The sequence below is a fragment of the Schistocerca nitens genome, chromosome 2 (genome assembly GCF_023898315.1).
Source record: "Schistocerca nitens isolate TAMUIC-IGC-003100 chromosome 2, iqSchNite1.1, whole genome shotgun sequence".
In the NCBI taxonomy this organism is placed as follows: Eukaryota; Metazoa; Arthropoda; class Insecta; order Orthoptera; family Acrididae; genus Schistocerca; species Schistocerca nitens.
In genome coordinates, this window is record NC_064615.1 from 975,266,769 (window position 1) to 975,410,947 (window position 144,179).

At 42.9% G+C, this 144,179-nt stretch overlaps 8 non-coding genes across 8 annotated transcripts; all 8 read left to right on the forward strand.

Annotated features, from left to right (window-relative positions):
• The first annotated feature begins 17,017 nt into the window (after positions 1–17,017).
• Trnas-uga (transfer RNA serine (anticodon UGA)) lies at positions 17,018–17,092 on the forward strand. Its single transcript has one exon. It is a non-coding gene; the product is annotated as a tRNA-Ser (tRNA).
• A 40,326-nt stretch (positions 17,093–57,418) lies between these two features.
• On the forward strand, positions 57,419–57,490 carry Trnah-gug (transfer RNA histidin (anticodon GUG)). The gene has a single exon. It is a non-coding gene; the product is annotated as a tRNA-His (tRNA).
• Positions 57,491–72,405: 14,915 nt separating this feature from the next.
• Positions 72,406–72,477, forward strand: Trnah-gug (transfer RNA histidin (anticodon GUG)). The gene has a single exon. It is a non-coding gene; the product is annotated as a tRNA-His (tRNA).
• An 11,252-nt stretch (positions 72,478–83,729) lies between these two features.
• On the forward strand, positions 83,730–83,801 carry Trnah-gug (transfer RNA histidin (anticodon GUG)). Its single transcript has one exon. It is a non-coding gene; the product is annotated as a tRNA-His (tRNA).
• Positions 83,802–95,142: 11,341 nt separating this feature from the next.
• On the forward strand, positions 95,143–95,214 carry Trnah-gug (transfer RNA histidin (anticodon GUG)). Its single transcript has one exon. It is a non-coding gene; the product is annotated as a tRNA-His (tRNA).
• Positions 95,215–108,806: 13,592 nt separating this feature from the next.
• Trnah-gug (transfer RNA histidin (anticodon GUG)) lies at positions 108,807–108,878 on the forward strand. The gene has a single exon. It is a non-coding gene; the product is annotated as a tRNA-His (tRNA).
• Positions 108,879–115,581: 6,703 nt separating this feature from the next.
• Positions 115,582–115,653, forward strand: Trnah-gug (transfer RNA histidin (anticodon GUG)). The gene has a single exon. It is a non-coding gene; the product is annotated as a tRNA-His (tRNA).
• Positions 115,654–131,534: 15,881 nt separating this feature from the next.
• Positions 131,535–131,606, forward strand: Trnah-gug (transfer RNA histidin (anticodon GUG)). The gene has a single exon. It is a non-coding gene; the product is annotated as a tRNA-His (tRNA).
• Positions 131,607–144,179: the final 12,573 nt, after the last annotated feature.

Genomic DNA, 144,179 nt, shown 5'->3' on the forward strand with positions numbered 1-144,179 from the left:
TCTTTCATTTCCTAAGTATGCCTATTAGTAGTTAGTGCCTTCCGTAGTTAGAGTCTTTTATTTAGCTGGCAGTATTGGCGCTCGCTGTATTGCAGTAGTTCAAGTAACGAAGATTTTTGTGAGGCAAGTGATTCATGAAAGGTATAGGTTATTGTTAGTCAGGGCTATTCTTTTGTAGAGATTATTGAAAGTCAGATTGCGTTACGCTAAAAATATTGTGAGTCAGTTTAGTGTTGATCAGAATAGGTAAAGAGAAAAATTTCTGAGTGCGTTCAGTTCTGCTCAGCTGTTAGAAAATCAAATGATGTAAGAGGTTTATCAGCACAGTAATTCATTAATTTTTCTAAGGGGATGTTTCAGCTGTCACTGTCCGATGTCTTAATGGCTAGTGGATCTTCCGGGTTACACAGTCGTGGTTCATAAAACATTTTGATTCCTAACGTTTCGCACAGAGCTGCGTTGTACATCCTTAGAGGCGCCCCTGTTTCCGTTGTGTCTTTCTGACTGACAGATCGGAAATCGGAGAGCGACTTAACTAAGCAGTAGTGAGGAAGATAGTCCCTGTCAAATACATTGTGTCGAAAACGGCGTATTTTTTACAATGTTTAGAAGGGATAATGATGAAACTTTTTTTGTGAGAAATATGTGACAGGTGCCTCGTTTCCCCGCTATAGGTCCATGAAAGTTTAGGCTTTAATGACGTTCAGAGATGGTGCCCAAACTGCCGTATGATGAATACTGTTTTAGTGATGTTACTAACAAAGTCGTCTCTTTACAACAACGCACAATTCGCAAACGCATTCTGATGATTGTCTAATACGATCACAACAACCACGCTAATCACGAATAATGTTTGCGGTTCCAGCCAAACGGGCAGTCAGCTCTTCTGGAGTGTCTGTCGGTGTCTCGTACACGTAACGGTTCATCTTGCTCCCACAAACGGAAATCCATAGGAGTGAGGTCAGGGGAATACGGTGGCTGTGCTACTGGCCCACACTTTTCAGTCCAGTTATTTGGGAGAAACACTGTCTAAAGGTTCTCCGAAGTCAGTGACAAAGTGTACTGAAGCCTCATCATGCGATAATCATAATCGTCTTCTGACTGCTGGCAACATCTCAAGGCCGTTTGAACACAACTTCTGAACAATAGCGTGGAAATCTTCATGCACCACTTGCGGGGGAAACTGTGAACCTGTCAAATTTTCATCTCATAAGGAAAGTTCTATACCGCTCAGGGAAAAATGGCGTGATGTAAAACTGATGCAGCTGTGGCCCACCATGGACCATAGATGACAGGGGTGAACGACGGGTGCGCAGATGTGTACGGGAGATCAGACACGCAGATGAACAAGGGGCTACCAAGAGTATCTTTTCAACGGCCGTTCAGCGAACTTTGCTGCGTATCGGCCTCCACTGCTGGGGCCTGGTTCATGCACCTAAGCTGACTGGTGTTCATCGGCGAAGGAGGCTGGAATTTGCATGCCAGTATCACAACTAGGCGTCTTTTGGGTAACGGCAGGTGGCTTTTCAGATGAATCACGTTGCAGGGTCCTTCGGACAGGTGACTGTTGGCATATACGTCGTGAAACGTCTCAAAGGCAACAACAAACGTGGTATGGTCCAGGCCAAATGAAGGAGCGTTATAGTCTGGGGGATCACTTTATTCTGGAAGGCACAATGAATCAGTACAAGTATACATCAATCCTTGGGACCCATGACCACCCCTACGGTGACATCCACCATCAGGACAATGAATGTGTCACACAGCGCGCAGTGTATGTCACCAAACTCTACAGATTCAAACCCTGCCGAGAATATGTGGGACCACCTCGATCGGGCTGTTCGCGTCATGTATCCTTAACCAAGAAACCTAGTGCAGCTGGCAACGTCGCTGCACTCAGCGCGGCTCCACATCCCTGTAGGTACCTTCCAGGTTCTCATTAACTCTCTCCCTGCACGCCTCCCAGCGGTCCACGTTGCAAAACGCTGTTACTCAGGATTTTGGCTGGTGGTCACTTTAATACGACTGTATAGTTTTTTTTTTTTGATATTTCACTATTTGGGCATCCCTCATTACTCTGATACTTGAGACGACGCTATAAGGGAAACAATGAACTCAGAACAAAATATTATTCACGTGCTTATACGTGCACACTAGTGGCCTTGGAGAGTTATGAATGCTGTAGAACTGGTACCAGGTGATAGTGTGATCCTTCTCATATGCGTAAGGTGACAGTGGAATAGTGTGTAGGTACCAGTCAGTTGTACGGCATCAGTACCGTAAGATGGGTGGACGCGGATGTGGGACAGAATAGCAGAAAGATTACGAATTTGCCTTAGCCACGATGTGAATCAAGTTGCCCGGTTTTTCGGTATATCAACTTGGATTCTCTAATGAGCCAACCAGGAATGGCGTAGCAATCGTATCTACGTGACACAGCGTAAGATCAATTTCTGTGAAAAGATTTTAACAGATGTGAACTGCAGACGACTGTAGCGCCTTGTGAATGAAGATTAGTTTCGGACGTAGCAAGAGTTACCGTTGTCAATGAATTCGAGTACATTTCAACCTCTTGTCGAGCAAGCCCTACCGAGGGAACTCCATGCAGTGGACATCTGGAGTCGGATACCTCGGAAAACGACACTGTTTACTGCACCAAACCTTGCATCGGTTCAGTGGGCCGAACAACGCAGACTCCACGCTAGAGGCATGTAGTGAGGGCTGACGAGTCGTGCTTTCGCCTATTTTTATATAATGCCAGGTGCCGAGTGCACCGGCAGCCCATTGAGAGGTTTAAAACACAAATTTGGAGGGTATAAAACTTCCTGGCAGATTAAAACTGTGTGCCGGACCTTTGCCTTTCGCAGGCAAGTGCTCTACCAACTGATCTACCCAAGCACGACTCACGCCCCGTTCAAAATGGCTCAAATGGCTCTGAGCACTATGGGACTCAACTGCTGAGGTCATTAGTCCCCTAGAACTTAGAACTAGCTAAACCTAACTAACCTAAGGACATCACAAACATCCATGCCCGAGGCAGGATTCGAACCTGCGACCGTAGCGGTCTTGCGGTTCCAGACTGCAGCGTCTTTAACCGCACGGCCACTTCGGCCGGCTCACGCCCCGTCTTCACAGCTTTACCTCTGTGTACCTCGTCTCCTACCTTCCAAACTCAACAGAAGCTCTCCTGCGGACCTTGCAGAACTAGCACTCCTGAAAGAAAGGATATGGAAGGTATAGTTCAGTTCAGAGATAGTTCAGCGTGGCCTTGGGGGAGTTTTTCGCATCTTAACTTGGGCCCACTCATTCAGGTTACTGCCAGCATGAACCAAGTTGTTTATCTCGACAATCCCGGTGAACAACAGTTGCCCTTTCTTTTACATCTTCATGCCGTGAATATTCCCCTTTCTCAAGATGACAACAGCAATGATCATTGGGCTACACGCATATGTTCCTGTTTTGATAAACAGTCAGGCACACTACCGTACATCAGTTAGCGATAAACAACAAGCTGTTTTTGAGTCATCAGTCTGGTTTGGTGAGGCCCGACACGAATTCCTCTCCTGTTTCAACCTTTTCATCTCAGTGTAGCACTTGCAACCTACGTCCTAAATGTGGGATGTATTCAAATCTCCGTCTTCCACTACAGTTTTTGCCCTCCCCAGTTCCCTCTCGTACCATGGAGGTTATTCTCAGATGCCACAACACATGCTCCACCATCCTGCCCCTCCTTCTTATAATATGCTCCTTCCTTCGCCGACAATACGGAGTAACTACTCATTCCTCAGCAGTCCACCTAATTTCCAACATTCTTCTGTAGCACAACACAATAAATGCTTCGATTCTCATCTGTTTCGGTTTACCTTAAATTGATGCAGACTTCTCTTGGCTTTCTCTTAGCATTTCTGCTACTGCTAGTCTGTTTTGTATGTCCTCCTTGTTCCGTCCATCGTTCGTTATTTTGCTGGCTAGGTAGCAGAATTCCTTAACTTCATCTGCTACGTGATCACCAGTTCTGGTTAAGTTCCTCGCCGTTTTCATTTCTGCTGCTTCTCGTGATTTTTGTCTTTATTCGATTTACTCTCAATTCATATTCTGTACTCATTGGACGGTTCATTCCATTCAGCAGATCCTGTAATTATTCTTCACTTCCAATGAGGATAACAATATCATACGCGATTCCTATCAATGATATCATTTCACTCTAAATTTTAATGCAATTTTTGAACTTTTTCTTTATTTCTGTCATTGCTTCTTCGATATAAACGAGGGTTGGAATTTTAATAGTTGCAAAATACATACGTGTTTCAAAGTTTTACTGACCTTCAATGTAGTCACCGGCATTGTGTATAACCCGTTGCCAGCGATGTGGAAGTCGTAGGATACTCTTTGCAGTGCCAGTTGTGTTGACAGTTCTAGCGGGACGGTCTATTGCGCGACGAATTTGTAGCAATTCTGAAGCGAATGCCGTGAAGTGTTTTCTTCAGTTTAGAAATCGAGTTGAACTCATGAAGGCTTAAGTCAGGGGAGTGCAGTAGGTGGCATAGCACTTAGTAACCCCATCAGTCAAACAAATCAGTAACAGCTTGCACTGTACGTGCTTGAGCATTGTCCTGCAAAATGATGGTCAGGCCCTGCAGAAAGTGTTATCACTTCTGTCTCTAAGGTGGTCGTAGGTTGTGTTCCAAAAATGAACAGCATAGAGACAGAAGTGATGACACTTTCTGCAGGACCTGACCATCATTTTGGAGGACAATGCTGAAGCACGTACAGTGCAAGCTGTCATTTATTTGTTTGACTGATGGGGCGGTTAAATGCTATGCCACCTACTGCACTCCCCTGACTTAAGCTCTCGTGAGTTGAACTCGATTTCTAAACTAAAGGAAACACTTCACGGCATGAGCTTCAGAACGCTACAAATTCGTCGCGCAATAGACCGCGCCACTCGAACTGTCAACACAACTGGCACTGCTAAGAGTATCCTACGACCAATTTTTATCCGAGAGCTTCGTTCTTTGTCTTCCGGTCTTACTGTTTGCCATTTGTTCTTGTACACTTTGTGTATTACCTGTCTTTCGCTATAGTTTACACCTATTTTTTCAGAATTTCAATCATATTGCCCAATTTCACATTGTTGAACGCTTATTCTAGGTCGACGAATGCTATGAGCGTGTCTTTGATTTTTCTTGAACGTTCCGTATAATCAAGCGCAATGGGAGAATTGCCTCTCTGGTGCTTTACCTTCCCTAAAACCAAACTGATCGTCATCTAACTCATCCTCAACTTTCTTTTGCATTTTACTCTGTGTTTTTCTTATCAGCAACTTGGATGCATCGAGCGAAGTGGCGCAGTGGTTCGTACACTGGACTCGCGTTCTGGATGACGGTTCAAACCCGAGTCCGGCCATCCTGATTTAGGTTTTCGGTGATTTTCCTAAAATCACTTCAGGTAAATGGCGGGATGGTTCCTTTGAAGGGGCACGGCCGACTTCCTTCCCCATCCTTCCGTAATCCAATGGGAACGACCATCTCGCTGTTTGGTCCCCTCTCCCGAATCAACCAACCAACTTGGATGCATGAGCTGTTAAGCTGGTTATGCCATAGTTTTCACACCCATCTGCCATTGCTATCTTGGAAATTTAATGAAGGATGTTTTTCCGAAAGTCTGATGGTACATCACTAGTCTAATAGATTCAACAGACCAACCTGAATAGCTGTTTGTTTGCCACTTCACCCACTGTTTTAAAAATTCCGATGGAATGTTATCTATCCCTTCTGCCTTATTTGGCCTGAAGTGCTCCAGAGCTCTTTGAAATTATGACTCTAATATGGATCTCCTATATCATCCCTGTCGACTGCAAAGTCTTCTTCTAGCACGTCATCAGGTAAGTGATCCCTCTCATAGAGTCCTTCAGTCTATTCGTTACAACTATCTGTTCTCTACTTCGTTTAGTAGTGGAGTTACCATTGTACTCTTAATGTTACCACCTTTGGTTTCAACTTCATCTAAGGTTGTTTAGACTTTTCTGTACGCTGAGCCAGTCCTTCTGAAAATAATATCTTCTTAGATTTCTTCACATCTTTCCTGCAGCTCTTCCGTCTATGTTGCCCTGCATTTTGCTGTTTATTTCATTCATAAGGGATTTGTGTTGCTGCTTTCCAGTCTTTTTCAGAACATTATTGTACTTAGTTCTATCCTGGATCAGTTGAACTATATCATCTGTCACCCAAGGTTTCTCCGTAGTTAGTTACCTTGTACCAATTATTTGTCTATCCAACATATGCGATTGCCCTTTTTGCAGATGTTCACTCTTCTTCAAATGAGCTACTTACTCTGGTGTGCCTACTCTGGTGTTCCTTATGCAGCGCCCATGTCTTTAGCGAACTTGAAAGGCGTCTCGTTATTTCCCAGTGCTTCATATCCCACTGCCTTCCCACACTGATTCGTTTGGACGATTCTCTTAAGCGTCAGTCTGGCCTTCATCATTACTAAATTGTGATCTGAGTCTATATCTGCACCTCAGTACGCTTAAATACAATATCTGATTTCCGAACCTCTGTCTGGCCACGATGTAGTCCGAGTGAAATCTTACCGTATATCCAGGCCTTTTCGAAGTATACTAAGTATTTGTAGCCATTACCTTCAGAAATTTGTTGCGGAGGTCAGTTTGCCTTTCTTCTCACATATTCCTACTGACAAGCTCCCATAACCCTGTATTCTGCTCCTTTCCGTACAAACGCGTTCCAATACCCCATGAGTATCAGATTTTTATCTCTATTTATTTATTTAACTACCCGTTCAGTATCCTCATATACTCTCTCTCTCTCTCTTCATCTGCTGCTTGCCCGAAACCGCGCGACTGTTACGGTCGCAGGTTCGAATCCTGCCTCGGGCATGGATGTGTGTGATGTCCTTAGGTTAGTTAAGTTTAAGTAGTTCTAAGTTCTAGGGGACTGATGACCACAGATGTTAAGTCCCATAGTGCTCAGAGCCATTTGAACCTTTTTTTTTTTTTTTTTTTTTTTTTTTTTTTTTTTTTTTTTGCTGCTTGCGGCGTTGGCGTGTATTCCCGAACTATTGCTGTCTAATCTGACGCGATCAAACCTGTCACTGAACTGTTCACAGTAGCCCACTCTCTGCCCTTATCTTCTTATTCGTAAAGTAGCTCTGTTGGATCTAATAATCAGTTAGTGACGTAGATACACCAGAAGAACTTCTGCACTCTCTCGCTCACCAAATCAGGCTGTTATCAATGCTAGAGGCGGTGCTGCGAGTATTTAGCATGGTGTCACCCTATGGATGACCAGCTTTTTGTTCAGAGTGTTTAAGTCTCATATTACTTCAAAATGTATCATTTGTAATAGTGTGCCCTGAATCTGGAAGAACACTTGAAACAATTATTTTTGCACAATGCAAAGTGAAAAGATTACGACTCGCGTTTTGTTTTGGATGCTTTGCAGGACCCCTCTAAGTACAGAGTATATTTTAAGGAACCAGAGTCCGTTACACAATACGCATTAAACGGTCGGGCTTCATCATTCAAAGAGAAACGTCAGCCGGCATATCTGCTCAAGAGGACCGGCTGGAGACAGTCTGAAGAGGCAACCGCCACCGCCCGATGCGCGGTTTGTATGGGGGCTGTTGAGTGACGTGAGACACCCTCAAGTCGCGCGTTTAGGCGACGTTTATGAGGGAGCAAAGGAATTGCCACAATCGGGCACACTCGAGGCGGTGACAGCTGCGCAAACAGGCCGCGCAGTGTCCGCAGAGGCGGCGGCGCTTATACAGAAGGCTGGCCTTTCAATCGGCCGTCACCCGCTCACGCTGCCGGCGCCGACGCCGTCACTCAAGTACGTCGGTCTGCGTGCTGCTGTCAGCCGGGCAGTTCCCATTCACACCGTAATCCGCGTGCGCTGCCAACCATTTCCCTGTATCAGTACGAACGTTCCTGTGTACTCAGATCACCAAGTATAGAGGCACGGTCATCCAACGACGCTGCAAAGCGTCGAGGTTTTCGGCGCCGACACCTGTAAATGTACGCATGTACAGTCGTGGACAAAACGAGCGAGACCCCTCGCCTTTTCGTTATGCTGATCCGCACAGCATAACAGGCAAGGCGACGATGTGCTACCAACATACTATGCACAGACGTGAAATTGACAAACTATCCGGACTTTGTCACATTGTTTTCAGTCATGTGTGACTACATTAATGCTGATTAGTGTGTTAAGGGGCTCCGGAAAGGCTCAAAATCATGAAAAGTTCAATTTTTACTTTTTTCCGTTTTCTGAATCTGCAGACTATTACCTTTTAATAGATATATAATTTATTCAATTCCGAAGACTACAACTATTTTTAAATTTTTTTTGAAATGTGTTCTACATGGGCGTGACCCACTGTGGCGCTGTTAAACTGCTGTCAAATGGTGTTATTATTAACGTCCGTGTTCATCAGGTACATTTTAGTGATGTGAGATAAAGTATGTGTTGTGGATAACCTGTGATGGTTCAATATATATCGCTGGTGTGATTGTCGATTGTTTCATGTTTATTTACTCTGTCGTTATCTCGAAAATATTCGTAATTAATTCTGTTTCTTGAGTCTCTGTTTTGTTGAAGTATAATAATGAGTAAAAGTAAAGTTATTAGAAATCCTCTGAAGGCAAAAGAAAAGGAGAAATGTTGGAAAGCCAAAGGTATGTGTTATTACTGTAAACATACTTCTTCCACCAATGAAAATCCCCAACATAGTTTGTGTCCCAAAGAAGAAGACAGTTGGTGTAAATATAACAAAGGATTGCTAACTGGTGAAGTGTACAATCATAAGCATAATCTGCCTCATGCAATAATGGAGGTGATAAAACCTATTTTCAGAGACTTAGCAGCACCTGAACTGTTGAAAAAGTGTATTCACGGAAAAACTCAAAACCCCAATGAAAGTGTAAATAGTGTTATATGGTCGAGAATCCCCAAGACTGTATTTGTTGGAATAGAAACACTTCACTTTGGTGTGTATGATGCTGTTGCGACTTTCAATGATGGCAACATTGTAAGGTGCAAGGTATTTAGAAATATGGGAATGAAGATAGGTTCTAACATGGTACGAGCGATGCTTGCTTTAGACAAGGAACGCCTTCGGGCTGCAGACAGGGCTGTAAAGAGTCTAGAAATACAAGCAAGAGTAAACAGGAGGAGGAACAAGAGGAAGCTGGAGGAGGAGTTTGCAGAGGATGAAGATAATCCATCCTATGGACCTGGAATGCACTAAAAAGTTAATCCAATCTTTGTCGCTCGATTCCCAAAACTTTTATTTTCTCATACTAATTACATGTTTTCTAAGGATCTTCCAAACATATTTGTTTCAAACTTTCAGTAAATGTTACACAGTACCTTCTGCATAATTTAACACAGCCTTTTTCCAAAAAACTGTATATTTTTGAATATATAAATAAAAAATTGCAAAAAAATGTTGTGAATTTTCATTACAATTGAAAAAAAAGTCATCTTTAATAACTGAACTAAAATTTTGTAAAATCCCTGTGTTAAGTTGTAGCCCACATTCCAATAAATAATCTGTAAAAAGTTCAACTTCCTACCTCAAATACTTTGTGAGGAAAGATGTAATTTATAAGCGTTATTTTAACAATGCAAGTATAGGGCGTTCCGGAGCCCGTTAAAAACAATACGTAAATATAAGATATAAATGAAAGAAGAAGAAACGCTAATTAGTATGAACTGTACTAATAAAAATGAACTTCAGCTTATCAAGATAACTGTTTTAGTAAGCCAAAGTACCCCAGATCGTTACGAATTAGCAAAACGGGTTTTAAGGGCTGGGTAAACAGCTAGACGGTCAGGAAAGGGAGACTAGTGTGGTTCCATTTTTACCAATTTAGGCGACGAAATCCTAACAACAAAAATAGCTACGACAGTTACTGAAGATGAGGGCAGCATAAATAATTCCCCCTACTCTTTATTGGAAATGTTCCAGTTGCAGTCGATACATCATCATATTACTCGTAGCTATGCTTTCGATCCAAATCACGTTTACAGGAATGCAAATAAAATCCATTTGCATATACACGTAGTAATTCAGATCCCAGTATTAATGCTACCGCGTTTTAGAAGTACAAGCATTCCCATTGCTAGGTTGCTTAAGAAACACTTCCTTTAATGAACGTTTTCTGGCTGTGGCGAGTCGAATGGAGAATTCGAAACGTTTGGCAGTTATGTAGCCGTTTATTTCCTGGGTGGTGCAGAATTATCCTACTAAATTTACTCACTAATAACAGTATTTTGTTATTTCGATAAACATCTCGAATGATTGACACATAAGCGGTGACATAAAGGTAGAAAATTCTTGTTTTTGAGTCCAGAAAGCTCTATGCAACAGAAACTGCAGATCATTTTGCCATTTTCATTGCGAAATTGCCGACTTATTCAAGTCTGGGTAATAATAGAGGGCTGTTTGTCTGGGCTGTCTGCTACCGTAGTGATAGCTGTTTGCTACTGCAAGGAAGGTCTGCTTTGTTTTCGGTTCTAATCTCGATGGAGGCAGATAGACTAGCAGTAAAGCAATTTTAAGAAATTCTCGTGCCCCCAATACGTTTTCTTGCTGCCTTTATTCTGTACCGGCGCCTCTTGGATGTATATATGAAGATCTTGTAGAATTTCATACTTCTTACTGATTACTTTCTCCGCTTCTGTCAATAATTGAATTGACTTATTTGTGGCATTGAATGATTCTTAACTGAATGTCGTTATGAATCTTCACGCATTGCTAAATTTGCACACTTTCATGGTAGGTCAGCAACGGTAATCCAATATGACTTGTCTGAACTTTGACACAGACCGTTTTGCAGCCGAATACGCATAATATTTTGCTAATTCGTAACGATCTGGGGTACTTTGTCTTACTAAAACAGTTATGTTGTCTCGATAAGCTGAAATTCATTTTTATTAGTAGAGTTCATACTAATTAGCGTTTCTTCTTTCATTTACATCTCATATTTACGTGTTGTGTTTAACACGCTAATCAGCATTAATATAGTCATACACATGATTGAAAACAGTCTGACAAAGTTCAGATAGTTTGTCAATTTCACGCCTGTGCATAGTATGTTGGTAGCACTTCGTCACCTTGCCTGTTATGCTGTGTAGCAGACTTTAAAGCTGTGCCGATCAACACAACGAAAAGGCGAGGGGTCTCGCTCGTTTTGTCCGCGACTGTACAAGCTAGCTCTATGGTGATGTTACAAACTTTCTACGATGATGGTAAATGTATCAGTTTGAGGTAAGGGTCCTCTATCAGAATAGAACGAGTAGAATGTTACACAAGCGAAAACCGTTCTGATATCTCTGACAATGGAATACACGTACTGGTACTGTTGTTGCTAAGACTGTAGGGCTGGAAACTTTTAGAGGTGATAGTATGTGCCAAAACAAGAAAAAATGTCAAGTAAATATGGGCTCTAAAATGCATAACTGAAGAGCTATGAGCACTTGTTCAGCAGAGGAGATATGTTTCCCACTAGCGAGGATGGAGGAGTCCTCATAGCTTCCCAGGTACGCATTTTAGAGCCCATGTTTAATGGACATTTTTTCCTTGTTTTTGTCCATAGTACCATCTCTAGAAGTTGCCTACCCTACAGTGTTAGCAATAGCAGTACCAGTACATGTATTCCGATGTCAGAGATATTGGAATGATTTTCACTTCTAACTTTCGACTCGTTCGTTTCCAGTACACAGACCCTGACCTCATATTGATACATTTATCCTTCTCCATCATCTCAGAAAGTTTGTGACATCATCACGGAATCATCTTGTACATACACACATTTACAGGTGTCGGCGCCCGCAAATTCGACGCTCTGTAACCTCGCTGGATGACGTTTCCGGATATGGGTTTCCACATAAAAATTGATTCGCTAAGTCACTTATATTGCGTCTTTAGGGGAGAGATGCATAAAAACTGTATCAGTTTTGAGATTTTACTTATTGTGATTAAACAATAAGTTACAAACTTATTTAAACAATGCCATCTTTACATGTAGGATCCTCGGTGTATATCCACCCTTGGTTTCAAAATTTTTAGAAAGTATTATTTTCAAAATATAAGTCGGTCTCCCTCTGAGTTAGCTATGTACAATGATGTTTCGTTAATTTTTATATTTACAATACCCTAAATTTTTTTCATGGTTCTTGCGTTTTGTACCATTGGGATCACTATGACCCCAACTTAAATTGTTTGTTTCTTGGATGTAACATTTATGAAAATAGAATGATGGATGTTTTGTTGAACAGCTGTTATACGAAACACCAGGAAATTGAAAATATTATTTTTACTTTATTTTTGTTACCCATAGCTAGGGTTCCTTGCATCAGCATTTGTTATACCCTTCCTAGTGCCATTGGGCCCAAAAGCACAATTCTCTTCAGTTCAGCCGGCCGGTGTGGCCGAGCGGTTCTAGGCGCTTCAGTCTGGAACCACGCGACCGCTACGGTCGCATGTTCGAATCCTGTCTCGGTCATGGATGTGTGTGATGTCCTTAGGTTAGTTAGGTTTAAGCAGTTCTAAGTTCTAGGGGACTGATGACCTCAGCAGCTAAGTCCCATAGTGCTCAGAGCTATTTGAACCATCTGCCCTTGTGTTCAAAGCTCTTTAATAGTATCAAATGATGTTTTGTTCAGTTTAGTATTTACAACACACGAAAACTTATTCATAGTTTTTCCACTGAGTGCCACTGGCGTCAATATGACCTCAGTTTAAATTGCTTTGTGTTTATTGAACGTAATATTTTGAAAATAAAATCATTACCGTTACACTAAAGAACTGTAATGTATGTTTTACGTTGCTTCATTAAAATACTTCCAGTATATAGTGTGTAAATTACTTAGCGCTCATACAACCCAGTAGTTCTCAGTGAGGCAATAGTATCCTCGTAGTAGGAAGGTTGAAGCACATAATAAAGGGAAATCTTCCGGTCCAGATTGTATACCAGTTTATTGCCGTTCAGTGTGTGCCTATACAATAGCCTCACAATTATCAGTCATAGACAATCACTTGCTCGGCGGAAGATCCGTACCAAGAAATGGAAAGTTGCGCAGGTTGCACCAAGGCTTAAGAAAAAAACAGGAGAAATCCGATGAATTACAGACTCACATCACTGAAGTCGATTTGCAATAGGATTTTGGAACGAATACTGTGTTCGAACATTATTAATTACCTCGAAGATAACGGTCTATTGACATAGCACAGAAAATATCGCTCTTGTGAAACACCATTCGCTCTTTATTAGCTCGAAGTAATGGGTGCTATCCACAGGGAATCTCAAATGGCTTCCAAATTTCTCGATTGCTGGAAGGCTTTTGACACTGTTTCTCACGTGAGGCTTCTAATCAATCTCGCCGCTTGAGTTGTGAGATTCATGAATCCCTGTCAGGAAGGTCACAGTACGCACTATCGACGGAAAACATCGAGTAAAACAGAAGTGATATCCGGCGTTCATTAAGGAAGTGTGATAGGCATTCTGTAGTTACTAATCTACGTAAATGATTTAGGAGACAATCTGAGCAGCCCTCTTTTTTAGATTATTGCAGATTGCAGATGATACTATCATTTACCGTCTAGTAAAGTCATCAGAAGATCAAAACCAATTGCAAAACGACTAGGACACGATATGCGTATGGTGCGAAAAGTAATAGTTGTCTCTAAATAAAGAAAACTGTGAGGTCGTCCACAAGAGTAAGAAAGGAAATCTGTAAAATTGCTGTTATATGATGAGAAATGTAAAGCTTGTAAATCCAACTAAAATCCTAGGACTTACAATTACGAACAACTTAAACTGGACCGATCACCTAGATAATGTTGTGGGGAAGGCAAACCAAAGACTGCTTACAAATACACTTATCCGTCCGGTTATGGAATATTGCTGTGCTTCATCGGATCCTTACCACATGGGATTGACGGAGGACATCGAAAAAGTCCAATGAAGGGCAGCTCTTTTTGTGTTATCGTAAAATAGAAGAGAGAGTGTCACCGATACGATAAACAGGTTGGGGTGGCAATAATTAAAACAAAGGCGTTTTTCGTTGGCGTGATATCCTTTTAAGATTTTTCAACCGTCAGCTTACTTCTGTGAGTGTGAGAATATTTTATTGTCGCCAACCTACAAAGGGAGAAATGATGATCGAAATAAAATAAGAGACATGAGAAATTCTACAGAAAGATTTACGTGGTCCTTTTCCCCACGCGCTGCTAGTAAGTGGAACGCTGCAGAAAGTCTGAATGTGCTTTCATGAATTCTATGTCAGACACTAAAGAGTGAATTGCGGAGTAGTGATGTTGATGTAGACTATTCTAGGTGCCTGACGTAAAGAATCGAAATTTTTCGAAAAATGAACAATTAATTTTCTAAACATCCGCAAGTGGTACAAATTAGGAATCTGGTTTCCTTATTGGTAGTAGTGGCTGCATAAATTGTACCAGCCTTATATGAGCTTTGCCCCTGAGCTTAAAGATATGTATTAGTCTAAGTGTAAAGAAATGTTACATACGCTACCTTTTACAGCAATATTTGCAATCTGTGCCGTATAAATTTTCCCTCCTTTCCCAACGCGTGCACAATTGCATTAATCCTCGTGTCTCTCACAATTTATTCCATTCGACCTCCCTTGCACAACTCCGTTTCACGGACGAGTTTCTGTGATAGCTTCCACACACAGTCCCCAAAACCATTTTTTTTAGAGAAGATTGCTGTGGTTCCAGATATCTTCTCTTTTACTTCGGCTAGCTTTTTCCTTATGATCCGTTCATCAGCTAACAGGCTCCTTGGCTAGGCTTTCAACTTCTGCTTGGACCTTCGTCGTCGCCCTCGGATTCAGGGATATTTCTTGAATGGACAACTTCAGCTCATTTTTTGCCTTGGCTTCCTCTGCATTGAAATTATGGGGTAATCCGTTTTGCTTTGCAAAGGCGAACCCAAGTTCTATTACGACCGACCTGCTTAAATCGAACATCATCTCTTAAAGCGTGATATATGCACTTCGAATTGTTTTCAGATTCATTGGAAAACACTTCATTGTGACCAAAACCTTTTGTATGCCCGCTTGGATGTTTTTTTTTTGTTATTTGCAGCATAACTCTTAAGCGTTGCCTTAGTCACATTTTATATGCATGCATATTCATTTAATCTAGGATACCCATTTACATATAATGTTACAACTGAATGCAGTTCATCTGTGCTCCACTTTCTGTAGGGCCTTTGTGTTGCCGTACTATGATACAAAATAATTATTTAATTATTAATTATAACTTAAGATGAAAATCGCATTAGTAAATTCACTACGTAAATTCTAAACATTATGTTGCACTAACAATGTTAAACGCCTTTTTCAAAGCTTAAATTGTACGTGCACAGTATCGGAAATTTGCAGTGGTGTATTACAAGCAACGTCGCCATTTTATGTCATTTTCCTACGAATGAACCACAACGAATACAGGCTCGTGACTGTCTGAAAACAAAGGTGATTTCATGTATATTCATCCATAAACAAAACACTATGTTGCCACTTACCTGAAAACAGTAATTCTCCTCGCTGTGTACACAAAGAGTTAGATGAAAAATACAATAAAATCAACGAAGTCTTCAGAAGGTCTATTCCCAAACACACTGAATTCATAGGTGGCAGTATGGCTTCATGAATCATATGGTTCGCGCTAACTCGCTCAGTGCCTGACTATTCATACAAGCATACGAATTTTATCGAAGTGGCACAAATTAGGAGCTGCTATAATAAAGACAACTCTCCCCTATGTTATTATACGCGCTGCTTGTCATTGGTAACCATTTTTATTGAATTGATGATTAATCGCACCAGTTGCTAAAATGTATCTTTATTTCACTCCACGACCGGTGTCGACGTCTATACTGTAGATATTTTCTAGTGGAATCTGACACTGACATTGTAAATGAAACCAAACGTTGTTCATAAAGTTATAATGAAAGTTTAAGTGAAACTTCCTGGCAGATTAAAACTGTGTGCCCGACCGAAACTCGAACTCGGGACCTTTGCCTTTCGCGGGCAAGTGCTCTACCAACTGAGCTACCGAAGCACGACTCAGGCCCGGTACCCACAGCTTTACTTCTGCCAGTACCTCGTCTCCTACCTTCCAAACTTTACAGAAGTTCTCCTGCGAAACTTGCAGAACTAGCACTCCTGAAAGAAAGGAAGAAAGGAAGAAAGTTCTCTCATTCTGGAAACATCCCCTAGGCTGTGGCTAAGCCATGTCTCCGCAATATCCTTTCTTTCAGGAGTGCTAGTTCTGCAAGTTTCGCAGGAGAACTTCTGAAAAGTTTGGAAGGTAGGAGACGAGGTACTGGCAGAAGTAAAGCTGTGGGTAGCGGGCGTGAGTCGTGCTTCGGTAGCTCAGTTGGTAGAGCACTTGCCCGCGAAAGGCAAAGGTCCCGAGTTCGAGTCTCGATCGGGCACACAGTTTTAATCTGCCAGGAAGTTTCATATCAGCGCACACTCCGCTGCAGAGTGAAAATCTCATTCTGGAAACATCCCCTAGGCTGTGGCTAAGCCATGTCTCCGCAATATCCTTTCTTTCAGGAGTGCTAGTTCTGCAAGTTTCGCAGGAGAACTTCTGTAAAGTTTGGAAGGTAGGAGACGAGGTACTGGCAGAAGTAAAGCTGTGGGTACCGGGCCTGAGTCGTGCTTCGGTAGCGCAGTTGGTAGAGCACTTGCCCGCGAAAGGCAAAGGTCCCGAGTTCGAGTCTCGGTCGGGCACACAGTTTTAATCTGCCAGGAAGTTTCATATCAGCGCACACTCCGCTGCAGAGTGAAAATCTCATTCTGGAAACATCCCCTAGGCTGTGGCTAAGCCATGTCTCCGCAATATCCTTTCTTTCAGGAGTGCTAGTTCTGCAAGTTTCGCAGGAGAACTTCTGTAAAGTTTGGAAGGTAGGAGACGAGGTACTGGCAGAAGTAAAGCTGTGAGTACCGGGCGTGAGTCGTGCTTCGGTAGCTCAGTTGGTAGAGCACTTGCCCGTGAAAGGCAAAGGTCCCGAGTTCGAGTCTCGGTCGGGCACACAGTTTTAATCTGCCAGGAAGTTTCATATCAGCGCACACTCCGCTGCAGAGTGAAAATCTCATTCTGGCAAGTGTAAGTACTTTACGTAACAGGGACGGAGGGATTGCAACAGGAAAAAGCTTCTAGTTTACACATGTAGAGTGTCACCAAAAAACGACGAACTACTAAAACACATTTTGTATTACTTCCTTTCTACGGACAAGTCGCACGTAAACGCATTAATATTTTTAAAAACACAGTATAGATCCAGCGTATTATTCGTAACCTTCAGCGTTAAGCCTTTCCACATAAAAGTTCAACACAATGCAAGATATAGTGCAGGTTTCTTGATCACATCGATAATTTGGTCTGTTTGCAAGTACTTCAACCTCATGTGCCCGAGAGCGTAGTAAAAATTAGAGTTCCTATCGGGTCAGCCACGACTAATAGGACTCTAAAATGAAAGTCCCCTACAGATGTTATTTTTCCATCACAAAAGGCATTACTAGGAACCAAATATTTGCATCTGAGTGAGTAAGAATGGTCCGGTTGCTCCGAAATACCAAAGAGTACTCAGTAAGAAAACAGAATACTTAGCTCTTGTCGCTTGACTCAATGGGTTTTAAAACTGTGTACTCGTTGATTGACTAAAGGAAATACACTTTTACGTATAATCACTACGTAAAGCAACGACGGTCTGACGGAAACAAAAGTGTTACAGGCCATGTCACTCATATTAATAAACCTCAACTGATTTTAAATTGTTCACTGTATTTGCAAGGGTCAATCTGCAATGTATACAAAGCGACAGATTCTATAAATCAAATTTTTTGTCTTTGTTGTCGAAAAGAAACCTGCTTGTTCTTGTCGCTCTGTCTTTTGTCCCATGACCATTGTGCTTTGCACCTCCCATACAATCTGCTTTGATCTTATGATCCATCCGCCGGAATGATGCTGCGTGTTGGCTCGTATGTTCCTTGCTTGCAACACATTTTCAGAAAATGGCCCATAAAAAGATTTTCTTCCCACTAGCCGCCCTTCTCTCATCACTGATAAAACTTTTGAAACTCATTTTCTTAACTTTACATTTGGAACTAATGCCTTAGAAGGGCGTAAAGGAATGTAGGCAACTGAACCATTACAGAATATCCCAAAACGGTGGTGTATAAAAAAAACTACGGTTTTCGTTGTACTGCTAGGTACCTCAGACAAACGGGAAGGCATTTTAAAACACCATACAAGGAAGAAAGATAATTCAAAACGAAACCCTTCTCAATATCGAAAACAATTTTGTAATTCATCAGTTACCATGAAGACGACACTATTCTAGGAAATATAAAGAAAATAGAAATTAATTCTCATCTGCAAAAATTCAAGAAAAAGATATCGAACGGGCAGTGCACTAAGAAACATTAGTTCCCTGGATATATGATGCTCCGTTATTGACCACTTACTTTACAGATATTCCGCAATTTTTTAGCTGCGTTCAGGTGCTCGTGTCCAATGCAGCATTTTAGGATTCCATTAAAATGAGTAACTACCTATAACTTGTCTTGCCAAAACACGAAGTTTAAAATATCTAACACGTGAAAATCTAATTTCTTTTAATGCTAACGGAAGCCAGTTCTTTGAATTTATCAAAATTTACAGTTTTTTGTTATCGTTACAGGCCCATTTTATCTACGGTATTATACACTGAAGGGCCAAAGAAACTGGTACACCTGCCTAATATCGTGTAGGACCCCCGCGAGCACGCAGAAGTGTCGCAACACGACGTAGCATGGACTCGAGTAATGTCTGAAGTAGTGCTGAAGGGAATAGACACCATGAATCCTGCAGGTCTGTCTATAAATACGTAAGAGTCAGACGGGGTGGAGATCTCTTCTGAACAGCACGTTGCAAAGCATCCCAGATATCCTCAATAATGTTCATGTCTGGAGAGTTTGATGGACAGTGGAAGTGTTTAAACTCAAAAGAGTGTTCCTGGAGACACTCTGTAGCAATTCTGGACGAGTGGGGTGTCGTATTGTCCTGCTGGAAATGACCAAGTCCGTCGGAATGCACAATGGACATGAATGGATGCAGGTGATCAGACAGAATGCTTACATACGTGTCACCTGTCAGAGTAGTTTCTAGACGTATCATCGGTCCCATGTCACTCCAACTGCACACGCCCCACACCATTATAGAGCCTGCACCATCTTGAACAGTCCCTTGCTAACGTGCACAGTATATGGATTCATGAGGTTGTCTCCATACCCGTCCACCTCTACTCACTCGATACAATTTGAAACGAGACTCGTCCGACCAGGCAACATACATCTAGTCATCAACAGTCCAGTGTTGGTGTTGAAGTGCCCAGGCGAGGCGTGAAGCTTTGCGTCGTGCAGTCATCAAGGGTACCCGAGAGGGGCTTCGGCTCCGAAAGCCCATATCGGTGATGTTTCGTTGAATGGTTCACAGGGTTGCACTCCTGTCATATTGCACGATTCTCTTCAGTCGTCGTTGGTCCCGTTCTTGCAGGATCTTTTTCCGGCCGCAGCGATAGTGGAGATTTGATGTTTCACCGGATACCTGATATTCACTGTACACTCCCCACTTTATCGCTACCTCGGAGATGATGTGTCCCATAGCTCGTGCGCCGACTTTAACACCACGTTCAGACTTACTTAAATCTTGATAACCTGCCATTGTAGCAGCAGTAACCGATCTAACAACTACGCCAGATACTTGTTGTCTCATATAGGCGTTGCCGACCGCAGCGCCGTATTCTGGCTGTTTACATACGTCTGCATTTGAATATGCATGCCTGTACCAGTTTCTTTGGCGCTTCATTATATTCTACAGCATTCAGAAAAAATGTTTATAGTAATAAACTATCAAGCCAAACTGCCTCGATACCATGTTGACTGCCACGGGTTGTTTAGATCGGAGAAAAGAATTTCTTACAGAAGTTATATTAAAAATACAAACATGGATCAGTTATATTGGCAAAGGACTAACACGTATTTAGTCCTAATTTATAGACTAACACAGTAGTTTAAGCAAAGATTTAAGAATATGTTATATGTAAGCCTAGTCGATTTCGAACGCAATCTCACAATTTTGACATGTACTGAAGATATTTGGACTAGGCGTACATAATTCATGAGCTCGTTCCTTACATTCTGTACGCTGGATCCATTTTCCTTTAGCTTTACTGTTAGAAAACAGTTCAAGACAAACTAAACAGAAACAGTTATCGTCCTCTCCCCCAATTATGATGTTTTGTTCCTTTTTATACTTCTTTTCTATTTTTGCTTTCTCGTTACCTTGTTTTCAGTTGCTTTTCTAAATAGACATTTAAATGGCTCTGAGCACTATGGGACTTGACATCTGAGTTAGTTCTTGAGGCTTTAGTTTAACTGGCGAATGTGTTAAAATTGCTGTATCTCTTTCTGGGAATTATTTATATCTGTATTTTACATACTGCCAGGCTTTGGTAAAGGTATTACTTCAAACGTTGGCATTCACACATTGTTGGACTCAGATTAAAGTTAATACGAGTTATCTTGAAACATATTTGGAAGCTTGTGAGTTAACGAGCATTGCACTCTCATTTAAGTATATGGCTGAAAGAGACAACCTTCCAGGAATTGTGAAACGAACCGTGCGCCACAAAGAGCGTAGATTCGCCACGAGATGGGAAATTCAAAGGCGTCTATTGTGCTGAATGAGGCCAGGCTGATCAGGCCTAAGTGCTGTAGTGTGCGAGTGAGACAGACGAGAAACTACGTCATAGGGAAACCCCGTAGGAGCTGTTTGTGCGCAGGGAGGTGAATCAGTGTTAAATCTGGCGGACCTAAGATCGCCCATAAAGGGAAACATTTATGAAAAATATTTAATTCTGTAGTAATTCAAGGAATGAAGCCACAGTAATTTTAATCTTCCACCTCTCTTAAGTTTTCATGGTGATCCCAATAAAGAATATTCATCATATCTATAATAGGATTTACAGGGGACTGATGACCTCAGCAGTTAAGTCCCATAGTGCTCAGAGCCATTTTTTAGGATTTACTGTTAAAGTGAAATTAACAAGTCTTCTAACAAAGACCTGAATGTTAAAATCTGAACGCTTTCGTCGGTCTTCACGATCGACATTTAATATAAAAGCACATCATTAAAATGGCAAATGTAGTAAACGTCAACTCTGTAACTTTATTTGCTTGAAGATATATTAAATGCATTCTATCACTGACCATTGAAGGGGAACGTGGGATCGTCTAGTCTTGGCTGGCACGGTTCGTTGAGATTCCAGCTTTGAGGCGGATTGGTGAAAATACTCTGTAAATAGTTCGCGAAAGTGGCCCGATAGTGTCGATGCCGGCGAAGGGTGTGGTGATGTACTTGGAGGCGTGTCCAAAAGTCCGCCGGATCGACGATGCCGTCCCGGAAGAGGTAGTTGACAGCCATGCCACTGATCCATGTGATGGCGTGCCACTTAGCCGATGGAAAGAAGGTCGTGTCGGGATATATCATTATGGTAGGAGAAACGTGATGTGGTGGTACTCGGAGGTAGAAGCCACAATCTTCCGTACGAGGGTCCAGACAGCTGCTGCTGGCCCACACTCAAAACGATGTAAATCTGTATCTTCGACATTGCACTTGAGGCACAGGGGTGAGTCCACCAGTGCGATGCGATGCAGTTTCTGTCTTGTAGTATACTTGCCGTTGACGAGAAGGTACCACATAGAGGTGATGTCAGTGGTGTGATATGGTTGGTGGATCGTTTTCCAAACTGTAGGCCATGAAACCTGGGGGTGACGTGTTTCGACGGGGTTGCGGGGTGGAGACTTTCGGAGAAGGCGGTAGATGTCGCGGGTGGTCGTCTTCCTGGTCGTGGGGAGCTCGGTGCATATGTAGCTGTACTCCAAAAAGAAACGGCCGATATGTGACATCGGAGGTGGGATGTGTGCCAAAGACGTCGGTGGGCGACTCGAAACAGATGCGAGCTCGGTGGTCAACATTCCAGTAAAACTAGCATTTTGGCTTTTCCATAACCGGAGCATAGTATTGGCGTAAAGTGCCGTAGTCCTGGCTCTCACATTAACCAGATCGAGGCCACCATCCCGCTTCCGTAAGGTGAGAGCTTCATACTGGACTTTGAAGATGTGTCCAGAACAAATGAAATAGCCGAAAGCCGCCTGTAATCTGGCCGCAATTGTCGCAGTGATGGGCAGAATCTGCGCTATATGGGGTATCCGGGCTGCCAGATGGGTATTGACGAAGGTGACTCTCTGGCACATATTCAGCGGGCGTAGTATGTGATTTTGTATGTTGGCCCGGATGCGTTGCAGCAGCGCCCGAAAATTGATCGCCGAGGTGCGGCGAATGTCTCGCGTGTACACTAATCCGAGACAACGAAGGGTGTCCACCAGCTGAAATGGGACTACGCTGTCTGCGGGAGGGCCGCGGCCGATCTTCATGACGCATGATTTTGCCACGTTCATAGCGCTCCATGCCCCTGCACTGTAACGGGTAATCCACTGCATCGCAGCTTGTACGTCGGCCGCTGAACGTACAACGAGGGCCAAGTCGTCCGCGTAAGCTCGGCAGCGGAACATATGATCCCGCAGTGGAATACCTGTCAAACGTCGCCGTAATCCGCAAATGAGTGGTTCCATCGCAATGGCATAAAGCACCGTCGACAAAGGGCAACCCTGCCGTACTGAGCTTTCAATCCGTATAGGTTCTGTAAGTCTGCCGTTGACGAGAAGTCTGGACGTTGCTCCACGAAGGAGCCGCATGATCACTTGCGTGAACGTCGGGGGAATTGCCATTCGGTCCATCACTGCGTTGAGGAATGCATGATTGACGCGGTCAAACGCTTGTTTGAAGTCGATGGAGATTAAAGCGCCTGGCAGTCGCGAGTGTGTTGCCACAGCGATCACATCTCGGTATTCACTGAGGGCTGTCTGTATATTACGATCGCCGCCTAAGGATGTTTGTTCGTGGGAAACAATGTCCCGTAAGACACGTTTGAGTCGCACTGCTAGAAGGCGTGGGAAAATCTTGAAGTCGGAATTGAGTAACGTGATCGGCCGATAACTGTCGAGTCGTGTTCCTCCTGCGGGTTTCGGGACTGGTACAAGTAAGCCTTCCATGAACATTGGTGGCGGGTTCGCCGCGCCGGACAAAAGTTCCCAGTACATGTCCCTCCATCGTGGCATCATCAAATCTTGGAAGGTTCTGTAAAATTCGAGAGGTAAACCATCCGGGCCGGGAGATCGATTCAGAGACCCCCTGGCCACAGCGCCTTGGACGTCGTCGGTGGTCACTTCAGCAGTCAGGAGGGTTGCAGCTGCTGCGTTGAGAGTACCAAGTGTCTCCTGGGGAACCTCAGCAATGGCCTCTGCACCGGCAGCTACTTCTTGATAGAAAAGTCTATAGTGCGTTATGAATGCATCCGCAATGGTAGCTTGCGAAGTCAGCCGTCGTCCATCAGGTAAGTCTAAAGTTGTCATTAAAGCCTGTCGGCGTCGGCAAACATTTTGAACAATATGATGCATAGAAGGTTCTTCACCGTTAGTCCTATCTTGGCTGCGTGCTCGTACAATGGCTCCCTCTAGACGGCATCTGGTCAAGGATAAAATCTTTGCCTTGATGCGTTGAGCTGCTTTTAGACGATCCGGGGATGGAGGAAGATCCATGAGTTCACGTAGAGCGCTATAGTAGAAATCAGTTGTATGGTGATTCCACCTGGCTTTGGCTCTACCATAGTGTGTCAATGTGCGTCGGATGGCCGGTTTGGCGCACAACATCCACCACTGCAGTGTGGTCTCGTAACGCATAATGCGTTGAACACAGGTGTGCCACGTGTCGGTGACCTGTTGTCGACATTCAGGGTCCCGCAGTAGCGCGACATTGAGTTTCCAAGGTCCTGCACTGCGCCATATAGATTGTCGACGTAGGTTCATGGTACAGATGTAGATGTCATGATCCGAAAAGGCAGACGGCCAACGTTCCGCGTCGAGGAGAACTGATTTTAGAGCGTTAGAGATGTATATTCTATCAAGTCGGCTGGCGGTGTGGCTCGTGATGTGCGTATAGCCCGGGCGGTCGCCGTGTACCACTCGCCAAGTGTGGAGGAGACGAAGGCGGCGGACGAGGAAGCGAAGTTCTGGACATGTGGTGAAATGGGGGTATTGGTCTGTGCGCTCGAGAACACAGTTGAAATCTCCACCTACGATGAGATGATCGTATCGGCCGAGGAATAAAGGCGTGATATCTTCTGCGTAGAACTGGAAGCGATCCCTTCGTTTATCAGTGTCCGATGGGGCGTAGAGATTTATGATTTTGAGTCCTTCAACTGTTATGGCCACCCCTCGCGCTGTTGGGAGGTATGCGGCATCGGAAACTGCAATTCCTTCTCGGAGGAGGATGTCCACCTGAGCTACCCAAGCACTTGCCCGCGAATGGCAAAGGTCCCGAGTGTGCCGGACCGAGACTCGAACTCGGGACCTTTGCCTTTCGCGGGCAAGTGCTCTACCACCTGACCTACCAAAGCACTTGCCCGCGAAAGGCAAAGGTCCGGAGTTCGAGTCTCGGTCCGGCACACAGTTTTAATCTGCCAGGAAGTTTTATAGTAAATCTAAATTATCAGTATTTTCAGTTAAGCCTCAGATCATCATTTCCTCCTGACAAAAGAGATTGAACGATGACAGCATGGCATCTTATTGAATCATTAGGAAATAGAATATTTGTTGTAAAGTTTAGTACATAATAGTTACTTTTGTTCTTTATTTATTTATCAGAAAGCACATTGGTGCAAGGCTACTGGCCGTGGCATTCAAAGTTAAGAAGGAACTTGTATTAGTTTTATGTAAAAGAGTTTAACGTTTATTATGTAACGGATATTATAGTTACTTTATTTAGAACGTGAATTTGGTCAAGATTTTATTATTTAAATGTGTTAAAATGTAAAATAAAGTAGAATAAGCTGTAGCCAATCAGATGGACCGCTTCAGGGGAGGGAACTGCCCAAGTTACTTGAGCGAACATGTTCGGTACGTGGGAGACGCGGCCAGAGACGGGCAGAGGGAAGTGCTGGTGAAGACACGAAAGCTGACAGTTCGGCAGGAGACACCAAAGTGGACAGTTCTGGTCTAGACACCAAAGGTAGATTTCGGATTCAGACACGAAAGCGGACAGTCTTTAGGTAGCTAGGAAGCGAAACGACTCAGAAAAATTCGCATTGTGTGGTATCGGGGGACTTAATCTCTGAGCGGCGAGCAACCGAGCACCTGGTGTGACATCTAATTTTTCGCGTAGATAACGAGGTGGAGTATTGGACTTGTATTTCGCGATGAAATTGTGAATGATCGAACTGTGTCAAATGGATATGCGCTCGAGTGTAACAGTAACTCTAAATACACCACTTTCTGAATAAACATTATTCTAACCAAATCGCAACTGTGTGGCCTACATCATTTATGGGTCGTTAATTTAGCTCCCGATATTATTATTACTGTTATTATATGTTATATTAATTTAGTATGTTTCATACAATTTCGCAAACTTGCCATCACCCAGACAATTTAACCAAAGGGTCACATGTGTCGAATTTAGGGCGTGTAATGCGACACGTGCGGTTCAACCCCTAGACGAGTTTGAGCCAAGAGAGTTCGACGAACCGCATGTGAGCCCGAACCTCTTTAGGATGTTAGCTCGCAAGCTTTTTATTTGCCTGCACCGAAAACTGTTTTGCAAGCTGTTTTTGGTATCTCGTTCGTAGGTTGGTCTGTCACTCACATAGCTTGGTACGATATCTGCAACTGTGATTAAGTCACAATTTGATGGATATATTCCTGTGCAACGAAATCCTGAAGGAAGACGGGTAATATACAATATATACGAGACCTAAGTGGAAACAGTAAGAGTGGAAGACAAAGAAGTGCACGGTTTAAAAAGGGTGTTACGCAGGGATGTACTCTTTCTCCCCCACTGTTCAGTCTATAAGTCGAAAAAGCAATGACGGAAGTAAAAGAAAGATTCAAGAATGGGATTAAAATTAAAGCTCAAAGGATATGAAGATTATCTGGCGATATTGCTATTCTTAGTGAAAGTGAAGAAGAATTATAGGAATTGAATTAACAGTCTAATCAGTACAGAATAAGGATTGAGAGTAAATCGAAGAAAGACGAAAGTAATGAAAAGTAACAGAAATGAGAGCAAAGAGAAACTTAACATCAGAATTGGCGTTCACGAAGTAGATGAAGTTGAGGAATCCTGCTATGTTGGCAGCAGAATAACGCATGACGGATGGAGCAAGGAGAATTACAAAAGCAGACTAGCACTGTATAAAGGGGCATTCCTGGCTAAAGTCTACTAGCATCAAACGTAGGTCAATTTGAAGAAGAAATTTCTGAGAATGTACGTTTGGAGCACAGCATTGTTTGGCAGTGAGACATGGACTATTGGAAAACCCGAACGGGAAACAATCGAAGCATTTGAGATGTGGTGCTACGAAAAGGTGGACTGATAAGGTGAGGAATGAGAACGTTCTCCAGAGAGCCACATCAAACCAGTCAGAAGACTGATGACTGCCGACTGCCTCTCCAGCCCCCCCCCCCCACACACACACACAAAAAGAGGAGAGAGCTGGAGAAAAATTTAGAGGCTGGTCGCCTTCATGAGGACCGCTTCAGACGGTCGGAATCTCGGTACTTCGGTTTTCTTTGTGTGTTTGTGTTTCATAATGACACAGCCTAAGACCCAAAACGATTTTATTCAAACTTCTGTTGTGGTTTATTGTTTGTGGCGAAACCACTTTAAATGTGTAGGTGGCCTCTGTAGAAAGACATCCAAAAATGTTGTTTCATTTTGAAGATGCAGTGCCGTATTTTTTCTAAAGGTGAAGCTAATGCAGAAATGAATAACATAAAATTTTGTATGGAAGTAAAATTATACGTTGAAATAAGAGTATTTATTGCTGAAGAGAGTCTTACAATTCATCAGTGTTATGGGCCCTATGCCATTTTGAGCTGGTCCTGATTAATGGCTGGTTTCCGACGAGTATGTTGGTGCACACATTATGGTGTATACTTTGTAAATAAACTACCAAAATGGTTGCAAGTCGTTGGTTTCAAAAAGGCTTTTTTATCTTTAAGTGAGTTATAGGTTGTTCGGGAGATGCAAAGACACTCTATGCAGTGTTTTTGTCCGCCATGCAAGTCACATCTTTGGCTATATAGCGAAATCATACCTGTATAGTGTATTTTGGAAGCTGGACCATAGTAATCAATATGTAGGATGGTGCTTAAGTTTAGAATTAAGTTGTCCATGCGGACGGAGATAAAGCATGTGTCGGTCTTTTCCGCTGAATTCTGGGGCTAGTCGCGTACTTATCATGTGATCTTTGTCTGCAACTTTCATGGTTCTGTTTGTTAAGGTAAGATATCTTTGTCTTGTTTTCTCTGCGAAGACCGTTTCTGAGCTGCTACACACATTTTCAGTTCTATACAAAAGCTGCTGTTCCAATCGAGATACTCTGTTCCATGTTCAAGGATCACTATCTGTCTGTCATTAACTCAGCCATGCATATAGCTCATGGCTCTCGTTACTGTTCCGTTTTTTGTGGCACAGGGTATCACAAAGTGGACATTTGGGTAATATTCCCTTTTTATGCGTAAGATTTATTTATTATTTCCCCACGTTCCTAGTACAGCAAGTATGGGAGTAGTTCTAAGCTGCCGAGAACTAGACACGTGCTGATCCTCAGTTTGTGGAGAGTGCACATTGTGATAAAATGTTCTTACGAATAGGTGTTGCACTATACAGCATGGAGTCTACACCTCCATTGCACGCATTTTCTCTGAAAGAGAGAGCGCACCACATTTGTAGGTTATGTTAGTAAGTTTGAACCAATTGGTCGAAAATTTGCATTACGTATTTCTTGTGGCGCTATGAACGTTTTCCCTCCTTCTGAATATCTCACCAGCAGAAGTCAGATGGCTTTATTTCTCATTCAAGAGTGAAATCTTTGTTTACGAAGGAGGATGTTTTCAGAGGATTTATACAGAGGCCATACCAGTTACGTGCGTGATTAAATTTAGACAGGATTAGGAGGCTTTCAATGTAAGAGGGCGGGTTGAAACGGCACTACGTACCATTTTTCCTCTCTTTGAATTTTGGAAACGTGTCACTCAGGGAAAATGGAAAGGCAGTGCTGTCAGTCGAATTCTGTGACGCTCCGTCTCCCAGTGCAGGTCCGGAGAAAGCGCCACAGCCGACCAGAGAACTGCTCGTGGCATCACAGCCACGGTCAGTGGTCCTGCAGCGTTTGCAGAAAAACGGCTTATACCCTACTCGTGAGCTTCGGTGTTGCCTGCCGTGACAGTCTAGTGGCAGTCTGCTTTCGGCCGGTGAGCGGCGAGGACGTCTTGTTTACGTCCCGTCCGCAGAGTCGCGAGCGCGCGTAGTTTATTTACATCCTCGCCGCAGCTAATACTCGCGTCCGTTAACACTGAGTCACCATGGCTCATTCGTACAGAAAAGCTACCATCAAGATCAGCTTCCAGCCCGACTACGCACGACCACGAGCCTTTGAAGTCGTGACGAAGTTCAAATACCAACACAGCACATCATCGGTATCCACCTATCCATCACAAGTAGCGTCGTTTACGTCAAGATGGTCGATGACGAGTTATGTCACGCAGTTGTGAACAGATGCGCGAACACTCTCAAGTTCAAACACTCCGATGGTCACATCGGAGAGGTTACTGTTGACCATGCTGGACTAGGATTACGCACACTAAGAGTCTTCGAACTCCCTTTCGAAGTACCACCGGACGTCGTTACCTCAGCTTTCCGCCATTATGGGACGGTAATTAGCCACGTGGCCGAAAAATGGAACACCTTCGAGACGTACCAAGTCCTCAATGGCGCCCGACAAGTGAAAATTGAATTAAAGAAACATGTGCCGTCCTACTTAGTCATAGGTGGCTGTCGAGCAATAATAATGTACGACGGCCAACCTCGTACTTGTTCTGGTTGCGGCCAGGAGGGTCATGTGCGCTCGGCGTGTATTCAACGTCGGGTTACACAACTTCCATTGCGTGACACGACACCACCTCCTACGCTCACGGCCCTCCCCCTCAATTACGCAGAGGTGACACGATCGACCGTCATGACAGACGACAACCCCCCCCCCCCCCCCCCGGAAGACAGGAAGCGTTAGAATGCGCACCTGTCGCCGGTCCTGGATTGACCAACACCATTACGGTTTCTGCAGGGGTTGAAGAACGCCGCCCATCGACTCCACATGAAGATTCGGACGAGAGAATGGAACTCGACGCGAGGGTTGTACCGACCTCTGCCTTTCTACCTGAGGGGGATGCTATACGGGAACCACAAACTCTTTCGGACACAGAAACCCACGTCCGCAAACAAAGGTCACCGAGAAAACATAAAAAGCGACGTCGCACACCCTCAGACGATTGCCTCCAGCGGACGTCTTCTCCAGTTGACGACCGGACGGCCGACGAAACGACGAGAAAAATGGATGACACGAGATCGCCCTCACCTGTCACTTTGTCTGATTTTGACAAACCCGATTCCGCTCTCTCGGACAAACGGATGGCCAGCACAGCGCCCGCCGTTGGTACACAACCGGAAACAACTGCGGATTCACCCTTAGTCACTCAGCCCAAAAATGGTCCAAATGGCTCTGAGCACTATGGGACTCAACTGCTGAGGTTATTAGTCCCCTAGAACTTAGAACTAGTTAAACCTAACTAACCTAAGGACATCACAAACAGCCATGCCCGAGGCAGGATTCGAACCTGCGACCGTAGCGGTCTTGCGGTTCCAGACTGCAGCGCCTTTAACCGCACGGCCACTTCGGCCGGCTCACTCAGCCCACAAGTGTTCTACCGCAGCCACCGTTAACTTACGGACCTTGGGCGGATGACATTGAAGACGATTCTACGGCCGCTGTGATGGATGAGGAGAGGGGTCTCTCCTCCCACACCTCGGCCCCTCCCGAGTAGCAACAGATGACGGCGCGGACACGGCCAGCAGATCACAGGCCCCACCTTTTACGGCGACACTGACGGCAGCCCCCACCGCAGGAGACGATCTACAGACCTATCGCTTAACGACCATCAACATTAACACCATTCGGACACGTACGAAGTTGTCGCTGCTCCAAGACATGCTCAATGCAGCAGAAGTTGACATTGTCTTTCTCCAAGAAGTCTTCGTCGCCGATTTCCAGGGTATGTATGGTTATACGGCTCATGTGTCCCACGCCTCGCCAACTAACAGTGGAGTCGCCATTCTCCTCAGAGAGGGCCTCGAGGCGGACGAAGTCCGATATCTCCCCGACGCTAGAGGAATGGCCGTAACGGTGCAAGGCGTCCGGTTTATCAATGTGTACGCCCCTTCCGGAACAAATCGCCGTCGTGACCGATCGCTCTTCTTCGCAGAAGGAATAGCACCGCTTTTTCAGGGCAGGCACAATGACTTGATATTAGGGGACGATTTCAATTGCACCCAAGCACCTAAAGATCAGCTGCCACGCCGTTCACCGTGCCCCGAACTTGGGACACTCATCGGCGATCTCCAGCTGGTAGATACATGAGAACATGTCCGAGGAAATAGACCGGGATACACCCATTTCACGAGTCACTCGTCTAGTCGCATCGATAGGATTTACGTCTCCCGTTCTCTCGCGGCAACGGTGAGTGACGCGGAGGTGTGGCCAGTGGCCTTTTCTGATCACGAGGCCTATATATGTGCCGTCACCCTTCGTCGCCAACGGGTGTGGCGCAACCGACATCCCTGGAAATTGAAACTTGCTCATCTCGCTTCTCCGGATTGTCGACGCGCCATCGAAGACACGTGGAGTTTGTGCGCCCGCCGCCTCCCAACGTATCCTACGTCGATTAGTTGGTGGTTAACCTGCGCCAAGCCGGCCCTACGGCGAACCTTTATTACGTATGGTCGTGAGACTGCTGCTTGGAGGCGGCAGACCCTTGATTTTTATTTCACCGTTCTTCGCGAATGCGCCTCCTTGCCACCCACACCGGAACGACAGCTGACAGTTCAGCGTGCGACAGCACAGATCGTAGCCCATATGCGCCGACACCTCGAAGGGACGATAGGCCGAGCGCGGACACAAGACAGACTCGCAACGGAACGACCCACCATGTACCACGTCATCCGAGAACGTACACTGCGAAGACGGGCGCTTATACATGACATCACCACTGAGGACGGCCATCATCACACCACACAACGCGATATTGCTGCAGCCTTCTTCGACCATTACGCACGACTTTATTCTGCTCAATGTTCCGACCCGACGACGGTGACAGCAGTCTCACAACTGGTTTACGGCATTGTCCCACAGGATTTCCAAACTGAATTATTGAACGACATTACGGAAGACGAAGTTATCGACGCCATCGGTAAAGGAGCGGCGAATAAGTCTCCTGGCCCCTACGGGCTCCCTGTGGAGTTTTATAGAACTTTCCAGTATTTACTGGCTCCCAAGTTAACAGACATTTGTCGGGAGCTTATGTCCCCCGCGGTGCCGCTCCCTGCGACCTTCGTAGAAGGAATAATTATACCGGTTCACAAGCCTAAAGGTGGGGCTCGAATACAAGATTACCGCCCGCTAACACTCGTCAACTGCGACATGAAGATATTCACCAGACTGTTAGCAAACCGTCTACGACCGACCCTACCTTACGTCATCTCGCCAGATCAGACTTCCATAGGGGGTATCAACAACATCCACACAGCACTGTGTCGATACCGTGACTTAATAGCCCTAGCCAGGGCACGCCGCATCCCGGGAGCGCTGGCATCACTAGATTTTAGCCAAGCTTTTGATCGAGTGGATCACGCGTACCTAACGTCCGTTCTCCAGCACATGCAGTACCCACAGCAATTCACAGACGTCGTGATGCGCCTCCTCCGAGGGGCGACTTCCAAAGTGCTCGTTAACGGGCGTCTCTCGCAGTCCCTCCAGATTTTTCGCTCCGTACGTCAAGGCTGCCCCTTGTCGACGTTACTATATGCTCTGGCACTGGAACCGCTCCTCTGTGGTCTCCGTCAACGCCTCACCGGTCTTACCCTACGCGACGTCACATTTCGCTGTACAGCATATGCAGACGACCTGGTTCTCGTGTTCCGCAATCGCGACGATGTCAACAGAGCACTAGAATGGATTACCACGTACGGTGTGGCTTCCGGCAGCTGTCTCAACGTCGCCAAATCGGTCGCCATGGCCATAGGAGACGGGTTGACCCCAGCGTGTGTCGAACCCCTACAGCTTCGTGGCACTATCAAATGTCTCGGAATGGAGTTTCACGACGACATACGGCGCACTGCGGCTCTTAACTACCGCCGCTTATTACAACAAACTCGGGTCCAGATCTTCAACCTTCGTCTGCGGACCCTCGACATTCTTCAAAGGACACACTTCGTCAATGTTTACCTCGCATCGCGCCTTCCACACATAGCACGTGTTCTTCCAATACCGTTACTGATGGCTCGACGTCTATTAGCAGCATTCGGAGCCTACGTCAGTACAGGCATGCTCTTCAAAGTCAGTTATGAGTCACTGACCCTTCCCCCAGAAAGGGGAGGTCTTGGTCTAGTCCATGTCCACGACAGAGCTGTGGCCCTGTATGTCAGCTCACACTTCAAGCTGTGGCGCCACCACCCGGAAAGTTTGACAAGTTTGCTGTTGGAGTCCTTATCTCCGCCCTCCCTTATGCCCCCACTGACGACGCAAGACATACCCCCACCCTTCTACTACTTCGGGAACTTTTACATTGAACACAGCTATGTCCGTATCGCAGTACCACCGCCGAAACAGGCGTCGGCGCGGGATATATATCATGTCCTACAGCAGAGGCGCCCACTGAACATCGTGGAGACCAAAAGCCCTCAGGTTAATTGGAAGGTGGTATGGAAGACGATTCACGCGGTTACACTGGACGTAAACACATCACCCGATCACGCCTCCACAAGATACACATGGCGGAATCGCCTCTCTGCGTAGACTGCGGGATACCAGACGCGGACGAACACCGTCTCACATGTGGCGCGGCAGAAGACGTATGGCGCTTGGTGCGATAAATTTTGTCGTATTTTCTACGAGTGACTCCGGAACACATTACACCTCGGTTTCTACTATTTCCGGATCAACAGTATTTCCCGCGCGCCAAGACCAACGCTGTCACGTGGATCCGTGCGCATGCGGTACACTACTTAGGTCACGATGGACCTAAGGATGTATTCGACTTTTGGAACTACCTACAAGAACGTCATTGCAAGATCGTACGGAACCAAAAATACAGACAGTATTTTTGTAATTACTTAGGGAGTGCCCTACGCGACCCTCCACGCAGCTGGATCATCAACAGATAGGAGAAGATACCCATTGAGTGAGCTGACAAGACTAAGTTCGATTCTCGGTGGAACAACATGATATACGTGAAGACGCAGCTGGGTGATGAAGCGTAAGGAGAGTAGCGACACACACTTCTGCACCCTGTATGAAGCACTTTTTTTTCGTTTTCCCCATATACTTTACCTCGGTGTAGGAACGTGCCGAGATATTGTTTTCTTTTTCTCAGAGCACGATGCGGTGCTAGATACATTTATTTTTGTTGTGGTATAAAGTAAAACCACATTAAGAATGTATTAAAAACAGCAAATAAAAATAAATAAATAAATAATAATTCCCACAGGAGATTTCCCCTTCCCATCCTTGATTCCTTCACGGACGAGCGGGACACTGCGACCAGGCCTCGGGTTACGACCCCTGATCGCTCTGCCTTCAACGCCCTCCCCACCTACTTAAAAAAAAAAAAAAAGCAGCTGTGGAACGAGAGGTAAAAAAAAGTGGTTAGGACATTGCGCTGTGGCCGCAAGAACCCAGGTTCGAATCCTGGTCACGGCATTGGACCGATATTTTTATCTCCTCTTCTAAGCAGCTAACAATTCCTATTTATCGACAGCAAAAATATACTGCACCCAATTATGCTTCAGTGAATTATTACTGTCATCAGTGGCTTCCCCTTACATTCTGTCGAATAACGGGTAAAAATTTAGAACTCCTTTCAACAATTACTGTGAAGTTCGCCGTCAGTCTCGGCGACTACAGCAATCTACTACACTGCAATTCAGACACCGAAAATTACTCTCTGGATTGAATTCCTGGTCGATTAGTTGCTCATTTTACAACTTATCCCTAACACCATAGGAAAGATACCTCACCGATGTTCTAGTTGTAGTGGCAAACAACGAATTTGTTGAAATATAAGAAATTTTGTAATGCATCTGTCATGACGAAATGTCTTACTTCTGTGGACAGTCAAGCGCAAGACTTTGTTGTCATTGTTTTAGCTATTCGTGTCCGTATGTTCTATCTTGAGACAGATACGATAGAATATATCATTTTTTTGTTTTGTTTTATAAAGGAACCCTCTACTGTGTCGTGGTAGTGTCTAAAGTGCCCTCACCCGTATCCAGGTTGTATTACAATAAGGAGAACCCGTCTGAAATCTTCCTGTTAGTATCATGGTAGTGAAATATCACCAGTCTGGCTACGATGGCCGACCTGTGCGGGTGTGCTGTGTTTACATCACCGCTGCTGCTGCCCGAGTGGTGTTGCTGGTGAGTTTAACGGGGTGTAGCGTTCACAGTTACCAAAATCGACTAACTGTAGAAACTGGTAATAGCAGAATCTCTCTAAGGAACAATAACTTGTAGTTTACGTTAGATAATGCCTTCGGAGGACCTAACTCTTTTGGAGAGATTCATGGAGGAGGCAGTCTAGTTAACATGTGATGACATCACTGGAGTGCAACAATCGATTTGTAGCAGTATTGTTTTCGTCAACCTAAAGAATGCTGAGAAATGTGACCAAATTGTTGAAGTTCGTGGATGCAATTTTAAGGCGTAAACATTCTGATGGCAGCATTGGTGCGACTAACATATACAATGCTGGCTTTGGTATTACAATAACTAGTTTCTGAACTTTCACTGAAAATAATTCCCGAGCAAATTAATGCTGTCCTGCATGAGTATAAGCAAAGTCTACATGACCAGCAATGAGCGAGTCGTCAGTGTAGACAACTTTCGAAGCCTGGGATGCGCCGAGGATGGAGAAAAATTTAGCGTCATAGGGTCTTGGGATGAAAGGAGTCTTTTGGATCTTGTGACAAGTCAGGACGAAGCTGTAGCGGTGGGATGCACCGTGGAGGTGTATAGGATTGGGTGCAGAGGAGAGAAGGAAGAGGAAACAACTGACGTTCAGAGAGGACAGATCAGATGCGGATTGAAATCGTAATCCCTGATCGGTGCCACCGTTGCAGGAGATGGCTTACCATGTTTGGAAAGAAGATGCTTAGGGGAACTGCGAACATTGATAGCTTAATTGCAAGACGTTGTTGGCGCCCGATCTGCAATGCAGGGACACCGGTCTCCACAGGTAAGCTGCTCACTGGTCTATGTCGGAAGGCTCCTGTCACAAGTCGAACCCCACAATGGTGTATCGGATTAAGTATCCGCAGTGTTGGGGGTGATGCCGAACCTATGCCAGACTCCCATACTTCAGGTGGGTTGTAGCGGAGCTTTGTGAAGCTGCAGAAGGATAGTGCAATCTGCACCCAGCTTGTGTTACTCAGGCAGCGACGTGTACTGAGGTGCAGCCAGCATTTTCGCCCAAACTGGCGAAGGTGAGGAGTCCATGTTAACGAGACTCCAAGACCAGACCTAAGAAACGATAAGTCTCCACTAAGTGTCCACTACAGTGAGTAGCTGGTTGTTGAGGTAAAGTTCTGGTTGTGGGTGAACGGTACGATGTTGATAGAAGTGAATGACGCGAGTTTTGGCAGCAGGCCTAGACCTGCACCTTTCGTCTGGGGGCTAGGAGCCAACGTCCAGCGACACTCGCCCTAGAGGAGCAATAGTATAGCCAAAAGTGGTCAGCGTACAGCGAGGGTGATGCTGAGGACCACACAGCTGCTGCTAGACCATTGATGGCTACTAGAAAGAGAGGGACACTCAATACAGCGCCCTGTGGGACTCCATTCTCTTGGATATGGGTGATATTGTGGGAAACACCAACTCGAACCCAGAACGTACGCTGCGACAGAAAGTTGTGGATGATAATTGGGAGCGGATCCCAGAGACGCCACTCGTGTAAGGTAGTAAGGATGTGGTGACACAATGTGGTGTCATAAGCGTTTTTAAGGTCGAAGAAGAGGGATGTAAGGTGTTGACGTCGGGAAAATGCTATTCGTATGTCAGACTCCAGGTAAACCTGATTATCAGTAGAGGAACAGCCTTGGCAGAAACACCCCTGGGACGGAGCAGGAGGATCCCAAGGCACAAGGAATCAATACAGCTGCCGGCGCACCATGCGTTCAAGCAACTTACTGAGAACATTTGAAACTTTCCGTACAGTATTGCTATGCAGAGGGTTCGAAAACAGTCAGTGGTGCTCCAGTTTAGTGGATTAATTAAATATAGTTGTCTGTTCTATGAGAAACACCAATGATTATTTAAATTAACAATTGCTAATGACCCTCCCCCGCTTCGTACGGGTAGTACTAAGTATCCACGGACAGACGACTTGTTTTCGGTGCGTGGTGACACACACAGACATCCATCGTCAATCAGTCTGTTAAGTTAAAAGTTAAAACCACACCAAGCTGCTTACAGTAGTTCTCGAGATCTGACTTCACTTACAGACAGTAAAATGTGACTTGGAAGTTTCTAATATGTACTGGTTCTGACAAACTTAGCTGTCCTCTAGAGGTGCGGCGGCTGTTTACTGCATTTCCCGCCATTGCCCCGACCGTTGTGGGCGAGCGGTTCTAGGTGCTACAGCCTGGAACCGCGCGACTGCTACGGTCGCACGTTCAAATCCTGCCTCGGGCATGGATATGTGTGATGTCCTTAGGTTAGTTAGGTTTAAGTAGTTCTAAGTGCTAGGGGACTGATGACCTCAGAAGTTAAGTCCCATAGTGCTCAGAGCCATTTGAAGTATTTTTGAACCCGCCATTGCCGCCGTCTTTGTAGTTGACTAGATCGTAGCTCCCACCATTGCCATGAGATGTCACTCGAAACGCCAGTTAAGTATGGAACAGTTACAAATGTGTATATTAAACACTCATCGTTGTTATTGGGCCGGCCGCGGTGGTCTCGCGGTTCTAGGCGCGCAGTCCGGAACCGCGCGACTCTACGGTCGCAGGTTCGAATCCTGCCTCGGGCATGGATGTGTGTGATGTCCTTAGGTTAGTTAGGTTTAACTAGTTCTAAGTTCTAGGGGACTGATGACCTAAGATGTTAAGTCCCATAGTGCTCAGAGCCATTTGAACCATTTTTTTGTTATTGGTTATAAATTATACACACAAACGTTCTATAGGAATCAGTCTATTTATTAGTGAAAACAGTATCTAAAGCCCTACAATAGTTCCGCAGATTAGCCCCAACATACAGACAAAAACCGTAGTGGCGCATTTTAATTTATAATATCAACAGAAGGAAATGCTTTGCTTTCTGTTTTATTCTACGTTGTTGCAAATAATGAGAGGAATGTGTGAAGGAATGAAGAAGTTTATGAATGTAATATACTGTAGTTATTGTATATAGAATAAACATTTCTATAAATTGATCGATTCACTATCTCTCTTGTCATAGATAATTGTTTCTCCGGTCTTTTTGTATTGTACAAACACTTACAACTCCATTAAATCCACTGTGCGTAATTCCTGCAAGTGACATCTTCTGTGTTTGTGATGAATTGGTTTCCAGTGTTGTTGCTATTGCTGATTTTCTGAGTTTGTAATGTGCATATAGTATCAAAATTCCTGGCAATTCGATGTAGTAACTTGAGCAAGTTTTACATTTGATTTTTTGTAGTCCTGAATTTAATACTTTATCCGTGTTATTATTTAAGATGGGAACTAATTTCTGTAGACTTACACAGCCTGTATCGGTGTGAATAGCAGACACTACATATATAATTAAGGTGATGACGACCCACCGTCCTTTCAGTGCAGATGAACGCTGAGCTCGAACTCTTCTGGGAATCGGAGAAATGCCGCGATTATAGAGGCTAGTGAACAAGGGTACTTCATCAGTAGTGTGTGGTACAAGTTGAAAATTTGAGTTTGACAGGAGGCGTGTTAGGATACTCTGTGCCACTCTAGTGACCACTGTGTACGAATGGCGTATTCCGGCTTCGCAAGCCGGGCGAGAGGGTTCCGCCTGTTCCCGCCTATATCGTTGCACCGCGAAGCCTTCCTTGTTTGTCATCAGTGCAGAGTGAGTCGCTGTGAGCGCCACATCGTTGTTTGTCTTTCGGAGTCTCCTGACTGTGATTCCATTTTGACGCAACGTTGTCTTAAGCCGTGATGTCGTCCATGGCTCCCAGGAATATTCCACGCGCAGGTAACGTCAGTTTTAGTTTTGTCAAGTCCATGCGTCATGTGCAGCTGATTAGAAAGTCACGACTGACTTGTAGATACGATCAAAAGCACTTCAGAACGGGTTCACACGGCTTAATTCGATTCTGACTCGTAAGTGTTTCATGTGAAGTTTAGAGACCCGCTTCAGGTTGACGGGCTACTTTTGGCGCGCGGACAAGTCCCTTTCATTCATAGCGATGGCTCTAAATAGCATAACTATTCTGGCGAACGCGGAGGTAGAATATACGAATGTTAGGGTGTTTAACCTTCCGTCCGAAGTTGATGACAGTTTCCTGAAGACCATCCTGCGTTCGTTTGGGGGTATACGGAATATACGGCGGGATTGGTACGCTCAGCATCTGTTACAAAATTATAGCGGAGTTCGATCCGTGGATATGGTGGTCAAACAAAATAGTCCCTCTAATTTGCAGTTGTGTGAATACCGAATGGATATACACTACTGGCCATTAAAATTGCTACACCGCGAAGATGACGTGCTACAGACGCGAAATTTAACCGATAGGAAGAAGATGCTGTGATATGCAAATGATTAGCTTTTCAGAGCATTCACACAACGGTGGCGCCGGTGGCGACACCTACAACGTGCTGACATGACGAAAGTTTCCACCCGATTTCTCATACACAAACAGCAGTTGACCGGCGTTGCCTGGTGAAACGTTGTTGTGATGCCTCGCGTAAGCAGGAGAAATGCGTACCATCATGTTTCCGACTTTGATAAAAGTCGGATTGTAGCCTATCGCGATTGCGGTTTATCGTATCGCGTCATTGCTGCTCGCGTTGGTCGAGATCCAATGACTGTTAGCGGGATATGGAATCGGTGGGTTCAGGAGGGTAATACGGAACACCGTGCTGGATCCGAACGGCCTCGTATCACTAGCAGTCGAGATGACAGGCATCTTATCCGCATGGCTGTAACGGATCGTGCAGCCACGTCTCGATCTCTGAGTCAACAGATGGGGACGTTTGCAAGACAACAACCATCTGCACGAACAGTTCGTCGACGTTTGCAGCAGCATGGACTATCAGCTCGGAGACCATGGCTGCTGTTAACCTTGACGCTGCATCACAGACAGGAGCGCCTGTGATGGTGTACTCAACGACGAACCTGGGCGCACGAATGGCGAAACGTCATTCTTTCGGATGAACCCAGGTTGTGTTTACAGCATCATGATGGTCGCATCCGTGTTTGGTGTCATCGCGGTGAACGCACATTGGAAGCGTGTATTCGTCATCGCCATACTGACGTATCACCCGGCGTGATGGTATGGGCTGCCATTGGTTACACGTCTCGGTCACCTCTTGTTCGTATTGACGGCACTTTGAACAGGGGACGTTACATTTCAGATGTGTTACGACCCGTGGCTCTACCCTTCATTCGATCCCTGCGAAACTCTACATTTCAGCAGGATAATGTACGATCGCATGTTGCAGGTCCGGTACGGGCCTTTCTAGATACAGAAAATGTTCGACTGCTGCCCTGGCCAGCACATTCTCTAGATCTCTCACCAACTGAAAACGTCTGATTAATGGTAGCCGAGCAACTGGCTCGTCACAATACGCCAGTCACTACACTTGATGAACTGTGGTATCGTGTTCAAGCTGCATGGGCAGCTGTACGTTTACACGCCATTCAAGCTCTGTTTGTCTCAATGCCCAGGCGTATCAAGGCCGTTATTACGGCCACAGGTGGTTGTTCAGGGTACTGATTTCTCAGGATCTATGCACCCAAATTGCGTCAAAATGTAATCACATGTCAGTTCTAGTATAATATATTTGTCCAATGAATACTCGTTTATCATCTGCATTTCTTCTTGGTGTAGCAATTTTAATGGCCAGTAGTGTAATTTACACGGGACAAGAAGAGACCCGTTTTGAATGTGATGAGAGTGAATTCATGTACAATTTGCCCGCGTGGTATCGCGGTCTCAGAACCCACTGGACAACGTAAAAGGCTAACTTCAGGGGCTCTGTTTCCCCAAGTGACAGCCATTGTGCCCAACCATGTTTTTGAGGGCCAAGGCGTTGCATGATGGTCCTAGCGCTTTTCCACCGTCAACCTCGCGTTGTGACTTCGCCACTGGAGCTTCCGTACCGCCACCACCTTCACCTCTAAACAAGAGTAGACGGAAGCAAGACGATTTCTCTTTGCTTCTCCACTCTATTGAAAAGATTCCAGTGTAGGAGGCCTCTCCCCTCCCTTAGTTTAGACCCAATGATAACATGTCGGTTACTGTTAAAGATTCGAAAGCATCGAGCACTCCCTCCGACCTGACTCCCAAGAACGCCTTTTCGGAAGATAGACCTGTTCCGGAGCTCCATACTATATCTACGGTCCTGATAGACATCCCTGAGTCCGTAATGTATTCCCATTCTTCTTTTACGTCCTTTTTGGGAAAGCATGCCGTAAGCCGCTGCTGATCAGAATCAGATCGGTTCACGTGGGCGCACCGTCATTTTCCGTTGATTCACAGGAGCCGCACCGCCCACCTGTGCAAGGGTCGAGTGTATCTTCCGTACCTGATACCGAATTTCCGCAGGGCTCTTCTCCCCCTTCAGATTCATCCGTTGACTCTGCCATGGACTGTTAACGTTCATTCGCAAATAGTCACAATAGTTTGGTAATCAATACATGAAGCCTATAGCTTTCTTACCTTGATTGTAAACAGAATTACTTCCGAATTTAGACTCGCGGCGCTGCGACAATTTACTTACGGTTCAGCTGCAGACGTGATATTTTTGTAAGAAGTGTCATTTGAAAATTTTTCTGTTCCCAGATTTTCTACTTTGTTTAGTGCGACTCCTCAACTATCTACCGGTACTGCCATATTTTACAGAGAGGGAACACCAGTGACTGATTTCGAAGTTGTTGATAACGGCCGAGGAATAGACTGCACTTTCTGTGACCCGACTTTAATTCTTGCTTGTGCCCCTTCAGGATCTTTCGTTCCACAGATCGTGTGCGTTTTTAGAAAGAGTATATTGTTTATTTATTTCGTAGAACCCCGCAGAAACTTCTGTTAGGCGGAGATTTTAACTGTTGTGCATCATGTGGATCAGACCCCTAATTTTCATTTTGGTAATCAACTAGACGATTTGCAGAGTCCTTCGGAAATACAAGATGCGTGGATCTGTCAATATCACAATCTCGTAAGATACTTCAGCAGCTGACTCGATCGCTTTTGTATTTCTGTCTCCTTATGAGGACAGCTGTTAGCGACAGACGCGATACCCGCTTGTTTTCTGATCACTGTGCCGTAGCTGTAACTTCATACATGTTGTGCCACATCTAGTCAATGAACACATCCCTCTTAAAGGATTCTTCCCTGAGATTATCGTTCGAGATGGCCCGTAGCTTACGTTCGCAGGACAGTTATCCTTCTCTTATGGAATGGTGGTCAGGGCATGCCAAATCTTTGCTCCGGAAAGTGTTAACGCATTACGGCCCTGAGAGGGCGAGGGATCTCCGTCGGAGCCAGGAATTTTATTATTTCGTCTTGCGTCAACCTTGACTGTGCCAGACAAACTCCCTTGCGGATTATGAATGTCCGCCATTTTAAGGTGAAACTTCTTTAGTTAAAGAGGCAACAAATGGAAGGAGTCAGGGTGCGGTCGAAATCCCGCTTCTTCCTATAGGATGAGCGGACCTTCTTATATCACCTCTTCCGGTTGCGGACGCGTCGCAGAGGAGCACGTATCATGTCCCTTATTCAAACAGATGGTCATATACTGACATCCCAACGTGACATTTCCACAGCAATTTATAATTACTTTACCGATCTTTATGATGACCCTGGTACCGATAAGATTGTCCCTGATGGTTTTATTCCTCTCCTAGATTGCGTGGTTACTCCTGCATTAAATGATGACGTCCTAAGTGACTTTATTTGCCATGATATGCATCGCCTTATTGTTGATTCACCTTCGCAAGAATCGCCGGGACTCGACGGTATTCCTCAGGAATTTTATGTACAGTTTTGGCCTGTTGTAAGATATACCATTAAGCCACTGGTAAATGAGGGGATTTTTGGGCGGGAGGGTTTGATTCCTGACCCCTTCAAGGTTGGTAAAGTCGTTCTAATTCCGAAGACAACTGGTCGTCCAGATCCTGAAAAATTCCACCTGATCACACTACAAAATTTCGATTACGAAACTGTCGCCTGTGCAGTTAATAGCTGTTTGTCGATACTACTAGAGAAAATTCTTGCTATCCACCAAAGCTGTGTGCCTGTGCGCACTATTCTGACTTCTGTAATCGAATGCTGTGACGTTGTCTCGCCGGCAGCAGCGACTTCTGTCTCTGGAGCCTTTTATTATCGATCGACGTATTGCTGACCACTTAAGTGGCTGGAAGATATTAGGAGAAACCTTCTCGGTACGAGCGTACGGCGATGATGTTATTGGATTGCTACATCACGTCGCTGATATATCTTTGCTCGAGGACATATTAGATTAATTTTGCTCTCTCTCTGGGGCCCGTATTAATGAACTGTAATGTATCCTATTAGCATTGCAGGATTTTCAACACATTGTTATTCCATGGGCAGCGGTTGTTACTCGCCACAGATCGTTGGGAATTATCGTGGATCGCTGTCCGATGAAAATGGCTGCACTCAATTGGCGGGAGGTCACGAATTGAATTCAAGGAGTAATTCATGAGCGCGAACGTCGTTCCCTTAGTCTTCTTCACAAATTGCGGATCCTAGATTCCTACATCTTCAGCAAAGTGTAGTATGTTGCACAAATGCTCCCACTTCCCGTGATGATGGCGCACAAATCGATGCAAATGTCCGGTCGTTTCCATTGGGAAAGTCGCATTTTTCGACTTTGAGGGTCAGTATTGTTCATACGGCGTACCGTTTTAACACGTACTAGAGCAACCCATTCTATTACATTTCGCTTATTTTCGTGTCTTCGACCGGCTAGTCTGACTCCGGATCAACTCTAAATTGCGGTACGTACGTGAATTTTATCATATTATAAGTTTTCTGGGTGTTGACGTTTTATAAGTGGCACACCTTACCATCAGATCCTTGCCTTCTCGTCGGAGAGTAAAATCATCCCTCTCCCTAGATGAAGTGGCCGCGCGTTTGGTATCCTGGAAAAGAGTGTGGTTTCCCGTTAATCTTCTTATCCTCCTGGTGGAAACCGCCTCATCGGGTATAGGGTCAGTCACAGTCTGATCCCGACCGCAAACGCCTCAATCCCATTGGTGTTAGTCAACTGATCTTTGCGACACATGTCATCAACCTGATACGTTACCACACAGGTTTGTCTCTTGTGGACGGGGACTCTGGCATTGGATTCGCCGACAACTGGCTTTCCTTACCCGATCAGCTGAAGCTCCTTTCTCTGTTGAGCTTCTTGAGTATCCAGACTTTTCCATTTTCCCTCGGACCAAGTCTAATTCGATGGTATATCTGCTCGGACGCTACGGCCACTATGTAGTCGGCTTTGATAACGATCCCGCCCCCCTTGTTTTTCGCCAATATATAGTGAATGCTCAATGGAGGTGGCAAAGGCTTCGGCGTTTTCGTGCTTTACTTGCAGTTATGTTGCACCTTGTCTTTAATCGTCAAGGAACTGCCTTTTTTTCTGGAGCCTTCTCCCATTGTGTTCTTCCTAGAGAAAAAACTTGTTTCCTTAAGTATTCTGGCGTTGTGGTATTTTTGTCTATCAAGTTGCCTTTTCGTAAAACAAATGACAACAAAAATAAAGACAAATTTAAGAAAATATATAGAAAATAGAAACATAAAATAAAAATTCGCCCTAGTACCATGTTCAAGTGAGGGACCATCACAGTGACATGCAGGGCGGGGGCATCGTGGCCAGGCCTCGGGTGCGGAACCGACCCGAAACACTGAAAACAAATAAAATGCCGACGATTTGAGCATCTTTGTAGCGATCCTCTTCAACGACTAACTGCTAGATTTTGGTGATGACCTTACACTGCCTTATTTCGGCTGTCAGGTGCTACCGATGTCACATTCTGAGATTTCGTTGTACAATTCGAAGCAAAGATTGGACTGAGATGCTTCGAGCTGCTAATCCTCCAAAGCAGACTACGAATCCCATAATGGTAGCGCAGGCTGAGATATTTTGAGCCACCTAACAGCCGAAATAAGACAGTGTACAGAGGACACTTGGTCTACGGGTAACACCTTTGATTAGTTTCGAGCTTGGCCATTGCTTAAATTGTGAATGCAAATCACCAACAGTTGCGGACGAAGACATCCGGTAAGAAGTCATCCTCATTCTACCAACGGCGCTGTCAAAGAAGCCGAAAGACCGGACAGATATTCAGGGTCCACTCTTGTCCTTTGGATGGGAAACTGCCCAAAAAGGCGGACGAATCAGCACTGACCAAAGGCATGATGATGTAGACTGATGACCTTAGCAGTTAAGTCCCATAAGATTAAAAAAAATTATGGAGTTAGATTCCTTACGAATAGAAAAGTAGGACAAAGAGGGAATTACTGTGATAAGTTCAGTGATAGGGTTATTCTCATTGGAATCGACAGAAAACAATCTCAGATAACAATAGTTGAGGTATAGATGCCGACGTCGCAAGCAGAAGAGGAAAAGGTAGAGAAAGTATATTGAACGGGTAATTCAGTACATACAGGGAGCTGAAAATCTAATAGTCATGGGAGACTGGAATATAATTATAAGGGAAGGAGCACAAGAAAAGGTTACGTCGGAATATGGACTTCATAGAAGAAACGAGGGTCGGGAAAGACTAATTGAGTTCTGCAATAAATTTCAGCTAATAACAGCGAATACTCAGTTCAAGAATCAGAACAGGTGGTGGTACACACGGAAGAGGCTGAGAGATAGATTTCCAGTCATCTTACATCATGGTCAGGCAGAGATTTCGAAATCAGATACTCGGTTATATGGTGTACCAAGGAGCAGATATAGATTCAAATCGCAGTTTAGTATTGATGAAAAGTAGACAGAATCTTAAGAGAGTAGTGAGGAAAAATCAGTGCGCATAGAACTGGGTTACGGAAGTACTAAGGAATGACGAGATATGCTTGAAGTTCCCTCAGGCGATAAGGAATGGCACAGTAGCAGTTCAGTTGAAGAAGAACGGACAACTCTAAAAAGGGCAAACGATGAAGTTGGAAAGAAAAACAGGTGCAAAGATGGTAACTGCGAAGAAACCATGTGAAACGTCCCCTTTGAAAAATTATACAAGACTGTGCTTAACCTGATACACAATATTTTTTTTTTAGCGCAACGCAATCTGACTTTAAATAATCTCTACAAGAGAATGGCCCTGACTGACATTAACCTGTACTTTTCACAAATCACTTACCTCACAAAAATCTTGGTTACTCCCACTACTGCAATACAGCAAGCGCCACTACTGCCAGCTAAATAAAAGATTCAAACTATGGAAGGCACTAACTACTGATAGGGATAGTTAGCAAATGAAAGATATTAATAGAGAACAAACAATGTATTTACCTTGATATCATCATATATAAATATAGCAGTTCATGACAAATTTCAAAACTCCGCCATCTCTCTCCCCACATCCACCACTGCTGGCGGCTCACCTCCAACTGCGCAACGCTACGCGCTGTTCCCAGCCAGCTGCTTAACACTACAATGGCGAGTATTACAACAATGCAAAGCAGCCACAGACTGCACACAGCACAGCCAGTGATTTTCATACAGAGGTGGCGCTACCAATAAAAAAAACCTAAACAGCCTACTTACATAGCCCCCACGCTCCCCACAAAAAAATTTTACAAATTTTTTTGGGCACTGGCCAATACATATTTGTTAACATTTTTCATAATCGTAATTACAATAACAAAGAAATCAAATGCACACACTTATTGATACAATGTTGGTCAAAAGCTAAAATTTTCTCACAGTCCATAAAGACAGTCCTGATCATTCATCACACTGCAGTGTTTTTCTCAAAGTCTGAGCAGTAAAAGAAAATGCACACGGAAGTAGTGGATTTCCATGCAGTCTTGAAGAAGTAGCGTTGTCCTTCCAATGGAAAGACAGCGCTGACTCTTCACATGCTGACAGGTAATGGGCCACAACAGAGCAAACCCACAGCGGAGTCAGTCGAAGTTTTGAAGAGTATTGGTGGGTAGGTCATCACAGAGCAGACCCACTGTAGTCCTGGTAGAGATTACAGTATTGGTGGGCCACTAGAGGTGCAGACCCACTGCAGTCCTTGTAGAAATAATGGTATTGATGGATCATCAAAGATGTAGACCCACTGTAGTCCTTGTAGAGATAATGGTACTGGTGGGTCATCAAAGATGCAGTCCCACTGTAGTCCTTGTAGAGGTGGCCAGCAGCCATCTGTTGTGACTGTGCAGGTGCACAATCACCATTGAAGAGTCTTGCGGATAATATAGCAAGTCCATAACCACCACTTGTGCACTCACAAAGTTTTTGGAATTGTCCTTAGAACCAGCAATGCTGTTATCCAGTCCCTTGCTGAATTATTAACACACATGCAAACACTAACAGTCCCTACTTCTCACATATTGTCCATATACTATGACCAACAGAAATGTGTGCAGTGAAATGAATGCTTACAAGTTACTTAGTTTGATAAACTTGTGTCAATTACAATTTTATAACATGAGAATATAATTACAAAGGTACAAAATACATCATTAAAATCATAATAATACAGATAACATTTGTAGTACAGGCTTTACAAAAGAATCAAAATAACATATACATCAGTGTTACAGGAATTATGACATAAGTAAACACATAAAGATCAGAAGAACTTTTGAAACATCACCTTCACATGTGAGCAACAAACCAGAATAAATAATGTCTATAAACATTTTTACAAAGAAAATAACATATTATTAATGCAAATTATATTTGAGGATAACAATATTCCTCATCATAGTGAATGTAGCTTAGTACTAGAACAGAAAAAAAATTTCTATGAAACAGTACACAGAGACAGGAAGAAAAGAAATACACAAGGGTACACAAACACATAGCATAATAACACAGGGGGAAAGGACAGGGTTTGTTTTCAATATAACATTTGGTACTGCAGTATTTTGCAAATAAAACCTTTTTTGTTCTTGGAGATCTCCCTTCATTCATCATTATTCCCAAAAAGTCCTATCTATACCTCCTTTTTGTATTCCAACCATATTTCTTTCAAAATAATTATGGCTCATTGTACAATACTCATTTTGGCCCAAAACGTTTTCATATACCTTGTCAATGCATTGCTTCCAATTCATCATAGTTATTTTCTTATATAGTCTACCCCCTCTTAAGCTAACTTAAATCTACTGAGCTCAGATGCTAAACTAAGGGACGAAGCAATGCAGCAGCACAAAACAATTAACACAAACAGCAATGATCAAAAATACAAATGGCGAAGCAAGCAGCATAAATTACAACTAATACAAGGCAATGAGCAGCAAACAAGAAAAATAAATCAGTAGTAAAACTGGCTTAAAAGAATAATACAAAGTGAAATTTAGTAGCACTATGCATGGCAAACAGCAGCAGCAAATGCTATAATTAATACCTAACCATGGCAAATATCAAGCAGAAAAAAATATTACACTAAAGACAACAATGCAGATAAGGGAAATGTCTGTTCACATCTTAATGTCTATGTAATTAAAGTGGTGCACCACAACAACTTATTGTAAAAAAATATTACCATGTACTTGAAAAGAATATTATGTATGCATTTACTGTTACTAGTCCCTTCTTATTGTTCTTTCCTTTCCAAGTGCTCCTTTTTTTGAAAAATGTGGATCACAAAATTATTATATAATAGATCTGTTGACAGAAAGTGTTCACATTAGCAAATGCATTTAATTTTATTTTATGAAACCAATGCTGCAAGACAGCTGGAAACCAGATATCAAATGAAATAAGCAACTATGTACAAAGTAAAGCATAAAATAATCATTCAGTAGTCATGAGGCATTTCATAAGTTAGTAGAAATTCTCTCAATTCTCGTAGATAGACACTTGTCCTAATCAGGTGTGCAGATGTAAGAATGTTTCCAAGTTATTATTAGCATGTCGTATTTACGATGCTTTCTACAAAGGAATGTCAATAGCGAGGATAATGGCCTCCCTTTTTTTTTCTACCTGTGCTGCTGAAAAGGGCTCGCAATAATGGCTTTTTCTCCAGGCGTCTGACACACCTGGCCGCTCAGCTGGGTGCCCACGACGCATTACGTGCAGGTGGTCACTGAACTTTCTTACCGAAATATTTACGACACCAGTTTCCGCTACAGTGACAGTCTCATATAAAAATATTTCACAGGTCAAGAATTTGGGTTACAAATCTGTAGAAACAAAATCCTATAAATATAACAGCGTCCAAAAAATTTTTGCCAGCATTGTGATACATTCACGCATATACACACATTTCATAACTCTTAAAGTACGATTCTTGGTTTCCAACAACCTTCTTCACAAACCATAGTCCCTAACTTCTATTCATGATTCATATACATATAAACACGTAATCACATTCCTTATATAGCATCAGCTTATTGATCATAAACATACCTCAACAGCATAATACACATCGTCGTCGTAAAAATAACATCATAACACCTAAGTCAAATCTCAAAAACGTCGTAGCTTTCTGCAATAATTTCAAACCCTAAAAAATATTCTCTGCTCATTTCAATAGTGTCATCTACCTCAAACGTACCTTAAAAATCATGATCTCATACCAAATACATCATTCAAAGCTCTCATAGTATCACAATGGTTCTGAAAAAATATGAACAGTTCACAAAGTACAAACAACATACAATTTCGTAAGTGAAGTTATCCAACGGTGTAATTACGTAAACGTCTGTCACTGAGGTAGTAAAAAAATGTTTGTTTCTTTGTTAAATAATCAGATAGCTGTGTAATTTATGTGTTAGAGAAATATGGTACCGATGTGTAAAGTTGTATAAGCAAATACCATATTAGCTAGGGCCCCTTGTGCTTGCCAAACACATGGTACACAAAGTAGGCGTGTACCCCCCTGAGGATTAATGTAATTATACCCTCAGGTGTTACAGATTACAGCAATGGAATGAAATGTATCACGGAAAACCTTCTTTGCAATTCAAAAATCTTGAAAAATAAATGGCTTAAGTACAAAATTAATCTCTCAAATGCGTGTCCTGTAGCGCTAAATGTGCGTCTTGCTGTAAGATAATTCTGTGGAACTGTCGTAGTTATCATCCTCCGTAAGCAAAGTTCTGCTGAAGTCAATGTACTTACCTCATGATAAACAAAAGTGAAATGCTTTCCGTATAGATATCGTAGTTATTACGCTTATTGTTGTGATGAAGAAAGTACTGTACTGTAACGTATTGTTGTGCCACGAAAAAGGCTGTCTCATTGTTGCTATACCACAAAAGTTACTACTAAAACATGTTTTTCTTTCCAGAAGAATTCAGAAAACTGTGCAAATATAAAACAGATACACCGCAAAAGCAACATTGTAAATTGTCACTCATTAGTAGCGTCGTGATAAAAATCGTGTAGCTGTCACATAAACTAACCTCTGTGTCATCTGGTATCTCTCAGAAAGCACTTTAAATTCAGAATGTATTTTCAAGTAAACCAAAATGTTGCATTAAAATCTCAAGTTAAAAAAGCACATTATCTCTCAATAAACGGTTTTACGTGTGAAATGTGGTGTAAACCTTTGCTCTTCCTAGTACGCAGAGTTTCATCTTCAAAGCAATTATCATGTTGTATACATCGGTAAAGAATGCTAAAATTTTTCTCAAGGCTAGCGTCTTATGTTATTTTTCTCGGAGCCAGCGGGCGCACGCGTCTGCCTGCTTGTGCGAGTCATTGTCTGTCTCTTTGTTGGCGCGCGCCGTTATTGGGATTAGGAGACCTAACTTCTACAAATTCACTTTGACGAGAAGGCCCTGCCCTGTTTAAATCCCGCCAGTTCTGATGCAATTCAGGTCTGTCGTTACGAATATATCGTCTGTCGTCATGTCGGTAGATTTCGTAGTTTCTTCCATGTCCGTCACGTGGTGGAGAATTTCTCCCTGAATCGTAACTGTGCGCCGAACTGTTGCGTCTGAAGTTATTCTGCCTCCCTTGATAATAATTGTTTTGGTTTCCATATCGTCTGTGTCTCTGGCTGTCTCTGTGATAGTCATTACTACGGAAATGCGATCTTTCCCTGTAATTATTACTACTCTGCCAACGGTTGTCATACGGGTGGTGTCTGTTTTGGTCACGATATGTGTTGTGAGAATAGCCTTGTCGTGTCCAGTTATTATTTCTTTCATCGCGGAATTGCGACGGATGTGATCTGTAATTGTTGTGCTCCTGCGTTCCGCGATTGTCAGTGTCAATTTCCAGTTCTTGTAACAGTCCCTGAAAAGCTTCAATGTCGTCTTTGCAACGTCCTGCCAAAATAATATGTCGTAAATGTTCAGGTAATTTGATTAAGCAAATGCGGATGAGTTCTGAGGGGCTGTATGGGTTTGAAAGATACTGATTCTTATGCAACATGTCTTCAAAATATTTGACAAGACTGGAAAATTCAGATTGTTCAAAGTGTTTCATCATCATGATGCTATGTTTTACTCGGTCTTGTGTAGCTTGAGACCAATATGCTGAGAGGAAGGCATGGTAAAATTCTCCTTCACTGTGACAATCGTGAATGACCGATCGCATTCTTACAGCTGGTTCATTCTCTAAGTAGTCACACATAAATTCGAATCTGTGTTCTAATGACCAGTTGGGAGGAAAACAATGAGAGAATTGATGGAGCCATGCTTGTGGATGAATGTCGTTGCCAGAATTCTTAAATGTTTTGAATTTACGTGTAGTAATGAACAGCTTATAGTCAAAATCATCATGTCGGCGAGTCGCATATCGGTCATTGTTAGGTCGTGTCGGCCGTTCCATCTCAAAATTCGGTGCACATTGCCAATTTCTTTCATAACTTCCGAAATGCCCTGTGTTATTATTTTGCGTCATTTCCGTATTTCTAAGTCTCTCTTCCCGTGTTGGAGCGCGAGTGTCATCTGAAATACGTAATTCTTGTATTACCTGTGTCAGCTGATCTTGTACTTCACGGATTTCTCTTTGGTGTTGATTCAGATTTTGTTTCAGTTTCCTAATTTGTTCGCTCTCTTCTGTGTCATTAAAGACTACCGGTTTTGTGTCATTCAGATTATCATCTACCTTCGTAGATAAATTAGTGAACTGATCCGAAAGTTCGGCTACTTTCTCCGATAGTGTACTTATTTCCTCAGTGTTTTTTTCTGAACCAAGTTTCAGAGTATCTACTGTGTCCTTTAAGTTTTCCTGAGATTTTGCAAGTTGCGTAACCGAATCGGTAGATGCAACTGAGTCAAATTTAGCTTGCAAGGTCTCATGATTTTCATGAACAATAGTTTGCAGTTCTTTTATGGCTGCTTCGTGATTCTGTAATGCATTTTCGTGCCGCGAAAAAATAGGTTGAAAATGCTCACAAATTTGTGTTTTTACGTCGTTACAGACTGTTTGACATTTCGATTCGATTTTATGTAACTCAGTAGTCAAATCTTCACCTGTTTGTTCAAGCGTGGTGTGAAGATTTTGTTCCATTGCGTCTAACTGTTGCTGTGTTTGTCTCCGATTTTGTTTCATTTGTTTCTGATTTTGTTCAAGCGTTGTGTCGAACTTTTGTAGCCTTTGTCCCATTTGTTGCATTAACTGTAATAACAATGCACTGGTGTCTGAAACACGTTCCTCAGAGCTTTTCGGCAGTGAAGTTGCACCGGCAACATTCATATTTTGGCAAGCAGAAAATGTGTCTTGACTTATTTGAGAAAACGGTGAGGCCCCAAATCCTGAATCTACAGTATTTGCGAGATTGTTTCCTGTCATTTCGGATTCCTGAGGCGAGCTGTTGCCGACCGATCGATCGATAATGCTTCCCTGTTCTCTAATTGTTTCACTGTCTACACCATTGTTTGCCGCCCGCTCCATTTCCCTATGCACAATTACCAAATTACTACTTCGAATATTAGTTAATTCATTACACGGTGGCGCTAACACACTGCTTTCGTCTTCGCTGTCATTTCTCAATTTACTTTGGAGCCTAGTGTTACGTTTTTCACACGCCATTATTGTCACAATGTTTCACACGACAACACAGAAAAACACAATTTGAAGAGCAAAAATAGGGGAACACATTAACATAGCACTGAAAATAATATCTAGTTAATTGCAGCTGCGAAATACTTGGTGCAAATCTACAAGCATGTCACAACTGTTTTACTGTACAACAATGAAAAACTACAATTACAAAGGAAATTCTCTCTATGATTACGCACTAGCAATAAACAAAAGCTACACTAATTACACAAACTACAAGGAAAAGATCAGAAGATTCCAGTGAGGTATCCTCGGCTAAGGGTCGACATATGAAACGTCCCCTTTGAAAAATTATACAAGACTGTGCTTAACCTGATACACAATATTTTTTTTTTAGCGCAACGCAATCTGACTTTAAATAATCTCTACAAGAGAATGGCCCTGACTGACATTAACCTGTACTTTTCACAAATCACTTACCTCACAAAAATCTTGGTTACTCCCACTACTGCAGTACAGCAAGCGCCACTACTGCCAGCTAAATAAAAGATTCAAACTATGGAAGGCACTAACTACTGATAGGGATAGTTAGCAAATGAAAGATATTAATAGAGAACAAACAATGTATTTACCTTGATATCATCATATATAAATATAGCAGTTCATGACAAATTTCAAAACTCCGCCATCTCTCTCCCCACATCCACCACTGCTGGCGGCTCACCTCCAACTGCGCAACGCTACGCGCTGTTCCCAGCCAGCTGCTTAACACTACAATGGCGAGTATTACAACAATGCAAAGCAGCCACAGACTGCACACAGCACAGCCAGTGATTTTCATACAGAGGTGGCGTTACCAATAAAAAAAAAACCTAAAAAGCCTACTTACACATGGGTAACAGAAGCAATATAAAAATGTTAGGGAAATTAAAGAATAGACAAAGAAAAGTCTTCACGAAAGAAATAAATGGAAAGTGTGGGGAAACTAAGGTGAAATGGCTACAGAAAAAGTCGAAAAGAAATGAATGACGGAAGGACTGTCTCAACACATAGAAAAGTGAAAACAGCCTTCTGTGAAACTAAAAGCAATGGCGGTAACATTAAGAATGCAGTAGGAATTCCGGTGTTAAATGAAGAGGAGATAGGCAGTAGGTGAAATAGTACATTCAAGGCCTCTATAAGGTGAAGGACTTGCCTGGTTACGGGTCAGAAGAAGCAACAGGAGTCGATACAGAAGAGACAGGTCAATCAGTATTACAATCAGAATTTAAAAGAGCTTTGGAAGACAAAACTAAATAAGGAAGAAGGGATAGACAACATTTCATCGAAATTTCCAAAATGATTGGGGTAAGTGACAATAAAACGATTGTTCGCGTTGGTGTCTAGAACGTATGCGAGTGGCGATATACCATCAGACTTCCAGAAAAACGTGGTATAGGCGCTAGAGAGGCAGTTCTGACGTTGCGGTTGACAATGGAAGCAAGACTGAAGAAAAATCGACACACGTTCATAGAATTTATCAACTTGGAAAAAGCGTTCGACGAAGTAAAATGGTACAAGATGTTAGAAATCCTGAGAAGTATAGGGATAAGCTATTGGAAAAGAAGAGTATCATAAAATATTTACAAGAACCAACAGTAAGAGGGGAAGATTAAGAAGTGCTAACATGAAAAAGGATGTAAGACAGGGATGTAGTCTTTCGCTCCCACTGTTCAATCTATATGCCGAAGAAGCAATGAAGGAAATAAAACAATGGTTCTAGAATGAAATTAAAAACCAAGGTGAAAGAATAAGATTTGCTGTCCTCAGTGAAAGTGATGAATAATTACAGGAAAGGAATGGACTATGTAATGAGTACGGAATGTAGGTTGAGAGTAAATCGAAGAAAGACGAAAATAACGAGAAGCAGCAGAAATGAAAACAAAGAGGAACTTAACGTCAGAATTGATGGTCACGAAGTAGATGAAGTTAAGGATTTCTGTACCTAGGTAGCAAAATAATTCATGACGGAGGGAGCAAGCAGGACTTAACAAACAGACTAGCACTGTTAAAAAGGGGATTCCTGGCCAAGAGAAGTCTACTAGTGTGAAACATAGGTCTTAATTTTAGGAAGAAATTTCTGAGAATTTACATTTAGCGCACATCCTTGATTAGCAGCGAGACATGGACCGAGGGAAATCCCGGAACAGAAGATAATCGAAGCATTTGAGATGTGGTGCAACAGAAGAATTTGAAAAATAGGTGGGCTCAGAAGTGAAGGCAACAGGGAATAGCTTTCTTGGTAGTAAAGGGAGCTGTAAGGGGGTGAAAACTGCAGAGGAAGACAGAGACTGGAATACACGGAGCAATCCCATAGAAAAAGGATAAAAAAGGAGAGCAGGAGACGTATCTAGTGGTTAGTCGCCTTCGTGAGGACCGCTTCAAAGACGGTCGGAATCTTTGTATTCGAGATTTTTTTTTTGTTTCATGACGACACGGCCTAACACCCAAAATGATTTTATTCAAATTTATGTTGTAGTTCATTGTTTATGGAAAAATCTACTTCCACATTATGTAACTTAAGTCACTTGATTACTTTCACCATACTTATCTCCCTCCGTGTAGAATGTGGTGCAAAAATGATTCATTTTCAAGATGGAGAGCCTTATTTTTTAAAGGGCAATCGAATGCCGAAATAAGAAAAAACTGTATGGGAGTAAAGTTACACTTTACAAAAGAGCATATATTGCTGGAGAGAGTATCACAAATCGTCAGTGTCACGGGCCCTGTCCGACTTTAAGCTGGCCCTGATAACAGGCTGGTTTACGCCGAGTACTTTGGTGCACACATTAACACGTGTACTCATATTTGTTAAATAAACTACCAAAATGATTTCAAGCTGTCGATTCGAAGAAAGGTTTCGTATATTTTAAGTGAGTTAAAGGTCGCTGGCAACGTACGAAGACCGCCTAAGATCTGTTTCTGTCTGCTATGTAAGTTACATCTTTGTCTACATAGCGAAAACATATCTGTATGCTGTACTTTGGAGGCTGTACCCTGCTGATATCCGTAGCATGGTGCTTGTGTTTAGATTGTAGATGCGGACGGAGATTAAGCATTTGCCGTTCTTCTTCCTCTTATTGCTGGGACTAGACGTATAGTTATCATCATGTGGGCGACGCCTCCAACTTTCTTGGTTCTGTTTGTTAAGGTAAAATGCCTTTTCTTTTTCGTATTTAATGAAAAGGCGATTTCCGAGCCGTTACACATTATTATCAGCTCTGTACATGAGATTTCCTTGCGATCAAGGTTAATTCTGCTGTTAAGAAATTGTTCCATCTTCAAGAATTAATATCAGTCTGTCGTTAACTTATCCATGTATACAGGTCATGCCTCATATTACTGTTCTACTTACTTACTATTAGCACGGGAATATGAGGTTTTGTGGGGCCCTTTTTGTTCTGTTTTTTAAATATATGTGGTATTGTATTACATATGGTTCCTATGGGGACATATGTAACAGTACTACTAAGTTCTTGTGTTTGTCTAATTATTAACAATAAATAGCTATTTCATATTCTCGTTATTTATTTTACATCTCGAAGCCACTTACGAATTTATCACGTTTTCGTGATCAAACTGCATGTGATCACATGTTCTTTATCTGAATTCGTAGCTTATGCGACCACAACTCACAGAATACGTTCTGACTTCAGTGGGATCTTTATTCAGATAAGCTGACATCGGCAAGTGATACACTGCGATGCGTGACTACTAACTAGTGGCACAGGATTTCACAAAGAGGATATTAGGGTAATATTCCCGTTTTCTGCATAACATTTATTTATTATTTCTTTGCGTGTCCATTACAGCGATCGTGGGGGTAGTTCTGAGCAGCTGATGCTCAGTATGTGGAGAGCGCCGATTGTGATGAAATCTTCTTACGCATAAGTGGTGCACTCTACAGCATGGAGTCTACACCTCCATTGCACGCATTTTCTCTGTAAGAGAGGGCGCACTTCACTTTTAGGCTGTGTTAGCAAGTTCGAACCTGCTCGTCGTAATTTTTCGTTATTTAAAAGCTTGTTCAGGTCTCCTCGTATTTCTCTTGGCGCTACGAATGTTTTCCTTACTTCTGAGCCGGCCGAAGTGGCCGTGCGGTTGAAGACGCTGCAGTCTGGAACCGCAAGACCGCTACGGTCGCACGTTCGAATCCTGCCTAGGGCATGGATGTTTGTGATGTCCTTAGGTTAGTTAAGTTTAACTAGTTCTAAGTTCTAGGGGACTAATGACCTCAGCAGTTGAGTCCTATAGTCCTCAGAGCCATTTGAACCTTACTTCTGAATATCTCACCAGGAGAAGTCAGGTGGCGTTATTTCTCATTCATGAGTGAGAATTTTGTATACAAATGGGGTCATTTTCAGGTCATTAACGCTAAGGTAATACCAGTTACGTTTGTGATTAGATTTAGACAGGATTAGGAGGCTTTCAATGAAAGGGGCGGGTTGAATCGGCACTACGTAACAGTTTCCGTACTAATTTTCCTCTCTCTTTATGTTTTTAAAGCGCGTTTTGGAAGCAACTCACTTTGGGAAAATGGAAAGGCAATGCTGTCAGCCTCATCCTGTGACGCTTTGCCTGTCCACCAGTGCTGGTGCTGAGAAAGCGCCGCGGCTCACCAGAGAACTGCTCGTGACGTCACAGCCACGGTCTGTGGTCCTACAGCGTCTGCAGAAAAACGGCTTATACCCAACTCGAGAGCTTCGGTGTTGCCTGCCGTGATAGTCTAGTGGTTAGGACATTGCGTTGTGGCCGCAAGAACCCAGGTTCGAATCCTGGTCACGGCATTGAGGTGATATTTTTATCTAAATTTCTAGACAACTAAAAATTTCTCTCACTAGTTATCGACAACAAGAGTATGTTGCACCCAGCTTACGTTTCAGTGATTTTTATCGGCTTCAGTGGCTTCTCCGTTATTTTCTGTTGAATAACGGGTAAATAGTTGGAACGCCTTCCAAAAATGACTGTGAAGCTCATCGCCAGTCCCGGCAACTTCAGTAATCTACTACATTGCAAATTCAGACACCGAAAATTGCTCTCTGAATCGAATTCCTGATCGACTAATTGCTCATTTTACAACTTATCCCTGTCATCACAGAAGAGAGACCTTTCCCATGTTCTAGTCGCAGTGACAAACAACGAGTTTGTCAAAGTGTAAAAATTTGTGTAATGTACATGACGAAATGTGTGACTGCTATGGAGAGTCAAGCGACCGACTTTTCCGCTGTCAGTATTTTAGCTATTCACGACCGTACTTTCTATCCTGAGACAGATACAACAAAACATTTCATTTTTTGTGTTTTGTTTTAGAAACGAACCCACTGCTGTGGCGTGATAGACATTACCAGGTTCTATTAAAATAAGGAGGACCCGTCTGAAATCTTCCTGTTAGCATCATGGTAGTGCAATATCACAAGCCTGGCTTCGATGGCTGATCTGTGAGGGTGTGCTGCGTTTACATCACCGCTGCTGCTGGAAGAGTGCTGTCGCTGGTGAGTTTAATGCCGTTTCGCGTTCACAGTTTGTGGTAAGATCTTATGGGACCAAACTGCTGAGGTGTGGGTCCCCAAGCTTACACACAATGTAATGTAACTTAGACTAACTTACTTTAAGGACAACACACACACACACACACACACACACACACACACACACACACACACACACACACACACCCATGCCCGGGTGAGGACTCGATACTCCGATAGGGGGACCCTCGCGAACCGTGACAGGGCGCCTGAGTAACCACAGTAACCAGATCGACTAAGTGTAGAAACTGGTGATGTCAGAATCTCTCTATGGAAGTATACCTTGAAGTGTACATCTGATAATGCCTTCACAAGACCTAATTCTTTTGAAGTGGAGGGATTCATAGAGGAGGCAGTCAAGTTAACAAGTGATGACATCGCAGGAGTGCACCAATCGATTTGGAGCAGCACGGTTTTCCTCAAGTTAAAGAATGCTAAGAAATGTGATTAAATTGTTGAGTTTTGTGAATACAATTTAAAGTTTAAACATTATGATTGCAATATTGTGAGATTAAAGTAACCCATGCTCGCACTGGTATTAGAACAATTAGAGTTTATGATTTTCTCTAAAAATAATACCCGTGCAAATTAATGCTGTGTTGAGACATAATGGAACTATCATAAGCAACGTCGCCGACCGGTAGTCCCCTGCTCTTAAGTTTCAGATTCCCGCAGGGGATCAAAATCGATATGGTCAGCATCGTCTTACATCAGTGTTTTCGGTTATGCAGCTCTTGTGATGTATGAGGGACTACCATGAACGTGCTCTGGCTGTAGTCGACTGGATATGTTGTCGCTCAGCGTACGCAAAGACGCTTGACAGACTTACCGACCGGTGAGACAGCCGTTGCCAACACTATGTCACAACTACCGCTGACACACTGATAGGGGGCTCGGCATTTCTCTAGTATTTGATTGTCGTGAACGCATAAGCGGCTTAGTGCTGTTTGAAATTATAATCGCGCGGTCTCATAAGAGAAACTGAGCCGCCTGGAGGCTTGCTTGGACCGTCGCTGCTTTGCAAGATGCTCGGGAGACGATGCGAACTCTTAATAGTGAGATGAGGAGACAGAGTAAAGGGCATTAGTGTGTCATGAGTAGTTTCGTTTTACGGCATAGTCCGAGCACGACTCACGGCCAGATACAACCTCCCATATGTCGTCAACCATACTGATACGAACTCAAAAATTCGCAATGGACGGTACTAACCTTGAGATATAATTTATCAAGTATCGATTTTATTTTGTTAAGATGGCAGAACGATTTGTGGATCGAATAGACGACTTAAAATTTTGTTTCCACCACTTTTGTATGGATTCAGGCCGATTTAACTTGCAAGTGACAGTTCTTTTGTGTTCAGGGTATTATAAATAAAAATATTGCTTGTCATCAGTAACCTTACTTCCGCTAGGAATGTGGGAAGAGACAAGAATATATATACATTTTTGAGGTACACCAACAGGAGTTCGTCATATGCTATCACTGGGGCAGGTCACGTGACTTCGCATTTGTATAGTTTTCTGTAACTGTCTGCCAAAATTAAATTGGCAACCATGAAACAATATGGCCGATGCTTTGTTATTTTGTGAACTGTGATTTATGTGAGCAGTGAGAACAACATTTACCTGCAAACCATGTAATGTGATTTAAAGTCTCGACATCGAACATAACAGAACTGAACCCAGGGACCAAACTCCTAGACGGGGCTGCAGCCATTCTAAACACATGAGTGCAATCGATAAGGTCTACTAAATGTATCTATGCCATCATTTTATGAAGGTTCAAATGCTTCAAATGGCTCTCAGCACTATGCGACTTAACTTCTGAGGTCATCAGTCGCCTAGAACTTAGAACTAATTAAACCTAACTAACTTAAGGACATCACACACATCCATACCCGAGGCAGGATTCGAACCTGCGACCGTAACGGTCACTCGGTTCCAGACTGTAGCGCCTAGAACCGCATGGCTTTAATAGATGTTTGACATGCAGTGATAGGAAGCGCCGCAAGGTTTATAACTAGTATAACTGCAACCACCGTAACAAAAAGAGAGCTTATAAAAATGTCTGAGTTTGCACATCCTAAACCTAAAAACTGTGCAACAACTTCTGGAAACAGTAAGTAATTCTGTGTTTTATCTAACTTCGAAATGTTGTAACTGCGTTACGACACAGTGTGTCGCCCTGCAATAAGCCTACATGGTCTTAACATTATCAATGGTACCCTGATTTCCCAAAAATGATATTAACTGAAGATGAGACCCCTAGCGCTCGAAATGCAACGTATATTGAAATAAAAATCACGAATAGTGACCGAATGAGACCTTTTTTTTCGTAAGTTATACGGTCGCGGCAGCAACAGTGATAACAGTGGGCAAAATTATGGCTTATGTACATCTTATGAACATCCATAACAATATTGTCGACACAGGTTGTTTGCTTTCGTCGTCATCAAAGCTCGCTTGAAAATCATCTTTGGAGGGTTGGTTGGGCTGTTTTTGGGGGAGGAGACCAGACAGTGAGGTCATCGGTCTCATCGGATTAGGGAAGGAAGAGGAAGGAAGTCGGCCGTGCCCTTTCAAAGGAACCATTCCGGCATTTGCCTGGAGCGATTTAGGGAAATCACGGAAAACCTAAATCAGGATGGCCGGAAGCGGGATTGAACCGTCGTCCTCCCGAATGCGAGTCCAGTGTGCTAGCCACTGCGCCACCTCGTGGTTTAGGGAAATCACGGAAAACCTAAATCAGGATGGCTGGACGCGGGTTTGAACCGTCGTCCTCCCGAATGCGAGTCCAGTGTGCTAGCCAGTGCGCCACCTCGCTCGGTCATCTTTTGAGATATCCTCACAGGAAACCGTTAAAATGTGCATCTCTAGAAAAAAACAGTCAATCAGGATTCCGTTTTCATTAAGCGTAGTAGGAATCCAGTTCATTCATTGCTGTTTTTGCGATCCTGTTTTACGTTTTTTCGCAATCTTTCAGTCAAGTCTAAACTTCATATGGTCGGAATGTGTTTATTTTGCTTTTTAATTTAACCGTGTTAAGGTTCGAGACAATCTGTACGAGTCAGTGCTGTAATGGTATTCCGATTATTCGATCTGCAGTAAACACCTGCAACGGTGGTTAAGATACTCCTCCCAATTACTGAAAACGAGATTAAGGACATCAGCCATTTAAATAATCAAAAACAATATTAATCATGGATATTTTAGATCCTAATGTTAGGAAATATTGTTGTGTATCTACTTTATTTAGCAAACCACCACTCACGATGTTTGTTTACATAAATCCAAACCATGGTTTACTGAAACTTTTGGTTGGTTGGTTGGTTGGTTAGTTGGTGTGTATGACGGTAGGTCAGAGTACCGCAGGAAAACCCAGGGGAAGAAACCACCCAGATCTACCAATATCAGCGAAAATGAGGGAAGGGACGAAATGAAGAAAGGGAGACAGAGGAAGAAAAGCAAGCAAGGTATCTCAACTAGTGAGGAGCCGGAAGCCCCTGAAAGCAGAGTGCAATGATTGAACATACATCCCCCAGCCCCCGCCACTTCCCAGAGGTACTCCACTCAGCGATTGCCTTGAAAAGACTAGCAACACAGGCAGGGCAAGAGAAGCACAGAAACACAAAAGATGAACAAGTCTAACAGACCACACGAAGGGGGGGGGGGGCGGAGAAGGGGGGAAAGGAGAATAAAAGTGCAGGTAGGGTGAGGACTGCGCTGGACCACCAAGCCCAGACAGCTGCAGCATAGTCCGGGCAGAAGAGGCAACACAGTGTTCTGCCAACCTCTCAGTGGGCTGCTAAGGTTAAGTGGCCCTCCCTTAAAGAGAGTGGTAAAAGCCCGCTTCACGAATAACATTTAGAACTGGGGAATCAGAGAGATAGAGTCAGCTGCATGGCGGCTCGGATGAGTCAGTCGAGCAAGCTGTGGTCCGGCATGAAACGAGAGCCACAACGACAGGAGGGGATCAACATGAGTGAGCCAAGTACGGAAGATGCAGAGTTGGCAAAGGACAGTTGAGTCCTTGCTAGAGGCCTGCTCAGAGGCTCCACAGATTTGTAGTCTATCACCAACAGTTTGTTTGGTGAAGTCAGAGTGAGCAAGTCCGTATTCCAGGGACCTAAAACATGGAGGAGGTCTGCTTCTGGAATACCAATCTCAAATGTCGGTTTATTGGTAGCCAGTTTGGTCAGGCTATCAGTGAGTTCATACTGCAGGATCCCAACGTGGCCCAGAGTCCAGAAGAAGATCACTGAGCATCCACACTGTTCAAAGGCATAAGAAGAACCATGGATAGCAGTGACCAAGGAATGGTGAGGGTAGTACCGGTCGATAGCTTGCAGACTGCTCAAGAAGTCGCTGCAGATGAGGAAGTGTAGGGACAGGTATGCTCAAGAGCACGAGAAATGGCTACCAACTCCGCAACGGAAACACTACAGCCATCTATCAAGTAGAGCAGTCCAGTATTCCCACATGAGTATAAGCAAAGCCTACATGACCAGCAACCAGCGATCCATCAGAGTAGATTATTTTTGAACCCTGGGATGCACCAAGGATGAAGAAAAATTGGCGTCATAGGGCCTCGGGATGAACTGAGTCTTTAGAACCTTGTGACAGGTCAGGAAGAAGCTGTAGCCGAGGGATGCACCATGGTGGTGTAGAGGAGTGGGTGCAGAGGATAGGAGGAAGATGAAAAAACTCAAGCTCACAGAGGACTGACCAAAGGCAGACTGCAATCATAATCTCTGATCGGAGCCACCATTGTAGGAGATGGATTACCATGTTTGGAAAGGGGATATGGTAGTTCACAAGCTTAGGGGAACTACGAATATTGTGATAGCATAATTGACAGGATGTTGTAGCACCCGATCCGCAATGGAGGGACCCCAGTCCCCATCGGTAAGCTGCTCACTGGTCTACGTCGAAAGGCTGCTGTAGGAAGTTGAACCTCCCAGTGGTGTATCAGATCCAGTATCTACAATGCTGAGGGCGATGCTGAACCATATGCCAGACTCCCATAGTCAGCGCTTTGTAAAGCTGCAGAAGGGTAGTGCAATCTGCACCCAGCTTGTGTTACTCAGGCAGCGAAGTGTATTGAGGCGCAGCCAGCACTTTCGTCTAAGCTGGAGAAGATGAGGAATCCATGACAACTGAGACTTGAAGACCAGTCCTAAAAAGCGATAAGTCTCTACTAAATTGAATAGCTGGTGGTTGAGGTAAAGTTCTGATTGTGGGTGAACGGTACGATGTTGACAGAAGTGAATGACGCGAGACTTGGCGACCCATGGATGAGACCCTATGCCTGCATCTTTCGTATGGCGCCTAACAGTCAATACTCAGCGACACTCGCACTAGAGGAGCAATAGTAGAGGCATATGAAGGACACTCAACACAGCATCCTGCGGTACCCCATTCTCTTGGATATGGGGATACAGTGGGAAGCACCAACTCGAACCAGGAACGTACGGTGCGACAGGAAGTTGTGGATAAAAATTGGGAGCGGATCCCAGAGGTCCTATTTGTGTAAGGTAGCAAGGATGTGGTGTCACCATGTGGTGTCACAAGCGTTTTGCAGGCCGAAGAAGACGACTGTAAGGTGTTGAGGTCGGGCAAAAGCTGTTCGGATGGCAGGGTCTAGGTAAACCTGATAATCAGTAGTGGAACAGCTTTGCCAAATACAACCCTGGGACGGTGCTCGAAGACCACAAGACTGTAGGAGCCAATACAGCCGCCAGCTCACCACGCGTTCAAGCAACTTACAGAGAACATTTGAAACTTTCGGTACAATATTGCTATGCAGAGTGTTCGCAAACAGTCAGTTGCGCTCCAGTTTAATAAGTTAAATAAATTATATATAGTTGTTTGTTATAATTTCTATGGGAAACGTCAATGATTGTTTAAATTAACAATTACTAATGACCATCTAGCGCTTCGTACGGTACTACTAATTATATAAGGCCAGACGACTTCTTTTCAATGCATGGTGGTATACACAAACGCCGGCCGAAGTGGCCGTGAGGTTCTGGGCGCTACAGTCTGGAGCCGAGCGACCGCTACGGTCGCAGGTTCGAATCCTGCCTCGGGCATGGATGTGAGTGATGTCCTTAGGTTAGTTAGGTTTAATTAGTTCTAAGTTCTAGGCGACTGATGACCTCAGATGTTAAGTCGCATAGTGCTCAGAGCCATTTGATTCTTCCCTCGAGGTCATCTTACGAGAGGTTTGGGCCCGTAGCTTGCGTTCGCAGGACCTTTATCCTTCTTTTATGAAGTGGTGGTCAGACATGCCAAACATTTGAAACATTTGCTCGGGAAAGCGTTAATGTGTTACGGCGCTAAGAGGGCGCGGGATCTTCGTCGGACCCAGGAATTTTATTATTTCGTCTTGCGTCAACTCCATGCCAGACAAGCTCCCTTACGGATTATGGATGTCCGCCATGTTAAGGTGAAACTTCTTCAGTTGAAGAGGCAACAGCTGGAAGGATTCGGTATGCGATCACAATCCCACTCCTTCCAATAGGAAGAGCTGACCACTTTATATCACTTCCTCCGCTAGCGGACGCGTCACAAACGAGCATGTATCACGTCCCTTACCCAAAACGATATCACATACTGATATCCCAAAGTGACATTTCCACAGCGATCTGACCGAGCGAGGTGGCGCAGTGGTTAGCACACTGGACTCGCATTCGGGAGGACGGCGGTTCGATCCCGTCTCCGGCCATCCTGATTTAGGTTTTCCGTGATTTCCCTAAATCGCTTCAGTCAAATGCCGGGATGGTTCCTTTGAAAGGGCACAGCCGATTTCCTTCCCCATCCCTCCCTCATCCGAGCATGCGCTCCGTCTCTAATGACCTCGTTGTCGACGGGACGTTAAACAATAATCTCCTCCTCCTCCTCCACAGCGATCTATAATTACGTTACCGACCTTTATGATGACCCTGCTACTGATAAGACTGTGCCTGATGGTTCTCTCCTTGACTGCGTGGTTACTCCCACATTAAATGATGACTTTCTAAGTGACTTTGCTTGTGATGATGTACATCGTCTTATTGTTGATTCACCATCTCAAAAATCTGACTCGACGCTTTTCTAATGAATTATATGGTTCAAGTGGCTGTAAGCACTATGGGACTTAACATCCGAGGTCATCAGTCCCCTAGACTTAGAACAACGTAAACCTAACTAACCTAAGGACATCACACAGATCCATGCCCGACGCAGGATTCGAACCTGCAACCGTAGCAGCCGCGTGGTTCCTGGCTGAAGGGCCTAGAACCGCTCGGCCACAGCGGCCGGCAGGAATTTTATGTACATTTTTGGCTTGTTATAGGTGATACCATTGCGTCACTGGTAAATGACGTGATCCGGGTGGGTGGAGGGGTTTGATTCCTGACTCCTTCAAGGTTGGTAAAATCGTTCTAATTCCGAAGACAACCAGACGTCCAGACACTGATAAATTCAGCCCGCCCGATCACGCTACTTAATTTAAATTGCAAAACTGTCGCCCGGGTGGTCAATAGCTGTATGTGGATACTGATAGAGAAAATTCTTGCTGTCCACCAAAGTTGTGTGCCCGGGAGCACGATTCTGACTTCTGTAGTGGAATGCCGCGACGTTGTCTCAATGGCTGCAGCGACTTCCGTCTCTGGAGCCTTGGTTTTATTAATTTTAATAAGGCAGGGTCAGTCACGGTTTCTTGATTCAGGTGCTCAAGGCGACCGTCTCAATCACCCTACGTGTCAGGTATAATCCAATCCTTTTACTGGTATCCACGCATCTGTTGTAGTGATTGGACTACTTACTCGCCAGATCACCGTCCAATGGGGCTTACCACAGGGCAGCCCGCTCTCCATGTAGCTTTTTGCCATGTCCTTAAAACCTCTGCTATGCCGTATTGCTGATCGGTTAAGTGGCTGGGATGTATTAGAAGCAGCGTTCTCGGTACGAGCGTATGATGATACAGGATTGCTATGTCATGTCGCTGATACATCTTTGCTCTAGAATATATTAGATTCATTCTATTCATTCTCTGGGGCCCGTATTCTTTTGTTTTTTGTTTTTTTGTTTTTGGACATCAGTCTTCTGACTGATTTTTGCGGCCCACCACGAATTCCTCTCCTGTGCTAACCTCTAACCTCTTCATCACTTTCAACCTACGTCCTCAATTATTTACTGGAGGTATTCCAATCTCTCTCTACAGTTTTTGCCCTCTACAGCTCCATCTAGTACCATTGAAGTAATTCCCTCATCTCTTAACAGATGTGCTATCATCCTGTCCGTTCTCCTTGTCAGTGTTTTCCACATATTCCTTTCCTCTCCGATTCTTTGCAGAACCTCCTCATTCCTTACCTTATCAGTCCACCTAATTTTCAACATTCGTCTGTAGCACAACATCTCAAATGCTTCGATTATCTTCTGTTCCGGTTTTCCCACAGTCCATCTTCCACTACCGTACAATGCTGTACACCAGACGTACATTCTCAGAAACTTCTTCCTCAAGTTAAGGCTGATAATTGATGTTAGTAGACTTCTCTGGGCCAGGAATGCCCTTTTTGCCATTGCCAGTCTGCTTTTGATGTCCTCCTCGCTCCGTCCGTCACTGGTTATTTTACTGCCTAGGTAACAGAATTCCTTAACTTCATCTACTTCGTGACCATCAATCCGGATGTTAAGTTTTGCGCTTTTTTCATTTCTACTACTTCCTATTGCCTTCGTCTTTCTTCGATTTACTCTCAGTCCATACTCTGTACTCATTATACTGTTCATTCCGTTGAGCAGATCATGTAATTCTTTTTCATTTTCACTCAGGATAGCAGCGTCATCAGCGAATCGTATTATTGATATCGTTTCACCTTGAATTTTAATTCCACTCTTGAACCTTTCTTTTATTTCCATCATTAATTCCTCTATGTACAGATTGAACAGTAGGGTCGAAAGGCTACATCCTTCTCTTACACCCTTTTTAATACGAGCTCTTCGTTCTTGGTCGTCCACTCTTATTATTCTCTCTTGGCTCTTGTACATATCGCATATGACCCGTCTCTCCCTATAGCTTACACCTAATTATTTTCAGAATTTCGAGCCTCTTGCACCATTTTACATGAACCCTATGAACGTGTCTTGATTTTTTTCTTTAGTCTTGCTTCCATTATTAATAAACAGAAGTGTACCCTATTGCTATAGCAGGGTTTTCAACACATTGCCGTTCTATTGGCAACGGTTGCTGCTATCCAAAAATCGTTGGGAATTAGTGTGGATCGCTGTCCGCTGAAAATCGCTGCACTCAGTTTGCGAGAGGTGACGAATTGAATTCACGGGGCAATTCGTGAGTACGAATGACGTTCTCTTACGCTGCTTCACAAAATGCAGATCAGAGTTTCCTCCATTTTCAGCAAAGAACAAATATTCCCGCTCCCCGCGATGATGGCGCGCAAATTGATGCAAATGTCGGGTCGTTTCCTTTGGCCAGGTCACATTTGTCGACTTCGGTATGAAGTGGTTTGCAAGGCCCCGTCCCCTTGAAGGTTTGGGACTTCACAATATCAAAGTGAAGGTTTCAAATTGCAGCATGTACGTGAATTTTATTATAAGTTTTCTGCACCCTGGCATTTCATCAGTGACGCCCCTTATCAGTGAATCCTTGCTTTCTCGTTGGGGAGTACAATCATCCCTCTCGCCAGTTGAAATGGCAGCGCCTTTGGTATCCTGGAAAAAAGTGTGGTTTTACATTACTCTTCCTACCCTTCTGTTGGAAGTCGCCTCATCGTGGTATAGGGTCATCCACGGTCACATCCCGGCCAGCGAACGCCTCCATCGCATTGGTCATAGTCCGACTGATCTTTGGGACACATCTCATCAACATGATACATTACCACACACGTTTGTCCGTTGCGGACGAGAACACTGGCACTGGGTTTGCTGATAACTGGCTTTTCTTGCCCGATCAGCTGAAACTGCTTTCTCGGTTGAACTTCTTGTGTGTCCAGACTTTTCCGTTTTTTCTGGGGCCAAGATTAATTCGATCGTATGGCTCCTCGGACACTAGACCCACTCCTTAGTCAGGTGTGACAACTATACCGACCCCTTTGTTTTTCGCCGGTATATAGAGTATCCCCATTGGGAATGGCTTCAGCGTTTCCGTGCTTTATTTGCAATTATGTTGCACCTTGTCTTTAATCGTCAAGGAATTGGGTAGCTTTTTTTCTGAAGCTTTCTCTCATTGTATTATTCCCAGAGAATAAAATTGTTTCCTTATGTGTCCTGGATTTGCGGAATTTTCGTCTACCAACTTTTTTTTTTCTTAAAACAAATAACAACAAAATTAAAGATAAAATTTATGTAAATACAAAAAATAAAAAATAGAAAATAAAAAATCCACCGTAGTGCCATGTCCAAGTGAGGGACCAGCGCAGTGACAGGCGGGGCGGAGGCACCGTGGGCAGGCCTCGGTCTTCAACCCGACTCAAAACACTGAAAACCAATAAAATGCCGTCGACTTGAACATCTTTGCAGCGATCCTCTTCAGGACGACTAACTGCTGGATTTTGGTGATGACCTTATCCTGTCTTATTTCTGCAGTCAGGCGCTACCGATGTCACATTCTGGGACGCCATTGTAAAATTCAAAGCAAAGATTGGATTGAGATGCATCGAGCTGCTATTCCTCCAAACCAAAGTACACTTCGGATTCTCTAATGGCATCCCAGGCTGAGATGTCCGGAGCCACCTACAACCGAAATAAGATAGTGTACAAGAGCCTAGGGGTAACACCTTCGATTAATAATCAAAAGGTGTTCGGTCGCGGATTCGGGCCTGGCCACTGCTTAAATTGTGATTGCAAATCACCAGCAATTGCGGACGAAGACTCCCGGTACGAATTCAGCCTCATTCTACCAACGGCGCTGTCAAAGAAGGCGGAAGAGCAGACAAATTCAGGGTCCACTCTTGTTCTTTGGATGGGCAACTGCCCTAAAAGGCGAGCGAATCACCAACTACCAACGGCATGAGGATGTAGAAGGCAATGGAAATCACTGCATTAAAGAGAGACGATGTGTATCGACAGGACATGTGGCCTGTAACAGAAAAATTGTCATGATGACCTCTGCATTAGCAAAAGATTCCGGAATAGTCCCCCATTGGGATCACAGGGAGGGGACTGCCAAGGGGGAGGTGACCATGAGAGAAAGATTCAATAACCAACGAAAAGATGACGTTCTACGAGTCGGGACGTGGAATGTCGGAAGCTTGAACGTGGTAGGGAAACTATAAAATGTGAAAAGGAAATACAGAGTCTCAGTCTAGATATAGTAGGGATCAGTGAAGTGAAATGGAAAGAGAGTATTTCTGGTCAGACGAGTGTAGGGTAATATCAGCAGCAGCAGAAAATGGAATAATAGAGTTAGATTCTCTAAGAATGGAAAAGTAGGACAAAGAGGGCATTACTGTGAATTGTTCAGTGATAGGGTGGTTCTCATCGGAATCGACAGCAAACCATCTCCGATAACAATAGTTCAGCTGTACATGCCGACGTCGCAAGCAGGAGAGGAAAAGATAAAGTATATTGAACGGGTAATTCAGTACATAAAGAGAGCTGAAAATCTAATAGTCATGGGAGACTGGAATGCAATTGTAAGGGAAAGAGCACAAGAATATGTTACGTCGGAATATGGACTTCGTAGTAGGAACTAGAGAGGGGAAAGACTAACTGAGTTTCGCAATATATTTCAGCTAATAACAGCGAATACTCAGTTCAAGAATCAGAACAGGTGGTGGTACACATGGAAAAGGCCGAGAGATAGGGGAAATTTCCAGACAGCTTACATCATGGTCACGCAGAGATTTCGAAATTAGATACTGGGTTGTAAGGCGTACCAAAGAGCAGATACAGATTCAAATCACAGTTTAATAGTGATGAAGAGTAGACAGAATCTTAAGAGAGCGGTGAGGGAAAATCGGTGCGCAAAGAAGTGGGATACGGAAGTACTAAGGAGTGACGGGATATGCTGTAAGTTCCCTCAGGCTATAGTGGCTCCGAAGGAAAAAGGATAAAAAAGGAGAGCAGGAGACGTATCTAGTGGTTAGTCGCCTTCGTGAGGACCGCTTAAAAGACGGTCGGAATCTCAGTAGTTGAGGTTCGTTTGTTTCATGATGACACGGCCTAATACCCAAAATGATTTTTTTCAAATTTATGTTGTAGTTCATTGTTTATGAAAAAACCTACTTCCACATTATGTAACTTAAGTCACGTGATTACTTTCACCATACTAATGTTCCTCTGTGTAGAATGTGGTCCAAAATTGTTTCATTTTTAAGATGGAGAACCTTATTTTTTTAAAGGGCAATCTAATGCCGAAATTAATAATATAAAATTTTGTATGGGAGGAGAATTACACGTTAAGAAAAGAATATATATTGCTGGAGAGAGCATCACAAATCGTCAGCGTCTCGGGCCGTGTGCGACTTTAAGCTGGCCCTGATAACAGACTGGTCTCGTACGAGTACTTTGGTGCACATATTAAGACGTGAACTCATACTTGTTAAATAAACTACCAAAATGGTTGCAAGCTGTCGGTTTGAACTACGGTTTCGTATATTTTATTTTGAAGTGAGTTATAGGTCGCTGGCGACGTGCAAAGACCGCGTAAGCACAATTGTTGTCTGCTGTGTAAGCAACATCTTGGGCTGCATAGCGAAAGGATCTCTGTATGCTGTACTTTGGAGGCTGTACCCTGCTGATCAATCTGCAGCATGGTGCTTATGTTTAGATTCTACATGCGGACGGAAATGAAGCATGTGTCGTTATTCTTCCGCTTATTGCTGGGACTAGACGTATAGTTATCATCATGTGGACGATGCCTGCAACTTTCGTGGTTCTGTTTTAGGTAAAATGTCTTGTCTTTTTTGTATTTACTGAAAAGGCGATTTCTCAGCTGTTACACATGGTTATCAGCTCTGTACATGCGCTTTCCTTGCGATCAAGGTTAAATCTGCTGTTAAGAAATTGTTCTATGTTCAAGGATTAATATCAGTCTGTCGTTAATTTATCCATGTATACAGGTCATGCCTCACATTACTATTCCTCTTATTTGCTATTACTACGGGAATATAAGCTTTTGTTGGGTTCCTTTTGTTCTGTTTTCTGAAAATATGTGGCATTGAATTACACATGGTCCCTATAGGTACATTAGTACCGGTACTACTAGGTTTTGGTCTTTATCTAATGAATGTTAATCAAAGGCCACTTCATATTCTCTTTAATTATTTTCACAGCCTGGAGCCACTTACGAATTTATCAGGTTTTCATATTCAAACTGCATGTGATTACGTGGTCTTTATCTAATTTCGTAGCTGATGCGAGCACAACTCACAGAATACGTTCGGCCTTCAGTGGGATCTTCATTCAGATAAGCTGACATCTGCAGATGATACATTGCGATGCGTGACCACTAGCTTGTGCCACAGGGTTTCACAAAATGGACATTTGGGTAATACTCTCGTTTTCTGTTTAACATTTATTATTTGTTTGCGTGCCTATAACAGTGATCATGGGGGTAGTTCTGAGCAGCTGAGAACTAGACAAGTGCCGATGCTCAGTATGTGTAGAGTGCCGATTGTGATGAAATCTTCTTACGAATAAGTGTTGGACTCTACAGCATTTTCAGGCTGTATGAGCAAGTTCGAACCTGCTCGCCGAAATTTTTCGTTATTTATAAACTACGAATGTTTTCCTTACTTCTGAATATCTCACTAGGAGAAGTCAGGTGGCGTTATTTCTCATTCATGAGTGAGAATTTTGTAAACGAATTTGGAAATTTTCGGGGCATTAACGCTGACGTCATACCAGTTACGTATGTGATTAGATTTAGACAGGATTTGGAGGCTTTCAATGTAAGGGGGCGGATTGAATCGGCACTACGTTACAGTTGCCGTACTAATTTTCCTCTCTCTTTATGTTTTTAAAGCGCGTTTTGGAAACAACTCACTTAGGGAAAATGGAAAGGCAAGAGTGTCAGCCGCATTCTGTGACGCTCTGCCTGTCCACCAGTGCTGGTGCTGAGAAAGCGCCGTGGCTCACCAGAGAACTGCTCGTGACGTCACAGCCACAGTCAATGGTCCTGCAGCGCCTGCAGAAAAACGGCTTGTACCCTACTCGAGAGCTTCTGAGTTGCCTGCCGTGATAGTCTAGTGGTTAGGACATTGCGTTGTGGCCGCAAGAACCCAGGTTCGAATCCTGGTCACGGCATTGGGGTGATATTTTTATCTAAATATCTAGACAACTAACAATTTCTCTCACTACGTATCGACAACCCACGCTTACGTTCCAGTGTATTTTTATCGGCATCCGTGTCTTTCCTGTTATTTTCTGTTGAATAACGGGCAGAAAGTTGGAATGCCTTCCAAAAATTACTGTGAAGCTCGCTACCAGTCTCGGCAACTACAGCAATCTACTACATTGCAATTCAGACACCTAAAATTACTCTCTGAATTGAGTTACTGATCGATTAATTTCTCAGTTTACAATTTACCCCTGTCACCAAAGATACCCTACTCACGTTCTGGTTGCAGTGGCAAACAGAGTTTTTCATTGTGTAAAAAATGATATAAAGCATATATAATGACGAAATGTCACTTTTATGGAGAACCAAACACAATACTATTTACTGTCCGTACTGCCTGTGTTGAGACAGATACGATACCTAATTTCATCTGTTCCTGTTCTACAAATGATCCCTCTGGTTTGCTGTGCTATCAACTGAAGTACCATCTGCCCAGATTATATTAAAATCAGGGGAATCCGTCTGAAATGTTCGTGTTATCATCAAGGTAGTCAAATATCACCAGTCTCACCAGTCTGACTTCTACTGCCGCGCTGTGCGGGTGTACTGCGTTTACATCACTGCTGGTGCTGTCCGAGCGCGGTTGCTGGTGAGTTCAACACCGTAGCGCGTTCACAATTACTCACATCTTCTAACTGTAGAAACTGGTAATTGCGGAATCTCTCTAAAGAAGGTTAACTTACAGTTTCCGTTTTATAATGTCTTCCTAGGACCTAATTCCTCTGAACTTGAGAGATTCATGGAGGAGCTAGTAAAGTTAACAGGTGCTGACATCACTGCAGTGCACCAATCGATTTGTAGCAGTGCTGTTTTGCTCATGTTAAAGAATGCTGAGATATGTGATCTAATTGTTTAATTCTGTGGATGTAGTGTAAGGTTTAAACATTCTGATGGCAATACTGGTTAGGGTAAAGTAACGCATGCTGGTTTTGCTATTCGAACAATTAGTGTTTTTGAACTTCCGCTGGAAATAATTGCCGAGCACATTAATAGTGTATTGAGGCCTCACGGAACTATTATAAGAAACGTCGCCGAAACGTGGTCCGCCGCTCATAAATTTCACGTTGTCGGTGATGTGCAGCGTATCAAAATCAATAGGGTCAATACCGTCTTATGTCAGTAATTTCGGGTATAAAGCTCTTATGATATATGAGGGGCAACAGAGAACGTGCGCTTGCTGTATTGTGCTGGGCGTGTTCTCGCTCAGTACACGCAAAGACTCGTGACGCAGTTACCGCCAGGTCAGGCACCAGTTCCAAACACTATGCCACAGCTGCCGCTGACATGGTGATAGGAGGCTGTAGATAATTTTATGGGATTTTCTCTAGTGTTTGAATTTCATGAACACATAATTGGCTTCGTACTGTTTGAAATTATAAGGTGCGGTTTCAGCAGAGATGCTGTGTCGCCTGGATGTTTGTTCCGACCGCCTCTGCTTTGCAAGGTGCACCGGTGGTGCTGCGTATTTTAAATCATGCGATGAGGAGACACAGTAGTCGGCAGTGGTATGTCATGAGTAGTAGTAAGACATAGGCCGAGTGACTACTGACCATTAAAATTGCTACACCATGAAGAAGACGTGAGACAGACGCGAAATTTAACCGACATGAAGAAGATGCTGTGATATGCAAATGATTAGCTTTTCAGAGCATTCGCACAAGGTTGGCGCCGGTGTAAGGAGGAGATGTGCGTACCATCACGTTTCCGACTTTCATAAAGGTCGGATTGTAGCCTATCGCGATTGCGGTTTATCGTATCGCGACATTGCTGCTCGCGTTGGTCGAGATCCAATGACTGTTAACAAAATATGGAATCGGTGGGTTCAGGAGGGTAATACGGAACGCCGAGCTGGATCCCAACGGCCTCGTATCACTAGCAGTCGAGATGACAGGCATCTTACCGCATGGCTGTAACGGATCGTGCAGCCACGTCTCAATCCCTGAGTCAACAGATGGGGACGTTCGCGATAGGCTACAACCATCTGCACGAACAGTTCGACGACGTTTGCAGCAGCATGGACTATCAGCTTGGAGACCATGGCTGCGGTTACCCTTAATGCTGCATCACAGACACGAGCGCCTGCGATGGTGTACTCAACGACGAACCTGGGTGCACGAATGGCAAAGCGTCATTTTTTCGGATGAATCCAGTTTCTGTTTACGGCATCATGATGGTCGCATCCGTGTTTGGCGACCTCGCGGTGAACGCACATTGGAAGCGTGTATTCGTCATCGCCATACTGGCGTACCACCCGGCGCGATGGTATGCGGTACCATCGGTTACACGTCTCGGTCACCTCTTGTTCGCATTGACGGCACTTTGAACAGTGGACGTTACATTTCAGATGTGTGACGACCCGTGGCTCTACCCTTCGTTCGATCCCTGCGAAACCCTACATTTCAGCAGGATAATGCACGACCGCATGTTTCAGGGCCTTTGCGGGCCTTTCTGGATACAGAAAATGTTCGACTGCTGCCCTAGCCCGCACATTCTCCCGATCTCTCACCAACAGAAAACGTCTGGTCAATGGTGGCCGAGCAACTGGCTCGTCACAATATGCCAGTCACTACACTTGATGAAATGTGGTATCGTGTTGAAGCTGCATGGGCAGCTGTATCTGTACACGCCATCCAAGCTCTGTTTGACTCAATGCCCAGGCGTATCAAGGATGTTTGTACGGCCAGAGGTGGTTGTTGTGGGTACTGATTTCTCAGTATCTATGCACCCAAATTGCGTGAAAATGTAATCACATGTCAGTTCTAGTATAATATATTTGTCCAATGAAAACCCGTTTATCATCTGCATTTCTTCTTGGTGTAGCAGTTTTAATGGCCAGTACTGTGTATTCTGAGGAAGTAGACTATGGTGATGCACTGATTAATTATTTGTATGCGGAAAGAGACTGAAGCATTTTTAGAAGACTCTTTTAATATATTTATTTAGATAATGAAAGGCGAAGGATTTAATTTGAGGTAATTAATTTCAGATTTTGTACTTTATTGAGGTACCTTGTAGTTAATCATTATTGGTTGTGACATTTGTATGAGTATATTGAAAGATACACCCATCCGTAATTCCCAATTTGAATTTGTGGCTAAGAGTAACTGTTGAATATTTAATGTCATTTTTACGAGCCGCATTTTTGAAAAGATCTAATTTGATGTTGAAGACTGCTTAGTATGTCCTCTCAAGAACTGTAATTTTTAGTGTATTAATGTTTATGAAGCAAAGACATAACTTTTCAATATAGAACTTATCTACTCAGCAAATTAATTATATTTGATGATATAAATTATCCCTAGTCATTGTCGGCATCCTAAGTCCACGCCAAAATATTAGTTATATGATTCGCCTTTTTTAAAAAGCCAACGCCCTGCAGCAGACACATCTCAGTAGTTAGTTGTAGCTCAGAAAATGTGACGCACTTTCAAAAAGTAATGCCACGGTGTTTCCATTATGCAACAGGTAAGAAAAAATTAAATAATAAAAAAGGAAACATTGAATTTTTCCAGGGCCAATACATCAGTACAAAAGTTTAATGATTCACAATGTTGAATTCAGACAGTATTCTTGCCACTACGAATGTTTAAACAGACAGGGAACTAGGTAGGCATCTTCGTATGATTTCTCGCACTCAAATTTTGCAGAATATTCTGGCGATCGAATTCTTGTGTTCAATGGTTACGAATTCCAGTGCTGAAACTTAGAGTGCCAGAAAGCAAACTATTAATCAGCAATCGTACTGTCTAAGATAACATTCACAAGTAAGGATAGAGCGCCACGGAATTTTTTTGTGAAGTCAGATACGTGCACTGGTTCTATCCTTTTTTTCTTCTTCTGTGGCGTGTTTCAAAAAGGAAAACGTTTGCGGTCGATTACGCATCAATCAGTCTGTAGTATAAGATGGTAAAGAATATCAGGTTGGGCCCCACCACACGCGACTTATTGAACGTTAGACATTTTTCTGTTTTCACGGCAATATGGCCAACGTGTTTAGTCCAACTGAAGGCCCGCTCAGTAGCTTTACGGTTGTCCGAATATTGAATGTGAATGGTCCCTTGCTAAAAGTATTTGTGGGTTATGATCAACGTTTTCGTGTAAAGAGGACCATAGAAGGTTCGGAAGACGATGGAATAAGACAGTTACTCAAGGATCAGTCAGATAATAGATAACCTCGTACATTAGTTATCCTTGAACAACATAACCGTAAGGAAACATATGATGTATATAAGCAAGCATCATTACGAATTGGAGTACACGAATTGCAGGGTCAGGCGTATTACATAAGAGGTTTAGATTAGCAACTTTAGGTACTCCCTTCGGCACTGAGGAGGATTCATGTGAACTGTTATTTGAATGTCTGATGTAAACTGTTCTACGATATCAATAATTTAGTTAAAAACGAAGACAGATGTGTGGAACACGTATATAGTTTAACTTTTTCGAAAATACGAAAACGTCAATAGGATCGTAAGCACACGACGTATCCAAGAATACGTTTTAAATAGACAGGGGTGCCGCTCCCTTTCCGAAAGCCATACTGAGATAATCGCAGATTTGTACTATTTTTCTATCGCCACACACAGCTTCAGAAAGTATTCAAAGTCTTTGGTCAATATGATAATAGTGATAGTGACGATATACATCTGCTATTGAAGGATCTTTATCGGGATTTGATAAAGGCACTACAATTTCTGTTGTTCATTGTGCAGGAATACCGCTTTCTGTCTACATTGTACGAAAAATAGCCACAGCAGGTTTTTTTTATACCGCTGGGAAGTTGCATATCATGGGGTAATTTATTGGATAGACTCCAGGCGCCTTGTCAGTAGAATACGTGTAATTTCTAATCCTTGCATTACAAACGGTTTATACACGGATCAGCCAGAATATTATGACCACCTACCTAACTGCCGGTATGACGATATTGCAGTTCCGAATTACGATGCAGTGTTCCTTCGGACAGGAACGGATACAAGCTTTCATATTTCGTCAACCACGTTGATAAAAACTAAACGATTTGCAGTAGACGGTACTAACATTGAGTTAAAATTTTAGTGACCAGGTGTCGATTATGAGAGCGAAATCGATCGCAACACAGCTCAGCAGACTCTTTCATTCCACACTAACTCGATATTACGTAAAGTCCGCTTTCAAGACATGTTTCTAACAACGCAACAATGCTCACTGTTCATGATTACGTAGATACCAAATGAATGTTCTGATACTATATTTTCAGATCGCTGAACAATACTGTAACCAGATGAATTCATTACCCCATATTTTGCTACCATAAACCGAGTAGAGGGTAGTAGCATTCACTGGGGATCTTTGCCTAATTACACGTATGCAGAAAGGAATCGACAGTGCAGCTTCAAAATCCTGTTTAACGGTGTTTTCGGATACATCAATCATTCAAGTGATGTTGGCGAACAAACGATCATGCTTTACTCATTAAGTGTAGTGGACAGCAAATACATCTGATGAATTAATATAAACGAAATTATTTTTCGCTATCCACAACTATGGAAATATGGGTGTCAAACGGAATCTAAGTCGATTTCCGGAATCAGCACAACAAATGCTTTAAGGCGAGACACTTCACACAACATTTTACAATAATTTCAAATTACCTAAAAATGACATTTATTTCATTTTACTGAGAGGGCAGAAAGAATTGTGAATGGAATATATGGCTCAAATGTTATTGCTACCACTTTTCCATCCAAACAGATCTATTTTGCAAGTGACTGTCTCTTTTGTGTTAGAAGTAACAGTAATGAAAATATTGCTTGTCCCTGGTAACCTTACTTCCCCTGGGAAGATGGAGAGGGAGACTGAGAGACACCAACAGCAGTTATTTATAAGTTGTCATTGGGGAATGTCGTGTGACTTCCCATTTGTGTAGTTTTCTGTGCTTGTCTGTAAAAATAAAATAGGCAACTCTGAAACAATATATGTGAACTATGATGTCTGTGGACAGTGTGAACGACGTTTATCAACAAACCATGTAGCTTGAACTAATGTTTCGATTTATTTATTAATAACTGGAACATAGCACAAGTCGGTTCTAGGCGCTACAGTCTGGAGTCGCCCGACCGCTACGGTCGCAGGTTCGAATCCTACCTCGGGCATGGATGTGTGTGATGTCCTTAGGTTAGTTAGGTTTAATGAGTTCTAACTTCTAGGGGACTGATGACCTCAGAAGTTAAGTGCCATAGTGCTCAGAGCCATTTGAACCATGGCATACGTCAACTCAGGGACCAGTCTTCTAGAAGGAGATGTAGCCATTTTAAACACATCGGTGTAATCGGTGAGATCTATTACCTGTCTCTGTGCCGTCATTATAATTTATGGGGGCTCAGAGTTTAATCATTTTTGAGATGCAATGATAGGAAACGTCACAACCTATACAACTAATATAGCTGCTACTGCAGTGAATAAAAAGCTGTAACAAAAAGAAGACAACATGTAAGAGTTTGTGTGCCTGAAAAGAGGTTTACACATCCTCGACCTATAAAGTATGCTGCACCTTCTGGAAACAGTAAGTAATTCTCTTTTTTTATCTAACTTTGCAAAAATTGTAGCTATGTTACGTTATTGTATATCACCATATAACACTTCAGTGTACTCTTAACAGGACTAGTGGTAGCCTGAATACAAAAAATATTAACTAATTTGGCATCTGAAGGTGAGCCCAACCCCCTAAAGGGCTCGAAATGCATAGTGTATTAAAATAAAAAACACCATTAGTGGCCGAATGAGTTTAATTTTCTTTTTTAACTAAGTACTAAAATCACTGCAGCGACGCTGATAACAATGGACACAATTAATGTTTATTTACCTACTACGAACTTCCATAACAACATCGTCGACCGAGATTGTTTGCTTTCGTTGTTACCAGAGCTCGCTTGAAATATACTCACAGAAAAGCTATTAAAATGTGGGCCGCTATACAGAATTCCGTTTTCATTAACCGCAGTGGGAATATAGTTCACTCAGTGCTGTCTCTGCTATCCTCTTTTACGCATTTTTCGAAAGTTTTAAGTCAAGTCAGTGTCGCTTTACAGTATGTTTGCCTCTAAAGTTTCAAGTTCACCTGCATACTCCAGTGTTTAAAACATTCTGATACACCAGTGTGCCATTTTCTCCCGCTGGATGACACACTATTGGGTTTCCAGCATCCCCCGCTAAGCTCAATGTAGATAAGGCTGTCACTGGTTAGGGTTCGCGTTTTGGTGTGTGACTCAGTCCTACGGAGTGTCTCGCGAAGCCCGAAACTTCATATGGCTTCATATTAACTGTGATAAGTTTAGAGACAATCTGTACGAGTCAGTGCTTTAATAGTATTCCGGTAACTCGATCGACAGCAAACACCTGGAACAGCGGTAAGACACTCTTCCCACATAGTGAAAGAGATTAAGGTGTCCGTGATTTTAATACTCAAAAACAATGAGGAACGAGAATATAATAATATTGGATTTTTTAAAACCCAATGTTATGAAATAGTATTTGTTGTGTATTAACTTCACTGCGCAGAAAATTCATACACGTGCAAACCATCAGCATGATGTTTGTATATGTAAAACCAAAACGCGGTACAAAGGTTTGACAGTACTGAAACTTTTGGTACAGTATTGCTATGCAGAGAATTCGCAAACAGTCCGTGGTGTTCCAGTTTAGTGAATTTCGTTAATTATTTATAACTGTATGTTATAATTTCTATCAGAAACACCAATGATTATTAAAATTAACAATTCCGAACGCCCCTCCTCCGCTTCGCTTGAGCAGATCTAAGTATCTGCGACCGGACGACTTTTTACAATAAGAAGTGACATACACAAAACTTATCCGCCAGGTTAGCCGAGAGCGCTAATGCGCTGCTTCCTGGACTCGGGTAGGCGCACCGACCCCGAATCGAATCCGCCTGGCGGATTACCGACGCCGGTCGGTGTGCCGGCCAGCCTGGATGTGGTTCTTAGGTGGTTTTCCACATCCTGCCAGGTGAATACCGGGCTGGTCCCTACGTCCCGCCTCAGTTACACGACTCGCAGACATCTGAATACGTTCGCACTATTCCATGAATTACACTAGTCGCAGACAGCAGGGGTAGACTAATTCCGCCCCGGGGGGAACGTGGTGGCGGGGGGAAGGGCATCCGGCCACCCCTTCATCCTAACCTTGCCAAATCCGTTCCTAATAATGCCGACCCTGTGTCAGCGCGGGACATGGCACCAGTGAAAGAAAGAAAGAGAGAAAGAAAGAGACATACACAAAACTTCCTCGTCAAACAGTCTGTCTATTACTGAAAACCACAGCAAGATCCTTACAGTAGTTGCCGATATTAGACTTCACATACAGGCAGAAAAACATAGCGTGAGAGTTTATATTATGTATAGATCCTGACAAACTTCGGTGTTGCAGATATTGAGAGGGATGTGTGAAGGAATGAGGAAGTTTATGGATTTAATACGAGCAATATTTCTAGAGTTGTGGCGGCTTCTCACTTTACTACTTTTCTCGCCATATGGCCCCACCTCTGTACTGACTAACTCTTAAATTCCATCATTGCCACGAATGTAACTCGAAATGCCAGTTAAATACAGAACAGATAAAAAGGAATATATGAAACACTTATCATTAATTATTGATAATGAATTACATACACAGACTTTCTATGAGAATTAATCTATTTATTAGTGGAAAATATATCAAAATCTCGACAGAACTTCCTGAGATTAGCTCGAACATGCAGGCAAAAACCTTGTTTGGGATTTTAATTTATAGTATCAACGGAAGGAACTGCTTTACTGCCTGTTTTACACTATTTTGTTGCACATATTGAGAGGGATGTGTGAAGGAATGAGGAAGTTTATGGATTTAATACGAGCAACATTTCTAGAAATCAATCGCATCACCATCCATCTTTTCAGTGAAAACTGCGCCAGTCACACGGAAATCAATAATCAGATTTGATTTTGATTGATGCTTCTTATGCGGTTTTTTGCCTTAGGACAATCAAAAACTGATTTTTCCCATCCGATGTGATATGAACTTGCTGTCGTGGATGGGCTTACGTAACTAACAGTATCACACGTGTACACCCATGCACACTGAATAGTACAGATTGTTTAACGTCAAACGTACACCTTTGGCATTGTTGTATGATTCATTTGTCATTTGTAGGCGACCACTATTAAATTATGATGCTAACAACGCCATCTATTGCTACATTTTGTAACATTTATTTTTCTTCTGCCATACGTTTTCCCCGCTTTCTAATAACATTCCGTCGTAATTTGACGTCATTCTGACCAGTTGTGTTATTTATACAGTGGTTTGAAAGTGTAATTATAATCACCCTATATATGTGGTCCAGAAAAGTTTCATTTATAAGATGCAGACGCTTACTTCTTCTAAAGGGGAAGCTAAAGCCGAAATATGTAACATAATATTTTGTATAGAAGTTAAATTTTACGTTAAAAAAAGTATATTATTGCCGAAGGGAGTACCAAAATTTGTCAGTGTTATGGGTCCTGTGCGAGTTTAAGCTGGCACTGATAAGGGACAAGTATTTTGGTGCACACATTATGGTACATACATCGTAAATAAACCACCAAAATGGTTGCAAGCTGTCAGTTTGAGAAAGGTTTCACATATATTATCTTTGTGCTTATGTTTTGATTTAGATTGTGCATGCGGACGGAGATGAAACATGTTCTTTTCCGCTGAGTGCTGGGGTTAGATGAATAGGTCTCATCACGTGGACTATGCCTTCAACTTTCATGGTTCTGTTTGTTAACTTAAGATGTCTACCGTTTTTTGTTTACTGAAAAGGCAATTTCTGAGCTGCTACTCGTGATTATCAGCTCTGTACATGTGCTTTCCTTGTGATCAAGGTTAAACCTGCTGGTAAAATCGGGTACATTTTTCCATCTTCAAGGATCAATATCAGTCTGTCATTGATGTATCCACTTGTATAGGTCATTGCTCACGTTATTATTCCTCTTATTTACTGTAAATACGGGAAATTAAGGTGTCCTAGGGTTCCCTTTGTTCTCTTGTTTGAAGTAATGTGGTATTGTATTACATATGGTTCCCATGGGGACATATGTAACAGCATTACTAACTTGTTGTGTTTGCCTAATTAATAACAGTCAATAGCTATTTCATATTCTCTTTAAGTATCTTACATCTCGAAGACACTTATGAATTTATCACGTTTTCGTGTTCCAACTGCATGTGATCACATGTTCTTTATCTGAATTCGTAGCTGATGCGACCACAACTCACAGAATGCGTTCTTCCTTCAGTGGAATTATCATTCAGATAAGCTGACATCGGTAGATTATACATTGCAGAGCTGGATTTACTAACTTATGGCACAGGGGCATTTGAGTAATATTCCCGTTTTCTGCGTAAGATTTATTATTTCTTTTGCTTGCCTATTCAGTAAGTATGGGGGTAGTTCTGAGCTGCTAAGAACTTGACACGTGCTGATACTCAGAATCTGGAGAGTGACGATTGTGATAAAATCTTCTTACGAATAAATGTTGCACTATAGAATATGGAGTCTACACTTCCATTGCACGCATTTTCTCTGTAAGAAAGGGCGCAATACGTTTGTAAGCTGTGTTAGCAAGTTTGGACGTGTTGGTCGTAATTTTGCAGTACTTACAAGCTTGTTGAAGTCCCCTCGAATTTCTCGTGGCGCTATGTTTTCCCTACTTCCGAATGTGTCACCAGCAAGTCAGATGGCGTTATTTCTCATTCAAGACTGAATACTTTCTGTACGAAGGAGGATATTTTCAGGGTATTAATACTGAGGTCGTACCAGTAAGTGATTAAATTTAGACAGGATTAAGAGGCTTTCAATGTAAGGGAGCGGGTTGAAGCGGCACTACGTAACCATTGCCGTATTAATCTTCTTCTTCCTTTATGTATTTAAAGTGCATTTTGGAAACAACTCACTTAGGGAAAATGGAAAGGCAATGCTGTCAGCCTCATCCTGTGACGCTCTGCCTGTCCACCAGTGCTGGTGCGGAGAAAGCACCGCGGTCACCAGAGAACTGCTCGTGACGTCACAGCCACGGTCTGTGGTCCTGCAGCGTCTGCAGAAAAACCGCTTGTACCCTACTCGAGAGCTTAGGTGTTGCCTGCCGTGATAGTCTAGTGGTTAGGACATTGCGTTGTGGCCGCAAGAACCCAGGTTCGAATCCTGGTCACGGCATTGGGGTGATATTTTTATTTAAATATCTAGACAGCTAACAATTTCTCTCACTAGTTATCGGCGACAAAAGTATGTTGCATCCCGCATACGTTTCAATGAATTTTTATCGGCGTCAGTGGCTTCCCCGTTATTTTCTCTTGAATAACGGGTAAATACTTGGAACGCCTTCCAAATATCACTGTTATGCTCACTGCCAGTCTCGGCAACTTCAGTGATGTACTACATTGCAATTCAGACACCGAAAATTGTTCTCTGAATCGAGTTACTGATCTACTACTTGCTTATTTTACAACTTATCCCTGTCACCACAGAAGAGAGACCATCCCCATGTTCTAGTTACAGTGGCAAACAACAAGTTTGTCAAAGTATAAAAAATGGTGCAAAGTACATGTAATGACGAAATGTGTTAACTGTTATGGAGAGTCAAGCGCCTGAGTTTTTCTTGTCCGTATTTTAGATATTCACAACCGTAATTTCTATCCTGAGACAGATACAACACAACATTTCATTTTTTGTGTTTTGTTTTAAAAACGAATCCACTGCTGTGGCGTGGTAGACATTACCAGTTTCTATTAAAATAAGGAGGACCCGTCTGAAATGTTCCTGTTTGCATCATGGTAGTACAATATCACAAGCCTGGCTATGATGGCTGATCTGTGCGGGTGGCTGTGTTTACATCACCGTTGATGCTGGAAGAGTGCTGTCGCTGGTGAGTTTATCGCCTTGTCTCGTTCAGTTTGTGGTAAGATCTTATGGGACCAAACTGCTGAGGTCTTCGGTCCGTAAGCTTACACACTACTTAATCTAACTTCAACTAACTTACCCTAAGGACAACACACACACACCCATGCCCGAGGGAGGACTCGGTACTCTGCCGGCGTGAACCTCGCGAACCGGGACATTGCACCTGAGTAACCACAGTAACCAAATCGACTAAGTGTAGAAAGTGGTGATAACAGAATCTCTCTATGGAAGTATACCTTGCAGTGTATATATGATGATGCCTTCGCAAGACCTAATTCTTTTGAAGTGGAGAGATTCGTAGAGGAGGCAGTCAAGTTAACAAGTGATGACATCGCTGGAGTGCACCAATCGATATGCAGCATCACCATTTTCCTCAAGTTAAAGAATGCTGAGAATTGTAATCAAATTGTTGAGTTTTGTGTATATAATTTAACGCTTAAACATTCTGATGGAAATACTGATGAGATTAAAGTAACCCGTGCTTGCTTTGGTATTAGAACAATTAAGTTTTATGAACTTTCTCTGAAAATAATTCCCGAGCAAATTAGTGCTGTGTTGAGACCTAATGAAACTATCATAAGCAACGTCGCCGAGCGGTGGTCCCCTGCTCTTAAGGTTCAGAATCCCGCAGCGGATCAAAATCGATATGGTCAGTATCGTCTTACATCAGTGTTTTCGGCTATGCAGCTCTTGTGATATATGAGGGACTACCATGAACGTGCGCTGGCTGTATTCGACTGGATATGTTGTCGCTCAACGTACGCAAAGACGCTTGACAGAATTACCGACCGATGAGACAATGGTTGTAAAACTATGTCGCAGCTACCGGTGACACACTGGTAGGGGCTGGGCATTTCTCTGATATTTGAATGTCGTGAACGCATAAGCGGCTTTGTGCTGTTTGAAATTATAATCGCGCAGTCTCATAAGAGAAATTGAGCCGCCTGGAGGCTTGCTTGGACCATTGCAGCTTTGCCAGATGCTCCGGAGACGATGCGAACTCTTAATAGTGAGGTGAGGAGACACAGTAATAGGCATTAGTGTGTCATGAGTAGTTCCGTTTTACGGCATAGTCCGAGCACGACTCACGGCCAGGTACAACCTCCCATATGACGTCAACCATACTGATACGAACTCAAAAATTCGCAATGAAGAGATATAATTTAAGTTATCAAGTATCGATTTTATTATGTTAAGATGGCAGAACGATATGTGGATCGAATAGATGACTCAAATATTGTTTCCACCACTTTTGTATTCATTCAGGCTGATTTAACTTGCAAGTGACAATCTCTTTTGTGTTCAGGGTATTACAGATAAAAATATTGCTTGTCACCACTAACCTTACTGCCGCTAGGAATGTGGGAAGAGACAAGAATATATGTACATTTTTGAGGTATACGAACAGGACTGCTGTCACTGGGGCAGGTCATGTGACTTCCCATTTGTATAGTTTTCTGTAACTGTCTGCCAAAATTAAATTGGCAACCATGAAACGATATGGCCGATTCTTTGTTATTGTGTAAACTGTGATTTATGTGACAGAAGTGAATGACCTTTTAATTCTTGTTTATGCTTCTTGAAGATGTGGTCGTTCCACAGGTAGTGAGCGTTTTTATAAAGAGTATATAGTTAATTTATTTCGTAAAACTCCGCAAAACCTTCTGTTAGGCTGAGATTTTAATTGTTTTGCGTCCTGTTGATCAGAACCCTAATTTTCATTTCAGTAATGAAGTAGAAGATTTGGTGCGTTCTTCGAAAATACGAGATTGGTGGTTCTGTCAATATGCCACTCTCGTCAGGAATACGCATTTTACAGCTACTTTCAGCAGACAATTCGATCGTTTTTATCTTTCTGACTCTTTATGTAGACGTGATACGGGCTTGTTTCACTAATCACTACGCCGTAGCTGTAACTTTAAACCATCTGCTGCAACCAGTCAGACTGTATTGTCTCACATTAATATTGAACCAATCCCTCTGAAAGGATTCCTCCTTCGAGAATATCGTACTAGAGGTTTGAGCCCATAGCTTGTGTTCGCAGGACCCTTTCCTTCTCTTATGGAATGGTCGCCAGACATACCAAACCTTTGCTCCGGAAAGCGTTAATGCATTACGGCGCTGAGAGGGCGCGGTATCTCCGTCGGACCCAGGAATTTTATTATTTCATCTTGAGTCAACTTTGACTATGCCAGACAAGGTCCCTAACGTATTATGGATGTCCGCCATGTTAAGGTGAAACTTCTTCAGTTAGAGGCAACAACTGGAAAGAGTGTGCCAATGAAATCCCGCTCCTTCCTATAGGATGAACTGACCTCCCTACATCACCTCCTCCGCTTGCGGACGCGTCGCAAACGAGCATGTATTACGTCCCTTACCCAAAACGATGGTCACATACTGACATCCCATCGTGACATTTCCACAGGTACCTCTAATTGCGTTACCAACCTTTATGATGACCGTGCTACTGATAAGACTGTGTCTGATGGTTTTACTCCTCTCCTTGATTGCTTGGTTACTTCCCCATTAAATGACTTTCTCAGTGACTTTACTTGCGATGATGTACATCGCCTTATTGTTGATTCGCCATCTCAAAAATCTCAGAGACTCTACGGTTTCCTACCGAGCGAGGTGGCGCAGTGGTTAGCACACTGGACTCGCATTCGGGAGGACGACGGTTCAATCCCGTCTCCGGCCATCCTGATTTAGGTTTTCCGTGATTTCCCTAAATCGCTTCAGGCAAATGCCGGGATGGTTCCTTTGAAAGGGCACGGCCGATTTCCTTCCCCATCCTTCCCTCACCCGAGCTTGCGCTCCGTCTCTAATGACCTCGTTGTCGACGGGACGTTAAACACTAATCTCCTCCTCCTCCTCCTCTACGGTTTCCTAAGAAATTTTACATACATTTTTGGCTTGATATTGGTGATACCATAACGTCACTGGTAAAAGACATGATAGGGGTGGGGAGTTGACTTCTGACTCCTTCAAGGTTGGTAAAATCGTTCTAATTACGAAGACAACCGGACGTCCAGACACTGATAAATTCTGCCCTATCACACTAAATGTCAATTGCAAAACTGTCGCCCGGGTGGTTAATAGCCGTTTATGTGAATATTGCTAGAGAAAATTCTTGTTGTCCACCAAAGTTGTGTGCCCAGGCACACGATTCTGGCTTCTTTAGTGGAATGTCGCTACGTAGTCTCCGTGGTTGCAGCGACTTCCACCTCTGGAGCCTTGCTTTTATTGCTTTTAATAAGGCCGCGTCAGTCACGGATTCTTGATGCAGGTGCTCAAGGCGACCATCTCAATCACACTGCGTGTCATGTATTATCCAATCTTCTTACTAATATTCACACATCTGTCGTAGTGAATGGACGACTTACTCCCCAGATCACCAGCTTACCGCAGGACAGCCCGCTCTCCATGTAGGTTTTTGTCCTGTTCTTAGAACCTCTGCTTCCCCGTCTTGCTGATCAATTAAGTGGCTGGAAGATATTAGGAGAAATTTTCTCGGTAAGAGCGAATGCGGATGATGTTATGGGATTGCTACGTTGTGTCGCTGATACATCTGCTCAATGAAATATTAAATTCATTTTGTTCTCTCTCTGGGGCCCATATTGTTTTTTGGTCGTCAGTCTTCTGACTGGTTTGATGCGGCCCGCCACGAATTCCTATCCTGTACCAGATGTCCTCAATTATTTGCTGGATGTATTCCAATCTCTGTCTTCCTCTACATTCTTTGCCCTTTGCAGCTCCCGCTAGTACCATGGAATGCATTCCCTCATGTCTTAACAGATGTCCTATCATCCTGTCCCTTCTCCTTATCAGTGTTTTTCATATATTGCTTTCCTCTCCGATTCTGTGCAGAACCTCCTCATTCCTTACCTTACCAGTCCATCTAATTTTCAACATTCGTCTATAGCACCAAATCTCAAATGCTTCGATTCTCTTCTGTCTAGGTTTTCCCACAGTCCATGTCTCACCACCATACAATGCTGTACTCCAGACGTACATTCTCAGAAATTTCTTCCTCAAATTGAAGCTGATATTTGATATTAGTAGACTTCTCTTAGCCAGGAACGCCCTTTTTGCCATTGCTAGTCTGTTTTTGAAGTCCTATTTACTTCGTCCGTCATCGATTATTTTACTGCCTAGGTAGCACAATTCCTTAACTTCATCTACTTCGCCGTCAATCCTGATAAGTTTCTCGGTGCTCTCATTTCTGCTACTTCTCATTACCTTCGTCTTTCTTCGATTTACTCGGTCCATACTCTGTAGTCATTACTGTCCATTCCATTCTTCAGATCATATAATTCTTCACTTTCACTCAAGATAGCAATGTCATCAGCGAATAGTATCATTGACATCCTTTCACCTTGAATCTTAATTCCACTCCTGAACCTTTCTTTCATTTCCATCAATGCTTCCTCGATGTACAGATTTAACAGTGGGTGCGAAAGGCTACATCTTTGTCTTACACCCTTTTTAATATGAAAACTTCGTTCTTGGTCGTCCACTCTTATTATTCCGTCTTGGCTCTTGCACATATTGTATATGACCCGTCTCTCCCTATAGCTTACCCCTATTTTTTTCAGAATTTCGAACTTCTTGCACCATTTTACATTTTCGAACACTTTCTCCAGGTTGATTTTTCTCAAGTCTTGCTTCCATTAATAATGAACAGAAAATTATGCTATTGCCATTGCAGGGTTTTCAATACGTTGCCTTTGCCGACCGCGGTGGTGTAGCGGTTCTAGGCACACAGTCCGGAACCGCGCGACCGCTACGGTCGCAGGTTCGAATCCTGCCTCGGGCGTGGATGTGTATGATGTCCTTAGGTTAGTTAGGTTTAAGTAGTTCTAAGTTCTAGGGGACTGATGACCACAGATGTTAAGTCCCATAGTGCTCAGAGCCATTTGACCCATTTTTGAATACGTTGCCATTCTATTGGCAACGGTTGCTGCTAACCACAAATCGTTGGGAATTAGTGTGGATCGCTGTCCGACGAAAATGGCCGCACTCAATGGGCGAGAGGTGACGAATTGAATTCAGGGGGCAATTGGTGAGTACGAACGACGTCCTCTTAGTCTTCTTCACAAAACTCGGATCCTACGTTGCACAAATATTCCCGGTCCGTGCGATGATGGCTCGCAAATTAATGCAAATGTCCTCTCGTTTCCTTTGGCCAAGTCACATTTTTCGACTTCGGTATGGAGTGGTTGCAAGTTTCCGTCCGCTAGAAGGGTTGGTACTTCCCAGTATCAAAGTGAAAGCTTCAATATTGTTTATACGGCGTACCGTTTTAACATGTACTCTAGCAAATCATTCTACTACATCTCGCTTATTTACGTGTCTTCGTCCAGCCAGTCTGACTCCACGTGCCGATGTCACCCGGATCAACTCTAAATTTCAGTACGTACGTGAAGTTTGGACAAGAAGAGAATAGAAGCTTTCGAAATGTGGTGCTACAGAAGAATGCTGAAGATTAGATGGGTAGATCACATAACTAATGAGGAGGTATTGAATAGAACTGAGGAGAAGAGAAGTTTGTAGCACATCTTGACTAGAAGAAGGGATCGGTTGGTAGGACATGTTCTGAGGCATCAAGGGATCACAAATTTAGCATTGGAGGGAGACGAAGAGATGAATACACTAAACAGATTCAGACGGATGTAGGACGCAGTAAGTACTGGGAGATGAAGAAGCTTGCACGGGATAGGGCAGCATGGAGAGCTGCATCAAACCAGTCTCAGGACTGAAGACCACAAAAACAACAACAACAACACGTGAATTTTATATAATAATAAGTTTTCTTGGCGCTGACATTTTATCAGTGACACCCCTTATCATCGGATCCTCGCATTCTCTTTGGGGCGTTCAATCATCCCTCTCCCCAGTTGAAATGACCGCGACTTTGGTATCCTGGAAAACAGTGTGATTTTACGTTAGTCTTCCTATCCTTCTGTTGGAAGTCGCCTCATCGTGGTATAGGGGCATTAACGGTCTGATCCCGACTAGCAAACGCCTCCATCGCATTGGTCTTAGTCCTACTGATCTTTGCGACACGTGTCATTAACCTGATACGTTACCACACAGGTTTGTCTCTTACAGACGAGAACACTAGCACTGGATTTGCCGATAACTGGCTTTTCTTGCCCGATCAGCTGAAACTGCTTTCTCGGATGAATTTCTTCTGTGTCCAGACTTTACCGTTTTCCCTCGGACCAAGACTAATTCCATCGTATGGCTCCTCTGACCCGACGCCCACTACGTAGTCAGGTGTGACAACGATCCCGACCCCCTTGTTTTTCCCCAATATATGGTGGATGCCCATTGGAAATGGCTTCAGCGTTTTCGTGCTTTATTTGCAATTATGCTGCACCTTGTCTTTAATCGTGAAGGAATTGGGTAGCTTTTTTCTGAAGCTTTCTCTTATTGTGTTCTTCCTGGAGAAAAAACTTGTTTCCTTATGTGTCCTGGAATTGTGGAATTTTTGTCTACCAACTTTTCTTTTCATGAAACAAATAACAAAACTGAAGAAAAAATTTATGAAAATAAAAAGAATAAAAATGTGAAATAAAAAATCCACCCTAGTACCATGTCCAGGTGAGGGACCAGCGCAGTGACAGATTGGACGGAGGCACCGTGGGCAGGCCTCGGGTTTCGACCCGACCCAAAACACTGAAAACAAATAAAATGCCGACGATTGGAACATCTTTGCAGCGATCCTTTCCGGGACGACTAACTGCTGGATTAAGGTAATGACCTTAAGCTGTCTTATTTCTGCTGCCAGGTGCTACCGATGTGACATTCTGAGATTCCATTGTACAATTCAAAGCAAAGATTGGATTGAGATGCATCGAGCTGCCATTCCTCCAAACCAAACTATACTTCGAATTCTCTAATGGCATCCCAGGCTGAGATGTCTGGAGCCACCTGACACCCGAAATAAGACAGTGAACATGGGTCTAAGGCTAAAACCTTTAATTAGTAATCAAAAGGTGTTCGATCGCGGATTCGGGCCTGGCCACTGCTTAAGTTGTGATTGCAAAAGAGCAGTAATTGCGGACGAAGAGTTCCGGTAAGAAGTCACCCTCGTTCTACCAACGGCGCTGTCAAAGAAGAGCGGAAAAATTCAGGTCCTACTCTTGTTCTTTGGATGGGAAACTGTCCTAATAGGCGGACGAATCACCATGAGGATGTAGAAGGCAATGGTAACCACTGCATTAAAGAGAGACGACGTGTATCGACGGTACATATGGCCTGTGATGAAAAATTTTCATGATGACCTCTGTATTAGCAGAAGATTCCGGACTAGTCCCCCCATTGGGATCTCCGGTAGGGGACTGCCAAGGGGAGGTCACCATGAGTAAAAGATTCAATAACCAACGAAAAGGTGACGTTCTACGAGTCGGGACGTGGAATGTCGGAAGCTTGAACGTGGTAGGGAAACTATAAAATGTGAAAAGGGAAATACAGAGGATCAGTCTAGATATAGTAGGGATCAGTGAAGTGAAATGGAAAGAGAGTATTTCTGGTCAGACGAGTGTAGGGTAATATCAGCAGCAGCAGAAAATGAAACAATGGAGTTAGATTCTGTAAGAATAGAAAAGTAGAACAAAGAGGGAATTACTGTGAACAGTTCAGTGACAGGGTTGTTCCCATCGGAATCGACAGCAAACCATCTCCAATAACAATAGTTCAGGTGTACATGCCGACGTCACAAGCAGAAGAGGAAAATCAATTATTCAAAAAGAGTCTTAATCGCATTTACTATTATTATTATACCGGTATAATGATAATAATAAATCCGTTTAAGACTGTTTTTGAATAATTGATTAATCATACTAATCGCTGCTTCATCTCGACAACCATGCTGTCCAAAAAAAAAAAAAAAAAAAAAAAAAAAGGAGGAGGAAAGGATAAAGTACATTAAACGGGTAATTCAGTACATAAAGGGTGCTGAAAATCTAATAGTCATGGGAGACTAAATTGCAGTTGTAAGGGAAGGAGCACAAGAAAATGTTACGTCGGAATATGGACTTCGTAGTAGGAACGAGAGAGGGGAAAGACTAATTGAGTTCTGCAATAAATTTCAGCTGATAACAGCGAATACTCAACTCAAGAATCAGAACAAGTGCTGGTACACATCGAAAACGCCGAGAGATAGTAGAATATTTCCAGTCAGCTTACATCATGGTCAGGCAAAAATTTCGAAATCAGATACTGGGTTATAACGCCTACCCAGGAGCAGATACGGATTCAAATCACAGTTTAATAGTGATGAAGAGTAGAGAATCTTAAGAGACTAGTGTGGAAAATCGTTGCGCAAAGAAGTGGGATACGGAACTACTAAGGAGTGACGGGATATGCTTGAAGTTCCCTCAGGCTATAGTGGCTCCCATAGAGAAAGGATAAAAAAGGAGAGCATGAGAAGTATCTAGTGGTTAGTCGCCTTCGTGAGGACCGCTTCAAAGACGGTCGGAATCTCAGTAGTTGAGGTTCGTTTTGTTTCATGACGACACGGCCTAGTACCCAAAATGATATTATTCAAATTTATGTTGTAGTTCATTGTTTATGAAAATCCTACTTCCACATTATGTAACATATGTCACTTGATTACTTTCACCACAGTAATCTTCCTCTGTGTAGAATGTGGTCCAAAAATGTTTCATTTTTAAGATGGACAGCCTTATTTTTTAAAGGGCAATCTATTGCCGAAATAAATAACACAAAATTTTGTATGGGAGTAAAATTACACGTTAAGAAAAGAATATATATTGCTGGAGAGAGCATCACAAATCGCCAGTGTTACGGGCCCTGTGCGACTTTAAGCTGGCCCTGATAAGAGACTGGTCTCCTACGAGTACTTTGGTTCACACATTAAGACGTTTAAATAAGCTACCAAAGAGGTTGCAAGCTGTCGATTTGAAGAACGGTTTCGTATATTTTGTTTTTAAGTGAGTTATATGTTGCTGGTGACGTGACAATACAGCGTAAGCACTGTGTATGCCTGCTGTGTAAATCACATCTTTGGCTACATAGCGAAAGTACATCTGTATGCTGTACATGGGACACTGTACCTTGCATATCAAGCCGCAGCATGGTGCTTACGTTTAGATTCTACATGCGGACGGAGATGAAGCATGTGTCGTTATTCTTCCGCTTATTGCTGGGACTAGACGTATAGTTATCATCATGCGGACGATGCCTGCAACTTTCGAGGTTCTATTTTAGGTAAAATGTCTTGCCTTTTTTGTATTTACTGAAAAGGCGGTTTCTGAGCTGTTACACATGATTATCAGCTCTGTACATGCGCTTTCCTTGCGATCAAGGTTAAATCTGCTGTTAAGAAATTGTTCCATCTTCAAGGATTAATATCAGTCTGTCGTTAATTGATCCACGTATACACGTCATGCCTCACATTACTATTCCTCTTATTTACCATTACTACGGGAATATAAAGTTTTGTGGGGTTCCTTTTGTTCTGTTTTCTGAAAATATGGGGAACTGAATTACACGTGGTCCCTATGGGGACATTAGTACCGGTATTACTAAGTTTTGGTGTTTGTCTAATGAATAATAATCAAAGGCCACTTCGTATTCTCTTTAATTATTTTACGTCCCGGAGCCACTTACGAATTTATCAGGTTTTCATATTCAAACTGCATGTGAGTAAATGTTCTCTATCTGAATTCGTATCTGATGCGACCACAACTCACAGAATACGTTCTGCCTTCATTAGGATCTTTATTCAGATAAGCTGACATCGGTAGATGATACATTGCGGTGTGTGACTAACTAACTAGTGGCACAGGGTTTCACAAAGTGGACATTTGGGTATGCTCATGTTTTCTGCGTAACATTTATATATTATTCCTTTGCGTGCCTATTACAGCGACCATGGGGGTAGTTCTGAGCAGCTGAGAACTAAACAAGTGCCGATGCTCAGGTTGTGGAGAGTGCTGAGTGTGATACGTTTTGCACTCTACAACAAGGGGTCTAGCGCTCCATTGCACTCATTTTCTCCTTAAGAGAGGGCGAACTTCAGTTTTAGGATGTGTTAGCAAGTTCGAACCTGTTCGTTGTAATTTTTCGTTATTTAAAAGCTTGTTCAGGCCTCCTCGTATTTCTCTTGGCGCTACGAATGTTTTCCTTACTTCTGAATATCTCACCAGGAGAAGTCAGGTGGCGTTATTTCTCATTCATGAGTGAGAATTTGGTATACGAATGGGGACATTTTCAGGGCATTAACGCTGAAGTCATACAAATTAGGTAAGAGATTATATTTAGACAGGATTAGGACTCTTTCAATGTAAGGGGGCGGACTGAATCGGAACTACGCAACAGTTGACGTACTAATCTTCTTCTTTATTTATGTTTTTAAAGCGTGTTTTGAAAACAAGTCACTTTGGGAAAATGGAAAGGCAATGCTGTCAGCCTCATCCTGTGACGCTCTGCCTGTCCACCAGTGCTGGTGCGGAGAAAGCACCGCGGTCACCAGAGAACTGCTCGTGACGTCACAGCCACGGTCTGTGGTCCCGCAGCGTCTGCAGAATAACGGCTTGTACCCTACTCGAGAGCTTCGGTGTTGCCTGCCGTGATAGTCTAGTGGTTAGGACATTGCGTTGTGGCCGCAAGAACCCAGGTTCGAATCCTGGTCACGGCATTGGGGTGATATTTTTATCAACATTTCTAGACTAACAATTTCTCTCACTATGTATCGACAACCCCCGCTTACGTTCCAGTGTATTTTTATCGGCATCCCTGACTTGGCAGACAACGAGTTTGTCAACGAATAGAAAATGATATAAAATATATGTAATAACGAAATGCCACTTTATGGAGGGCCAAATACAAAACTACATACTGTCTATATTGAGACAGATACGATACCTACTTTCATCTGTTCCTGTTCTAAAAGTGATCCCTCTGGTTTGGCGTGCTATCATCTGAAGTACCTTCTGCTCATAACCAGATTATATTAAAAGCAGGGTAATCCGTCTGAAATGTTAGTGTTATCATCAAGGTACTGAAATATCACCAGTCTGACTTCGACTGCCGCACTGTGAGGATGTACAGCGTTTACATCACTACTACTGCTGCTGTCCGAGCGCGGTTGCTGGTGAGTTCAACACCGTAGCGCGTTCACAATTACTAACATCGACTAACTGTAGTAACTGATAATTGCGGAATCTCTCTAAGGAAAGATAACTTGAAGTTTACGTTTGATAATGCCTTCGCAGGACCTAATTCATTTGAAATGGAGAGATTAATTGAGGAGAGAGTAAAGTTAACAGGTGATGAAATCATTGGGGTGCACCAATCGATTTGTAGCAGTGCTGTTTTCCTCAAGTTAAACAATGCTAAGAAATGTGATCTAATTGTTGTATTTTGTTTGATGTAATGTAAGGTTTAAACATTCTGATGGCAATATTGGCGACGGTAAAACAACGCATGCTGGTTTTGGTGTTGGAACAATAAGAGGTTTTGAACATCCACTGGAAATAATTGCCAAGCACATTAATAGTGTATTACGGCCTCACGGAACTATTATAAGAAACGTCGCCGAAAGTTGGTCCACCGATTACAAATTTCAGATTGTCAGTAATCTGCACCGTATCAAAATCGATATGGTCAATACCGTCTTATGTCAATATCTTCGGGTATAAAGTTCTTGTGATATATATGAGGGGCAACAAAGGACGTGCGCTTGCTGTATTCTACTGGACGTGTTCTCGCTCAACATACCCAAAGACGCGTGACGCAGTTACCGACTGGTGAGGCAGCAGTTCTTAACACTAAGCCGCAGCTGCCGCTGGCATAGTGACAGTAGGCTATAGATAATTTCATGGGATTTTCTCTAGTATTTGAATGTCATGAACACATGATTGCCTTCGTACTGTTTGAAATTATAAGGTGCGGTTTCAGCAGAGATGCTGTGTCGCCTGGATGCTTGCTTGGACCATCTCTGCTTTGCAAGGTGCACCGGAGATGCTGCGCATGTTAATGACGCGATGAGGAGACACAGCAGTCGTCAGCGGTATGCCATGAGTAGTAGTAAGACATAGGCCGAGTGACTACTGGCCATTAAAATTGCTACACCACGAAGAAGACGTGCTACAGATGCGAAATTTAACCCACAGGTAGAAGATGCTGTGATATGCAAATGATCAGCTTTTCGGAGCATTCACACAAGGTTGGCGCCGGTGTAAGGAGGAGAAATGCGTACCATCACGTTTCCGACTTTGATAAAGGTCGGATTGTAGCCTATCGCGATTGCGGTTTATCGTATCGCAACATTGCTGCTTGCGTTGGTCGAGATCCAATGACTGTCAGCAAAATATGGAATCGGTGGGTTCAGGGGGGTAATAAGGAACGCCGTGCTGGATCCCAACGGCCTCTTATCACTAGCAGTCGAGATGACAGGAGTCTTATCCGCATGGCTGTAGCGGATCGTGCAGCCACGTCTCAATCCCTGAGTCAACAGATGGGGACGTTCGCAAGACAACAACCATCTGCACAAACAGTTCGACGTCTCGGTCACCTCTTGTTCGCATTGACGGCAGATTGAACAGTGGACGTTAAATTTCAGATGTGTGACGACCCGTGGATCTACCCAACGTTTCAGCAGGATAATGCACGACCGCATGTTGCAGGTCCTGTACGGGCCTTTCTGGATACAGAAAATGCTCGACTGCTGCCCTGGCCAGCACATTCTCCAGATCTCTCACCAACAGAAAACGGCTGGTCAATGGTGGCCGAGCAAGTGGCTCCTCACAATACGCCAGTCACTACTCTTGAACTGTGGTATCGCGTTCAAGCTACATGGGAAGCTGTACCTGTACACGCCATCCAAGCTCTGTTTGACTCAATGCCCAGGCGTATCAAGGCTGTTTTTACGGCGAGAGGTGGTTGTTGTGGGTACTGATTTCTCAGTACCTATGCACCCAAATTGCGTGAAAATGTAATCACATGTCAGTTCTAGTATAATGTATTTGTCCAATGAATAGCCGTTTATCATCTGCATTTCTTCTAATGGCCAGTAGTGTGTATTCTGAAGAAGTAGATTATGTTGATGCACTGATTAATTATTTGTGATGAGGAAAGAGACTGAAGCATTTTTAGAAGAATCTTTTAATATATTTATTTAGATGATGAAAGGCGAAGGATTTAATTTGAGGTAATTTATTTCAGATTTTGTACTTTATTGAGGTACCTTGTAGTTAATCATTATTGGTTGTGACATTTGTATCAGTATATTGAAAGGTACACCCATCCGTAATTCCCAATTTGAATTTGTGGCTAAGAGTAACTGTTGAATATTTAATTTCATTTTTACGAGCCGCATCTTTGAAAAGATCTAATTTGATGTTGAAGACTGCTTAGTTTGTCTTCTCAAGAACTGTAATTTTTGTGTATTAATGTTTATGAAGCAAAGACAGATAACTTCTCAATACAGAACTTATCTAGTCAGGAAATTAATTATATTTGATGATATAAATTATCCGTAGTCATTGTCGGCATACTAAGTCCACGCCAAAATATGAGTTATAATCTTCAAATTTTTTAAAAAGGCAGCGTCCTGCAGCAGACACATCTCACTAGTTAGTTGTAGCTCAGAAAATGTGACGCACTTTCAAAAAAGCAATGTCACGGTTTTTCCATTATGCAGCAGGTAAGAAAAATTAAGTAATAAAAAAGGAAACATTGAATTTTTCCAGGGCCAATACATCAGTACAAAAGTTTAATGATTCACAGTGTTGAATTCAGACAGTATTCCTGCCATTAGAATGTTTAAACAGACAGGGAACTAGGTAGGCATGTTCGTATGATTTCTCGCACTCAAATTTTGCAGAATATTCTCGCCATCGAATTCTTATGTTCAACGGTTACGAATTCCAGTGCTGAAACTTAGAGTGCCAGAAAGCAAACTATTAATCAACAATCGTACTGTTTAAGATAACACTCACAAGTAAGGATTGAGCGTCAAGGAGTTTTTTTGTGAAGTCAGGTAAGTGCACTGCCCCTATTGTTTTTCTTTTCTTCTTCTGTGGCGTGTTTCAAAAGGAAAACTTCCGCGGTCGATTACGTACCAATCAGTCTGTAGTATAAGATGGTAAAGAATGTCAGGTTGGGCCCCACCACACACGACTTATTGAACGTTAGACATTTTTCTGTTTTCACGGCAATATGACCGTGTTTAGTCCAACAGAAGCCCCGCCCAGTAACTCTACTGTTGTCCGAATATTAAATGTGAACGGTACCTTGCTGAAAGCATTCGTGGGTTATGAACAACGTTTTCGTGTATAGAGAACCATAAAAAGTTTGGAAGATGATGGAATGAGACAGTTCCTCAAGGATCAGTCGGATAATAGATAACCTCGTACGTTAGTCATCCTTGAACAACATGGCTGTAAGGAAACAAATGAAGTATATATGGAAGTATTGTTACGAATTGGAGTACACGAATAACAGGGTCAGGTATATTGCATAAGAGGTTTAGATTAGCAACTTTAGGTACTCTCTTCAGCACTGAGAAGGATTCACATGAACTGTTATTTGGATGTCTTATGTAAACTGTTCCACGATATCAATATATATAGTTTAACTTTTTCAAAAATACGAAAACGTCAATAGGATCATAAGCACAAGTCATATCCAAACAAACATTTGTAGTCAGGGGTGCAGCTCCTTTTCCGAAAGCCATACTGTGATAATGGCAGATTTGTACTATTTTTCTATCGCCACACATAGCTTCAGAAAGCATTCATAGTCTTTGCTTAATATGATAATAGTGATAGTGGACGATATACATCTGCTATTGAAGGATCGTTATCGAGATTTGATAAAGGCACTATAATTTCTGTGGTCCATTCTGCAGGAATTCCGCTTTCTGTCTACATTGTACGAAAAATAGCAACGGCATGTTTTTTTATACCGTCGGGAAGTTGCATATCATAGGATAATTTATTGGATCGACTCCAGGTGCCTTGTCAGTAGAATACGCGTAATCTCTAATCCTTGCATTACAAACGGTTTATACACGGATCAGCCAGAATATTATGACCACCTACCTAACAGCCGGTATGACGATATTGCAGTTCCGAATTACGATGCAGTGTTCCTTCCGACAGGAACGGATACAAGCTTTCAAATTTCGTCAACCACGTTGATACAAGCTAAACGATTCGCAATAGACAGTACCAATATTGAGATATAATTTAAGGTATCGATTATGGAAGCGAAGTCGACCGCAACACTGCTCAGCAGACACTTTCATTTCACACTAACTTGATATTACGTAAATTCCTGTTTCAAGACATGTTTCTAACATCAACACAACAATGCTCACTGTTCGCTGATTCAGTGGATACCGAATGAATGTTCTGATACTGTATTTTCCGATTTCTGTAACAATGTTGTAACCAGATAAATTCTTTACCCCATATTTTGCTACCATAAACTGAGCAAAGGATAATAGCATTCACTGGTGATCTCGTCCTCTGCCTAATTACAAGACTGTATCACGTATGGAGAAAGGAATCGACAGTGCAACATCAAAATCCTGTTAAACGATGTGTTCGGATACATCGGTCATTCAACTTATGTTGACCGACAAACGATCATGTTGTACTCATTAAGCATAGTGGATTGCAAACACATCTGGTGAATTAATATAAATAAAACTATTTTTTCGCTAACCACAAGCATGGAAATTTGGTTGCTACACGAAATCTGTCCATTTTCGGAATCACCACAACAAATGCTTTAAGGTGAGACACTTCACGCAAAATTTTTGAATATTTTTAAATTACCTAAAAATTACGTTTATTTTGTTTTACTGAGATGGTGGCAGAAAGAATTGTGGCTGGAATAGGTAACTCAAATATTATTGCCACCACTTTTACATCCAAACAGATCTAATCTGCAATGGACAGTCTCTTTCGTGTTCAAAATAACATAAATGAAAATATTTATTGTCCCAGGTAACCTTACTTCCCCTGGGAAGGTGGGGAGAGAGATAGACACCTACAGCAGTTACTTATAAGTTGTCATTGGGGAATGTCGTGAGACTTCCCATTTGTGTAGTTTTCTGTGACTGTCTGCCAAAATAAAATAGGCAACTGTGAAACAATATGGCCGACGCTTTGTTATTGTGTGAACTGTGATGTCTGCGAAGAGTGTGAACGACGTTCACCAACAAGCCATACACCTCGAACTAATGTTTCGATTTATTTACTAATAATTGGAACATAGCACAAGTGAACTCAGGGACCAGTCTCCTAGAAGGAGCTGTAGCCATTTTAAATACATCGGTGTAATCTATTACCTGTCTCTGTGCCGTCATTTTAATTTATAAGGGCTCAGAGTTTAATAGATTTTTGACATGCAGTGATAGGAAACGCCACAACCTATATAAGTAACACAACTGCTACCGCAGTGAAAAAAATGCTGCAACAAAAAGAAGACAACATGTAAGAGTTTGCGCGCCAGAAAAGATTTTTACACATCCTGGACCTATAAAGTATGCTGCAACTACTGGAAACAGTATATCTAACTTTGTCAAAAATTTTAGCTACGTTACCATACAGTACATCACCCTCTAACACTCGAATGTACTCTTAACAGGACTAGAGGTAGCCTGAGTGGATCGCTAGACAGAATTCCGTTTTCATTAAGCGTAGTGGGAATTCGGTGCTGTATCTGCTATCCGCTTTTCCCCAAGTTTTAAGTAAAGTCAGCGTCTGCCTGATGTTTGCCTCTGAAGTTTCAAGTTCCCCCGCGTGCTCCTGTGCTTAAAACATTCGGAATCGCCAGTCTGCCCATTTTCTCCCGCCGGATGACTCACTATCGGGTTTTCAGCATCCTCCGCTAAGCTCAACGTAGATGAGGCTGTCGCTGGCTGTGGTTCGCGGCGTTTTGGTGTGTGGCTCAGTCCTGCGGAGTGTCTCACGAAGCCCTAAACTTCATATGGCTGGAATTCTTGCATTTTATTTTGTAACTTAACTGTGATTAGTTTCGAGACAATCTGTACAAGTCAGTTCTTTAATAGTATTCCGGTAACTCGACTGACAGCAAACACCTGGAACAGCGGTACGATACTCTTCCCACATACTGGAAGAGATTAAGGCCGTCAGCGATTTTAATACTCAAAAACAATGAGAAAAGATAATATAATATTAGTGGATTTTTTTAAAACCTAATGTTAGGAAATAGTATTTGTTGTGTATCAACGTCACTGCGCTGCAAATTCATACACGCGCAAACCATCAGCACGATGTTTGTGTACGTAAAATCAAAACGTAGTACAAAGATTGGTCAGTATTGAAACTTTTGGTACAGTATTGCTAGGCAGAGAATTAGCAAACAGTCAGTGGGGTTCCAATTTAGTGAATTACGTTAATTATTTATAACTGTCTGTTATAATTTCTTTCAGAAACACCAATGATTATTAAAATTAACAGTTCCTAACGCCCCTTCCCGACTTCGCACGGGCAGTACTAAGTATCTGCGACTGGACGACTTGTTTACAACATGCAGTGGCATGCACAAAACTTCGTCAATCAGTTTGTCTATTACTGAAAACCACACCAAGATCCTTACAGTAGTTACCGAGATTAGACTTCACATACAAGCTGAAAAACATGGCGTCGGAGTTTACATTGTGTATAGATTCTGACAAACTTCGCGGTTCTCTAGAGTTGTGGCAGCTTCTCACTTTACTGCTTTTCTCGCCAGATGCTCCCACCTCTGTAATGACTAGTTATAACTGCCATCATTGCCACGATTGTAACTCGAAACGACAGTCAAAAACGGAACAGATAAAAAAAGAATGTATGAAACATTTATCATTAATTATTGATAATGATTTATATACACAAACTTTCCATGAGAATTAATCTATTTATTAGTGGAAATCATATCAAAACCCCCGAGAGTACTTCCTGAGATTAGCACGAACATGCAGGCAAAAACCGTGTTTGGGATTTTAATTTATAGTATCAACAGAAGGAAGTGCTTCACTTCCTGTTTTACACTATTTTGTTGAAGATATTGAGAGGGATGTGTGAAGGAATGAGGAAGTTTAGGGATTTAATACGAGAAACATTTCTAGACATTAATCGAGTCACCATCCATCTTGTCAGTGAGAATTTTGTCTCCTCAATTAAATCCGCTGTATGTAATTTCTGCTAGTGACTATATCTTGAGATATTGTTTGTTTGTGAATGGGTTTCCAGTGTTTGTCATGTGTGTTGTTCCTATTGCTGATTTTACGAGTTTATATTTTGTGTCTGTAGTATCTTGAGCAAGTTTTACATGTAATTTGTGTGATCCAGACTCTAATAATTTACCTTTTTATTGTTTAAGTTGTGAACTAATTTCCATTGTGGAGCGTGTAGACTTCAGCAGTCTGTTTCGGTCTGAATAATAGACACCACAAATATAATTGAGGCGTTGACGGCCAACGACCCGTCCAGTGCAGATGCATACCAACCTCGAACTCTTAAGGGAAACGGCGAAATGCCGCGATTAATGAGGGTAATGAGGAAGGGTTATTACATTAGTAGAGGACTGTTCATTTTTTTACAGAAATATGGGGTTTCATATATCGATATTTAAAAATGGTCATTTACGTCTTCCTCTATTGGTAAGTATTGATATATCGATGGAGAAAATAACGGTGGACCGATTATACAAATAACGGCTGAATATCGTAAATATATTGCCGGTTATAGAGCTCTATATTTAAGCACTGGTTTATTATTAGATATTCTGTTCATCAACAAGCTAGCAGTCTGCCTATCACTGACAGAAAGTAAAACGATGCACGTTTACGCTTGGCGGTAACCACTATCCTAACAATGGTAACTGCAGGTAAGTGGCACAATAATAGGTGTCTGATGGGTCCGTTGCCGGCCGGCGTGGCCGAGCGGTTAAAGGCGCTACAGTCTGGAACCGCGTGACCGCTACGGTAGCAGGTTCGAATCCTGCCCCGGGCATGGATGTGTGTGATGTCCTTAGGTTAGTTAGGTTTAAGTAGTTCTAAGTTCTAGGGGACTGATGACCTTAGAAGTTAAGTCCCATAGTGCTCAGAGCCATTTGAACCGTTTTTTGATGGGTCCGTCGTTCAGTTCCGTCAAATATCGGATTTGTCCGTAACACTTCATGTCAGTTTCCCTGTTTTTCGTTTCCGCCAACGCCAGCGACCTAGCATTTGTACTGTCAAAAATTCGTGATGTAGCTAAACGTTGCAGTTTCTGTACGAAACGTCAAGCGCCGACTAAGTCAGAATTTCCTCTCACACGTCTGCCGTCCACCGCAACACAGTTTTGTCATTTAGATTTTTGTTCATCATTTTCAGCAACTGTTTTTGATGAAAACCTATGTTAATGAATAGCACACTATAATTGCATTAAAATTTTTTTTAAACTCCACTGTCGTGCTATTTATTCACATAAGAAATCTTGCTAGTCCACTTACTCCACAAATCCCCAGTGCAATCGGACTTCATATTTTGTGCTTTCACACAGTCAAAGAGAAAGACTGGGCATGTTGAAAACACAAATAGTAGTAAAACTACTTCACACTGTGAAAGTAAAATTATGATCGACCACTATTTCAAAAGAACAACTTCAAATATTTACCGAAAATAGTGAAGAAAATATAATACAGAATAAAAATACCGGCACTTAATATTGTAATTTTGATATCGATATATCGCCGAATTAGATATACTGGTTGATATCGACATGTCGAAATTATATTTGCAGCTGTACTCTCTAGTGTGAGGTATAAATTGAGAATTAGGTCTAACGGGAGGTGTACTAGGGTAATGTGTGCCGTTGTGGTGACCACTGTGTGCGGATGGCGGTCAGCGCAACTGTCTACAGGACACATGGGTTTGGATCCCAGTCTGGCACAAATTTTTAACTTCTTCTACTGATGTCTTTAAGTCAACACTGTGTTGATAAAACCATATTAGGTATTAGCCTGAGTCATTATGAAACACTAAAAACAACTAAAATGCCGACGTTTTGAGCGTCTTTACAGCGATACTCTTCAGGGCGCCAAACTGCTGGATTTTGGTGACAGTTTATATTGTCTTATCTCGTCTGTCAGGTAGCTGCCTATGTCATATTCTGGGATGGCATCGTACAATTTGAAGCATATTCTTGAATGCGTCGAACTGCTATTCGAATTGTCCAATGGCATCCCAGACTGAGACGTCGGTAGCTACTTGACAACCGAAGTAAGACAGTTTCATAGTCTAGGGGTAATAAAAACGTTTTAGATCCCGGCTACGAACCTCGCCACTGGTAAAACTGTGACTAAAAATCATCTGCTATGGCGGGGGAAGAATTCGGGAGTAAGAAGTCACCATTGTACTGCCAACGGCCTTGTCAAAGGGAGCGGGGGTCAGACAGAGGTTCAGGGCACGCTCTTGTCCGTGGGGTGGAAAACTGCCTCTAAAAGGCGGAAGAACCAGCATTGATCAGCGGCAGGAAGATGCACAAGATAATTGAAACCACTGCATTAAATACACACATCGTGTATCCACAAGACATGTGGCCTGTGAAAAAGTGTCATGATGATTTCTCCATTGGCAAAAGATTACAGACTAGTCACTCATTCGGATCCCATGGGACTGCCAAGGGGGAGATGACCATAAGATAAAGATATAATAACCCATGAGATAAAGATATAATAACCAACGAAAGAATAACGTTCCACGAGTCGGGGCGTGGAATGTCAGAATGCGGCAGGGAAGATTGAAAATCTCAAAAGGGAAATACTGAGGCCAAGGCTAGATACAGTCGGGGTGAGTGAAGTGAAATGGAAAGAAGGCGAGTATTTCTGGTCGCAGAAAGTTGGATAACGGAATAGGATTAGTCATGAATAGAAAGGTAGGACAAAGACTGAGTTACTGTGAGTTCAGCGATGGGATAGTTCTTATCAGAACCAACACCGACAATAGTTCAGGTATACACGCCGACGTCGTAGGTCGAAGATGAAGAGACAGAAAAAGTATATGAACGGGTAATTCAGTGCGTAAAGGGAGATGAAAACCTAATTGTAACGGGGGATTAGAATGCAGCTGTAGGGAAGGAGCGGAAGAAAGGGTTGAGGAAAAATATTGGCTTGGTACTAGGAGTGAGAGAGGAGATACAGTAAATGAGTTCTGGAATAAATTTCTGCTAGTAATAGCTGATACTCTGTTCAATAATCACAAAAGGAAGAAGTATACTTTGAAAAGGTCGGAAGATACGGGAAGATCTCATTTAGCTTACATCACGGTCAGGCAGAGATATCGAAATCAGGTACTGGACTGGAACTCGTACCAAGGAGCATATACAGAATCAGATCGCAATTTAATAGTGATGAAGAGTAGGCAGAGGGGTAAGAGGCTAGTCAGGAAACATTAGTGCAGACCGAGCGAGGTGGTGCAATGGTTAGCGCAGTGGACTCGCAATCGGGAGGACGGTGGTTCAATCCCGCGTCCGGCCATCCTGATTTAGGTTTTCCTTGATTTCCCTAAATCACTTCAGGCAAATGCCGAGATGGTTCCTTTGACAGGGGACGACCGACTTCCTTCCCCGTCCTTCCCGAGGCCAATGGTCTAGCTGTTTGGTTTCTTCCCCCAAGTCAACCCAGCCTAATCAGTGCGCAAAGAAGTGGGATACAGAAGTACTAAAGAATGAGAAGATACGCTTGAAATCCTCTGAGGATATAGAGACTGAGATAAGGAGTAGCTCAGTAGGCAGTTCAGTTTAGGAGAAAAGGACATCTCCAGAAAGAGCAATCAAGGAAGCTGGAAAGAAACCGTAGGTATAAAGAAGGAAACTGCAAAGAAACCGTGGATAGCAGAAGAAATACTTCAGTTGATCGATAAGACGAGGAAGTAAAAAAATGTACAGGGAAATTCACGGACACAGAAATACAAGTCACTCAGCTGAGAAAAAAGTAGAAAGTGCAGGGAAACAAAGACTAAATGGCTACATGAAAAATGTGAAGAAATCGAAAAGGAAATTGCTGTCGGCAAGACTATCTAGGCATATAGCAAAGTGAAAACAACCTTAAGTGATACTGAAAGCAAGGGCTGTAACATTAAGAATGCAATGGAAATCCCACTGCTAGATGCAGAGGAGAGAGCGGATAGGCGGATGACGGACAGAGAAAGGAGGACATAAGAAACACTGTCAAAAGGACATTCCTGGCCAAGAGATGTATAGTAATATGAAAAATGGGTCTAAATTTGTGGAAGAAATGTCTGATGTACGTTTGGGAAGCAGCATTGTATGGTAGTGAGACACGACTGTGGGAAAACCTGAAAAGAAGACAATCGAAGCATTTGAAATGTTGTGTTACAGAAAAATATTGAAAATTAGGTGCACCGATAAAGTACGGATGAGGTTTTCCAGAGAATCGACGAGAAAAGGAATGTTCGGAAAACACTGATAAAAAGAAGAGATAAGATGAAAGGAAACCTCTTAAGACATTAAGAAATAACTTCCACGGTACTAGAGGGAGCTGTAGAGAAAGATTGATTGGAATACATCCAGCACATCATTCGGAACGTAGATGAAGTGGTTGGCACAGGAGAGGAATTCGTGGCGGGCTGCATCAAACCAGTCAAAAGACTGATGACAAACCCCCTTCCACCCCCACCCCCCCTCCGAAAGAAAAAAAGAAAAAAGAAAGAAAGAAGGAGAAGAAGAAGAAGAAGAAGAATCTAGCTATTAGTCGCCTTCACGAGGACTGCTATATGGACAGTGAGAAAATTGGAACAGAAGAGAATCGAAGCACATGAAATGTTATGTTACAGGGGAATGATGTAAATTAGGTGGACTAATAAGGAATGAGGGGGCTCTGCACAGAATCGGAGAGCAAAGAAATATGTGGAAAACGCTGACAAGGAGAGGATGATTGAATATTTAAAACATAAGGTTCATATGGACGCGCATGTTACTTTCATGGTTATGTTAGTTAAGGTAAGATGGTTTTGTCTTGCGTTCTACTGCAAAGGCCATTTATGAGCCGCAACACATGCTTTTCGGCTTTATACATGTGCTTTCCTTGTGACCAAGGTTAAATCTGCTGTTGCCGTCGAGAGATTTTGCTTCATGTCCAAGGATCAGTATCATTTTGTCCTTAATTCTTCGTTGTAGATAGGTCATGGCTCACGTTACTATTCCACTTACTTACTGTTACTACGGGAATATGAAATTATGTGGGGTTCCTTTTGTTCTGTTTTTTGAGGGTACTGTATGTGGTAATGTATTACACGTGGAAGCTAGGGGGACATACGTAACCGTGTTGCTAAGTTTGTGTGTGGGCCTAATGAATAATTATCAAAGGCTACTTGATATTCTCTTTCATTATTTTTCATCCCGAAGCCACTTACAAATTTATCGCGCTTTCATAGTCTGCATTCGTAGTTGATGGGAGCACAATTCACTGAATACATTCGGCCTTTCGTGGAATCGTTATTCAGCTAAGCTAACATCGGCAGATGTTCATTCATTTCTTGTTTCTTTGCGTGCCTGTTATAGCGAGTATGTGATAGGTCCGAGCTGCTGAGATCGGCTAGTTGCGTGCTGATCCTCAGTATGTGCAGAGTGCCCACAGCGATTAAATCTCCTTACGAATAGGTGTTGTACTCTTCACATGGAGTGTACATTTGCGTTCCACGCATTTCCTCTGTAAGAGAGAAGACACTGTATTTTCAGGCTGTGTTAGCAAGATTGAACCTATCGATCGCAATTTTGCACTACTTAAAGCATGTTTCTCGTGGCACTACAGATATTTACCCACTTCCGAATATCTCACTACCAGAAGTCAGATTGCGTTATTTCCCAGTCACGAATGAAAATTCTGTATACGAAGAGGGATATTTTCAGGGAATTAACACTGAGGTCATACCAGTTACGTACGTGATTAAATTTAGACAGGAGTAGGAGGCTTTCAATGTAAGAGGGCAGATTGGAGTGACACTAGGTAACGTTGACCATACTGGTCTTTCTCTCGTTTTATTTTATTTTTAACTTGAATTTTCGAAATTTGCCAATCAGGTAAAATAGAAAGGGCCGCTGGCAGCCGCATTCTGTGACGCTCTCGCTGTCTCCTGCGAGTCCTGTCCCGGAGAGCGCGCCACCAGCCTACCAGAGAACTGCTCGTGACGTCACAGCCACGGTCAACGGTCCTGCAGCGTCTGCAGAAAAACGGCTTGTACCCTACTCGAGAGCTTCGGTGTTGCCTGCCGTGATAGTCTAGTGGTTAGGACATTGCGTTGTGGCCGCAAGAACCCAGGTTCGAATCCTGGTCACGGCATTGGGGTGATATTTTTATTCAAATTTCTAAGCAACTAGCAATTCCACTCATTGCTTATCGACAACAACAATATACTGCACCCGGTTATCTTTCAGAGAATTTTTACCGTCGTCAGTGGCTTCCCTTTACTCTCAGAGAAATAACGGGTAAAAAATTGGGACGCCTTCCAAAAATCACGAGGAAGTCCGCCGCCAGTCTCGGCAGCTACAGCAGTCTCCTACACTGAAATTAAAACACCTAAAATTACTCTTTGGATTGAGTTCGTAATCGACTAATTACTGATTTTACAGCTTTTTCCTATCAGCACAGAAACGGTACCCTATCCACGTTCTAGTTGCAGTGGCAAACAACGAGTCTGTCAAAGTTTTAGAAATGACGCCAAGTGTGTGTAATGAAGAAATGTCTTACTTCTATGGAGAGCCAATCGAAAGACTATGTTGTCATTAATTTAGCTGTTCATGACCCTACTTTCTATCTTGAAGCAGACACGATACAATATTTTATCTTTCTGTTCACTCAGTGGTGCTCATGTTTAATAGATTACGTTAATTATATGTAACCGTTTTTTTATAATTTGTCAGCAACACCAAACATTATTTAAATTAACAATTATTAACGGCCCTCCCCGGTTTCGCACGGGTAGTACTAAGTATCTACGACTGGACGACTTGTTTGCAATATGCGGTGACACACAAGAAGCGTCCTCGTCAGTCTCTCTGTCTGTTAGTGAAAACCACACCACAATCCTTGCAGTAGTTCCTGAGAGTTTACAATATTTGTAGATTCCGACAAGCTGCGCTGTTCTCTATAGCTTGCCGGTGGGGCCGTGCGGTTCCAGGCGCTTCAGTCTGGAAACGCGTGACCGCTACGGTCGCAGGTTCGAATCCTGCCTCGGGCATGGATGTGTGTGATGTTAGGTTTAATTAGTTCTAAGTTCTAGGCGACTGATGACCTCAGAAGTTAAGTCGCATAGTGCTCAGAGCCATTTGAACTTTTTTTTTTTTTTTTTTTTTGTTCTCTATAGTTGCGGCGGATGTTCACTTTCTTTACCCGCCATATGCCGCCACCTCTGCAGTTGACTAGCTGGTAGCTCCCATCATTGCCACACGATGTCAGATAAAAATCTGTATATTACACACTCATCGGTAATTATTGATTATAAATATATATGAGCACTACGTCAGTAGTGTGTGGTATAAGTTCAGAATTTGGGTCTGACGAGTCTGTGCCGGTTTGCTCACCGCGGTACCCGGCACGCATAGTGGTCAGCGCAACTACCTAGTAAACAAGAGACTTGGGTTCGCATCCCGGTCTGGCACAAATTTTCAGATTGTTCCATGGATATAAATCAGTGCCTTCTTGCAGCTAAAGTGTTCGATTGTATTTTGAATAATCATTTTAGGTATTAGTGAGATTCATTATGAAACACCAAAAACAACTAAAACTCCGACGCGTTGAGCGTCTTTACAGAAAAAAAATGGCTCTGAGCACTATGGGACTTAACATCTATGGTCATCAGTCCCCTAGAACTTAGAACTACTTAAACCTAACTAACCTAAGGACATCACACAACACCCAGTCATCACGAGGCAGAGAAAATCCCTGACCCCGCCGGGAGTCGAACCCGGGAACCCGGGCGCGGGAAGCGAGAACGCTACCGCACGACCACTAGCTGAGGACGTCTTTACAGCGATCCTCTTCAGTGCGACTGACTTGTGGATTTTGCTGATGGTCATATATTCTCTCACTTCGGTTATCAAGTCGCTACAGGGGTCACATTCTGGGATACCGTTGTACAGTTCGAAGCAGAGACTGGACTGGGATGCTTCAAGCTGGTATTCCTCCAATCAAACTAAGAATTCTACAAGGGGATAAGAGACTGGGACATCGATAGCCACCTGACAACCGAAATAAGACAGTTTACAGCGGACACCTGGTTTAGGGGTAACACCTTCGATTAGTAATCAAAAAGTGTTCGATACCGGATTGGGGCCTTTCCACTGCTTAAATTGTAAACACAAAACACCAGCAATTGCAGCCAAAGACTTCCGGTGAGAAGTAATCCTCATTCTGCCAATGGCGTTCTCAAAGAAGGCGGAAGAGCGGAAAGAGGATCAGGGTATTCTGTTGTCCTTTGGATGGGAAACTGCTCCTAAAAGACCGACGAGTCAATATTAATCCACGGCATGAGGATGCAGAAGGCAATGGAAGCCACAGCATTAAACACACATACGTTTATTCACAGGATATGTGGCTTGTAATTGAAAAAGTGTCATGATGGTCTCCACATTGGCAGAAGATTGCGGAAGATCTACTGAATGAGGAAATACACTTGAAATTCACTGAGACTATAGATACCGCGATAAGGAATGACTCAGTAGGCAGTTCAGTTGAAGATGAGTGAACAACTCTAAACAGGGCAATCAGAGAAGATGGAAAGACACAGCGAATATAAAGAAGATAACTACGAAGAAACCATGGATAACAGTAGAAATACTTCAGTTAATAGATGGAAGAAGAAAGTACAAAATCATTCAGGGAAATTCAGGAATACAGAAATACAAGCCACTTAGGAATTAAATAGAAAGCGCAGGGAAACTAAGGCGAAATAGCTACATGAAAAATGTCTATCAGTCGAAAAAAATGATTGTCGGAATGACTGTCACCTCATATAGCAAAGTGAAAATAATCTTAGGTGAACTTAAAGGCAAGGGCGGTTACATTAAGAACCAATGGAAATTCGGCTGTTAAATGGAGAGGTGAGGATGGTGGAAAGAGTGCACCGAAGGCCTCTGTAGGGTGGAGGGCTTGTCTGGGGGGCGTGATGAACAAAGAAACAGAAGACTGCATATAAGAGACAGGGGATGCACTATTACAACCGGAATTCAAAAGAATTTTGTAAGACCTAAAATCAAATAAGAGAGAAGAGATGGATAACATTTCATCGAAATTTATAAAATCCTTGGGGAAAGTAGCAACAAAACGATTATTCACGTAAGTGTGTGGGATGTATGAGAGTGGCTATATACCATCAGATTTTGGGGAAAGGGTGTCAACGGCACTAGAAAGGCAGTTCCGAATTTGTGGTTCATAATCAAAGCAAGACTAAAGAAAAATCGAGACACTTTGATAGAATTTGTCGGCCTGGACGAAGTGTTCGACAATGAGAAGCGGTGCAAGATGTTAGAAATTCTGAGAAAAATAGGGGTAAGCTACTGGGAAAAACGGGTAATAAACAATATGTACAAGAACTATGAGGGAACAGTAAGAGCGGGCCGGCCGCTGTGACCGAGCGGTTATAGGCGCTTTAGTCCGGAACCGCGCTGCTACTGCGGTCGCAGGTTCGAATCCTGCCTCCGGCATGGATGTGTATGATGTTCTTTGGTTGGTTAGATTTAAGTAGTTCTAAGTCTAGGGGACTGATGACATCAGATGTTAAGGCCCATAGTGTTTAGAGCCATTTGAACCAGTGAGCGCGGAAAACAAAGAATAAAGTTCTCGGATTAAAAAGGGTGTAGGAAAGGGATGTAGTCTTTAACTACACTGTTCGGTCTATACATCAAAGGATATCAGTGTTAAGATTCACTAAAGGCGATGTCATACTCAGTGAAAGAGTTACAAGAATGGAATGAACAGTCTAATGATCACAGAATGTGGATTTAGGGTATACTGAGGAAAGACGAAAGTAATGAGAATCATCAGAAACGGAAAAGCGAGAAACTTAACATCGGAGCTAGTGGTCACGAAGTAGATGTAAATGTCGAGTGACTAGTCCCTCCCGTCGGGTAGACCGTTCACCGGGTGCAAGTCTTTCAATTTGTTGCCACTTGGGCGACTTGTGCGTCGATGGGGATGAAATGATGATGATTAGGGCAACACAACACCCAGTCCCTGAGCGGAGAAAATCTCCGACCCAGCCGGGAATCTAACCCGGGCCCTTAGGATTGACATTCTGTCGCGCTGACCACTCAGCTACTAGGGGCGGACACGAAGCAGATGGTTACGGAATTCTGCTGCGTAGGCAGCAAAATAACCCATGATGGACGGAGCTTGTAGGACATAAAAAGCAGACTAGCACTTTCAAAAAGAACATTACTGGTATCACATAGGTCTTAATCTGAGGAGAAATTTCTGACAACGTGCGTTTGGAGCACAGCATTATTTGACCGCAAGACGTGGACAGTGGGAAAATTGGAACAGAAGACAGTCGATGCATTTGAGATGGGGTGCTACAGAAGAATGTTAAAATTATGAGGACTGCTAAGGTAAGGAATGAGGAAGGTCTCCAGAGAATCGGCGAGGAAAGTAATGTTCGGGAAACACTGACAAGAAGGGGGGCGGGATGATAGGAAATCTGTTAAGACATAAGGGAATGACTTGCATGGTACTAGAGGGAGCTGTAGGGGGCAAAAACTGTAGAGGAGGACAGATGTTGGAAATACATCCAGCAAATAACTGAAGACGTAGGTTTCATGTGCTACTATGAGATGAAGATGTTAGCACAGGAGAGGAATCCGTGGCGGGCAGCATCAAACCATTCAGAACACTGACGACTAGCCCCGCTTCCACCCCCCCCCTTCCACCCCCCTTCCCGGAAAAATGACAGAAAACGAGAGGCAGCAGGAGAGGAATCTAGCCGTTAGTTACCTCCATGATGAACGCTTCAAAGACGGTTGGAATCTCGGTATTTCATTTTTTTTTTTTTGTTTTGGTTCATAATGAAGCGGACTAACACACAAAATGATTTTATACAAATTTCTGTTGTAGTTCATTGTTTATGGTGAAAGCTACTTCCACTTCATGTACCACATGATCATTTATAATGTATACGTGGCCTTTGTAGAAAGTGGTCCAAAAATGCTGTTTTGTTTTTAAGATGCAGAGCCGTATTCTTTTCTAAAAGGCAGGCTAATGCCGAAATGAATAACATAAAATTTTGCGTGGAAGTAAAATTATACTTTAAAAAAAGAAGAGTACATATTGATGAAGAGAGCTCCACAATTCGTCAGTGTTGTGGGCCGTGTGTGGCTTTAAGCTGGACCTGAAACAGATTGGTTTCCGACGAGTTTTTTTGTTGCTCACATTATGGTATACGATTTGTAAGCTACCAAAATGGTTGCAAGCTCTCGGTTTCAAAAAGACTTTCATATATTTTATCTTTAAGTGAGTTACAGGTTGCTGGTGAGGTGCAAAGTCTCTCTATGCAGTGTTTTCTTCCGCTACGCAAGTGACATCTTTGATACATAGTGAAAGCGTATTTCTGCGCTGTACTTTCTATGTTGTACCCCGCTGATAAACCCGTAATACGGTGCTTAACTTTTTAGGTTGTCTATGTGAATGAAGCTGAAGCATGTACTGTTTTTCTTCCTGTAAGTGCTGGGGCTAATCGCGTACTTCTCATCATGTGGACGATCCCTGCAACTACGAGTATCATGGTTCTGTTAGTTAAGATGAGATGTCTTTGTCTTGTATTTTTCTTCAAAGGCCATTTCTGAGCTACTGCACATGATTTTCCGCTGTCTAATGTGCTTCCCTTGAGACCAAGGTTAAATCTGCTGTTCCACTCGAGAGCCATTGTTCCACGTTCAAGGCTCAATATCGGTATGTCAACTAAGTATATAGGTCATGCCTCTCGTTACTATTCCACTTATTTACTATTCTTACAGGAATATCAGATTTTGTGGTGTGCCTTTTGTTCTAGTTTTTGAAGACACGTGGTACTCTATTACAGGTGGTCCCTAGGGAGCTGTATGTGTTCGCTTAGTGAATAATAATCAAAGGCTGCTTCATTTTCGCCGTAATTAGTTTTCATCCCGAAGCCACTTATAAGTTTATCACGTTTTAGTAGTCAAATTGCATGTGATCTCTCTTTATTTATCGGAATTCGTAGTTGATGCGAGAGCAACTCCCTCAATACGTGTGCCCTAGTGGAATCGTTATTCAGATAAGCTGGCATCAGCGAACGATACGTTTACTAAGTATTTCTTTTCGCGCATTTTACAGCAAGTACGCGGTAGGTCTGAGCTACTGAGAACGATATGCGTGCCCATTGTGATTAAAACTTGTTACGAATAGGTGTTGTACTAAACAGTGTTGTACTGTTTACACCTCCATTGCATGCATTTTCTCTGTAAGAGATGATGCACTATATTTTCAGGCTGTATTAGCATGTTCAGACCTCTTGGTCGTAATTTGGCATTACTTAAAATCTTGTTCTGGTTCCCCTTATATTCCTCGTGGCGCTATGAATATTTTCCCCACTTCGGAACATCTAACAGAAGACAGATTGGGTTATTTTTGACTCCTAAGTAAAATTTTTTTACATGAAGGAATATATTTACAGGGCATTAACACTGAGGTCATACCAGTTACATACGTTATTAAATTTAGACAGGAGTAGGGGGCTTTCAATGTAAGAGGGCGGATTGAAGGAGCACGAAGTAGCGTTTACCTTACTAGCCTTCCTTTCACTTTATTTCATTTTTCTAAAGTGAATTTTGGAAATTTGGCACTCAGGGAAAATAGAAAGACAACACCGTCACCCGTATTCCGTGACGCTCTCGCTCTTTCCTAAGAGTGCTGGTCCGGAGAAAGCGCCGCGGCTCACCAGAGAACTGCTCGTGACGTCATAGCCACGGCCATTGGTTCTGCGGAGTCTGCAGAAAAACGGCTTGTACCCAACTCGAGTACTTTGGTGCTGCCTGCCGTGATAGTCTAGTGGTTAGGACATTGCGTTGTGGCCGCAAGAACCCAGGTTCGAATCCTGGTCACGGCATTGGGGTAATATTTTTATCTAAATTTCTAAGTAACAAACAATCCCTCTCACTGGTTATCGACAGCAGAAATATACTTATCCCGGTTATCTTTCAGTGAATGTTTACCGTCATCAGTGGCTTCCCTTTACTTTCTGTCGAATAACGGCTAAAAGGTTGGTTCAAATGGTTCCGAGCACTATGGGACTCAACTGCTGAGGTCATTAGTCCCCTAGAACTTAGAACTAGTTAAACCTAACTAATCTAAGGACATCACAAACATCCATGCCCGAGGCAGGATTCGAACCTGCAACCGTAGCGGTCTTGCGGTTCCAGACTGCAGCGCCTTTAACCGCACGGCCACTTCGGCCGGCGCTAAAAGGTTGGAACGCTTTCTTAAAATCACTGTGAAGCTTATCACCACTCTTGGCAACTACAGCAATCTACTGCATTGCAATTCAAGCACCTAAAATACCCTCTAGAATCAATTGCTGCTCGACTAATTGCTCATTTTGCAACTTATCTCTATAACGAAGAAAACATACCTTACCCACGTTCTAGTTGCCGTGGCAAACAACGAATTTGTCAAAGTGTAAAAAATGATGCAAAATGTATATAATGACGAAATGTCTGACGTGTATGAAGAACCCAGCACTAAACTCTTGTTGTCATTATTTTAGCTATTCGTGTCCGTACTTTCTATGTTAGAAGCGATACCATGTTTCACTTCTTTCTGTTTTAAAAGCGATCCCTCTGCTGTGGCTTGGGAACATCTGTAGTACCCTCTGCCCATAATGAGGTTCTATTAAAATAAGGAGACCCCGTCTGAGATCTTCCTGTCAGTACCATGGTACTGAAATGCTTCCAGTTTGGGGCTTTGACGACCGAGCTGTGCGGGTGTGCTGCGTTTACGTCGTCGCTGCTGCTGACCGATTGCTGTAGCTGGGGAGTTCAACCCCGTATCACGTTCACAACTACTAACATCGACTAACTGTAGAAACTGGTAATGGCAGAATCTCTCTAAGGAAGTATACCTTGAAGTTTACGTTTGATAATACCTTCGCAGGACCTAATTCATTTGAAGTGGAGAGATTCGTGTAGGATTCGGTCAAGTTAACAAGTGATGACATCATTGGAGTGCACTAATCGGTTTGCGGAAGAACTGTTTTCCTCAAGTTCAAGAACGCTGTGAAATGTAATCAAATTGTTGAACTTTGTGGATGCAGTTTAAGGTTTAAACATTCGAGTGGCACTACTAAAATGAAAAAAAAATACTAAACTACTCCCGAACAGGCCATGAAGGCCCAACGGCACCGACCGGCCGCCGTGTCATCCTCAGCCCATAGGCGTCACTGGATGCGGATATGGAGGGGCATGTGGTCAGCACACCGCTCTCCCGGCCGTATGTCAGTTTCCGAGACCGGAGCCGCTACTTCTCAATCAAGTAGCTCCTCAGTTTGCCTCACAAGGGCTGAGTGCAACCCGCTTGCCAACAGCGCTGGGCAGACCGGATGGTTACCCATCCAAGTGCTAGCCCGGCCCGACAGCACTTAAACTCGGTGATCTGACGGGAACCGGTGTTACCACTGCGGCAAGCTAATGGCACTACTGGTCAGGCTAAAGTAACCCATGCTGCATTTGGTATTACAAAAATTAGTTTTTGAACTCCCACCGGAAATAATTCCCGAGCAAATTGATACTGTGTTGAGACCTAATGGAACTATTATAAGCATCGTTGCCGGGAGGTAGTGCGCTGCTTATAAATTTCAGTTTCTCTGTGGTGTGCAGCAGATTAAAATCGATGTGTTCAGTATCGTCTTATACCAATGTCTTCGGGTATAAAGTTCTTAATATATGAGGGGGAACCGCGAACGAGAGCTGGCTGTATTCGACTGGACATATTCTCGCTCAACGTTTGCAAAGACGAGTGACGCAACTACCGACCGGTGACGCAGCAGTTCCAAACACTATGTAGCAGCTACCGCTGACACACGTTGCGGCAGTTCGCAGACCATCGGCCACGGCTTCCGAGGTGGACACTTGGCAGCGAAAGCAAACAGCGGTCATTCGGATGGATACAAACAATCCAGAAGACAGGTAAGAGAACACGATATCCAAGCAACCAGCAGAAAAGGAACGTAGCAACGTTGCGTATGTTGAGCGCAACAGCTCACTCAGGCGCCCTGCCTGTGACCGGTATTGAGCACAGTCTGCCCATGACACCGAAACAGTAGAGACAAATGAAAACCATTAGACAAACATCCGGCGAAAAATAAAAAATGCATGACTGCCCATCAGGGAACGGACAAAATTATACCTACCTTGAGACAGGGTCAAGCAGTTGCAAAAAAAAAAAAAAAAAAAAAAAAAAAAAAAAAAAAAAAAAAAAAAAAGAGAGAGAGAGAGAGAGAGAGAAATGAACGACACATGACAAACGACAGCAACTTTACGTATTCATCTCAGTCAAAGTTAAGTAATATTTTAATTTGTACATGTTCATACACCAGTAAAAGAGTTTTAACTTATACGCTGTACCGCAGTACTTCACCTTTTCCTGCTCGTATTCGATTCCTACACTCGGCCTACCCTTCAGTTTACAGGAGCAGACCCACGTGCCGCCTTCCAGGCGGGATACAAAACAATCGTCGGGCCCTGGCATTGAAAAATTAGGCGCCTCCGTATATGCAAAACTGACTCCGAAAAGTAAAACAGAGACCGATAAACTCCCAACAGAAGCAGCAGAGAAGAAAAAGGAGAAACGGAAAGACATTCATTCACCGGACTGGACTGATGATAAAGAAGAAGACCAATACCATGATGACGGAGACCATTGGTGAAATGACACAAGCGACTTACCAGAGAAGAACCTAATACAAAACGGAATTCCGTAGCACGAGAAACAGGAGCTCATGACGACTCAGATTTCTATTAAATGGAAATATGCGAACATTAGAAAGAAAATGTCCGCTGCTCGTGGTCTCGTGGTAGCGTTCTCGTTTCCCGAGCACGGAGCCCCGGGTTCGATTGCCGACGGGTCAGTGATTTTCCCTGCCTCGAGATGACTAGGTGTTGTTGTTGTCGTCTTCATCTTCGTCATTCGTCCCAAATTACGGTCGGAGGAAGGCAATGGCAAACCACATCCACTAGGACCTTCCCTAGTACGGCGATGCGGGTCTCCCGCATCGCTCCCCTACACTCTGTCACGGAGTATGGGATTTCATCATCATCATCTAGAAAGAAATATAGAGAGGAAGGTGAGAGATATACAGTTAGATATACAATGAGATATACAATGAGACAAAGCTCAACCTAATATGATAAAATTACAAGAATACAGGATTGCAACACCGAATATCAACAAGATACTGCTCACTCCCAAGTTGAAGAACCACCTGGACCTTATTCAGCGTTGTCAGAAACAGTCTGTAAAGCTTGTAAGGGTGTTTCAGGGTAGATTGCACTGAGAAATAATTATTAAAAAAAATTCTATGAGTCGCGCTGCTTCCGACTTCATTAGCACTGAAGTTAGCCAGCACGCAGTTGCGGGCAAATTCAAGCAGCCCGACAGAGGCAGTGCCACCAAGCGTGTCCTTCCTTTGGTTTTTTGAAACCGAACAGGAGAGCGATAAAAACATTGGACATGTGACGGTAGTAAGGATCAAACCTGAGTCAAAGGCTGAGCAGTCTCTGCGCCATCATCTACGCTATGGCAACACTTGAAATTGCTCTCGAAGGGCCTGGTGGGCTAACTTCAATGCTAATTTACTCGAAGACGGTGCAACGTATCAAACTATTTTCTCAACGATTACATTTCAGGAGAGCCTACACTGCAACACCTTCACAAGCTTTTCAGACTTTCTCACCGTCCTGCTTATGCAGAAGATACTTAAGTTGTAATGTTGTAAAAAGTGACATATCGGGCTGGAGCACTAACAGGCTACAATGCAATAATTAACACCGGTTCCATTAAAGAAGGCAGAACTGTGATATTACCTAAAGAAAGTATCACAGTCCGTAATACTGAATATCTTCTTAACAGCAGAGGCGTAGTGTTCGCAGTAAATAACAACAGAACAATCAACTTTTATCTGCCTTCAAACACAGGGAGAGACAGCAGCGAGTAGAATTCTTCAAAGAATTGATAATACCACTGTTTGCACTGTTTGCAACGGGCCATGCTCACATATCTGCCGGTGCTTTTTAAGTGCGCCATTAATCCAAAAGACCATACGCTAATAAATCAATGGAGCTTGAAAAAGTTAGGGTTTGTCGACACGTGGGAGGTTCTGCACGGTTATTAGCTATTATGCTGCCACTTAAACTGTCTACAAGTAGTAGTGTACATTACCATATATAGGAGAGGTATCACATATTGTAGCAAGAACCTGAGGACTTCAAGTATAGGATTTGCTACTATCTTAAGAACACCGCAGCCCAGTTTATTTTCAGAAGCATAGATAAGACTCAGACATTGCCAACAGTGGGGTACACAAAATTATCTGTTCTGATTGTGACACGTTTTACATTGATCAGTCAGGCAAAGACATAGCAGCGAGGCTGGCTGAACATGAACGCACAGGCCAGAAACTTTGTCCACTGGAAGCCTTGGTAATTAACTTCATACAGCTTTCAGTCCAGATCTAATCTTAAACGACCAGACATAACTTAATACTTCATCTCTTCTAAACTTCACATAATCCTCTGTTTTTCATTACTTCCCTCATATTCGCCCATTGTCCCATATTCATCGAGTTCTTCTATTTTACTGAAATTTCAGTAATTACAATCGTTAAGTCTTTCTTTTAATTGTTACTTGTGTTATCTTCCATGTTTAATACTTCTTGTCAAGTGCTGTTTTTGTTTTGCTTGGTTCATTTATTTAGTACATACTATTACATAGGGACAGTTTTTGAGTATAACGTTAATGTTATTCCTATAAGCTCCCTTTATATTTGTATACTGTTCAATTTTTTACTTTTTATATGCAGTACCACCACACTGTCAAAGATGTCATTTACTATATATTCCCTCACATTCCTCCAGTTGACTGCATTTATTCGTTTCTGTTTATCTTATTAATATTGCTTAACATATTAAAATATTCTGTAGTTGCAGCCTTCCCAGGTACTAATTTTATTTTATTTATTAGCTTTGTCTATTAATATAAACTGTAATGTAGGCATGCTTTCCCAGCTTTGTCTTAGTTAGCCGGCCGCGGTGGTCTCGCGGTTCTAGGCGCGCAGTCCGGAACCGTGGGACTGCTACGGTCGCAGGTTCGAATCCTGCCTCGGGCATGGATGTGTGTGATGTCCTTAGGTTAGTTAGGTTTAAGTAGTTCTAAGCTCTAGGGGACTGATAACCACAGCAGTTGAGTCCCATAGTGCTCAGAGCCATTTGAACCATTTTGTCTTAGTTTTTTCCTGTTTACTCCATTTATCCTTATTTATTGTTCAAATTTTTTCTTTTTACATTGCATTACCGTCGCACTGTCATTTACTGTGCGTTTGGGCTTCCATCTAGATAAGTAACTTCTTTTCCAATGTATTTTACAACACTGAAATTTCTTTGTCGACGACAGTCTGTAAATGACTGATGATGGCCTTGTAAGCCGAAAACCGGTTTCCACAATAAATTAATACTGTAGAACAATAGTAAACTAGTGCTTTTCATTTGTTATTCTGCAAGCCGTCTAGACGGGATATATGCAACAGCTGATGTGAAGCAACATGTCCTACGGTCGGAAATTTGGGCAACCATATTTTCTGATCATGCTGTGACATTTGTGCTACTAAGATGGAGACACAAGGAAACTATAAAGGAAAGGGGCAGTGGAAACTTCATGTGGATCATTTATTAGCTCCTGGATGCCGCACAGCGCTTAACACTTACGTGGGATGAGTGTGTTGAATGGTTACCAAAGTACAGTTCATCAATGCGTTGGTGGATAAAGTGTGCCAAACCTGCTGTAACGTGGACCCTGAAAAAGTGCTCTCGCTAGAAAAATGCCTGGCAGAATAACAGAGTGGAATATCATTTTCAGTGACTAAGAAAGTTGTACAAAAGAGACTCATTAATATTTGAAAATTATGTACAGAAGAATAGAAGCTGAAATATTGACATGGACGACAAACAGTTTAGATAAAAAGAGAATGGAAGAAGCTATCGAAATGCCGTGCGACAGAAGAACGCTAAAAGTTAGATGGGTTGATCACGTAACTAATGAGGAACTACTGAATAGGACTGGGGAGACAAGAAATTTATGGCACAGCCTTGTCAAACGAAGGGATCTGTTGATAGGACACATTCTGTGACATCAAGGGATCACCAGTATCAACAGATTAGTATCTGAGAGAACTGGTGGAGGGGGGGCGGAGGGGGGGGGGGGAGTTAAAATCGTAGACGGATACCAAGAGATGAATACAGTAAGCAGATTCAGGAATATGTATGATGCAGTAGTTATTCGGAGATGGAGAGGCTTGCACGGGATAGAGTAGCTGGGAGAGCTGACCAACCAGACTTCGGACTGAAGACTACAATAACAACAAAAAGATTTATCAAATCTTAAGTGTTTGCAGAGATATGGTACCGATAACTGAAACTTGCAAAATTAGATACGCAATAGTACCACTTGATTACGAAGAAGCGTTCTACAGAGTAAACCATTCATACCTTTTACACACGATTCGAGCGATGAATTTTCCTCAACAATTTATCGCCATGACAGAAAACCTGCTAACGAATAGTACATGCAAAATTAATATAAATGACAACAAGAAGGCTAATGAAGATAAGTAGCTCTGTCAGGCAAGGTTCTCCCATGACTATGATACTTTTCGCGATAGCTATGGAGCGTTTCTTGTTCGCACAAACGCACGAACTGCAGGATTTACAAATACATGAAAAAAAATGTAAATCATATACTGAAGACGTACGATTCCTGGCCTGAAGTGAAAGTGAAATAAAAACTGCACTCCACATTACTAAGATGTATGACCTTGCATCCAGTGGCAAGTTAAGTAAGGAATTACGATCATTGGCCGAGAAGATAAAGTCGGAGCTCAAGGACAACTGGTATGGATTGACAAACTGAAATGCCTCGGAATAATCTACGCGGACAACATACGACTTAACATTTGCCATCAACTATAGGAGAAAAAGTAAGAATATTTTTTGATACACGTAACAACACAATATCACCATATTTAATAGATAAAGGATCATCGAATAAAATACGCGAACTTTCTAAAGAATACTGTGATGCAGAAGTGTGTGTTTATAGGTTGATGTTCGATTTTAAACATTTTATTCTCACTTATTTATGCGTCTTATTTATGAATTACATATGAAAATTTTTCTTTAGGTTCTAAAGAACCAAAGGTTTTAGATCAGTGTCTGATACACTCTGACGGATGTGTCAGGTACCGACGAAGACAAATTACACAACCGTATCTCCAAATATTCAGTTAAATATTCATTTGTGTTCGATTTGTATTATTAGACCAAAATACGAGGGGAGTTCAATAGCTAATGCAACACTTTTTTTTAACGCTTTTTGGTTTTGATCAGGATTACAATACACCACAGCAATCTCCACTTCTATAGCTACAAAACTCAATTTTTCAAGATGATCACAGTTCAATCGACGGCCTTACACCACCTTAATGGGAGAGTCTATATATTCTACTGGTCGACATCGGAACAACGTCGTCCTGCATCAGTAACCTCCCCATCATACACGTACTGCTTCCCGTGAAGTGTAGCCTTCATTGGGCCAAAAAGATGTGGTTGAGGTGACGAACCCACTGAAGTCGTTTCTTCAGTTTCCTGAGTGTAGCACAGTACACTTCAGAGTTGATAGTCGCACCATGGTGGAGGAAATCGAACAGAACAATGCCTTCAGAGCCCTAGAAGTCCGTCGTCGTGACACTACCGGCTGAAAGCGCACAGAGGTGGTGTGGCGCCACTCCATGAATTGCCGTTTTGTTTCCGCTTCGAAGTGATAAAACCACGTTCATTGCCTGTGAAGACGTGCGACAAAAAATTGTCAGTATCAGCCTTGTAGCACGCAAGCAATTCCGCACAGATGGTCCTCCATTGCTCTTTACGGTCTTCTGTTAGGCGGTAAGGAACCCAGCGGCCACACACATTTGAGCACCACAAAAAGTGAACGGGTGTATCAGCACTACCAACAGAGGCGTCCAGTTGAGCAGCGAGGCGTTTGATTGTGTTTCGTTGGTCATATCGAAGGAGACTGTCCGCACATTCCAACATAGTAGAAGTTACAGGTGCATGAGTCGTCTGGCACGCAGGAGATGGGACAGGTTTACCCGACCTTGTTGCGATGACCACAGACGCCTCGCCCAACGACTCACTTGCTTTTGTTCCCTGCCAGGTCTTCGTAGATATTCTGCAAACGTCTATGAATATCTGTATTGCTGTTGTTTTCCTCAAAAAAAAAAAAAAAAAAAAAAGAAAAAACTCAGTGACAGATCTCTGCTTGGAACGCACTTCCATTGAAGGCGCCATTTTGAAGGCTACTATAGCGCCGCCATCTATCGGAACTTCATGGAACTATAGCGGGGATATTCATGACGCCCCACAAAAAAATCCGAATTTTTTCCACCAAAAATCGGCAGAGAAGAAGATATATTGCATCACTTATTGAACAGGTCGAAGGAGAATACCTCATTGTTAGAAATGGAGCAAGTTTTCACTTGTTTCTAATGTACGCGGAAGAAAAAGAGAAATTATTTAATAATTATCTGTTTCAACAAAACAGTTTATTCAAACGGACATTCGCAGTGCAATCATTATTTTACTACGGTGTGATTATCTACATTCATACATCCAACATACAATTAAGAAGACATTGGTAGCAAGGAAGAAGAAAGAGGGGAAGAAAGTGGTTATGACACTGCATAGTGGCATGTTTTAGAATTTTTTTTCCTGCGCAAACATAATTTTTTTCTAATGTAAAGTGCATGTAATGAGAAATTATCTTTCTCCTGTACTGTATTGTCATTATTTTCCCTTTCATGTCGATCTTTTCTGCCTTGAGATAGAAATGATATTATATATAATCCTTTCCTGTCAGCAAAAATGATCCTCCTGATATGGCGTTGTAACGTCTAAAATACCCTATGCCCATAATCAGGTCCTATTAAAATAAAGTGAATCGGTCTTAAATCTTCCTGCAGTATTTGAGTACCATGACCCTAACAGGAATATTTCGAATCGGTTCCCTTTATTTTAATAGGGCCTGCATATTGCCAGAGGGTACTTTAGATGCCACCACGTTGGAGCCTCGAATCCTTTTAGAACAGAAAGCGATGAAATATAGTATCGTACCTGTCTCATATCACATACCTTTTCCTACCCGCAGTGTAAATTCATGCCCACTCTTCCAACTGAGTCACGTTTGTTACGGTCAGCAACACAGGCAAAATCACAAGCGGGAGAGAAGTTATACAAGCACTAGTGAAGAGAGGGTATTAGTTAGATCAGAAAGAAAGGAAAGCCAGTTTAACCTAAAAAGCAATTAGAGCACACTGGCTGAATAACAGTGTCGTCAAACATGGACGCAAGAACGAATGCACGGCGATTGCTCGCATCCGCCTCCCCGCCTCTTCTTCAAAAATGTTCAGATGTGTGTGAAATCTTATGGGACTTATCTGCTAAGGTCATCAGTCTCTAAGCTTACACACTACTTAACCTAAATTATCCTAAGGACATACACACACACACACACACACACACACACACACACACACACACACACACACCCATGCCCGAGGGAGGTCTCGAACCTCCGCCGGGACCATTCGCACAGTCCATGACTGACCGCTCGGCTAATCCCACGCGGCCCGCCGCCTCTACGCAATAGGATAAACACAACGGTTTTCTCGATCATCGGTCCCTTCCTGTGGCAACTTCATCATCTCAGAGTAGCATTTACAAACAGTCATTTATTTATTGGTGATATAGCAATCTTTGCCTTCCCCTGCACTTTTTACTCTCCATGGATGACACTGGTACAGCGTTTCACAACCTGGGGTAACTACTCCCTGAAGAGTATCATGACATTTTCTGAAGGATAAAAACAAAACGATTCGATATTGTTTCAGACAAGAAACTAAATTATTTTCAAAACATCATTACTATTATCACAATTTTGTAAGACTGATGCTGATTATACACTGCTGGCCACCGTAAATGCAACACCAAGAAAGACAAGAGGTAGCACAACAAGATTTATTTTGTGGATAACATGTTGACCAAGTATCAAATGATTACGTTTACAGACGTCTGTGACATGTGGTTCCTGCCAGAATCAGTAGCCAGAGTAGCCGCCATTGTTGGAGATCACCGTTGCCACACGTCTCGGCATTGAGTCAAAGAGACGTTGGATGTGTTCCTGGGGTACAACAGCCCAAGCAGTTTCCACACGTTGCCAAAGATCATCTGGTGCGGCAGCTGGGGATGTAATCTGGGTCACTCGTTGAGCAACCATGGACCACATGTTTTCTATCGGCGAAAGATCCGGAGAGCGAGCCGGCCAGGGAAGCAATTCAATCTGGTTATTGACGAAGAACCTTTGGACAATGCGTGCCACGTGTGGTCGCGCATTATCCTGTTGAGCTATGGTTGTGGCCGAGCCCTGAAGGTAAGGAAGGACAACTGGCTCCAGAACCTCGGATATGTAGCGCCGGCTATTTAAAGTACCGGCAATGTATACTAGAGGCGTGCGAGAGTAATATCCAATAACGCCCCATACCATAATACCCGGTTCAAGACCAGTGTGGCGGTGCATAATGCAGCTGTCCAGCATCCTCTCTCCACGGTGTCTCCACACTCGAATCCGACCATCGTGGTGCTGCAGACAGAAGCGTGCCCCGTCAGTAAAGACAACGTCATTCCATTCTGCCGTCCACATCCGTCTGTCATCACACCATTGGCGACGGAGACGTCTGTGGTTCTGCGTCAATGGTAGACGAAGCAATGGACGTCTTGCGGACAGACTACTCTGCTGTAAACGGCGTCGAATGGTACGCGCAGACACTGGATGATGCGTTACAGACGCAATGTGCTGTGCTATGGTTCGGGATGTCACTGAGCGATCCGTCACTGCCATGCGCACAATTTGCCTATCAGCACGTGCAGTGGTGCACCGAGGTGAGTGCGATCGACCACGTCGGTCCGCCGTACCCTCCTGCATCCAACGGTCACATATCCGCATTACAGTTGTTTGGTTTCGTCCAACACGACTAGCGATTTCTCTGTATGATAATCCACAATCTCGGTAAGCCACTATCCTTCCTCTGTCGAGTTCGGATACTTGATCAAAAGGTGTTCGCTGTTGTCTACGAGGCATAACTGATCGTCTTGTGAAACAACCACAAGGTAAACACACGTGCCGAACGTACACTCGTCGAAATCGCCAAGCCTTAAATGGCGCTATGAGGTGGCGCCACAGGCGTGCGTGATGTGCGTCTGCGCTGAAATTCTAATCAGTTGCATATCTCATCGCTGCAAACCCATGGTGTAAATTTCACTTGATTCGGATGCTTCCTTCAGGGTGTTGCATTTACGGTGGCCAGCAGTGTATAACTTATCAATAATTACTTTATCTCAGTTATCAGCATTAATGCGGTGGAGGTTACAGGTTCCTCACACGGTCTACCCACTACACATATATGTTGTTGTTTGTCCTGTATATCGCTGACGATAAAAGTGAGGCATATACGTAACAAATGCTAAATATCTCAAGAAAACATCTTTTCCAAGTTTCATATAGTATCTGCAGTAGCCCAGAGAGTGCTTCAGTACTCGCTTCGAGAAAGGTAGATAAATTGTGACTTTTCATGCTTTCCGGACAGATCTGTTGCAAATACAATTTTCGGGTTTACCGCCGGATCGTATCGTGTAAATGAATTACTTGACGGCACGACACAGCAGTAACTACATAAGGGCTACTATAGCGCTGTACACGGTATTATTATTACTAATAGTGGCTGTGGTCAGATGCAGATCATTAACAGCCTGAAGTCTTCAAAATTTCTTCCAGTTCAGAAGTAAGGAGAGCAGCAATCAAGTGATTTACGGACAGTAAGTGTAGTGCACAAATTTTAATTTGGTTGCTTCTAAATACGGTTGCAGTGTGCAAGTTAAGCAAATACCGCCATGGGGGGGGGGGGGGGGAGTAATGCAGGGGAAATATGTTTTGTAGCAGGTATCTACTCTCACTGTGGATAGTTAGCGTTCTGATCTGAGGAAGAGTTGTGGATAGCACTTGCGATGCACCTCGAATTCCTTCGTCATTCTTTCTAAAAACACACACGCACTCAAACTAAATATCATTCATTTTTCATCATTTTAGAAAGTCTTTCATGCCACAATTTAGTTACGTGCTGAAGTTGGTGATAATGTGGGGATGTGGGGAACGAGGGGGCGGGGGGGGGGGTGCGGGCAACAGACGACTAGGGGAGGGACACAGACGGGAGGGTATTAGCTAATGTTTAATTGCATTCAGAGGTAACGGTCTAAGCAGAGTTTGGAACCACTGCTGTCGTACGATGGAGATTATTCTTTGATGTCTCAGCAGACGTCCTATCGTCATGTCCCTTATTCATGTCAATTTTTTCCACATATTTCTATCCTCGCCGATTATGCAGAGAACTTCACTACTTGTCTTGATCAGCCCATCTAATTTTCAGCATGCTGCTACAGCGCCACACCTCCAACACTTTTTTCGCTTTTGCTCCAGTTTTTCCATTGCCCATGGTTGTACAATGGTGTGCTCCAGACGTGCTTCCTCAGATCAAAGCCTTTGTTCGATACCAGTAGGCTTCTTTTCGTCAGGAATGCCCTCTTTGCATATGCAAACTTTTTTTTTTTTTTTTTTTTGTCACACTTGCTTCGTCAGCCATGGGTTATTTTCCTTCCAAGCTAGTAAAATTCCTTCACTTTGTCTACTTCACAGTCCGGCACCGCAATACTGTAGTCTTTCTTCTGTTTACCCCAGCACAATTCGTTCATTATTGTATTCATACCTGTAATTTTCAGCAACTGTAGTATAAATTTCAGAATAAAATTCACTCGTCAGTTGCAACTGGAGACTGAATTTCATTCTGAAATATTCCTTCACTTTGTCTACTTCATAGTCTGTCATTTATGTTTATGCGACTCCTCACTATTTTCGTCTTTCTTCGATTTGCTTTCAAACGATAATTTGCGTTCAGCAGACTGTTAATTCCTTTCAGTATCTCCTGCAATTCTTCCTCGCTTTCGCGGAGAATTGCACTGTTTTCAGCAAATCTCATCGTTGATATTCTTTCACACCCTGAATTTTAATCCCACTCCTGAGTCTATCTTTTATTTCCGCGATTCCTTCTTCGATGTACAGACTGAGCATTAGCTGAGAAATACCTATCTCTCATATTTCCAGGGTTTCGTCTCACAATTTGTAAAAAACGGAACCCTTACAGGATCTCTTTGTTGTCTGTTTGTCTGTCTGTCTGTCGGTCTGTTCGACTGTTGCTTTTTCTCAGGAACGGATAGGCGTACCAATTTGAAATTCATGGTGACGTTCTAAACCTACGGTCCCTTGGTGGTCTAAAAAACTGATTCTTCTAAGTAAATGCAATAAAAATATGCGGTTATTTATGTCACATATTTTGATTCCGTCAGCCTAACTTATCAAAACCTACACACTTCAAAAAAAGTCATGAATTATCTCGCTCCCGAGAGTTCCGGAACCTGTACAGAAAATTGGAATAGAGATCTACATAAACATCATCTGCGCCGTTTTAATTGCTCATGGAAACCAAACATTCACGTACCACCATACAGCGAGACATTCAGAGCGCTGCATGATGTCGTGGTTGCAAAGATGGACCTCGCCATTGACGTCGGGAGTGAAGGTGCCCATCATACAGTCTAATGCACGGAGTTTGAGTCGTAACACGACGGCCTGCGCCAGCACGAAAAGCATTATTCAACATCGTGGCGTTGCTGTCAGGGTTCATCCGAGCCTTAATCCGTAGATAGCGGTCATCCACTGCAGTAATAGCCCTTGGGCGGCCGGAGCGAGGCATGTCATCGACAGTTCTTGTCTCTCTGTATCTCTTTAATGTACAAGAAACATCTCTTTGGTTCACTCCGAGACGCCTAGACACTTCCCTTGTTGAGAGCCCTTCCTGGCACAATGTAACAATGCGCGCGCGATCGAACCGCGGTATTGACCGTCTATGCATGGTTGAACTACAGACAATACGAGCCGTGTACCTCCTTCCTGGTAGAATGACTGGAAAAGATCGTCTGTCGGACCCCCTCCCTCTAATAGGCGCTGCTCAATCATGGTTGTTTACATCTTTGGGCGGGTTTAGTGACATCTCTGAAAAGTCAGAGGGACTGTGTCTGTGATACCTTATGCACAGTCAACGTCTATCTTCCCGAGTTCTGGGAATCAGGGTGATGCAAAACTCTTTTTGATGTGTGTATAATGTAGTTCCCGTTGAACTAGAATTGAGAAATCTGGTAAAAACAATGTTTCACAGCGCAAGTAATGAAAAGATTGGAAAGACGTTAATTTGGTAGTATATCACACGAAAAAATGTTTCTGTCGACATTTGTTATCCGACTTCAAATATAAACCAAAACGTTCTCGAAACTGCTCGAGATCACGGGCACCGATACCTTGCCACTTGCCAATGTCGATGTTAGGCAAAAATCGTCGAGATACTCAATTCCTAGGACAGATGGACTGTCTACATACATAATTATGTTTGTACAGAACCCTGATAGTGCGAACCGAGCCCTACAAGCACTTGGACAAGTTTTTTAACCGAGTACTTCAGTCTTGATGTTCCATTCTTATAGTTACCTTGTGGTTCTTATACACATCCTACAGGACGTTCGGAAATTTCCATTGCAAACTTCTAGGACTTGTAGATAGGAGTGAGTACATAATATTTTGAATAGGAACCCACGCCCGAGAACGTAGCGTTTCCGTTCTACTACGGTTTCAATTCGGGTGTTTAAGTCGGCCACTTCTGCTTAAGGAATTTAATTAGGAGTGACGCAGTACAATTATTATTTAGCAATTGGAATGGAAATATAATGAAACATTCATTTGTCACTTAAGCTCATTTACGAGACTCCTGTACAACCTGAGGAAGATCTGCTACCACGAGTTCTTGCTGCTGCACTCTTCAGACACCAGGGGGGATGGGGAGAGTGTTCCAGAACATGCGTCGCAGGTATAATGTAACAACGTCGGTGGTCGCCACATGTAGCCGCTATTGTAATGCATCAGTACTGTTCTGTATGTACAGAATTCTGGGTTCTTTTGTTTTGCAATAATGTAAACACGTAATGTTCACGTGTTAATACAGACAAACGTGCTTAAGTGATAAATGGATGTTTAGTTATGTTTCCTGTCTATTTGTGCCTAATAACTGTACTGCTTCACACCTAATTCAGTTCCTCAAGCGGAAGTGGATTAATTAAACATCTGAACTGAAACCGCCGTAGAACGGATCGGTACATTTCCGGACATGGGTTCCTGTTCAAAATATTATGTACTCATTGCCCTCTACAAGTCCTAAAGTTTGTAGCGGGATGTTCTGACCACCCTGCACATTACCCATAATTCCTATAGCCTATACCTGTACTAAAGTGAAATAGCGAATTATAAGGGTCCTGCAGTTCATTATCGCTCCGGACCATGCGGCCTTCAGTCGGCCGTGATGGCAAGTGCCTATCGGTTTCCAGCGATTGAGAAAGCGGCGGCCGGCGGCCGCAGCGGAGTCAGCGATAGCTACGTCAATACTACGTCAGCGTTCCGGCATGCGCGCACTCAACTGGATAACGAGAGACTCTCTTCACAGAGAGCACAACAGCGTCAGCCGTGATAGTCTAGTGGTTAGGACATTGCGTTGTGGCCGCAAGAACCCAGGTTCGAATCCTGGTCACGGCAAGGGCATAACATTTTTATTGAGGTTAAAGAACGAAAACCAACTACCCTTACCAGTGCTCGACGTTCACAATAACTTCCCAGAAATTGTAAAACGTACAGTAATTTAAAGCAGCAACAGCTCTCTTTAACATTACCGAGTCAACGATATCTTCGCTTTATTTTTATAACTTACTCCTTTTGAAGTTTTGAGTTACCACGGCGTCTCCCACAAAGATGTTAAAATGATAGCATGCTATTGAAGGCAGTGCTTCATTTTATCTTGCCAATATCCTTCAGTTTGAAGTAGGTGCCTAGAAAATGATCGGTGTAGTATTGAAAGCTTACATGCTGCCCCGGTTCTAGACGCTTCAGTCCGGAACCGCGCGACTCCTACGGTCGTAGGTTCGAATCCTGCCTCGGGCATGGATGTGTGTGATGTCCTTAGGTTAGTTAGGTTTAATTAGTTCTAATTTCTAGGGGACTGATGACCTCCTATGTTAAGTCCCATAGTGCTCAGAGCCATTTGAACCATTTTTTTTTACATGCTGTCCGCAGCACGGTCCAATACATACTCTCTTGTGCGAAAGCTGTTACCGTTTGACAGCTGGAGCTACACAAGCGCTGCGGGCGGTGAGAAAGTAGTCACATATGTCGTAATGATAATGGTTATTTTAATTAATTTTCTACTTAGTTAACGAAATAGTTGTTATATTTTGCTTATATGCATTAGTAATTACCAAGGGTCTTGGATTATAGCGAAATGAAGAAATACTTCGGAATGTGTATATAGTAGCTTACTCCACCGGAAACAAGAGAATTTAAACACGTATTTCATGCATGAGAAGCATATATTTCTGTTCTGTGTGTTCTTGTTACAATAGGCACTTTCCTTAACACATATTGTTTTGCTGGGGGAGGGGGGGGGGGAATTTAATGATTCGCTCGTTCTTACAAATCAGTCTTCTTTCTAACACACGAATATTTTTGTAAATGTAATTGTATTGTATGTTAACCTGGGACCTAGAAATGACGGAGAGGCTCCGTCCCCGCCGCAGCTGCAGTGGTCCACAACCCCACGACGACTACCGCAGTCCACTTCACCCCTCCGCCGTCCCACATCGAACCCAGGGTTATTGGGCGGTTCGGCCCCCGGTGGACACCCACAGGGAACGTCTGACACCAAACGAGTGTAACCCCTACGTTTGCGTGGTAGAGTAATGGTGGTGTACGCGTACGTGGAGAACTTGTTTGCGCAGCAATCGCCGACATAGTGTAGCTGAGGCGGAATGAGGGGAACCAGTCCGCATTCGCCGAGGGAGATGGAAAACCGCCTAAAAACCGTCCACAGACTGGCCGGCTCACAGGACCTCGACACAAGTCCGCCGGGCGGATTCGTGCCTGGGACCAGGCGCTCCTTCCCACTCCGGTAAGCCGGGCGTAGACCGCTCGGCTAACAGGGCGGGCAAATGTAATTACCTTTGCTTCAAAAGCTAATGTACTTAAGATTCTTGCCGTTTGTGACACGGATGTAACAACAGTTGTGGAACAGATATTGGGTATTTTCATAAATAGGTTTATTGCTTTTGACGTTTCTCTGTCTCGTCTATGTAGCTTTCCCTTCAGGATAGATGTTCTGGTATATCTGATACGTTAAATAATGTAGATACGACATTCCATACTGGTTTTATACATTACACGTTCACTGATTTGACTGAAAGTGTAGCGAACATAGCTTTGCGCTGTTGGATAAGTGTACAGCGTCTTTCTGCAGAAGTTCAGGTCTTCTTGTGCTCACTAGTGTTATTTAGTTATTAAACGACATACTTCAGTAAATATTCGTATGTTACAAGAGAATCTTAATTAACTGCCCTGTAATGTACCGTTTTGTACCACCAACGGCCCTTAGAAAACTAATAAATGACAAATGTGGTTTAATTTTTTAGTTATTGACGTTTATTGTAGCACTTAATATGCTCTCTATTGTAAAAAATGTTACAAATCAATAGAAACGATGGTATTTGCATTCATTCGATATCTAATTCAGAAGTGTTGCTTGTTGGCCGCTCGGCGCACTGCTACCATACTCGGTAACAAAAAATAGATAGAGTGTCGCAATAGTGACGTTAGACCAGTAACTGTCAAACTGTGTCCAAAGTCAAGTATTCATCGCCCCGCGGTTCTCAGCCGTATTTTATAATAAGCTTACAAGACAAAACCTTAGCCACCCCTAGAGAAATCATCATAAGCAGCACTGAAGGCCTTTTATTTCCGTCCCTAGACTTGATAACCGCCTGTATTCGGTTAGGAAGCGAGTCCACAAGGTCGTACAGATATGACGCTTCCAGGTTTAGTAGCTCGCTGAGGATCTGATAGCGTAATTCCACCAAACTGCGGGAACGCTGATATGCTGATATCAGCGTTTTATCCATCGTCACAACATGTCCCACAGATATTGTGTCGGGTTGTATTCAGATGATTCTACAGTCCAGTCGAGATGTAATGGGGTAGTGGAGTGTTCAGAAAACCAATCATCCACCTCCGGCTTGAACCTAACCCTGCCGACATTCAAGATGGAATGCTTCATTTTGCCTTCGGTGCACTCGACGATGTGCGTCATTTGAATATAGGCTAGAGAGGGATTCCTCAGACCACATTACGTTCCGCCAGTCAGCTTCTGTTCACGTTCTATGATTTCTAGCCCACTGAAGACGCGCAGCTTTGCTTGTCTCTTGAGACATGCCTGACTCCCAATGTTCACTGCATGCAGTTCCCGTCGCAAATTTCTCTCGTTAATATGGACCTTCATTCACTGCCTTTAGCAAATCCTGTCGGATTTGGAAGCGATTTTGATTCACACGCCATGAGATGCATCTCCAGTCCCCTTCCGGATCTTTTTCCACCGTCGATTCTGATGTCATGTTTCGTGAAGACCTGCGTTAACCACTACTGGTAGACACGTTGGACAGTCAGTCGCCAAACACAAAAAAAAAAAAAAAAAAAAAAATCCAGCAACTTCACACACCGTGTGGCCTTGGCCACGGTGTACACTATTGCTGATTTTTGACACACTGTCACGTCCTTACATTTACCCATGTGCACGTACAGGCCCGCTTGAAACATAAATATATCGATGATTGCTGCTGTGTTATAATCACGTACAGAAAGGGCGCGCGTGGTTGAGCACGTGGCTAGATCGTTGCTCCATCTGTAAAAGGTCAGAGATTCTTCTGTGGGTGCGTACTTGGGTGACTAATTTTCGGTCCATTAAATGGGTTCGCAATTGCATGTGCACGACCGTCAGCTGTAGAGTGGAATGACAACGAAAATTTTTGCCGGACCAAGACTCGAATGCGGATTTCCCGCTAATCGTGAGCGGTCGCGTCACCATTTCACTATTCGCGACAAGTTACAGCCAGACCGGAACTTCCATATGTCGTCAACCATGTGTCGATAACGTGTACTCGTACATCCATACGTATATTCTCGTACAGGCGAGACATTTTACTTGCCCGGTGTCGGCGGATAATTCAGAATAACACAGGTATTGCAGTATCGTAATTTTCTGTCCGGTGAGCTTAATATGTCTAGCAACTAACAATAGGCACCAAAAACGTCAAATATCGTCACGAGATTGTGAAGAGTGTAGTTCCTCTGCTCGGCTACAAACAAAAATACTAACGGAGACAGTAATATTTCAAGAAGTGCTTAATTTTAATTGATGCTGGTGAGCTCGGCCGTGAGCTAAGTCGGGCCCTTACCTCAGGGACAGAGGGGTAAGTAGCACGGCCACTGTGGGGTTAGTAGAGAATGTGAGAGAGGGACTCTCTGATGTTGACAATGTAATCAGACAACTACTGCACATTAAAATTTAAATTCCAGAGATTACGATGACACACTTGATAAATTAAAGAGAGAAATCTGTCAATATAATATACTGAGTGAGACTTGTGGTTCTCCTCAAAAATTTATTTTATTGTTTGTCTTCCAGTACCGAAAACCCATGGACGTGCGCCACTCATTCCGATCAGCTGCTATGGTAAAAATGTTGACATAAAAGTAGCATCGATCCGTTAATGTGCTATATAAAGACGGTCATCGTCAAATGCCGTACATATTTGAGACAAGGAATATGAAATTACGCAATAACGCAATGCGTAGAAGATGACATTAAGAGAATTTAATATCACATATTGCATAATGCATTTAAAAATAAGTTAATCAATTCATTATCTGCTCACACAGACAGCACAGTACTTCGTCAGGCAGTTACAATGTCGCGATATTGGGGTCGCTGTGGGAGGTAATATTCTGAAACAGAAAACAGTCAGTACTAACAAGGGAAACTACCCATCGCATCACCCTCAGATTTAGTGGTAAGGTCACCCAGTGGACAGCCCGTCAAAAACTGGACACAGATCAAGCATGAAAACAGGAAGGAGGTGTACCGAATGGTAAAAAAAAAGCAAAATGGAAATAGTGAGCTGTCAAAGCTCAAAATTTGTAACATCGAGCGCATTTGAAGAGCCACGGCGTCGTGGTTATGTGGTCAGGAGGTGCACTGCGAATGGGGAGATCCATATTCGAATCTTCCTCATGTCCCTTTTTTTCTGTCCGACCTGCCATTGACGTGTATCTTTGCTGCATTCAAATTTGTGTGTCGTGGTGTAAGGCCGATTTTCAACAGCGAGGTGTAAGGAAGAGATCTCTAGCAGTACGTACCTCCTATTTGTTCTACACAAGTACCTTGCGTTCCGTTTTGGAAGTTTTGACTCCGGAATTCCTTTGTTGTAACATAGTTCACAGCCGTTTATACGTTGTTTTCATTTCTGTGAGAGGTCTATGCGGCATCACGCCTGCTCTCACTATTCATCACATTTAATTGGGACGGTAATATGTTCTTACCACATGACTAATTCTATAACCAATGTATATTAACAACTGCTAAGACTACAGAAGGGGAACAGACACGTAAGTGACGGGATGGACAGTTCATAATTTTGTAAAAAAAAAGGATCACAAGAGATTTTGAACACTGATCTCCCGATCTCCGCTCTGCAGTTCAACACCGTAACCACCCAACCAGAACGCGTGGTTATTCTGATTTGCTCGAATTAGCACATCTTGAGCTTGGACCGTTCACTGTTTCCATTTTTCTTCTTTTCCCACATTTCAGTACACGTTATTCCTTATTGTGTTCAGCTTTTGACGGGATACCTTACAACTAAATCTGAGAGGGCTGCGATAGATGGTTTACTTTGTAAGTACTCGAAACGGTGCCGACTTTTAACGATCAGTACTTCGGGGCCGGCGGCCAACTTATCTCGCTGTTATTTTTTCTCATTGTGGGCTCATAACATACTAAGTAAGGTGTATTACCAATTAATGATAAGATTACTACACATACGGCCCAAGGTGCTCCCTTACAATGTCACTATAGGCTCGGGATCAAATAAGTTTGACGATGATTGCGTTAGACTGCGGTCCGGAGCTCGACGCATCGGTGACGTCACACGAAACTACAATCGCAACCGCGGCCGGAGTCCAAACACTCCTGTGGCCCAGTGCGCCAACGTCGGTGAAAAAGCAAGATAACCGAGGTCCCGTGATGACAATCAAAAGTAAACCCGTTTAGAATGTCTCTGCGGTGCACCAACGTTAACAGCCGTTCAGCAAACCGTTAGCAGCAAGCCGTTGCTACATCCGTATACGATAATACTTCAGCACAGCTGTTAATAAAACTCAAACGTGCTGAAACGTATATAAAACAAGCCGAATACGTGTAATTTTCAAGTTTCGCTATTACCGCAAAATTGTAGACAAGCAGTGTCGTCCCAAAATCACGTGAATAGCCCGGTTTGATGTTGAGAACATGCGCAGAGGGGTATGCTCACTCCATAGATAGATATACTCTACGGCCTATACACATGAGTTTTCTAGACAATAGCTGGTGAGAGAGTTCATTGTCATATGATTTCACATTGGTCAACAACCAGAAGTGTGTTTACGTGTTTGGCGAAATGAAAAATGGAAGTGTCTGATCGTTACGAAAGTATAAAAAGTTAATCGATATATGTACTGATTACCACGTTCAGTTTGGTTCATTTATAGTTTAGAGCTTTTGCATAAGTTCCTCATCTGACTTCGTATGTCGGATAAGAATTAATGACGGTGCTTGCTTATGTCCCGAGTGCCTCGTTTTGGTTTTTGATTTGTTTGTCTTACCTTAACGTCAAACTTTTTAAACGTCTGCCTGGGTTCTTTATGAATGCATTACTGGTAGAAATTTTGAAAGCCATTACGAAATTACTTGACTATACCGCGATTTCATTTCACATATTTTCAATACGATGTTTATAAATACAGGAAATTATTATTTCACCGCAATATTGTAAACTTTTGTTTTATGTGGTAGATGAAAAAGGCATAATCCCAAAACACCACCTTTTATATGACCGTTTTAAATTCTTTTATTTTTTGAAAGCTGACAAACAGGTCTATTCATTTTGCCAGTTTCTACTAGAAACTAAAACAGAAAATGAACTATGTATGTAGTTAAATATCGAAAAATTTTCATATCCATGTCTTACGAAACAGTCGTGCAAAGAAACATGTATAATGTACGGATGTATAAGCACGGTATTCAATTTAAGAAACATAGTTTATCTATGCTGGGTACAGCTGCTTTGCTTGTCTACAAAGAGATTTTGTAAACATCTCTATGGCAACGCCTCTTCATAGCTAGGTAGACATTTAATGTTTTTGCCTACAACAGTTCGCACTTCGTGGTTGAAGGCTGTCAAAAGCGCTGCCAGGTATAGAGATTTCCTTATGTTGGCTCGACTATTGAAGTGTCTCAGCAGTAAAGAATAAATGTATTAAAACTTCAAGCATGACGCGGCATTTTTTCATGCATCTCAGCATTCATATCGTCATATCTCCTGATCTGTGTTACACAATGATACAATTCTGTAAGTACATACAGTGGAATATTTGGATACTGTCTGCAAAATGTGTTGTGAATAGAATTATTAGTAAAGAAGAAACAAATTTAAATATTATTCACAATGCGGCTGTTTTTTATGTATCTCATTGCGTGTGAAGTCATAACTCCTGAACTATGGTAGATAGGTGGTTCTTTCTCCAACAGTTATCGTTGCCTTACAGTAAGGAATACGTGTATCAATTTGGCTGAAACCGGTCCATTGGTTTAGGAGGAATGTGGAACATACACACATACATACATACATTCTTTTTTATGTGTATGGTTCTTCGTGACTGAAAAGGTGTTTTCTGTCGATGCTTCTTAGTCACCGATAGACCTGACTGTTTCAAAATGTGTTATTGTTCCGGATAGTTTTGTCAATTGTCAACAGGTGTTTATTACCCTTATTTTCAGGACAGACGTATGAGTCTTTTTGGTGATGTTTACTATAAGCTAAAATTTTCCTTCTCGTAGATCCAGCAGTGATAATTGTTCCTGTGGGCGAGAGGTGCAATTAATTTAAAGTAATGAAAAGTCTAAAATGTCTGTTCATCGGCTAAATAGGGCTACTGTTATCAGCAGGAAATTCTAACCTGTCATTAATCTGGTTTAACAACCGCCAGACTCTTTCTACAAACGAAATCTATTCAAACTTCCTGTCACCATAATCTTCAAATAGGTTTCCCCTTTTCTCAATAATTTCAGTACAGCGTATTTCACGATTTAAATGGTCAAGATATAGCAATTCTTCTTCAGTGCCATCTTGATACCGTACGCTTATAAAACCCTGGTCGTCTCGAAAAAACCGGGGGCGTGCGACGGTCAAATTTAATTGCAGTCAGCTAGCTCCCTCGTTTAACACGGATCGATCCGATAAACAATAAAAAAGATCAAAAAGCTTTGATCGAGGTCGGTGCACCAGAATTTTGCGTTGATCAAGGTTAAATGCCGACTTAGCCGCTGTTAAGATTTTATCAAGGTTGGTGCACTTGGCCGCTGGCGGTGTGTGACGCTTGAAAGAAATTACGCCACGTGCTGCTCCGTGGATTTTATTGTAAACGGTTTCTGGCGGATCTGGCTTAATTGTCTACTCTGCTACACATGTAAAATGAGTCTAAGTAAAGATCGTCTCCCTTACTTTGAGCCACAGGCCAAGATAAAACCACAGCAGTCGTGACACTCCGTCCTGTTTTTGTTAACCACAACAATAGCAGCGCCTCAAGCGGTCAGCAAGCGACACTTCTGAACACGATATCGGATGAGTGCGAATACTAACGTAGTTTTTACAATAGGGAGTGTATATAATGCCATAAAAATTGTCAATAACTAAAAGATAACAGAACATTTATCATTCTTTAGTCTCTTTAGGACCCTGTGAACTACGAAACAGTACACAGGACAGTTTAAAATTCTCTTGTTAAGTACAGATATTTTCTGAATAGCGTCGCTTTCCTTTAACCACAAAAAATTGCTAGTAAACACCGGAAGACCTGACCTTTTGGGGAAAGATGTCGTATATTTACTCAACATAGTGGAGTTATATTCACTAGACCTTCTGCCAAACCAGTGAATGTGGAACGTAGAAAACCAACCGAGAATATAATACAATATTTGACGTACCAAATAAGCCACCACACCTGTAGCTTAAGGGAAAATCACACAGACGTGATAATCAATGGTCAAAAGCAATAAAACAGCTTCTCAGCAGAGAAGAAATCAGTTTTACAATGGTTGCTAAATCTGAGCCATAAATGAAAAGAATCTTCAACACATTCCCTTTTGAATCAAAAGTAATTATATTTACAAAAATGTTCGTGTATTAGAAAATCGAGTGAAGCGTAATAATTTTTTTTAGTTGTCAAAAAAATTGTGTATGATAATAAAAACAGAAAACAGCATATGTATGCTTTTCAGGCGAGAAATAAGTGTTCATGTTCTTTTCCGTTCAGGGGAGGAAGCTGCAAATATACACATTAGAAATTATTTCTTCATCAATAAGTCATTGATTTTCTTATTGAATCAGTGTGATTCAGCTGTTTTTACATGCATTTCACGATAATTCATGTCTCTTGAAAATTTACTAACCATGGAACGCAAAAAAACACGAAAAATGGGACTTTTTTGGGTTTGTCGCTTATAACTCAGAAACGATGCGCTTTCCGGTGAAGTTGATCGTTTATGAAAACAAAGAGGATAAAATTTCTCAAAAAACACCTTCGAAGGCTTCACTTTGATAGTGATGAGGTGGTGCAAGCAGAGATGAGGCTGTGGCTTCGTCAACAAAGTCAAACATCTGGTTTGATTCCATGTAGAAGCAACTATGACCAGCGACCGTATTTACTTTAAGTAGTAAAGGGTGGAGTAATCAGTCACAAATAATATCATTGCATATCGAGATTTCAGTCACATTCTACGGTGACGGTATCAACAAACTCGTCTCTCATTGGGAGACATGTGTTCTCCCCCCCCCCCCCCCCCTTAGGCTGATTGACTCGAGAAATAAATGTCATGAGGAATAAAGGCCTAGAAAGTTAATAAAGTTAGTTTTATTAAAAAAGTTTTAAGAGCTTTCACATAAAACAAGTAGAAGGCATTACTTTTCAAAACGACCTCGTACTTGTAGCAGACTGAAATCTACAGGACAGAAAATTAGATGCCGTCAGTGCGGCAGTGATAAACGAGAGCCCTAAAGAAAAAAAGAAACACACTGGAAAGCGTGTTATAAGTTCCTGAGCGGATGACTTCTTCGCTCCGAGTAGGTTCGCTGTAAATTAGAAACTGTGATGGCATGTAGGACTCTGCTCAGAATTTCTTCTCAGTGCCACAATCTCAAGGCAGCTGTAAATTATTAACAAAAACATAATGGCTCAAGTGCTCTGCCGTAAATGAAAAAGTGGCGTCGAGTTAGTACAGCTGGACAAAAGCCAGTCCTTTAAACCTCAAGAACATTCTTTGTTAGATGCCGCGCGCCATTCTTCAACAGTTCCTCTTCCATATATGGAACCCGAGTGACGGCCCAGCAGGTCCTGCGCACTGCACGTGCAACGTCATTCCTAAAGGTGGAGTTTGTATGTCGTCAATTTTTGCCTCAGAGCACGCACTTCGGTGTGGTGTTTTGGACTGTTCCCAGCATACAAAATCAGCTAAGATGTATGTACTGTATGACACCTGGCTATATGTACAATAGAGAACGATACGCCAGACTGGAAGTATATGGCTTACATTAAGGAAGGTAACAAATGGGTCGACGCAAAATGGCTACCCACCAAAGAAGCTCGATTGTCCATGAATCACTGCTCTGGGCGCTGGCTGGAACAGCTTCGTAGCTGAATGCAGTTCATGTGACGGACATAAACAATCACATCTGGACTACTACAGGGCTTGTTCTACCTGTACACACCGGGAGAGGCAGGTATGACAGACTACCTCAAAATATCCAGAAAGAGTAAAGGCGAGTGTCATTCTAAGTGTGCAGAACATTTGTTTCTCCGGACATTTTTGTCCAAAACAGTGAAAGAAAACTTTATTTGAATAGACGAGTATTTCAGTATGTTAGCTATTTTTCTGCGTAGTCGCCGTTCAAATTTCAACATTTCTCGCAGCATCCCACAGACTTTCCTATGCCTTCTGCATACTCAGTTTTCGCCAAGTTGCTAAATCAGCCACTAACGTCTTCTCTCGGTTGGTTCTCGATTCCTTGGTGCTTTCTGCTCGAAAAATCATCAGTTTGGGAAAAAAGAACATAATCCACTCGGGCCAAAGCCTCTGCTATAAAGCTGATGTTCGAAAACTCCTCAGTTAAACAACTTCTGCAAATCCATCAAATGAGGCAGAATGCGGACGAGTTTTATGGTGAAGTAGCACAATGCCACTTGACAAGAATCCACGCTGTTTGTTTTGAATGGTGCAACGAAGTCGGTGAAGTGTCTGACAGTGGGCCGCTGTATTTTTGGTATCTCTTCTAGACATAAAGTCGATGGTGAGAACGAGCTACCGATCCAAAAACTCTGTGGCCATAATCATTTCGCTGATCAGAATTAGTTTGGCTGTTTTTGGGTTTAGTGGGGATGGTGAACGATGCCGTTCCGTTGACTGGCGCTGTGTGTCTGGACTTTTATGCAAAATCCAGGTTCCATAAACGGTAAGAATATTTTTCAAAATTTCCACGCAATCACTGTCGTACTGAGGGAGAAATGTCAGCACAGCGCCCATTCGTTGCATTTTGTGTTCACCTGTCAAAAGTCGAGGAACCCGTCTGGCACACACATTTCTACAAACCAAATCGTCAGTAATAATTTGACAAGGAATTCGTCCTGAAAATTAATGGAAGAAGGCAAGCTCGGTATATCAATAATAATATATCTGTGCTGTCGCATTTTTTTCTCAATCCTTGATTTGCGTTAGCAAGACACAACTGAAGATCTGCCTGATTGATCTTCATAATTGATTTTCGTCTGTCCACCAGTAATCATGATGCATTTCTGTGCAGCTGAAGCTTGATTCAACATGTTTCCAAAAACTTTGTCATTTGTCTGTAAATTTCGTTATTCTTAGGTTTTTTTCCGCTCAGAAACGCTATTACACTACGAACCTCACAGTTGGCGTGGTCGTTAATTTTATCACACCTTTTAAAAACGCACAAATAATCATTAAAAGAATATTTCCACTGTCATCAGCGTCATACTGGCGATAACGATTAGTTTGGTACGTTGGGAGAATTGCGCTGCTCGTCAGATCTTTACTTTTAGATTGACACTCGTCTATCGAAGTGAAGTATTCGTTAAGTTAGGCGACAGTGGAGGAAATTTCTGACATACGTAAGTAATTTTTAACGTTTATACACTCCTGGAAATTGAAATAAGAACACCGTGAATTCATTGTCCCAGGAAGGGGAAACTTTATTGACACATTCCTGGGGTCAGATACATCACATGATCACACTGACAGAACCACAGGCACATAGACACAGGCAACAGAGCATGCACAATGTCGGCACTAGTACAGTGTATATCCACCTTTCGCAGCAATGCAGGCTGCTATTCTCCCATGGAGACGATCGTAGAGATGCTGGATGTAGTCCTGTGGAACGGCTTGCCATGCCATTTCCACCTGGCGCCTCAGTTGGACCAGCGTTCGTGCTGGACGTGCAGACCGCGTGAGACGACGCTTCATCCAGTCCCAAACATGCTCAATGGGGGACAGATCTGGAGATCTTGCTGGCCAGGGTAGTTGACTTACACCTTCTAGAGCACGTTGGGTGGCACGGGATACATGCGGACGTGCATTGTCCTGTTGGAACAGCACGTTCCCTTGCCGGTCTAGGAATGGTAGAACGATGGGTTCGATGACGGTTTGGATGTACCGTGCACTATTCAGTGTCCCCTCGACGATCACCAGTGGTGTACGGCCAGTGTAGGAGATCGCTCCCCACACCATGATGCCGGGTGTTGGCCCTGTGTGCCTCGGTCGTATGCAGTCCTGATTGTGGCGCTCACCTGCACGGCGCCAAACACGCATACGACCATCATTGGCATCAAGGCAGAAGCGACTCTCATCGCTGAAGACGACACGTCTCCATTCGTCCCTCCATTCACGCCTGTCGCGACACCACT